The 144,179-nt window shown below is 38.8% G+C and overlaps 1 protein-coding gene across 4 annotated transcripts; it reads right to left on the bottom strand.

The window, feature by feature from the left end:
- Positions 1-83,665: 83,665 nt before the first annotated feature.
- Positions 83,666-143,578, bottom strand: Ptbp2 (polypyrimidine tract binding protein 2). 4 transcript variants are annotated; one of them, XM_045138232.1, is made up of 14 exons: positions 143,456-143,578; positions 141,933-141,963; positions 122,482-122,557; positions 115,520-115,692; positions 114,598-114,741; positions 110,046-110,210; positions 109,855-109,965; positions 100,558-100,753; positions 89,746-89,900; positions 88,275-88,308; positions 87,767-87,859; positions 85,565-85,781; positions 85,382-85,459; positions 83,666-85,211 (listed from the first exon to the last, which is right to left on the bottom strand). In XM_045138232.1, the coding sequence occupies exons 1-14, from the start codon at positions 143,461-143,463 to the stop codon at positions 85,079-85,081; spliced, it is 1,614 nt and encodes a 537-aa protein (XP_044994167.1). In that variant the 5' UTR covers positions 143,464-143,578; the 3' UTR covers positions 83,666-85,078. The 4 variants fall into 4 exon arrangements, with proteins under 4 accessions (XP_044994167.1, XP_044994168.1, XP_004664013.1 ...); XM_045138233.1 differs by having other exon boundaries at positions 83,666-85,208; XM_004663956.3 differs by having other exon boundaries at positions 89,746-89,885.
- Positions 143,579-144,179: the final 601 nt, after the last annotated feature.

Here is a 144,179-nt window from a genome sequence, read left to right as displayed (position 1 = left end):
TTTTTATTTGAGATAGACAGAGATGGAAATAGATGGACAATAAGAGTCTGAGCAAATAGCCCCAAAATTTCAAAAGAAAAGTTGTTTCCAATCTGACTGACCTGCCTCCATATCTGATGACAAATGTGCCTTCTCACCAGGAGGAAGGCAAACATTTCATCCTATCAAAGCACAAAATGGGGAGAACACCACCCCTGGTCAGATACTCTTCACAGTACACACAAGCTTTAATGTATGAGCAGGTGAACTGGTACTCTTGTAGGAGGACAATTGACTTGTCCTGAAAACCTGTTTCACATTCAGAGTCTTTGTAATAGACACTTATGACTACCTACCAATAGCCATCTTCCTAACCTTCATCCATGCGTGTGTTGTCTCTATGGCAACACCAAAGACTTAAAATATCCAGTCTTCCATTTTATTAAAGATTTCCTTGCAAGACAACTCTCTGGCCAGTGATTCATAAACAAAAAATTTATAGGGGATTTCTGAAAATTTTATGTTTTCAATATAAATACTTTCTTTCTCTATGTCACCTCTTTCCAATTTATTTTCTTGCCTGAAATTGAACTGAAATAGGCAGAATGGAAGCATCTCTTTTGTGACTTCAGGAAGAAAAGTCAATGTGAACAAGGGATCTGGTTCCTGGGATATGTGCTCCAGTCTTGAGTTCCACCTTACAGATTTCATCATGAAAATAAGCAAAAAGTTTACTTGGGCAAACAATATATGTATGTTTTCTTGAACACACAGACTAGATATTCTCCTAAAAGCAGACAATATTGCATAACTTTTCCTAGTGTTCTGTGGGGATGGTCACACAGGCACATGGACATGCCTGCAGTGCTGTCTGTAAGAGGGAAGCACTGGAAACAGTCTCACTCTGTTTTCTCATGAGGTGCGTGATAGACGTTAGGGCTCTTATCCTGTGTGAACATCTCAGATGGCCCCAGCCAATTCTCTGTGTCCATGCTCTGCATCTGTGCCTCCATCCAACTGCAATTACAGAAGATTCAGAAAACATGAGCTGGGCATCAAAGATGGAGGGAGGAGTTCAAGATGATATCTGACACACAGCTAGTTAGAAACCACCTGGAATATATGAAACTCATGAAAGAAAATGTGGAGAGAGAGGAGCAAGGGAAAAAGGAGGAAGAGAAGGGATAAGGAGACAGAAGAAAGGAAAGAAAGAAGGGAAGGAAAATGATAAGGGAAAGGAAGAAAGGAAAGTGAAGTAAGGAAGGAGGAGAAAGGGAATCTCTTTTTTATAAAACATAAGAAAAACTATAAATATAAATAATATAATATACACCATGAGAGTTATGCATGGTGGTTTATGCATTTAATCTTAGCACTTGGGAAGCTGAAGCAGGAGAATTGCCATGAGTTTGAGGATAGCTTGAGCTACATAGAATGTTACAGGGCAGTCAATTGTTTAGAGTAGTGCTCATTATCAAAAAGTTGTAACTACACCTCTGTGAAAAGTTCAAAAGCATATAATCCTAAACAAAACCCAATTTACATAAAGCAAATGTGTGTAGCTGTACCTCACCCAGTGATACTTTTATACTTAAGGATTTTTGTCAAAATGTTAATAATACTTCTCTTCAGGTAACTTGATATTCTATTTTTATTTTTGCTTCATTTTATACTGCAAGTTTAATTTTTTTCTAAATTATGTTTTCCATATGTATGTATTACTTCAGTAATGGAAAAACAAAAGAGCTGTTTTCATTTAAAAAATAAATAAGTTGCAGCCATGGGATCAATCCTTATGAAGGGAAGTTTTATGAATGAAACACAGGTCACTCTACATGGCTGCTTTTGCCACAGGCACAGGTCCTGTGAGAGACTTGCAATCCAGAAGATAAAAGGGAAATGAGAAACTATGACTTCCCACTGATTAATAACAAAGTAGAAGAAGCATAGAAAAGGAAGATGGGTGGTAAGGGAGCAGGAGAGAGACTTGCTTCTCTGTGGATTGGCCCTTGTGGAGCAGAGCAAAGGGTACCTGTTCTCCAAGTCTCTGTCCTCTGTGAGCCAAGTGGTTCTATAGACTTAGAAGATTCTGTAAGATTCTATCAGGCTTCTAAGAAGGAGCAACTTTTCTGTGATTGTAATGGTTTTGACTCCACAAGCAAAACTCAAATTGGAGATATTCCTGAGTTCCAGAAGGGTCCATTTAGGGTTTACTGACTACGTAGCAGGTTTACTTTCAAGATGTAAAATTGGTAAACCCAATGGTTACTATACATCTTAAAGTTTGGATCATCATAAAGTTTATCAAAACTTCTATTTCTGGAGCTGGGGAAATAGCCCAATGTGGAAAGTAATTGCCTTGCAAACATAAGGACCCAATTCCCATCCTCAGAACTTACATTTTTCTTTTAAATCCACCAGGCATGGTGGTGCACACTTTTAATCCCAGCACTCAGGAGGCCAAGGTAGGAGGATCACTGTGAGTTCAAGGCCAGTCTGAGACCACATAGTGAATTCCAGGTCAGCTTGAACTAGAGTAAATCCCTCCCTCAAAAAAACCAAAACCAGCCGAGCTTGGTGGCACAAGCCTTTAATCCCAGCACTCAGGAGGCAGAGGTAGGAGGACTGCTGTGAGTTTGAGGCCATCTTGAGACTCCATAGTGAATTCCAGGTCAGCCTAGGCTAGAGTGAGAGCCTACCTCAAAAAACAAAAAGCCCCATATGGTAGCAATCCTTATAATGCCAGCACTGGGGGTATAGAGACTAGAGGATACTTGGACCTCACTGGCCAGGCAGCCTAGCCTATTTGGTGATTTTCAGTCCCTCCAAGCCAATGATAGACACCATCCCCCCAAATTTGTACAGTGTTCCTGAATAACAATAGCTGAGGTTATCCTCTGGCCTCTACCTGTGCGCGTGCGCGCGCGCACACACACACACACACACACACACACATTTAGGAAAACACTTCTGTTTTCTTTCTTTTTTTTTTTTTTTTTTTGGTTTTTCGAGGTAGGGTCTCACTCTGGCCCAGGCTGACCTGGAATTCACTATGTAGTCTCAGGGTGGCCTCGAACTCTCAGCAATCCTCCTACCTCTGCCTCCCGAGTGCTGGGATTAAAGGCATGCGCCACCAGGCCCGGCAACACTTCTGTTTTCTAAGAAGTGTATAGTTCATCCATTTTAGAGACTGCCACAATAAAACAATTTTTGAAAACTCACATTTATAGCCCTTTACAAAAATGTCTTTAAAGGCACCAAACATACTCTCATGTTTCTCAAATTATCTATCAGATCCTTACTCCAGAGATATGGCAGCCACTTGGTCAAAAAGCACTGTAGTTTGACATCTTACATTTCAGGGATACATAACATAATTCTATAAAATGGAGAATCACAAGCATCATTCCTTATGAAACTGGAAAAGAAAATTGTGAACCAGAAGGTGACATGCCATTAGCTCTATTACCTCAGAAATTTCAACTTCTATCACCTAGAGGAAAATGTGGCAGAGAAATGAAACATTCACACAATCAAACACTTTATAATAATTTGGCTGGAGATAAGCTCTGATAGGACACTCCAACTTTGCAGTAACCCAAAGCTAATTCTAAAAAGAAACACACACTAGACATATATAACATGACAAAAGAGAATAACTAGCAAACTTGTTAGCCTGAGGAATTAAGGAGGCACATTCAACCTAGTGTTTTCAATGAATACACTGTACATTTCTTCAACTCGTGATCTGTGTAAAATTAATGAAACCTTTTCTATATGCTGCCTCAGTGTGTATGAGTCATGAGCAGGCAAGAATAGAGCGAATGAATCAGCTCTCTGGTCACTGTAGTCATGAAGTAAATACTGTAAATAAATACTGTAAATAAGTAAATAAATACTGTAGTCATGAAGTAACAAATATCAAACATCCCCATGGGCATGCACAGAAGAAGTCTGGAATCAGATGGACTGAGTAAGAAGGCTATTTCAAAGACTGTCTTTAGTTCCCATCATAATCGCTAAGGTTAATACTTTTCTTTCCAAAATGTAATTCCTGTTGTGGACTTCTTTCCTATCCCCAAGGAGAAAAAAAGGAAATCTATTCATGAGTGTTTTTATTCAGTTCTAATTCTAATTGGAAAGGTACTTGAACTGAGTTGAAATCCCCTATGTCCACATTGTATGCAAAAACATGAATCAGAGAGGATTATTAACATGAGCTCTTCTCTGGTGCTCTTCACTTATGCTTTAACTGCAATTCTCTGCTTTTCAACCAGAATTTCAGTCCTTGTCCTATCTCTTCATACTGTAGATGAGGGAGGATAGTAATTGAAACTTGAAGTTGGTTTTGTGAGATCTATTGAATCTCAGCAAGGCAATATTTTACATCCCAGTGCAATTCAGAACAATCAACTTATTTTTCTAGTATTTACTGTTAAAAATTATGGCTTGTTTGGGGGAAAAAAAAAGAAGAGACTCAATGGGAGGGGATGAGGGAAGAGGGGTAAAATGATTTATGGGAAGGGATTATGACAAAATACATTTTGTATATACAAGTTGTCTATCAAAAAGTTTAAAAATAGAACTATGTGTTAATGTGCAATATCTGAAAGGCACAAAAAGAAGGAAAGAGTTTGAAAAAATCTTTTCTTTTTATCCAGTTGTATCTCAGGAGTACTTCATCATGAAGACTGTAAACAACTGTGAAAGAATTGGGCTTATATATTTAAGCATGCAATGAGATGAGGCATTTCATTGCTGCCCTACTCACTTTACTGGACATAGTTTCTTTCTGCACTTACATGTCTATGACATAGCTTCTCAAACTTCTCTACTCACAGCCTCTTTTTACCCAAATAAATTTTTATCTGAACCTCAGAAATAGGTTTGTAAAATAGCTAAACAAGGGCTGGAGAGATGGCTTAGCGGTTAAGCGCTTGCCTGTGAAGCCTAAGGACCCCGGTTCAGGGCTCGATTCCCCAGGACCCACATTAGCCAGATGCACAAGGGGGAGTTCGTTTGCAGTGGCTAAAAGCCCTGGCGTGTCCATTCTCTCTCTCTTTCTCTGCCTTTCTCTCTCTGTCGTTCTCAAATAAATAAATAAAAATAACCAAAAAAATAGCGAAACATGAAACATAATATTTGCAAATAATAAACCATAAATAAATTTATTCTAAAAAATTATTGGTAAATATAATTTATCATATAGTAAAAACAAAAGCAAAAGTATGTCCTAATGAGTTGGATTTTTTGTATTTGTACATAACGAATTACATATTGACTAAATATTTGATACTACAGGGCACAGAACATATTCAAAATTTGCAGAACTGATAAATATTTTTAATTTATATTGTAAATGCTGAAAATCTTTTGTTTCACATAAAGATGTAGAAGAAGCCAGGCATGGTGGTGCACACCAGCACTGGAAGGCAGAGGTAGGAGGATTGGTGTGAGTTTGATGCTACCCTGAAACTACATAATTAATTCCAGGTCAGTCTGGGCTAGAGTGAGACCCTACTTCAAAAAAAAAAAAAAAAAGAGATGTACAACAAAATCTTAAAGGTATATTTAAAGCCATTTCAGCAATTATTGAAAATTCTGTCCTAATTGCAAGTCAAAATTCAATTAATGATTTTTTTATGAAACCGAAATAAGCAATACAAGCAGTGCCTTTTGAAATCAGACATTCTAACACAACACTGCATAATCCAAAGACATACTAGTTTGATATTTACATGCTGAAGAGTTATCATGGAAAAATATTGCCTTTTGGTTTCTGTGATTAAATCATTATGTTTCTCTAACAGCAGAAAGTGTTGCATCTATAGTAAAAGTCCTGCAGTTCACAGCATACAGTAGTCTCAAATCTGAGCTGAGGGGCTTGAGGCAGTGTTTCTGGGCATTGCATACATGTTGGATATGCAGGGCAATGTGTGTGTCATGTGGAAACAAGGCTTCAGTGAAGTCCTATGATGCAGCCTGGGTGTGTTTTGCCAGAAACATGGGGGTTGACTATGTGTTTGATTTTTCAATTAATTTGTGGACATTGCATGTTTGGAAACCTACCATTGATGCCAAATTTTTCATGACCCCATATGGGGTCTCAGCTTGCAATTTAAGAACAGAGGTGATTGACAGAGCATGACACCCACTAGGAGACGAGAGGCTAAGCGGAATATAAGTAGGATGTCGAAGCAAGGAGGCTTTATTGGCTTCAGTGGGTGTTTGGAAGGACGAGTCATCTCTGAGTGGGAGAATGTCCACCAACTAGTGAGCGCTGAAGGGGAACAAGTTCTTGGGCACTGGGGTGACACCATCTGTGATTGAGTTGAGACAGAAAAACAATTCTTGGGCTGAGGAGAATGCTCAGTGGTTAAACGTCCTTGTTCTGCAAGGCCACCAACCAGGATTTGATCCCCAGCACCCACATAAAACAAAAGTGGCACTTGTATCTGTAATCTCAACATGCCTTCACTTATGCTTTAACTGCAATTCTCTGCTTTTCAACCAGAATTTCAGTCTTTGTCCAAGGGAAAGACCCTCTGCCACCATGATGCTCTGCCTTGCCACAGGCCCAGAAACAGCAGACTCATGTGACCATGGGCTGAAGCCTCAGGAACCACGAGCCAAAATAAATCTACTCCTTTCACTTCTCTCAGGTTGTTTTGGCACAGCAGCAGAAAGCTAACTAACATTATCTTCTTCTTCTGAAAGTAGTCTCTTTGTCCTCTTTCTCTTTTTCTTTCCTTCTCTGCTGAGAACCAACCTTGAGTCCTTGCACATGCTAGACAAGTACTCTTTCACTAGGCAACGTATCTAGCCAAGCCCCTCCTCTCTTAATAAGAATGGTTATTATGATAAATATAAAGATCAAATCCAATATTCTGTGGCATTATAGTATATACAATACAGACTTATTTACTTGCCTGATCTCATCTCACAACATTTTTTTCTCACCATTGGTTTGCCTCTCCTTGAATTTAAGTGCAGTTGGTATTCCTACCATAAGAAGTCATCTCTAGTCCACATCTCCTGACTTTACCTGTTTCAAACCATCTACAAAATACCTCCTCTTAGAAACTAACTCTGAGACTCAAGCGTAAAGCAGCCAAATCAAGCCCTTCTACCCAGTGTATCCTGCAAGTAAGAAAGAGAAAATGGGTGATAGCAATCAGTGTACCCGATTCTGTTACACTTGGAATTCCCAGTGCACTGACTAAGGATATGACAGAGGCAAATTAGGCAAGAAAAGGCTCCATCTGCTTCTTTTTAATCCATTTTTCTTCATCCTGCCCCAAGACAAGGGCCATTAAACACAGAACAACATGCATTGTGGATGAACAGGTCCCAAATAGCAGAAATTAATCCCATGCAAGTGGGGCTTGATCTTCAAAATAAGCAAACAAATTAGCTTGGTAAACAGTTTGGGAAGGATGGCTTGAGAGGCAGAGATCCCTCAAATTAGCTTTTAACAAATTAAATGGAGTTTCTAAAATGAATGGAGAGGTTTCAAGAGGGCTGGAGTGTCAGGAAAAATCCTAAGCTTAGAAAGTAGTGGCTTGTGATTGACTGAAACTGGCTAGGAATGTCACCCAGGCTAAAGCCAGGACAAAATACAGTGACTATCAGCCCACAAAGTGAAATTCTACAAGAATCAGAGGCAGCCATACTCACTTAACAATACTTCTTGTGCACTAGTAAGTAGGGAGTTGTAGAAGAAAGGAAAACCGTCTAGCCAGCCTGGGCAGGAAGTCATATTCCTAGACAATGAATGTACCCAATTGCCAAGGGAGACATCTGACAAATTGTTTCCCATGAATATTTCCTCTCCTCTAATATTTAAGCATATTACTCAGAAGATCAAAGGCTATAGAATGGAATCAACATGATTTAACCTGAAATTTTCTCATCGTTTGACTTTAGCAATCAGGCTTTTTTTTGTTTTAATTGGCCTGTGTTTCTTCTACTGTATTATCTGGGTTATGCTTGTGTATGCTGTGCGGGTCTGTGCCTACTTGTGTATGTGTGCATGCATTTATCGCCAATTTTCCCTATGCATATAATGTTTGTCTTCATTGTATCTTCATATAGTTGCTATGTCCATTTTAATAACACTTTACTACTCTTCCCTTACTTGATAAGTATATTTCTATACATGTGACTATAATTATAATCATTTGTTTGTATGTGCACATTTGCATGGGTGTGTATATGTGCTGGTGAGTATGCATGGTTTTCTTTTCAGTTTTTTGTTGTTGTTATTGTTTATTTTTATTTACTTATTTGAGAGTGACAGACAGAGAGAAAGAGGCAGAGGAGATTGGGCGTGCCAGGGATTCTAGACACTGCAAATGAACTCCAGACGCATGCGCCCCCTAGTGCATCTGGCTAACGTGGGTCCTGGGGAATTGAGCCTCAAATAGGGTGATCCTAAGTCTTCAAAGGCAAGCGCTTAACTGCTAAGCCATCTCTCCAGCCCAAGTATGCATGGTTTTGTATATGCATGTGGAGTCCGAAGTATATTCTCAAAGGTCAACTATTAAGGCACTATCCACCTTTTTTAAAATAGGGTTGCTCACTGTCCATTATCTTCCTTAATTAGGCTACAGTGTCTGACCAGTAGCCTCAGGCCTCCACCTGCCTTCACCTCCACAGAACCTGAATTATAAACACTTATCACCACTCCTAGTTTGTTTGTTTGCTGTTTGTTTTTAACATGGGTTCTAGAGATGGAAATCAAGTCCTCATGTTCGCAGATCAAGCATTTTACTGACTGAACTGTCTGTCCCCTCAACCATATATAACAATATTTTTTCAAGTTGCTAATCCCCCTCAACAGCTCCATGGCTGCAGTCAAGACTTTAAGACTGTGTGCTTTTAAAAGTTTCATTACATAGCAAAGTTGAGAATAAGGCAGAGAGATTCCATACCTATGTCTTGACCCCACATATTCATAGCTATCTCCATAATCAACATCTTTAGGATGGAATATTTGCTTCAGTAGCTGAACCTGTGTTGACACATCAAAAGGGGTCAAAATCTATTTATATGAGCAGTGACACTTGGTGAACATTCTGTAAGTTTGAGTACACATAAGACAAAGTAGTCTCACTGTATTAAAAATCTCTAGGCTCTGTCTGTTCATTGTCCCCTCACACCCCCCCCTCTAGAAGCTATTAATTTTACTCTGTCCACACCTTTGCCTGTTCCTAAATATCTAGTCATTAGGATAACATGGTGTGTAACCTTTCATCTAGAAAGGTAAATTTCCACCATGATTTGTTTACTTTTTAGTGTTAAATAATATTCCATTATCTAAATGTACCACAGTCTATCAGTTCACTTACAGAAGAGCATTAAAATTGTTTTCACTTTCTTTTTTGTTTATTTTTATTTATTTATTAGAGAGTAACAGACAGAGAGAAAAAGAGGCAGAGGGAGAGAGAATAGGTACACCAGGGCTTCCAGCCACTGCAAAAGAACTCCAGATGCATGCACCTCCTTGTGCATCTGGCTAACATGGGTCCTGGGGAATTGAGCCTCAAACCAGGGTCCTTATGCTTCACAGGCAAGCACTTAACCACTAAGCCATCTTTCCAGCTCTGCTTTCGAGTTTCAATAGTTATAAATAAATTTTCTGTAGGCAAGTGTCTTCAGTTTTTTTGTGGATAAATAAAAAGGAGCATTATTGCTGGATATTACCATGGGAATGTACTTACTTTGGTAAATACTATTTCACGTACAAACAACAATGTGTGAAGAGCACTCCTATGACTCTGTAGCCTAGGCAGTATTTGATGTTACCAGTTCTCTGTATTTTTTTCTAATTTTTAATGAAATCTTTATTATTATTATTATAATTAACAATATATTTCATATAGATGCATCATGTTTCTAACCATTATGATTGGTCAACAATTGAGTCCCCTATTGTTTTAATTTTCATTTTCCTAATGGACTGTGTCTAATCTGGGACATTTTTTCATAAACTTATTTTTAATCTGTGAGCAATCTTTGGTGAGGTATCTGTTAATGTTTTGGCCCATCTTCAATTAAATTATTTTCTTTTTTGTTAAATTTTAAGGGTGTGTGTGTGTGTGTGTGTGTGTGTGTGTGTGTGTGTGTGTGTTTATGTGTAATAGCCCTTCACTATTTTTCCCATTTCTCCCAGGCTGTGTCTTGTTCTCCTGGTGGGGATTGAACCCAGACAGTATTGTACGTGGAAAGTATGTTACCACTGTCCCACATCCCCAGACACCTTTGCATTACAGAGAGTGTATGCTTTTAACTTTAATCAAGTTTTATCAAATGGAGTTTTTTAGTCTGTAAATTCTGTACTACAATGAATCTTGGTAAGCTGAGGCATAGATGGAGAAAAAACATGTGTGTTGGGCAGTGAATTGATGAAATAAATGCCTACTATTTTCAGTTATCCCATGCAGTTATGTTGCTTTCTGTTTTCAATTAGATTACAAGGTCTTTGAGAAGAATTGCCACATCATATCCCTTAGAACACAGAGTACTCCTGCACATATGCTTATTGAAAACATAGATGGTGTATTTCTATTCAAGTTTCCTTTAGAAACCCAAAGGGAGATTCTAGTAGAAATCTATGCATATATAGTTATACTTGAACCTCTATGAGTTCTATAATTCCAATATGCACATCTGTAATATAATTAACTTTCACAAAATTAATAGCCAGTATATATATCTGAACAAAGATATGTATGAATACATATACACATATATTTTCTCAGATTAATGAACCACTAGACACTGACCATAGCCCATAAAATCAGAGAAACAAGCTTTAAATCTCATTTTCCTCTTGAATACTTCCTGTAAGTACTACTTGAATTAATCTTTACCCACTGAGAAAAGCAATATATTTTAGCAGACTCTCTTCCATCACTGAAAAGCTATGAAATAGCCTGGTACAGATCTTGTGGGACCTAATAGCTAAAGGCCAGGGGGGCTCTTTCTTGTTTATATCAGCCCCTCAACCACAGCTAGAGCAAAGATAGGATGAAAGGAACAGGGGAGCAGTACTACATCATCTGTTTCCTGATGTTCAGAAGACTGGCTTTTGGAAGGGTCACAATACCTGAATGTCTGAAGAGAAAATAAAGATCTTAAAAGTTACCTTAACCAACTAGTGAATAAGCCAAATTTTCACATCCTTGTAAATTATAGAGATAAGGGAATTGATGCTGAAAGTTACGTAGGATGTCCCAAACATATACAACACTGGAGAGGATTTACTAAAATTGTCAACATAAACAACTAAAATTCTCCCTGATTCACGTTCTACTGCCCTAAAATTTACATCACTGGCAACTTTTTCAAATAAGGAGAAACTTCAGTTGTCAAAGTTTGGCTATTGGCCAGCTCCTGTTCTCATGAAATCTAACCTAAATTGATGGTGATTATGAAAATGAATTGAGTCCTTCATATCTGCAGTATCTACATGTGGGGTGGTGAGTACTTAGAAGGTTTCTTCAGGCTTTTTGTGACTGATTCTTATTTCAGTGAGCATACCAAGTTGTAGGTATCAGTAGGACATTTTCAAGCAATTGGTTTTAGTTGATTCTCCTCCCCTTCATCTCCCCTAGTTCCCTTTCACTTTCTCTTCCTACCTCCTTTCTGATTACAGGTCACGTGTCCTTTTGCCCTTCCCCCGCCCACTTCTTGTCATCTTGTGTAACCCTGGCTTAGAAAAGGAACTAACATAGATATCCATCAACAGACAAATGCGTAATAAAAATGAGGTACATATACACAATTGAATTTTACTCATCAGTAGAAGAAAATGGATGGATCCAGAAAGAATTCTATTAAGTGAGGTGACTCAAATTCAAAAAACCCAAAACTGAATGTTCTTTCTCATAGATAGATAGATAGATATGCAAATAAAGAGGAGCAAACATGATTATAACCTAGAAAGATCTTCAGGCTTTGAAGACACCATCTAATTAGTCTTATAACCCAGAAGAAAAGTACTTATCACCTCTGCTCTCCAGTTGAAGGAGCTCGGGCCCACATACAGTAAGATGGAAATCCTGAATTTCAACCTGCTTTTCTGGTCTCACAAACTGTGTTCTCTGTCCAACCCTACTAGCCAGGATGGGGGCCAAGAGTTGATAGATAAAATTGTATATATTTACATAATTCATGTGTAATTTATCATGTGTTGATTTATATATGCATATATCATGATGTGATTGGTATAAATAAAGTGAATTAACATATCTATCTGCTCTGTCTTGCTCTGTGTGTTAAGAATGTTTAAGACTTATTCAGTATTGTCATCTGCTCTCACCATAATGCATATTAGATCTTCAGAATTTATTTATGTTTCCCCTAAGAAATTTGTGCCCTCTGACCATTTCTTCCCCATTTTTCACAGGGCTAGGGCTAGGGCTTTCTGGCTACTCCATTCCTCTCTCTGACGCTATGCATTCAATATTTTTAGGCTTTAGGTATGTTAGTAATCAGTGTTTGTTTGTTTGTTTGTGCCTCATTTATTTCACTTGTATATGGTCTTCCAGGTACACACATGCCATCATAAATGATAGGGTTATCTTCTACTTGGAGACTGAATAATATTTTATTATATATGTATACATAGGCAAATATATTCCCTACCTATTTTCAGAGATGGGTGCTTAGACTGATTCTATATTTTGGAAATAATGCACCACTGAATATTGCAGTACAGATATCTTTTCATCATACTAACTTAATTTCTTGTGTTACATACTTAGAAGTAGAATTACTGGATCATAATGTCTTTTTGTTGTTGTTTATTTTGGAGGTAGGGTCTCACTCTAGCTCAGGCTGACCTGGAATTCACTATGTAGTCTCAGACTGGCCTTGAACTCACAGTGATCCTTTTACTCTGCCTCCTCTGCTGGGATTAAAGGCATGAGCCACCATGCCTAGCTCTTTCTTATTTTTTTAATATATTTTATTTATTTATTTGATAGAGAGAAAGAGGCAAAGAGAGACAGAGAAAGACTACATGCACCAGGGCCTCCAGCCACTGCAAACAAACTCCAGATGCGTGCACCCCCTTGTGCATGTGGCTGACGTGGGTCCTGGAGAGTCGAGCCAGGATGCTTTGGCTTTGCAGCAACTTAACCACTAAGCAACCTCTCCAGCCAAGAATGTCATATTTTTAATGTTTTTGGCTATCTCCATATGGTCTTCCATAATGGCCACACCAATTTACATTCCCACTGGCAGTGTACAAGTCTTGTTTTTCCTCAACATTCCTTCTAACACTTTCTTTTTAACATCCATCCTCAAAGGTAGGCAGTAATATTTCACCATGATTTTAATTTACATTTATCCAATGATTAGCAATGCTGAGTGAGTTTCATATACCTATTGCCCATTATATGTCTTCTTCAGATAAATGTCTACTATGTTACTTTATCAAATAAATAAATAAAATGTGTAAAAATTAAAAAGAGCCAGGCATGGTGGTGCACGCCTTTAGTTTACCAGGTTTATTTGTCATTATTATTGAATTGCTTGAGGTCCTTGTTTATTTTGAATTATTATCTTCTTCTCACATGTATGGTTTCACAAAACTGTTCATATTCTGGGGGGGTTGTCTTTGCAGATGGTTAATAGCTGCATTTGCTGCATTTTTAACTTTATGCAATGTCAGTTTTGCTTTTGTGCTCTATGCTTTGAAGTTGTATCTAAAATATCATCACAGAGACTGGTATCAAAAAGTGTCTTTAACCTATATTGTCTCCTAGTAGTTTTATCATTTAAGATTATAATTTTATTCTCTTATTCATTTTGTATTGTTTTTGCATATGGTATGACTTGAAAGTCCAGTTTAACTCTTTTGCATGCAGATATACAGCTTTCCAAGCAACATTTATTAAAGGATTTTAGTTTGTGTTCTTGAATTTTATAGATAAATTAACCGTAAACATTTAGATTTAATTCTGCATTCCTTATTTCATTCCAGTTAACAGATTTACACATCTGTTTTTGCATTTCTTTTGTTTATTTTTCTTGTTTGCTTTTTCAAGGTAGAGCATTACTCTAGTCCAGGCTGATCTGGAACTCATTATGTAGTCTCAGGCTGGCCTTGAACTCAAAGCTATCCTCCGACCTGTGCCTCCCTTCCAGGTGCTGGGATTAAAGGCATGCTCCACTACTCCCAGTTTACACAAATTTCTTTAAAAGCAAGTATAAGGCTGGAGGGATGACTTAGAGGTTAAGGCATTTGCCTGCAAAGCCAAAGGACCTAGCTTCGACTCCCCAGGTCCCATGTTAGCCAAATACACACGGGGGTGCACGCATCTGGAATTTGTTTGCAGTGGCTGGAGGCCCTGGTGTGCCCATTCTCTCCCTCTCTCTCTCTCTCTCTTTCTCTGTTAAATACATAAATAAATAAAATATTAAAAGCACCTTTTCTGTTTAAAAAGAAAGTAAGTATAATACTGATTTGCTCACAATATCTTTGTAAGATATTTTGAAATCAGGTAATGTAATGTGTTTAGTCTTATTCTTTTTATTCAAGATTGCTTTGTCTACACTCAATCTTCTGTGGTTGCATATGAATTTTAAGATGATTTTATTCTGTGAAGAATATGATTAAGATTTTGATCATGGTTTCACCGGAGTTGTAAATCAATTTGTATAGGAAAGGTGTGTGTGTGTGTGTGTGTGTGTGTGTGTGTGGTGAATGCAGATTTGTGCATATGCATGCACCTGTACCCATACATGTAGAGGCCAAAGGAAGACATCAGGTGTTCTCGACATCTCCTACTCCTTATTTTCTAAATACAGGGGCCTCAGATTGAACCTGGAGCTCCTTGTGTTTTAGTTAGACTGGATAACCCCGGAGCCCCAGCGATTCTCCTGTCTCCACTCTCCTCCTCACTGGGGTTAGCAGGTTCTCATGCTTCCATAGCAAACACTCTTACCTTTTGAGCCATCTCTGCAGACCTGCCTTTGGGGCTAAAAATGTTTGAAGCTACAGCTAGGTTTTTTTCCACCACATCAGAGATGAAGACAACAGATCACTTTCCCAATTGACACATGGCCATTAAGGAAGGTCTGCAGCCTCAAAGAATCCTCACATTCATTTCAGTATAATTTGCAGTTTGGATTTGACTTCTCCCCACTTTGTGAACTTTTTAAGAGGGTGAGGGAAGAAAACATCCTTAAAGAGAGACAGAAGGGAAAGGAGGTAACATTGCCTCCTGAAAATGCCACCTATCTCATAAAATATTTATGAGGCTCCACACAACATGTACAAAGCCCCAAGTCCACTGCTTCTTGCTTCAAGTCCTCTGGATTGTTCTCTCACTTTGCTTGACTATGTTCTTTTTAAACTTGCTGTGTCTCTGTGCTGAGTTTCATTTTCCTTTAAGAAGACAAGAAAGGAGGAAAACTCTCCAGCCTGATAACAAACATAGGCTGTCTGTCCCTCATATTCTCTTCAGTTTCTTTCATCAATGTTTTATAGTTTTCAGTGTTCAATACTTTAGCCATCTTGGTGAAATGTAGTTGTGGTGCTTTGATTCAGGTGTCCTGCATAAACTTAGATGTTCTGAATGCTAGGTTCCCAGCTGATGGAGATTTGGAAATTAATACTTCCTGGAGGGCATGTATTGTTGTGGGTGTTATAGCCAGTTTCCCTTTGCCAGTGTTTGGCACACTCTCCTTATGGTCCACCTTATGTTGGCCAGGGGGTGATATCCACCCTCTGCACATGCCATCATTTTCCCTGACATCATGGAGCTTCCCCCTTGAGCCTGTAAGCCAAAATAAGCCCCTTTTGCCCACAAGCTGCTCTTGGTTGGGTGATTTCTACCAGCAATGTGAACCTGACTGCAACAGTAGTCCTAAGCATTGTGGATGCTATTATAAATGGGATTTACTTAATTTCTTTTTTGAATAGTTTGTTGCTAATGTGTAGGGAAAAAAAAGGCTTAATTGTGTATATTCCATTGGCATACTGAACCTTTCTTGATTTTATTGGTATTAACAGGTTTTTCTTGTGCAAATTTAGAGTTTTCTATATATGATAATGTCATTTGCAGAGAGAAAAGATTTCTTTCTTTACTATTTGGATTTCTTTCCTTCCTCCTTCTCTCCCTTCCCTTCCCTCTCTCTCTGTCTCTTGTCTCTCACACACACACCTAACAGATTTCAGTGTTATTCTGAGCAGAACTGGCAGGAGTAAGCATCTTTCTTATGCTCTTTATTTTAGAGGGAAGGCATTCAGCTTTGTACTCTGAAATATGATGCAGCTATACCTTGTGTTGGAACATATTTCTTCTATATCTAATTTGCTGAGAAACATTGTCAGAAAAGGATGTTGTTGTTCCTCAAATCTATTAAGGTGATCATATATCTTCATTCTGTCAATGCAGCATGTCACATTTATTGATTTGCATAACTCGAACCATCCATGCATGTCAGGAGTAAATTCCAATTGATCATAGTATGTGAACATTTAATGCTTTATTTAACAAGCAACTGAACTGAGTTTGACAGTATTTGGTTACGGATTTTGTGTTTATGTTCATCATGGATATTTACCTGAAATGTTCTCCACCTCCTCTCACACTCTTCTCTTCCTCATCATCCTCTTTCATAGCAAAGGAAAAAGTCAATGTAAGCTGGGTGTGGTAGCACATACCTTTAGTCCCAGCACTTGGGAGGCAGAGGTAGGAGGATCACCATGAGTTCAAGGCCATCCTGAGTATACATAGTGAATTCCAGGTCAGCCTAGGCTAGAGTGAGACTCTACCTAGAAAAAAAGAAAAAGAAAGAGAGAAGGAAAAAAAAAATCAATGTAGGTTGGCATTGTCAATTTTTGGGAAGAGGTTGAGAAATGTCCATACAATTGGTTATTTCTTAACTTAGGTGTAATTGGATGATGTAATCTATAGGTCCTGATATTTTCTTTATTTAGAGGCTTTTGATTAATTATTTGAGCTCCTTATGTATTATCAGTTTATTCAAATTTCCTACTTCTTTCTGATTCCCATTTGGTAGGATTTTTGTTCCCAGGAATGTTTCCATTTCTTCTAGATGCTCAGTCTATTGACATGAGCTGGCATATGCTCAAAATAGTATCTAGTGATCCTTTGTATTTCAATGGAAACATTTGCATCATTTATATTTTTGATGTTCTACTCTTTTTCCCCTTAATTAGTAGATATAAAAGTTTGTCATATTTGCCTTTCTTTTCCAAAAGTCATTCTTTCTGTAGCCTCTATTTTATTTATTTCTACTCTAAATTTTATTATTTTATCTCCTCCACTGACTTTAGGCAAGCTGTTCTCACTCCTGAGGTATGAACATAGGTTGCGTAGCTGGAGGTCACTCATCGTCCCTTAGATACATGTGTGTCTCTATAAACTTCCCTCCTAGAGCCACCTTGTGCACATGTGCAACCTTGTGCATGCATCACCTTGTGTGTCTGGATTATGTGGGGTCTGACAAGTTGAACATAGATCCTTTAGGCTTTGCAGGCAAGCATGTTAAACACTGACCATATGTCCCTTGAAAGAAAGTATAGACAGCCCCTGTTGGGTGGAAAGTTGTGTATGGTCCCTTTGAACCTATGATACTATTCAAGCTCACTGTTTTCTTAGTGATTTTTTTTTTTCCTATATGATGACTATTGCAGTCAGCCTCATGTTGCTAAATGAACCTTCATACCACAGTTTATGGGAGAAAGGGAATTTATTTGAAGTTTACAGATCCAGGGGAAGTTTCATAATGGTGGAAGAAGCTGCCACTCTTTCACAGATCCACACATAGAGGGAGCAACCACCACCAACACCATAAGCAAACATACTCTAGGAACCCCAGAGTGCTCAAGCATGCTATATATTTTCACCTGGAAATTCCAGATCCACTCTCAAACACACCATAAGGCTGGACCTAGGATCCAGGTCAGCCTGGGCTAGAGCAAGACCCTACCTTGAAAAATAATGGACAAAAGACAGCAATACTACAGGAACAGTGTTTGGGTTAGTCTAAATATAGTCTGTGTCTAGTATTTTGTAATGTAAATGTGATTGAATAAACTTGTTCATCAAATGAAAATGTCTGATTTTCCTGCTGTTCTATTAGTTTGTTTCTGAAATAAATTGCTGGTCATAATTTGCATCCCATAAAAATAACCCAGTTTAACTACACAGTTGGAAGAGTTTTCACAAATGTGTACATGTCAGGTACTATGAGATGGATGTGACATAAAAAATGCAGCTTTTTCAACACCCCTACTCTAGGTGTATGCAACAGTCTTTTCTCCTCTCTTCTTTGTCTCTCACATATGCATGCACTCACACACACACACACAATTTCCTTTCTCTCTCCTCTCTCTCTTTTTTCTTCCCCCTTCTCCCTGTCACCCATTACAATAAAGTCTTGAGTCCAGAAATAAAAGGCTAAGAGTAACTGAAGAAGATACTTCATGTCAACCTTTGGTCTTCACATATGTAGGCATATATATGCACATGCATATGAACACACAAATCATGTGCAGATATACACACAAAAAATACATAATTTATGTAAGTTCCTAAGACTCCTTCCTCTCCAGTATTCTGTCAACCAAATTCTCCCTGCTTCTATCTCTTGGTACTCTGACCTTGAGCTCTTATAACCTAGTGATGCTGCCATAGCTCGTCTATCTTCTTTTTGTCAGTTTGAAAAAAGTATGTCTAGACAAAAATCCAGAGTAACCACAGGGCTCATCTCATTTTGTGTTCTTTTTATTAGGGGTTGTAGTCTTATTCTGCCTATTATCCTTATCAGATCATAGTTATTATATAGATTTATTATTTATTTATTTATTATTTATTATATAGATGTGATCTGGCTTTCTAGCTTTGCACTGTGGTATGTGGAATGTGGCAATTCAAGAACCAGTTATTCTGCTTTTGGTAGTAAGCTTCATTAAATCCAGTTTCAGAACAAAACTCAGTAAGAAATCATATTGAATAATCAACCATAAACACTGTATTATCTAAACTATCAAAGAGGCTACATTAAAAATTTTATAGTTATCATGAAGACTGAGTAAAATTATACTTAAGCATTTTGGTGAAGGCTGAAATAATCACTTTTTGTTATTTCACATATGTAAAATTGTAACAAATTGCATTCCTATGCCCATTTTATTGCCTTGAGTACTTGTAATTATGTGTTTTATTACTTTACCTTTTCCTTTAAAAATAAAGTCTCTTGATGATGCATATTTTACACACTTATGTGCATGCTGTAGTTTCCATTTACTCAGGACCATGTATGAAGGGTCAAATATATTTTCCATGTCTTTGGTAAATTCTGATTTATCTTTCTGTTTCACAGAGCAAGGAGCACCATTAAAACAAGTTTCATTTATTTCCCCAGGTTGATTATTGTCCATGGTGAATTTCTTGAAAAAGAGTTGTACCAGGACAGGAGAAAGAAGAATGCTCAAATCAAGTCAGAATGAAACATTGAATCAGTGCCTGAGTAGACTAAAATGGCCTTTGCAGACCTCAGTGTAACACTTGGCCTACTTTTTCCTTAAGATTTTGTTCCTGGCTCCCAGTTTGTCATTTCTGTAATGGGCTTTTAAATGACATTTTTTTTTTCTTCAGGAAGGCAGCATTTATCATGGTGTGGTGGGAAGAGCCCTGGGACGGGAGTTGGGCAGACTGGGTTATGGCTTTACCTGTTGTATGCTGCTGTGAGCTGTGTGATTTGGGGAAAATTATTTACCTTGTCTCAAGTTAGGAAGACAAAGAAGAGCTTTTCATTCTGTTTTCCTTTTGCCTGTTTCTTTTATTGCTGGCCTTTAAGCTGCATAATATTGTGAATAAAATAACATTCAGTGAAGCTTAGTGTGTAAAAGAAAGGAGAGAGGGTCTTACCTGTGAGCCACAAACACGACAGCTCTGCAACTCATCCTCTTTCTGGACCTAAAGGCAGCTCCAAGGCTCCCACAAAAAGAATATCAAAACCAAGGAATGTCACCAATCACCTTCTAGACATCACTCCCTTTTGACTTCAAGTTTCTTTGGCATTTGCTCCCCTCCACATCTTTCAGCCATGAGAGCCAGAGAACATCGTCCTTTTTGCTGAAGAATGTGCTTGGAGGCTACAGTTAAAGGCATTGTTACACAGCAGAGAAAAAAAGACATGAAGTATATTCTTGTCTCTCCCTTCTTGGAGCAGAAGGGAGTTTCCCGTCACTAGCTATGGTGGTGTGCACCTATTATCCCAGAGCGGGAAAGGCAGGGACAAGTGGATCCCCTGGGCAAACTGGTCAGGTGAGCTAACCAAATAGGTGAGCTCCAGCTTCAGAGAGAGACCCTGTTTATGCAATAAGGAGAACACTGATAGAGGGATACACCTGAAGACACATGCATGCACACACACACACGCATACATGCATGCATGCACACAACAGCTCCTCCCATGAAAATCAGAGCACTGGGAGACGGCTCATGGCTCAGCAATTAAAGGAATTTACTTTCAAAGCCTAACATGGTAAGTTTGAATCCCCAATACCCACAAAAGGCAAGGTACACAAAGTGGCACATGTGTCTGCAGTTTGTTTTCACTGGCAAGGGGCCCTGGCATGTCCATTTCTTTCTATTTCTCCCTTTCTCTCTTTTTTTTCTCTCTCTCTGTCCTTACAAATAATAAATAAATAACAAATAAATGGTTTTTAGTGATGTGCAGGGACATGGAGAACAGGTGAACCTCCAGAGAAGCAATGAGGGCCTATTCAGGAAATTAACTGCTGAGTGGAAAATGTCTTTGGTATACTTTGGAGAAAACATCAGAAGCTGGGAATATTTACCCTATGGTGTATGAGTACAATGTAATGAACCTCACTTTTGAGTTTGGATATTGTTACTAGCAATATGACTTCCCTGGGTCCAAGTCTCCCTGCCTGTAAAGAAACTTAGAGTTAGAATAAGTATTAAATGACTTAGCATATGTGAAGTCATCTAGAGTGCTCAATAAATGCTAGCTACTCTTTGTTTCCTGATAAGTTTCTACATTAGATTCCATAATTCTATTGAATGATTGTTCTCCACTGACTGCTTTGATAATTCAGAAGTGATATCATCCTAAAAGTAACTGCAAATGATGTTTCTTAGAGATATTTTAGGTTTCTTTCAAAATATGTCTGTTTCCACTACCAGTTTTCTATTTTTTAAAGATGTTTTTGTATTTTACTGTAATTAATGGTAAAACACTATAATAGGCATAGTTCACAATTATGATGTGGTCTTTTCTTAGAATTCAGGGATATAAATTTCCTTTTTTTGTTTTTGTTTTTGTTTTCTTCAAGGCAGGGTCTCACTCTAGCTCAGGGTGACCTGAAATTCACTACTATGTAGTCTCAAAGTGGCCTTGAACTCACAGCAATCTGCCTACCTCTTCTTCCCAAGTGCTGGGATTAAAGGTGTGTGCCACCACACCCAGTTTAAATTTCTTATGCTTTTAAATATACAGAACATTACCTACCATAAAACACCATCCCAAAGAAGTACAAGTACTTACCTTTAAAGGTTTTAAAAACCTTGAAACAACAAATGTCCTTACAAGAAAAAAAAAGTCTTTAAAAATTCAAATTATTTTTCTGTTAAGTAACATTAACTTCTACAGAGGCGGTGTGTCTGGCAAGCGCTCCCCGTGAGAACTCCCTTTGGGCTAGGTTGCAAGGCCTTTAAATCCACTATTCCATGTGGCTAAGACCTTCTCTCCTGAGATCGTGTCACAGCGGCAGTCTGCTGGCAGGCCACACACTCGAACACATTCTCCCTCAACGTGGGGCCTGGGACCGTGAGAGAACCACACTGCAGATATGCTACGTTCAAGTGTGCTGAGAAAAGACCAGAGCTGCTGCTAGCTGACCCGAGGAGGGCAGAGGACTGCATGGGGGCCATTCTCTGAGATTCATTTCACGCTTCACAGCTTCTCCACAGAGTAACATCATCAGTTCAGACCAGGGAAGTAACCACGACTCAAGGTCTGGGTTTGTTTGGCTCAAGCTTAATACTACTCCCTTGCCTTGCTTGGGCATGGACATGTGAACTAATAACAACCAATAAGACAAAGGAAAAAGCTTGGTGGGGTCCTCAGATATAGCTCTCTTTCTCAATGAGGAAGAGCCATAGTTCTGCACAATTTGGTCCTGCTGCCAAGGGCAACCATCCAGCTACCTTGCCTGGATAAGACTATATTGGCTGAAGTTCATTATATTTTACTTGATGATGGACATGCACAAAGTATCTTATTCAAAATTGTAGAGGAAAGAACTAAGAAAAAGAAAACTATAGTGTCATGAACATGCTAGACTAGTCAGTCAGGCTGCCTTGGGTGCTAATCTTCATTACTTATAATCTTCATGACTTCAGATAAATTACTAGGCATCTCTATCAGTTTCCTCATCTATAAGATACATATCTTGTCTGTTTCAAATGAAACCAAAGGTGCTTCACTGAAAAGAAGTGATTCTCATTAAAGTACAAAATAATCTAGACAAATTTTACCTTTTGACATTTTTCTAAAAACATTTATCTTTGCCCATATCTTAGAAACTTCTACAACATAAGTGTTGAGAGTTTTTCTGTAAAGTAAAAATTCCATGCACTAGTTTAAATGTATTTCTAGCAGAATAAGTTAGCAGGGTAACTGAATGGAATACTGAAGACATGCCCATCACTATTTATGTGTATTATGTGGAAAAATGAAGGATATACCTCACCTAATAAGGCATGTTGGTACATTAAAATACCTTTCTATAATTAACATCATCAGATGATGATATTGTCCTTGTGACATATTACATGGTTAAAAATATAGCTGAAAGTGTAATCAGAGCCTGAATGCTTTGGAAAGATGTGATTACCTTCCTCAAGGGCCCTGAGATACTTGCAAACCTCTATCTATTTACATTATTTTCTTTCATCATTTCTTTTACTAACTTAAAGCAAAACACAGGGCTTCACACAAGTGAGGCCAGGGCACCCCTACTGTGCCGCACCCCCAGCCCCACATCTAGTCACTTCTGCTTTGTCTCTAAGGCGGACCAAGGTTTGTGTTTCATGAATGAGAAAGATTCATGGACATCCGGGAGACTTTATCCTGAAAGTCCAAAATCCACTTTACTTTCTACATCACAAGGAGTTACACTATACAAAGCTCATCTTCCATTTTGTTTTCAATCACTTCTGTGCTCAATTTGAGCATTCACAAATTAAGCAGATAAAGTGAAATGTCCCTCAAGGGCTCATGCTTTTGAACACTTGACTCCCAGCTAGTGACGTGGTTTTGCAAAGCTGTGAAACCTTTGGAAAGTAGGGCTTACCTGGAGGACATGTATTTCGCCACAGGCCTACTCTAGTCACTGGTTTGTTTCCTAGCCTGAGGAAACCTGAGCAAGTGCTTGTCACATGATCCCACCTCCACAGAACCATGACTTGTATGCCTTCTCCATTATGATGATAGCCCCTCGAACCAGAAACCAAACAAAATTATCCTCCCAAGAGTTGGAGCTTAGCAGGTATCTAGTCACAACAAAAAAAGTAGCTAATACAGTTAATGGGATCCTGTTGTGAACTCAGTCATGCCTTCCTAGAATGGATAAGTCCTTGGGGCTGGGAAGATGGTCCAGTGGTTAAAGGTACTTGCTTGTAAAAACTGGCATCATGGGTTTATTTAATTCCCTAAAAAAGCCGCATGTATAAACACCAGATGTATAAAAGTGGTGCATATGTCTGAAGTTCGTTTGCAGTCTCTCTCTCCTTACAAATAAATACTATTTTTAAAGTTGTGTGTCTTAATCTCTGGTACATCACAATTTAACTATTGGAATGTATGTCCTTTAAAAAAAGCAATTCAGATAAAATGAAGTCACTGCCAGGTACAGAGGTGCACACTTATAATACCATCACTTGAGAGGCTAAGGCAAGAGAATTGCTGTGAGCTGAAGGTCAGCTTGGGCTACAGAGTGAGTGTCTAACTAAAATAAATAAATATACAAACAAATAAATAAATAATATAAAAAGCCAAAATAATTAAGGTGGGCTCTAATCATCTGGTATGTTTCTAAGAAGAAATTAAGAACCCATCACAGTCGTGCAGAGGGGAGACCATCTAGAAATAATGGAAGGAGCCTCTTCACAGCACAGGACAAAGGACCCTGGACAAACATACCCTGAGGACACCTTGATCTTGAACCTCCAGATGCCAGAATTTGGAGAAAATAAATGTCTATAGTTTAAGCCACCCAGCTGATAGTACTTTGTTTTAAGCAGCCTGGAGCACTACCACATCCTGGATGAGTTTGAACTTAGTCCAGAAAGAGTGACATCTTATAAACCCTGCCTTCTCTCCTCTTCAAGAACAAGTGCAGCTCTTCATAATTGCTATGCATCAGGCAGGAGACCAGCAGACTGGGTCTCCTACATAAAGCTCAATAGGACTTCAACGTCGGAGCGCTTCACTCCGAACTCCATCAGCGCCCCGCGAGCCAGTCCCCTGCCGGTGTCACGTCATGCGCCTGTTCTCACACTTGTGGAAAACCCAGAAGCTTCGGTTCTCACAAGGGACCTATCAGTAACAAACTGGAGGTGAGGGCAACTCTGTTGACTGCTGGGCCTCAGTTTCTTTATTCATGCAATGATTCAGATTGTTTCCACAGGAAAGAAAGAGCCCAAGGTCCAGGCTAGCCCATACATTTTGATCATGATCAGCTAGGGGAAGAAGACAATTTTAACAAACTATTCACTGTTCTAGCTGAGATCACTACATGTTTTTGTACCACTATGAGTTTTACATAACTATTAAAAAGAAAAGAAAAACATGATGAATGCTTTGTAATATGTAATGTTCTCTTCTAAATCTTTGTATGTGTGCTCATTTGATGTTTGTAAAAGGCTGCACAATCATGGACTAGGTAGTCATGCCCATGTTGTCAATGAACAAGCTAAAGTTTACACTCAGATCAGATGATCTGAGATTAGATTATTCCTAATACACACCAGGCAGTCTTATCCCAGAGTCTGTGCACTTAACTTACTTCCCCATGTTGCAAAACAGCCAACATAAGTGCCCAAATAGTAAGTGCCAAAATAGGTGGGAAAATATTTCTCTGTTTCAGAGAAGCAAGGAATGGTTCTATTATTAAAGCAAGGCCACTTTCCACTACAATGACAGAAAACATAGTTTACAACCTCAGTTAAACCAAATCATACTTCACCCCAAAACAGCACTTTTTTGTGTCAGGAGAAGATTTCTATTGCAAAAAAAAAAAAATTAAGAGTACGCTGAATTATAATTGTTAGCACTAAAAACTGTAGGCATTTTTCTTTCCCAATCTTGATATAAGTGCCTACTTAATAGCTTTACTTTTACCTGTGGACCACAAGGTGCAAAATACCATTTGTCCCTTTGCAGAAAAGGTTGGCTGACCCCCTGCTCAAGAATATTAAAGTGCAAAAATAAATTTGGATGATTGGAAAGATGATTGTAACCATTAATATTAATCTTTCTCTCCTTTATTAGCAAGTTATCATCAGTAAAATGAGTTACACTTCAGCCATTATGATGCTAATTATATTTTAAATTTTAATATGATTTTATACTTCAAGAAGTAGTTGTTGTTTGAAGGGCAGAAATGAAGATGTCGTTTAAAATATTTTTATTTTCAAGCAGAGCAAGATAGAGTGAAGAGAGACAGACAAAGAGAATGGGTGCACCAGGGCCTCTAGCCACTGCAAATGAATTCCAGAAACATGTGCCACTTTGTGCATCTGGCTTTATGTGGATACTAGGGAATTAAACCTTAGTTAGGCTTTGCAGGTAAATGCCTTAACTGTGGAGCCTTTTCTCCCACCCTTGGAGATGTGTTTTGAATGAAAATAAAGTGAATACATGACTACAAAAAGAAACATCACACAGAGGCTGTCCTGTGGTCATGGTCAAGACAATGACAGTGGTTGTGTTCTGCAGACACAGAAAGTCAAGTCCAGTCTTCGTTCAAGGAGCCCAGTGTTATTGTGTACAGAACCTCTATAGGGTTGTTGTTGATTTATTGTTTTTCCTTCTTTACTAAAATATTTATTTAGAGAGAGAGATAAAGTGGCAAGTACAGAGAAAGAGAGAGAGTGGGTATGCCAGGGCATCCAGCCACTACAAATGAACTCCAGACATGTGGGACACCTTGTGCATCTGGCTTACATGGGTCCTGGGGAACTGAACCTGGGTCCTTTGGCTTTTCAGGTAAGTGCCTTAATCACTCAGCCATTGCTCAGCCCTACTTATTGTTTTTCTTATTCAGCTATCTGGATCTCCACATATGGAAACTCCCTCACCAGATACTCTTGATTTCCATAAGAAAACATTTCATGTTATTTTTGTGAAATTAAATGTAAGGACCTAAGCAGAAACAGTTCTCATAACTTTAGTTACATATTTATGTTTCAGAAAGTCATATATATCTCTTACTGAGCTGAGTGAGAATTCTTAACCCTGGGTTCTTTTTCAATTTAACCTAAGCCCATGGCAATGTCAAAATTGTCATACAGAAATGCAAGCACATTGTTATTTCTCTCAAATTATTGAACATTGGGCTCAGAATTCTGGATGTGGTGGTGCACGCTTGTAGTCCTAGCACTCAGAAAGTGGAGGCAGGAGCATCAGGAGATCAAGGTTATCCTTGGTTACATAATGAGTTTGAGGCAGGCCTATGCTACAAAGCACTGTCTCAAAAAACTATGACAGTGACTCCTTCTTGACAGGCTATTTCAGGTTATGTGAGACACCAGGATGGTTTATCTCCTCCTCAAACTCAGCGGTTCAAATACCTTGCTAGGGTCTGGGAAGATGGCTTAGCAATTAAAGGCACTTGCTTGCAAAGCTTGCTGGCTTAGGTTCAATTCCCAAGCCACCCAAATAACCTGGACTCAAATAGTGGTACAAGTGTCTGGGATTCATAGGCAGTAGTAAGAAGCCTTGGCACTCATGCATGTGCAGACATGTAAATTAAAAAAAAATTAAACACTTTGTAAAACTAATAACTTCTCCTATATCTTTATTTCTAAAGTACTCGCAAGAACTAAACCAGGAATAAATCTTCAGAAATCCTTTTCTTCCCCCCTCCCCCCATGGTGTCCTCAACACTAATCAGTGACTAAGGTTGCACGCATTTGTCATGGAAAGTCCACGGGTTTGAACTTATGAGTGTTTCACACATGTTACTTTTAATTCTCATAGGAATTTTGCAAAGTAGCTCCTGAAATTTAATTGATTAAAAAATTGTAGTTTCAGATATTAAATAAATAATAATCATGTATCCAGGAACTACCAGTGTCCAATTAAAACCTGATGCTTGATTCTAAACCTTTGAGCTTCCCAACTAATGCAGATTTCTCCTTCAATCAGAATCTCCCATCTTTCTGCTTAGTCCCATCACCAATACTTAGCCTGGAAGTCTGGCATCAGTCCTGCTCCCCCAGTCCTTCCCATGTCTTCATCTGCCCACCCTCACCTTGCTGCTCTTAATATGAATGAGAGAATGAGAGACCAAGCTCTTTGTAATCCCCTAAGTAGCTCACAGGACAAAACAATGTCTCCTGTGAAACTTTATAGCCTAGATTCTCCATAAACCAGCATTGTTCGTACTGTGTTTGTCCTTGTATGATAATTTTCTCATCTCTTTTCTTGTTAGAATCAAAGATTTTTAGCAACCGGGGATTTCAACCCAATAAATATTGCTGAACATATGAAATACTCATTTTTCTGCTCCCTGGAAGAATTTATATGGTTGCTTCCCCCTAAGTAATTATTTTCTCCTTCCTGAAAGTCAAAAAGGCATTAAAGGAAATATAATAGCAGGAGAATCTTATCACAAGAAAACTTTTTTATAAATGCGTCTGCCTAGCTTGAGGAGACAATTGTGCCTCTCCTAGGGAGAACTGTGCATCACATTGAATAGCATTCAAATGACTATCTTTCTAAATCTTCCATCTTATTGCATCTTTGTTAAAGTCAAGGCACCAAGGAGTTCAAGGTGAAATATTACTGGCATGGTGTAAAGCAACATTCTGTCCCCTCTGGTATGTTAAAAGACCACTTTATGTTGTCTATACAACTCAGAACAGCACTGCCCTTCTCGCCTGTGGTATGTACTTTGAACTCCTATTCAATTTGTTACCTGCCCCTCCCCCAAATATCACCCAGCGCAGCAGCGTCCTGAGCAATACCCCGTAATTCGAATCAGCACTGAGTTATTTTCTCTCAGGTGCATATATTATCTTGCATGTTTTTATATTAAGCCTCATCTCACTTCTGTTCAACCAGTGCCCTGAATTATCTACATCCTGCTGGGTTTGTAATATGTCATCTTCTTCATCTCCCTTACCTGTGAACTTTGGGCAATTTACAAATTTGGTCAGTCAGTATTGCATTAACCTTCTTCTCAAGGTGAAAAGGCGTGGGTGGCAGTGGTAGATGCAGAACCAGTGTTTATGGAATACACGGGACCCACACCTCAGCCCCGTGCCATGCCTAACAAAGCCACTCTGTATCCTCTTTGTCAGCTATCCTGGCCTATCCATCAACTGCCATTATTCTCAGGACCATATTTCTCTAATCTCCCAGTGAGTTTTGTGTGAGCAGAGGTCAAGTTCCCATGGACAGAATAGAAAGGCATCAGGATTATTTGTAAGCACCATGAAGTAGGATACAGCATCCAAACTTTTCAGCCTCTCAAAGGCAGGTGTTACAAAAGCACTATTATTTAAGAGCCCAAAGCTGCTTTATCCACTATTTGTTGGACATCTTAACTCTGTTCTTCTGCTCTGGTAGTAACCCAGGGTCTTCATCATCTTCCTCTCCAAGCCCATCCTGGAATTTACTCATCACTGCAGTCTTGTGTGTATGAAACTCTCCAGATGTCTTCACCTTGCTGTGCTCTTGATCATAGTAAATATGCTTCCTTTTGTGTGCTTGAACTTCAAGGATGGTGGCAACTAAGGACAAGTCTGAGTTCCTTCTGTGGGAAAGAGAGCTGGGATCTAGAATAAGTGTCTGGATGTGTAATAACCACAGGTGGCAATTGGGTCCTTTTATCATCTGCAAAACTCTCTCCCAGGGTCTCTGCTGTAACATGCCATTCAGGTGGGGTTTATGGAGGTTTTTTTCCCCCAGCCTCTGGGGGTTGAATTAGAATTGTGGACAACAGAAGTGAAAAGGCTGTTTCTAGCTTTGTTCATCATTTCATCTCCACTTCTCTGTCATTTTCACAAACCATCATTTCCTTAGGCTATTAAAAGAATTGTTTTATCCAGAAATGCATCCCCAAGGGAATATTCCCAGCATGCCTGCCACACCCAAAGAAGTCACATAGTTCTTCTTAGTATTATTATTGTTGTTATTTTGGTTTTTCAAGGTAGGGTCTCACTCTAGTCCAGGCTGACCTGGAATTCACTATGGAGTCTCAGGGTGGCCTCGAACTCACAGCAATCCTCCTACCTCTGCCTCCCGAGTGCTGGGATACAAAGTTCTTGATTTCAGTTCACTCTACTCTGGAACTTGGGTCAATCAGAACCATTGTCAATTTACCATCAATGTTTCTGTTCTACTTTAAACTCTCAAACACACAGGGCTATAAACAAAGGAGAGTGTTCACTAGTCTGTCAACCCTCTAATGCACAGCCTTTCAGTCAGAAGCAATTGTGCCCCCAAGAGGACATGTGGGGGTATCTAGAAACTTTTTCTTCACAATGTGGGACTGTGTTCTACCCACCTGTAGTGGGCAGAGGACAGGGACAGGTCTCAGGACAATCCTCCAGCCCCAAATGACACCAACACTGGAGGTGAGAAAGCTTGGTCTAACCCTATGCACACATATATGTGCTCACATACACAACATCCATTCCACCACTTGAATCTGTATATCTGGGATCCCTAGATATGTGTGCCTCTCAATAGATTTGAGGCATTCTCTGCAATGCCCCATCCCTACTTAATTAGTTAACCCCATTCTGACCTCACCAGAAGTAAAACCTATGCTACCCTGTACATACTCTTAACCTACTCTAACATAAAAGCTTCATTAGAGAGTCTGTTTCCATTTCTTAGTATGTAGGACTTCCTACCAAAATTTTAGGGCTGGAGAGATGGTTCAACCGTTAAAAGCACTTTCTTGCAAAGCTTGTAGGCCTGGGTTCAGTTCCCTAGTACCCATGTAAAGCCAGATGCACAAAATGGCACATGGGTCTGGAGTTGGTTTGCAGTAGCAGGAGGTCCTGTTGCTTCCATTCTTTCTATCTCTCTCTCTGTCAAATAAATACAGTATTGCCTAAAAATCTACTCCCTTTCTCTCCTTCTGATTTTCTTTGAAGGTTTGGACTTCTAAAATATTATTTGCAAAAACAAAACAAGTGGCTGCCTCCAAGGCTGTTCTAAATGTCTCCCTAGGGAAGGAGCAGTGTGTATGGAGACAAAGGGGCAATTGGGGGGAGGGGAAGAGGTGGGATGAGGACAAAGGAAGGTAAGGACCACTAGATCTGAGAGAATGTTTCATTTCATTCTTATCTGAAAATTAATTTACAGACTTTCTTTTTAGTAAGTCAAGCACAGCATATATCAAGCCACCCTCCTGGTTGTCTCACACCTTCATGGTAGTTCTGTTCTCCAATTAATTTTCTACCTCATGCAGATAAAGACACTTACCAGGCATCTGATTAGCGATGCTGGTGTCACCTTCCTGAGTGCTGCCTAGCCATGACCAGAGCTCGGCAAGGGGATGAGCAATTGCACTGTGGCTGAGAAGTGGGGGGTCCAAGACCTGGATCCAGGAGGACTGTTTCCTGCTGCCCCCTCTTGTTATTTCCAGTTCACTGGTCCCTTTCTCATGTGGAGAGACAACTTTTGATTCCTATCATCTCGTCACAGCTTCTGTCATGGCCCACTGCAGGGCAGCCCTATGTTGCTATCTTATTGTCCGAAGTATCTCAAAGTTCACCAGTCTGACAATGAAGTGTGTTGGGTGTTTAGGTCCATGTGTGACACTGGGCACCCTCCAAGCCAGAAACAGAGTCAAAATGTGTAGTGGACCAGTAGACTGGAAGATGGTTGATTAAACTATGTCCCAAAGGAAGATGTCTGAATTCTTTGCCAAGCAATTTTCCTGTCACCTGCTGTTCAAATTTTAAGCAGCCTTCTTCCATATTAGTGCTTTGATAGATAGGAATCACAGTACCAATGCAAGATGGTGAGGTACATAAGTTATAACTAGTTGTAGTTATCAATACTCTTATTTTCCCATTAACTAGGTCTTCTCAGGGTTCTATGCAATTTGCATACATGTCACAAGCTAGTCCAAGGAAGAAACACAATTGGAATAAAAGCTATAGATTTTTGAAGACTTTCTACAAGTCAGGCCCTGTACTGAGTCTTTCATGGATATGCTATTATAGATCTGTATATTAAACTTATGACAATTTCCCTACTTTTCAAAAAATATTTTATTTATTTTCCAGCAAACAGAGAGAAAGAGATAGAGAGGGCCTCCATGCACTGCAAATGAACTCCAAATGCTTGCACCACTTTATGCACCTGGCTTTACATGGGTAGTGGGGAATCCAATCCAGGTTGTTAGGCTTTGCAGGCAAGTGCTTTAACCATGGAGATATCTCTCTAGCATCCTTTTCTCTCCTTTTAAAAATAACCCCCCCCAAAGCCGGGCGTGGTGGCGCACGCCTTTAATCCCAGCACTCGGGAGGCAGAGGTAGGAGGATCGCCGTGAGTTCAAGGCCACCCTGAGACTACAGAGTTAATTCCAGGTCAGCCTGGACCAGAGTGAGACCCTACCTCGAAAAACCAAAAAAAAAAAAAAAAAAAAAAAAAAAAAAATAACCCCCCCCACCTTTACTTCTCCAGGAAAGGCTATTGGAATGAAATCAAAGATAGGACAAAATTTTTTGTGGGTTCAAATCTTTGCTTACAAATTATGATATGTGCTATGTTAAATGTAATTTTGAAAAATTAAGTTAGGGCCTGGAAGATGGCTCAGTGAGTAAAGTGCTTACCATGAAAGCATGAGGACCCTAATTCAGACCTCCAGCCCCCAAGTGTAAGCTGGATGTAATGGCGTACATATGTAATCCCAGTTCGGGAGCAGTGCAGACAGGAGGGCATCTGAGGCTTGCTAGCTAACCAGTCTAGCTAAATCGTCAAGCTCCAGTTTCAATATGAGACTCTACATCCAAAAATAAAGAGGAGAGCAATTGAGGCAAATACTCAACACTGACCTCTAGCCTCTACATGTGCGTACACACACACACACACACATACACACACATACAAATGTGACCGTGAACACTCAAACATGCATACATAATAGCTATTAACATAGCCCAACACAAACATACAGTTACTTCAAACATGGTAAGTGTTATAGTCAGGTGTGCATTGCTGGCAGAAATTACCCAACCAAGAGCATCTTGTGGGAAAAATAAAGAGGTTTATTTTGCCTTACAGGCTCGAGAGGAAGCTCCACAATGGCAGGAGAAAACAATGGCATGAGCAGAGGGTGGACATCATCCCCTGGTCCACATAAGGTGGACATCAGGAACAAGAGAGTATGCCAAACACTGGCATGGGGAAACTGGCTATAACACCCATAAGCCCACCCCAAACAATACACCGCCTCCAGAAGGCATTAATTCCCAAGTCTCCATCATCTGGGAACCTAGCATTCAGAACACCTAAGTTTATGGGGGACACCCGAATCAAACCACCACAATGAGATTCTTTTGGCTTTTTTTTTTTTTTTCAACTTGATTGCGTGGTTCTCGAGTGTGAACTTTGTAGAAGGAAATGACCATGCACTGCCATGTCAAAAGTCAGGACACATCTGATAGGTGCTGTGATGCAGTGATGTGGGACACTGCCATCTTCAAACACATCTGTCATCCCATGTGCTCCTCATGGTGTCCCTAAGACTCCCACCCAGGTCTCTCACACATCAGCAGAACACGTTTCCCTTTAGTAGGGTCCTTCTGCTGCTCCCATTGAGAAGGCATAGAGCTGAAGTCCTGAGGTCCTTTTCTCAGATCCGTGAGATCATTCTGAAATGCTGCAGTAATACAAGCCAGCCACTCAGCTTAGATGGGTCGCTTCCAGTCATTTCCTCTCTGCGGCTCTCCCCAGAGGGCGACGCAGTCTCGGTGCTCTGATATCGCGTGTAGCCTCCAGAGACCCACTCTCCCTGCCTGGCTCCCCCACCACCACCTTCCTATTTCTATCTCCTCCTCCAGTGCCTCCTGTCCTAACAAATGGAGTTCATCTCTGCCATTTTCACCTTTGGTAAGGCAAAAACTGCTTTTATGCCTCATTGTTTTCTCAAACCTACAGCATGTCTTTCCCTAAGGGCCTGTGGCTTTCAAAAATCAAAAGTCAGAGATGGACTCCTTTGTCTCTTGCTCTCTGCTCTTACTGAGAAAATCGGCAATAGAACAAAAGCTCTCATTGACTGAATGAAGGGAAGCCATGGGACGGGCAGGAAAGATGGGAGAGACTGCCTTGGCTCTGGTTCATAGAGTACAAATTACTCAGGAAGACAAGTTAAGAAAGGGATTCCAGGCCAATGAGTCACAATGTGTCAGAAGTCCTCAGAAGGGCTGTGGAGATGCCTCAGCAGTTAAAGGAACTTGCTTACAAAGCCTGCTTGCCTCAGGTTGATTGGCCAGTACCCACATAAATCCCCATGCACAACGTGGAGCTTGCATTCTTCTAGAGTTGATCTGCCATGGCTAAAGGCCTTGGGGTACTCTTTGTCTTTCTTTCTCTCTCTGCTCTCAAGTAAAATAAAAATATTTTTTTAGAAAAAGTCATCAGAGGGCTGGAAAGGTGGTTTAGCGTTTAAGGCATTTGCCTGCAAAGCCTAAGGACCCATGTTCAACTCTCCAGGTTCCACATAAGCCAGACACCCAAGGTGACACAAGTGCATAATGTTGCACTTGCACACAAGGTGACATATGCATCTGGCATTCAGTTACAGCACCTGGAGGCCCTGGTATGTCAATTCTCTCTCTCTCTTTCGAATATATATATATATTGTTGTTGTTGTTGTTGTTGTTGTTGTTGTTGAGCTTGCCTGAAAAAAAAAAAAAACACTAAGAAAGTCATTAGAAGCACAGAGCACATGGTTGGAGCAGGTGAGGCTTCCCTGTAAAGTGGAATATCAGAATTAGGAGATGACGTGGGGTAGACAGACAGACAGCAATGGGCCAAAAGGTTTCTAACTCGAGGTGAGAACACTTTCAAGGGCTTGTAAATGATGAGGTTTTTATGGATGGGATGTTTACATGTCACCATATTTGTAAGCTGAAGTCCTCACATAATGGTGTCAAGAGGAGGGCTGTTAGGATGTAATTACGGTCACTGGAGGTCACGAGTGGACATGGTAGGACCTTATAATAAGAGGACACCATAGGAGAGCTCTGTCTCTTTGCCACATGGGAACAATACAAGAAGGTTGCCATCTGCAAACTAAGAGGCCACCCTCACCAGATCCCATTGTGCCACTGGTACCCTATCCCACTTCATCCTCCAGAACAGTGAGAAATAGCAGATCTAGAGTGTAAGGTCTGTTCTGTGGTATTGTTTTGAAGCTCAAGCTGACCAGGATAGAGGCAATGATTTCTGTTTGGGGAGGCCCACACATGCATCATGAGAACAGGTACCACACCTTGACTTCTTTGGGATTCCTCACCACCACAGCTCTGAAGGCCGAAAAAGATGCTCAGTAATAACACTGAAGAGAGGGAGGGTGGATCCCTCAGATCTGAAACTCACCCATGAAGTATCGATTACTTGCTTCTGGGAAGCACCGTGCCTAACACGGTGAAGGCATTCATGGTAAGTGATGCACCCATGTGTGTCTGTCTCCCTCACAAATGTTTGTGGCAGATTTTAGATCCTCTTAGTTTAAATGGTGGTTATTATCCTCAGTTTAACTTTTTAAATTAAAGAAATGGAAACGTAGCATATACCTAATCAGGGATATGGTTTGTTTTAAACTGAATTTAAATGTCTAAGCACTTAGATTAGTCAATGGGATATTCCTTCTCAGTATTAAGCTCTAATTTTTAATTAAAAAACTAAACCCTGATTAGTAACTTACCATATGTACTTAACTAAACTGGAAAGAATGTAGACAGAATTATAAAGGAATTTCTGAGGAAGGATCCTTTAAGTATGTACAGGTTATGGCAGATATAAAGCCTTAATTTTTCCCCCTTTCTTTTTGATGCTTGGTTTCATTATCTGAGTTACAAAACTATTATCAAAAATATAGAGTCCTTCACTTAGTTATCCACCTGAGGCAAAAGTTGAGACCCTATTGCTGAAGGCACCATATGCTACTGACACAGAGCACAGAGAGTCCTGGCTAGAGTACAGAAGAAAGCCAGTCCCCAGGCATTTAGCATATCTAGTGCTGGAAAGTGCAACATGAGCTACTGAGGGGAAAAGGCCAACAATGGTCTAAGCAACCAGAGGTCTAAGTTACTCAGAAGCAAACATCCTGACACAATGTACATGCTAGTGCAATAATGGAACACAGCCTCAGTAAGTAAGCAATAGCTTTCTGATTGGCTAAGAGATCAGCTCAATGTACAGGAACCTATATCTGGAATTAGGAACAAGATCAGAATCCCATGGAGACAAAGATTAAGTTCTCCAGTGTCAAGCTCTCAGTGGTCTTTGGCTCAAAGAGGGGTTACATACTTCAGATTTCACTAAATTAATAATGCTTATGCCATTTAAACTATGCTGACTTCATTCTCCACTGGAGAATCTGTTCTTTTTCAGAAGGCAGTGAGACCTGAGGAGCACTTCAGCCAAGCCACAGCTGAATCCACAGAGGGAGTTGGGGAGAGGAGCAAGAGTGCTGCTTCCATGTTGTTCCTGATCATCAGCGCCAGGGTGAAGGAGACAGACCCTGAGGACATTGAACACCTACCAGAACAGAGATCCAGAGGCTCCTAAAGCTCACCACTGAATTAGACTTAAAACATATGCACCATGGCTCAGGGAATTTTTCGGAAGAGGGAGCGGAAAGATTGTAAGAGCCACAGGTTGAGACATCATGCCCAGAGGCATTCCCCCCCCCAAAAAAATAATTGCTGCTCCCACAATGCATAAACTACAACCCCATGGGGAACACCTGCAACCCCACTTAGGAGCACTCCAAAGGAATGGGGGCAGGGACGAGGGGAAAATGGGCACCCACACATGATGCATCCATATGAAATGTCTTAATAATAATAAACATCAAAAAAAGAAATATAGAGCTCTTATAGGAAGCAGCCTGTGAAAACTAACTGAATCACTGTTTTTCCTATAAAGATTGCAGGGCAAGTTTTAAGTTTGGGGAAACTGAATTGAAGGGAGTGCCGCCCTGGCAGGAAGGTGCGCCTGACCTGGCCTGAGAACACATCAGCCCTCAGGAGAAGACATGGGGCCCCAGCACTGTTTCCTTTCACCAGCCGTTTTCCCTGATCTCAGGAAAAGGACCTCATCTTACCACTAGGTTCCAGTGTAGAGCTGTCCGGTTTAGAGCTCTTGAAAGTACATCTATGAATAGAAATGCTGTTAACACCCCAGTTGAAATAAACTCCCAAAATGTGACAATGTGAATGTATCTTCCATGGAAATACAAAATGTGTGTGTGTGTGTGTGTCTGCTCGCACTTGCACATGCACTCATTTAATTGTTTTAAATTTATTTGCAAGCAGAGAGGACAGAGAAGAGAGACAGAGAGGATGGGCATCCCACTGCTATAAACGAACTCCACATACATGTGCCACTTTGAACCTTAGGATCTATGTGGGTTCTGGGGAACTGAACCAAGGTCATTAGGCTTTGCAGGTGAGCACTTTAGCCACTGAGCCATCTTTCCAGCCCACATGGATTCATTTAAAACTGGAAAATAACTAGCTGCAACACAGAAAATTATGACTGACCTTCCTGGAATATTCTCAGTTATTAGAAGCACAAAATTCCTTATAAACTATGCTTTTTTCTTAATAAAATAATTTGTATGAAAGTGCCAAACCATTGACTGCATCTGTATTATCCAGTTCTGGAATGTTATCATGACATTGGTGCTGTCCCAACAGGTAGGAGATGCTTAACTTGTCACCTGTACTAAATACCAACATATGGGACACACGCATACCTCACTAGACAGCACTGACATTTGCTTACTGTAATAACATGAATTTCACGCATAGGGCAGTATGTACTCTTTAGTGAGAAAATAAAAAAGAAGGCTTGTTGTAGCAAAGCCACTAAGAATTGTTGGGGACAATCATCTGGGTGAAACTGTGAGAGGGTGGTTCTCACATAAAGGCCAGCCATATGAGTCATAACAACAACCACAACAAAAGTGGAAAGCCAATGATTTGGTTCCAATCTCTACCCTGGGTCCATGTTGTTTCCTCAGGGCAGCCTGGTCAAATTCAAGCCCAGAGGCCCTGGGGGACCATGTGCATTACTTAACCTAGTTAATAAATATGGGGGAAATGAGAAAGGTTACACCATACTTGAAACTTGAAAGACTGCTTGAGTTTTCCTGTGGCTTTGATGAATTGCCTAGATATTTTCCTTAATCAAGTCCCAGGGCCCAAGAAAAGCAACCTAAAGCAAACAGAGTGGAAAGGCAAGCTAACAGATTAATGGAAAGGTTGAAGAGTTGAGAGAGAGAGGATAGCATGAGATAAAGTGAATAATTAACTAAAATGTAAGAGCTAAGTTCTCTCTAAGAGCCTCCTGGGCGGGGAGATGGCTTTCAGCTGACTGGACATGGCAAATACGGGGGATTGAATCACACCACAGCATGGGCTAAAAGGCTCTGTTCTGCAAATGTTTAATGTCCATGTGTTCACTTTGGAATTGCAGCCTGAAAATCACTTGTGGTATCCACAAATAAATTAGATACATAATGTCAATTGCATTTCCACTATCCATCAGCCTTGTGGCCTTGCAGAAAGGGAGGTGACTTTGGCATGAATTACTCATTGTAATATTGATAAATGTTAACTGCGTTAACTTTAGTAAGTACTGCTAAGTGTTTTTTCCTTTGAAAGCAAATCTACTTTTGAACATCTGTCAGCAATTTTATTTAGCTCATCTTGTATTTTGAACATAGGCTTCTCTTTCTGAGAAAAAGAAAAAAAATAATGGCAGCAACAACCAAATTAGTGTCTCCATTTTGTGGATACCAGCTTAGAACTTATTTCATCAAAGCCCACCAGATAATATTTGAGAACAACTAGAAGGTCTGTGTTATCTGAAGTGAGGTTCACCTCACATCAGAACTGGAAGAGCTCAGTTATCTGCATGGGTTCACCTCACATCAGAACTGGAAGATCTGAGTTATCTACAAGGGGTTCACCTCACATCAGAACTGGAAGATCTCAGTTATCTGCATGGGTTCACCTCACATCAGAACTGGAAGATCTGAGTTATCTACAAGGGGTTCACCTCACATCAGAACTGGAAGATCTCAGTTATCTGCATGGGTTCACCTCACATCAGAACTGGAAGATCTGAGTTATCTACAAGGGGTTCACCTCACATCAGAACTGGAAGATCTCAGTTATCTGCATGGGTTCACCTCACATCAGAACTGGAAGATCTGAGTTATCTACAAGGGGTTCACCTCACATCAGAACAGGAAGATCTGAGTTATCTGCATGGGTTCAATTCACATTGGAACTGGAAGATCTGAGTTATCTGCAAGAGGTTCGCCTCACGTCAGAACTGGAAGATCTGAGTTATTTGCATGGGTTCAACTCACATCAGAACTGGAAGATCTGAGTTATCTGCATGAGGTTCACCTCACATCAGGACTGGAAGGTCTGAGTTATCTGCAAGAGGTTCACCTCACATCAGAACTGGAAGATCTGAGTTATCTGCAAGAGGTTCACCTCACATCAGAACTGGAAGATCTGAGTTATCTGCAAGAGGTTCACCTCACATCAGAACTGGAAGATCTGAGTTATCTGCAAGAGGTTCACCTCACATCAGGACTGGAAGGTCTGAGTTATCTGCAAGAGGTTCACCTCACATCAGAACTGGAAGATCTGAGTTATCTGCAAGAGGTTCACCTCACATCAGAACTGGAAGGTCTGAGCTATCTGCAAGAGGTTCACCTCACATCAAAACTGTAAGAGCTGAGTTATCTGCATTGGTTCACCTCACCTCAGAACTGGAAGATCTGAGTTATCTGCATGAGGTTCACCTCACATCAGGACTGGAAGGTCTGAGCTATCTGCATGAAGTTCACCTCACATCAGAACTCTTACACTTTCTCCTCCAGAGTCTTAATGCATTTCCTTTCAACTAATGTCCTATATAGATTTTCTACTAATGATAATTTTCTTTGAGAGGAAAAGAAGTTTACTGATTTTTCTCTGTTGATCTCCACAGATAAATCTTGCTTTGGTTTTCCTGTTGCTTTGACCAAATACATGACAAGAAAAAGTTTAAGGTAGGAAGGGTTTGTTTTGGCTCACAGTTTGTGGCCACAGTCTGTCATGGAGTGGACGGCATGGCTGCAAGAGAAGGAGGCTCTTGTTCATATCTGGGAAGTGGAAAAGAAACAAGAAATGGAGCTAGGCTAGGAAATCTTAAGACTAACACTCAGTGACCCATTTTCTACAGTCAACAGCCACATTGTAAGGGTTCCATAACCTTCTGAAATAACAAGAGTTCAAACACGGACTGGAGAGATGGATTGTCTCTCAATGCCTTCAATGACCAACAACAGTTAAGGCACTTACTTGCAAAGCCTAAGGGCCCAGGTTCAAATCCCCAGTACCTACATAAAGCCAGATGCACAAAGTGGTGCCATGTATCAGAAGTTCATTTGCAGTGGCAAGAGACCCTGATGTGCCCATTCTTTCTATCTATCTCATTATCTCTCTTCTTACAAATAAATAAGAGTTCAAATACATGACTCTGTGGGAGACATTTCACAGTCAAACCACAGAAACCCTAAGCACTGGCTCATTTTGCTGGAACTTTGAAATAACTGTCAATAGAACAAGTCAAGAATTGTAGTCAGCCAATAAATAATATGTGGCTCTCAGCCTTCAAGCTTGAGCTCAAGGAGAAGACAAGGCTCATAAGCACTGCACATGGTGCAGCCAGAGGGCAAACCTGGGAAACCTGTCTTGTTCATTCTTGAGAACATCTTGTCGGAACTGAGGTCACGCTGAGTAAATCATTCTGTTAGTGTTGTGTAGAGTGTTTTCTGTTTACACAAGCTAACTAATCAAAGGCACATTGTTTTGCAATTGTACTCGTGACACACTATGATTGTTCTATGAAGTGAATTGCAGCAGACTCTGGGAAGATGAGAGCATATGACTGCTCTTGGCAGTCAGATCCTCTGCACAAACTCGTCCACATCGGCGGCTTCCTCTGCAGCTCTGTACCTGAACACCTTCAAAAAATTTATGTTGTAATGTTGTTTGTACATGTATTTTTGATGTGTGGTGTGTAGATATGCATGTGCCATGTGCCATGGCACACATGTGGAGATCAAAGGACTACTTCCTGTGTCAGACACATTGTTAGACCTAGTGTTCACTGCGTTCACCAGCCTCACTGACCCTCAGGCGTCCAGGAAATTCTCTCTCTTTCACTTTTTATCTCACCATCTGTCTACTGGGATTACAGATGCCTACCATAGCATTCAGCTTTTACATGGGTCCTAGGACTCCAAAATCAGGTTCACACTTGTGCAGCAAGCACTTTATCCATTAAGCCATCTCCTCAGCCATTATACATGTCCTTCTTTTGCTAGGCCATAAGCAGTCTGAAGGTTGAGTCCCTGTCTTAACATTTCATTTTCTGTCTCATGGTTCTTAACAATGCTTGGTACATCAAACTCAATACATGTTTAATTTTTCTATTTTAAAATATTTTATTTGTATTTTTTATTTATTTAACAGAGAGAGAAAGAGAATGGGTATGCCAGGGCTCCAGCCACTGCAAATGAACTCCAGACGCATGCACCCCTTGTGCATCTGTCTTACGTGGGTCCTGGGGAATTGAACCTGGGTCCTTTGGCTTTGCAGACAAACACCTTAACTGCTAAGCTATCCTTCCAGCTCAATTTTTTTCTATTTTATAGAATTCAGTGAAAGGGAGATTGGACTTGTCACTCAGATTCTCTATGTCCCAGACCTTGTCCCAGAGTATTTAAAGAAACAGAGATGTCCTAAGCTGCTAAGGACTTCTGACTCAGAGCTCTGAGGGAGAGAAGGGTCTCTTTTTCTCAGATAAAGTTGTCTTCTTGTAACATAGCTCAATAGGTATGTTTTTCTGGATTATCACTCACATACAAGTAAAAGAGGTTTAGTGACTGGTGCTCTGTGCTGGGAGCAGAAGACATCCTTCTTGGGCTGGAGAGATGGCTTAATGTTTAAGGCACTTGCTTGCAAAGCCTAAGGACCCAGGTTCAATTCCCTAGTACCCATGTAAGTCATATGCACAAGGAGGTGCATGTGTCTGGAGTTCCTTTGCAATGGCTGGAGGCCCTGGTATACCCATCATATCTATCTTCCTCTCTCTCTCTCTCTCTCGCTCATAAATAAATAAATTAATTGAATTAAAGACATCCTTATTTAGTTATTTTCATGCTTCCTGGAGCATCCCACCACAGCCTGTTTCATCTCGCAATGTCTGCACCTAAAGCTAGGGGTGGGGGTTGGTTACTGCTTCAATGTAGGGGAGGCTGGTTACTGCTCTCCCTGGCTGAATCCAGTTGTAAAAATCTATGCATCCATGAGGAGCTTGAAAAATGTTTTCTGCTGCTTAGAAAGTCTTGACACTCCTTAGTAGCTGGAAGTTGCTCTGCTGGAGACTGGAGCATACCCATGGCTTTGAGTCTACAGATGAGTCAATGAAACACACAGCAAGTAGCAAGGTTTGGAGGGCCTGCAAGCACATGCTCATCCTCCTCTTCACTGCCACCTCTGTGACTGGCATTCCATCCAGTAAGGCACTCAGAAAAGCGTTCTGTATTCTGTGCTGAAAGTATAGCTCAGTGGTAGGGTACAAGGCCCTGAGGTCATCGTCTTACTTCTACCCCCACTTCTTTAAGCCAGTGACCCACTAGGTTCCATATGTTTGTTCTGTTTAATTGCTCAAGTATTGTACCAATTCCTCAGGAGTCTCAGCCTTCAAAACTGAACATCACTTGCTGCACTCAAGCTTCTTAATCTAACAGTATAATTTTGGAACCTGTGTGTAAGCTGTATATGCATACCCCTTCAGGATATTTATCTCTGTGCATTGACCACTGATGCCTTTACATCTCCTCTGTTATCTCGTGAGTTCCTCTAGGGAAGGAATCATGGATTTGCAATCCTAACACTCATGAGTATCTTTTCTTTGTGCATACGTGTATGCATTTGTGGGGATTGCACAAGCGTGTATCAGTCTGCGGAGTCTCGAGGACAACCTCAGTAGTGTCATCTGTCCTTTTTTTTTTTTTTTAAATATGGTCTTTAATAGTTTATCCTTCCTCATCTTGAATTCTTTTTTTTTTTTTTAATTTATTTGAGAGCAATAGACACAGAGAGAAAGACGGATAGAGGGAGAGAGAGAGAATGGGCGCGCCAGGGCTTCCAGCCTCTGCAAACGAACTCCAGACGCGTGCACCCCCTTGTGCATCTGGCTAACGTGGGACCTGGGGAACTGAGCCTCGAACCGGGGTCCTTAGGCTTCACAGGCAAGCGCTTAACTGCTAAGCCATCTCTCCAGCCCCAGTCCTTTTTTTTATAAAACACACACACAAAAAGAAAAAAACTTTTTGTGGTAATCTCCTTTCATAAATACGTATCTGCCTTTTAGGAAGACAGGGTCTCTCACTGGTTTGGAGCTTCTCAGTCAGACTAGACAGGCTGGATAATAAGTCACAGGGCTCCGTCTGTCTCTGCGTCCCTTGCCCTGGGACTACAGTATGCATCACCACTGCAGGCATGATTTTATGGATACTGAAGATTGAACTGGGATCTCCATGCTTACAAGGCAAGCACTTTGCCAATGGAATTATTTCCCCAATACAAGTCTTTTCTCACTTATTGAAGTGTTTCTTATTTTGAGATGCTTCTTACTATAAACTCTTATTTGTAACTGAAATCTTTTCTGGTGGAAAAGCCCCCTTTCTTTTAGTGACACAATTTTGTGGGCTGTGGAGATACTAGAAAAACCAACTGTTAAGTCAGCTCCTGGCACACAAACTAACTAGGTTTGTTTATATCCCAAATACAGACCAAAATTCTTTTATTCATTTATTTATTTATTCACACACACACACATACACAATACACACACACACACACACATGCACACAAATGAATGTGTTACTCCAGGGCCTCTTGCTTCTACAAATGAACTCCAGATGCATGCACTGTCTTGTATATCTGGTTTATGTGGGTCCTGAGGAATTGAACCCAAGAAGGAAGGCTTTGCAAGCAAGCACCTTTAATCACTGAGCCATCTCCCCAGCCCAGCCCTTTCAAGTCCTAAGGTGCTTCCCATCAGGCACCTGGTCACAGAAATAAGTAGAGTAACAAATACAGGGCCTTAGCAAACGAAGGAAATTAAAAGTATGAAAGACACTCTTGGTTGGAGAATCTGCTTTATTTTACAGGTGTCAGAGAAAACAGAACCAAAATCCATGAATATCACAAGAAGGTATCTGACTGTCCACCATGAGATGTGCCACCTCTACTACATCTGCCACGCCCCAGGAGACACTGCAGAGAAAGCAGCTACACGAACACTGCTCTTACTGCTAGCCTGACAACCAGCTCCAGAGTTATGGTGACAGACCAGACCAATCAAAACCTATGAAAGCAGATATCCAGATGCTACAGAGAACTCAACACTAAATCAGACTGCCAACAAGCCTTCCATGGCTCAGAGAACATTGTGGAAGAGAGGGTGGAAAGATTGTAAGAGCCACAGAGTGGGTGGGAATAACATGAGACATGTCTGCCTATGTTACCCAACAGGAACTGACTGTGGCCCTTATGACCACACTGTGAATACCATAACACCACTGAGGTGGGTCCCCAGGGGCTACCTGTTATATATAAGATAAAATAAAATTTAAAAATATAATTTATTTGTTTATTCATTTGAGAGAGAGAGAAAGAAAGAAAGAGAGAAAGAGAGAGAGAAAGGGAGGGAGGGAGGGAAGGAGGGAAGAAGGAAGGAAGGAAGGAAGGAAGGAAGGAAGGAAGGAAGGAAGGAAGGAAGGGAGAAAGAAAGGAAGGAAGAAAGAAAAAAGAAAGAAGAAAAGGGACAGATAGACAGAATGGGCACGTCAGGGCCTCTAGCCACTGTGAAAGAACTCCAGATGCTTGAGCCACCTTATGCATCTAGCTTTACATGGGTTCTGGGGAAACTGAACCTGGGTCCTTTTGCTTTGTAGGAAAGCACCTTAACCACTAAGCCACCTCTCCAGCCCCATTTTTTGTTTGTTTGTTTGTTTGTGTTTGTTTTTGTTTTTGTTTTTTTTAATGGTGTGAAAAAAATTCAGGGTAAGTAAAGCCTAACCAACAAAGTGACTTCATTCAGCCATGCTCATAAGAAAGGGAAGTAGAAGTGTTCCCATGGATTCTTTGATGGAGAGCAGAAGAGCGCAAGACAGCAAAGAAGGCAGTATTGGTCAGATGGATTGGAAAGAAAATGGCTAGGGAAATGATTAATTGACAGGAAACAGCACACTCAGCTTGCCCCTGTGCCCAGCTTGGAAATGGGTAGAAACACTCACCAAGACATAAACTCACCAGGCATCCATAACTGTAAACTCCACAGCTAGGTGAAGAGCACAACTGTGCTTATGACTATGGGAACCTTGTCTGCCGAAGCTAGGAGCAGACATGATCTTTGCTCAGTAACAGTAAAGTCAAGTAATGGCGGGAGCTGCCCAGACCTACCTCACATCTGTTCCCCATCCCCCAACCAGAGTCACTGTTTTTGATAACAAACTCTTTGTAAAAGGCAGGCTACCCTCAGATAAGCATTGACTGCTCCCTACTAGCCGTGTTGAGTTTGTCTTGGAAAAGTTGGTGTCCCCCTGAGATAAATTTCTTCGAGTAAAAAACTGGTTTTGCTTCAGCTCAAGGAGACAGATCACACTGAGACATCTGAGAGTCAACAGGAAATGTTAATAGATTTACTCTTGCCGGGGAGGAAGTGCCAGTGTGTGCCTCTTCTAGTGGCTGCTTAATTAACATTCGTTGGCATTATTTCTGCTTCTGTTAGCAAAATGTAAATATTTAAATGACATATATTTTTCAGGGAGCAGGAAAACAGCACAAAACCTGAGGCTTTGTCTTAATCTTAGATAGCGAGTCTCTTAATTTACAAACTTTCCAATATAAGATTCTTTTGTATTTCAAGGTAGGGTGTTACTATAGTACAGGCCAACCTGGAATTCACTATTCAGTCTCAGGGTGGCCTTGAACTCACGGTGATCCTCCTACTTCTCTAACTGGGTGCTGGAATCAAAGGCTATATCTAAGATTCTTTACCTATACAAATATAATACATTTCCATCACCAACTTCCATTGTTTGAAAGTTTACCACAAAGGATGCATGTCAGAGAGGTTGTGACGAGCCAGCATGTGATGTTATTGGGAAGTGGGACCCTTAAGATGTAGGGCAGGCCTCCAACAACATTTTGAGCAAGCAGGGGACACTGCTACATGAAAGTTACCGGCTTGACAAGATGTACACTCCTATGCAATGGTGGCACCCAGCCTGAGTGGATAATCAATGGCTTTCTGATTGGCAAAGAGATCTGCTCAGAGGAAAGGAACTGATAGTTGGAGCTGGGAACTGAGCCAGAATCCTGTCACACCAAGGTTATAGACTCCAGTGAGAAGCTCCCACTAGTCTGGCCAAAAGAGAGGCTGTACCCATCAAAATCTCTCTCAATTAGCAATGTTTATCCCCTTTAACCTATGCTGATCTCACTCTCCATTGGAGAATTTGTTCTTTTTCAGAAGGAGGTGACAACTGAGGACAACCTGAGTCTATTAACAAGACAAAAAAAGAGAGCTGGCCCCTGTCAGAAGATGATCCACCCCTTGCACATCCGCTAGGGCCCAGGTGAACCTCAGGGGAACCGGTGGGATGAGCTTCCACAGCAATCCTGACAGCCTGTGCCAGGGTGATGGAGACAGGCACTGAGTATACTCAGAACATCACAAAGCAAAAATCTAGAAGCTTCTGAGAGCTCAAAACTAAATTAAACTTAAAGCACACCCACAAAGGCACAAGGAAGTTTGTGATTTTGAGGATTGTAAAGGATACAGGTGAGAGGGAACAGCCAGAGGCAGTGCCCCACCCACAGATTCTGACTGCTGCTCTCAGTGAAGTGGGGGCAGGACAGAGAAGAATGATGGCATGAGCATATGAGGTATCCATACAAAGTGTCTACTTAAAAAAATAAAGCGGTGGGCCTTCAGAGGGAGCTTAGGTTATTAAGGGTATGACCTTGAAAAAGATATTGAAATCCAGAACCCTCTAGTCTCTGTTCTTCTCTCCCTCCTTCCCCTGCCCTGCCCGCCTCTCTCCAACCTGGACATCACTGGGCAAGCAGCTGCATCACATGCTCTTCTCCATGGTGGGTACCACAAGCTCAAAAGCAACGGTGACAGCTACTTTTCGACAGAAGTCATGAGCCAAGTAAACTTGCCATCCTTAAAATTATATCATATAATTTTTCATATAGAAAACTTACTCCTAGTTCAACTGCACAAAAAAAAAAAAAAAAAAAAAAAAAGGCTTTGAAAATGAGAATGGTCAGGCCCAGTGCTTTGTGAGCCATACAATGCTCGAAAGGGAAGCAGAAGAGATCTGGGATTGTGAATGCAATGCTTCTCCCTTCTTTCCATTATGTTTGAGCTGCCTGGGTGTGACACTCGTAGATGCCTCTGTGAGCAACAGAATGTTCAAGAAAACAAACAAATATTCTAGAAGGGAAGTTCTTCACTGAGCAACTGTTTGTCTTAAGCTAATGCTCAGATGAAGCGCTTACACATATTTACCCTAGTTTTGTTTTGCTTTAAGTTGTAGCTGCAACTGTCTATGAGTCATAAAAAAAAAAAGAGAAGCTATAGAAAAATATTCGAGTGTCACACAGCAAGCCGTGCCCAAGGGGAAACAAGAGTATTCATGTTTGGTGTATAAGAGTGGCTTATTTTTATGAGATGAGAGAGAAAGAGAGAGAATTGATGCACCAGGGTCTCCAGCCACTCCAATTGAACTCCAGATGTGTGTGCCACCTTGTGCACATGCACCAACTTGTGCATACGTCAACTTGTGCATCTGGCGTAGGTGGGATCTGGGGAATCAAGCATTGGTGCTCGGCTACATAGGAAAACATCTTCACTTCTAAGCCATCTCTCCAGCTCGAGAATGGAGTTTTTTGACATGCTTTTTCATGTGTGTGTACATGTGAAGTACATTGATGTGTGTTGTGTATGTGGTATATGCTCATGTGTTCATTATGGTTTACCATAAGTGGCTAAGGTTCCATTCTTAACTGGTTTCATAATAGCTACTGTGAGTCATGGTGGAGAAGGGTTTTCTCTCACCAACACAATGAAGTTCAGACAGTTACAAAGGGAAGAAAGGAGCCAGATAGGAACTTCAAACAAGAGCAACACTAACTCGCTCAATGGGAGGTGCTGAGACAAAGGCAAGTTTAAGTGCTCCAAGAGGTAAAGGATCCCAGATGCTCTGCTCATTTGATTTAGAAAACTGCACAGTAACAGTAGTACATAAATTCAGCACAGTGGCATTAGGCCTGGAAAAAATTATCAGATTCTCAAACATAACTGATGAAAAACATGTTAGGCATGTAGCTAGCACTATCATGTGATTTAATGTTATAGATCGTAGCAAGCATGTCTATATGGGAATGGTCCCAGTACAGCAGTACCTCCTCAATATGCAATTGAAGTAAAAACAAACCTTGCATTTACAGGGTATTTTATATTTATGCCCCTTCTTATCCATGCCCACTGCACACAAATATCTCAAAACACAAGAGGTAGGGGAGAAAGAAAGGGAGAAGAAGAGGGGGAGGGAGATAGGCAAATAAATGACAGGTCTAAGATAACAAAAGGAAAAATATACATACATAGCTAATATATTCTGAAATGAATGCTACCAAAGCTACTAGGAAAGTGTGGGGAGTGACTACATGGACAGAAAACTGAGGAAGGAAAACTTAGAGACAATAAAGAGATTGATTTCAGTAGGATGACAGGAGCAAAAACTGAGAAAAAAAAAAAAACTAATTTGAAGCCATCAGTGAGACAGAGAATAAAAGTGACATAATTTGAGATCAGGAAATAACTAAATCCCAGAGGAGTTAGAACTAAAAGCATGCAATGGGTAGATAGCCTTTAATCCACCTCCTCATCTTCAGTTTTATTTTTCTCACTTTGACTTACATTATTTTTTATTTCATATGTCTTTCTACACTAACTGTAGGCCTTTTAGGAGTCAGATACAGTATAATTGCTAACCATAGGCTGCACCTGCATTTTTCTGATAATAACCCTAGTTGCCTCAAACCCTTGTGGAAGAGTATAACAGCCAATGGGAAATGGGAAATCAGTGGCCCCTCCCATGCATCCTACCTCTGCAGTGCTGATGGCTGCTATTGGAGGCCTGCAAGCAATGACAGTACACAACAGCAGCTGAGAGCACCGTGAATTTTTATTATGTGTGTATTGTATGTATTGATGGACGTCTATATGTGTGCATGTGTGTATGGATGCGTGCTCATGGGCCATCGTGCACATGCGGTGGTCTGAGGACAACCTCAGGGTGCCTGACCTCTTCCTCCACTCTGAGACAGGGCACCTCTTGTTATTTAATTTTTGCTGCTTCACTGCATGTACATCCATCTGGCTGGCCCACAAGCTTCAGATTCTCCCAGCTCTGCCTCCCATTGCTGTAAGTGCTTTGGGATCACAGACACATGCACCACTCCATGGGTGGATTTACATAGGTGCTGGGGAGCTGAACTAGGCCAGTAGGTTTGCAAGCAAGCTTCTTTAACTGCTAGGCCATGTCCCCAGGCCTGAAATGTTTTTAACTGTGCTTGATTCATAAAGTAAAAGATCTATCTGAATTCATAGTTCACAACTAGTATGTGCTCTCTCAGGCAAAATACTAAGTTGTGGCTAGGGAGATGGCCCAGAGGTTAAAGGTTCTTGCTTACAACGCCTGTTAGCCTGGATTCAATTCTCTATACTCACATAAATCCAGATGCATAAAGTGGCACATGCATCTGGTGGAGTTCATTTGCAGTGGCAAGAGGCCCTGGTATGCCCATCTTTCCCCCCTTTCTCTCAAGTAAATGAAATGAAATATTTTTCTAAAAAAGTATTTGTAAGAGTTTTCAGGAAATTATTGTTTTCTTAATATAATGAAAAGTTCAGTTCCCAACTACCCACATAAAGCCATATGCACAAGGTGGCACATGCATCTGGAGTTCTTTTGCAATGGATGGAGGTCTTGATATGCCTGTTATCTCTGTTTCTCTTTTCTCTCTGCTTGTGAATAAATAACTAACTAAATAAAAAAATGGGTCATTCTAATTAATTATAAGATGTCATTTAAGTTAAAATGTTATGTCACTACACCTCAAAAAAAGTCCAGGTTAAATCTTTAACTCACCGATGCTTCATTCATGTTAACAGTTATAAAACTCCCTCTATGGCTGGAGGGATGGCTTAGCAGATAAGGTGCTTACCTGCAAAGCCAAAGGACCCAGGTTCAACTACCCAGGACCCATGTAAGCCAGATGCACAAGTGGTGCATGCTTCCCTGGAGTTTGCTAGCAGTGGCTGAATGCCCTAGCATGCCCATTCTCTCTCTCTCTCAAATAAATAAAATAAAGATTTAAAAAAACAAATTAAAAAAAAACTATCCCTAAAGTGTTCAACAATATATTCTATCTGTCTAATTACTGTGGAAACTGAGTGTCAAACTTTACTCATTAGCACTTTTTAGCTATTATTAATGCTTAATAATGTTATCACTTCTAGGAGTATTATAACTTTAAAGATAGTTCTTGTCTTATTCATTTTAGTCCTATCAAATGGTCATCACCAGATTTAAATCTAATTTCAGTTATTATAGCTTTTGTCCTCCTGTTACGTGCAGACCTCAAGCTCTGCTGCTTCCAGCCATCTCTGCTAACTGAAAATAAGATTGATTGATTAACTCATCAACAGTGTCATTTCTGGTGGTCCTTCCTTTCCTTTTAAGTATGGGCAAAAAAGCATCCACCACATGCATGTTTCCCAAAAAACCTCTGATTCCTTCAGCCCATGGAGCCTAAGGAAAAAAATGACTGAAACTCCTCTGCCGGACTGTCTGGCCCACTTACAATCTAGAAAAGGGGGGAAAATAGCCTTCTGAGAGACACATGAATTTTCTTTGTATTAGGAGAAAATTCAAAACATGGTCAGACCTGCAGAGTGGACCTTGCCCTGTTTATAGCTATGAGTGGAAAAGGGCTACACAACCCCCACTCTAAGCCCCTTGAATATTTCAAATCATCATTAGTCATACAGGAGCCAAACGAGTCTCCCACAAAATTTGTTACATGGTTACAAGGTGCTCTAATGAAACATACTAACCATTCTCCTGATTCTTCAACTCAAGAACTAGTAACTAAAAGCCAATTTTTAACTCAGTCTGCTCCAGATATTAAAAAACAAAACAACAACAACAACAAAAAAAACAAAAACCTGCAATCAGTGGTGGTAAAGCTTGAAAGTACTGTAGATAGTCTAATTGAGACAGCAACCAGTCTTTCGTGATAGGGATCTTGAGGCTGATAGACACCGAGAAGACTTGGGCTCTAATAACTTACAAGAAATCTAACCCAAAGGGAGAGTTCCTGGGGCCTGCTACCAGTGTGTGCAGCCAGGACACTTTAAGAGAAGCTGTCCGGGCTGGAGAGATGGCTTAGCGGTTAAGTGCTTGCCTGTGAAGCCTAAGGGCCCCGGTTTGAGGCTCGATTCCCCAGGACCCAAGCTAGCCAGAGGGGGCTCATGTGTCTGGAGTTCGTTTGCAGTGGCTGGAAGCCCTGGCGCGCCCATTCTCTCTCTATCTGTCTCTCTCCCTCTCTCTCTCTCTGTCACTCTCAAATAAATAAATAAAAATGAACAAAAAATATTTAAAAAAAAAAAGAGAAGCTGTCCCTGGAAGAGACTTCCAACTGGTCCCTGATCTTTATGCAAAGGAAACTATTGGAGGGCCAACTGTCCTAAAGACATAGACCTCCAAGGCCAGAACCCACCCCACAAGTGGTCTAAATGGACTGAAGTGGTCCAAGGCTTTCCCTGCAGCTCTCATAACTCAAGCCCCCATCACCTCCAAGGAGCCCCGGTAATTCCAGTGATGGAGGGGGGTCCCAATATATTCCTGACACTACATCCTCAATGTCAGTCTTAATCTCTAATGCTGGCCAGCTCTCTTCCCAGTGACTATGACAGGCTTTGCTGGCAAGCCCATGACCAGACACTTCTTCATGCCTCTCAGTGGTTACTAAGAAAAATTAATATCCTCCCATGCCTTTTTAATTATGCCAAAATCTTCCCACTCTTAAGGTGAGACCTGCTAGTTAAATCACAGACTTCCATTCTCCTGTACCCACTCCCCCGCCCAGGGCCAATGTTATGCTTACTTCTAATGGAAGTAAATAACCCTAAAGTCTGGGTCACAGAGAGAAAAATCAAGCTAAGCCAGACCCCCAAACCTGCACAGTTTTATTATAAAGACCCAGGCTCCTATCAAAAGGCTTCTTATGTGACAGAACCCATAGAAACCTTAAAATTCTGTTCAAGCAAATAAATAAGTCTCCCAATAGACATTAATCCTGACTTTCTTTGTCTCACTTCAACTTAAACTTCTGCCTGGTTCCAATGGGACAAAACCATTTCCTACTGCCTTAAACCATTAAAAGTTTTTGTTGTACCTAAATGATTTTTCAGACAAAGAAAAAAGACCTACATCCAGATGGTGATAAAACGTCAGACTAATTCACAGGTTTCTCTCTCTGGCTCCTAGAATAGCATCACCCTCTGAGATAGACCCTAACTGCTGTGTCCTGCAATGCCATTCAGCCAGCAGAAGTTAAAATGGTCTGTGTCCTGTTCTCTCTAAGAGTAGTTAGTTTCATCTCAGGAGGGGCAAATAAAGGAGAAATAGGAGAAAGCTAGCTGCTTTTAGACAGTTTCAGTTAGAAATTGAGGCCCAGAGAGAACCAGGAGATGCCACCCCACATACCAACTCTTCTTGGCAGGATTAGAACTCAGGTCAGATTGAGACCCAGATAACAGCGGCCCCTGCTGTCCACAGTGTAGCACACTATGGCCCTCACTACCCAGGTGGGCTGGCTCTGGAGTCTGCTCCTTCAGTTCTACAGGCCAATGAGACCTTCCCTTTTACTGATTCTGATCAAAGAATGCATTTCAATTAACTATAAAGGCTATTCCAGCTCCTCTTTTTCTATGTCTAGATTCTCTCTCTTTTCTGCTCGGATACATGTGGCAGTTTGAATGGATGGCTCCCAATTGATTCAGGAGTTTATTAAAACTTGTAATTTAGCTCTACAGCCACTGGCTGGGGGAAATGTCACTGTGGGCAGCTCTAAGGTGTGGGGTGGATCTGGAATTCCAGTCTAAAGATACCCAAACTGCTTGAGCTTTACCTGTGGCTCATAAAGTATGCTTGCTTGCTTTTACTGGTGGCCTTTCTTTCAGCTTGGATCTGTAAAAGGGGGACAACTTCTTTTGCCATTATAGAACTTCCCCTGAATCTTTAAGCTTCAAACAAATTCCCTTCCTTCCATAATTGTGCCTCATTTGGAAGTCCATCCCAGAAACTTAAAGCTGTCTACTATAATACATGTGGATGGCTTCTCACCCAGCCTGGGGGTCGGGGGAGAGCATAGTACTCTTTTGGTCTGAATAATTCTCTGCTTGCCTCTGTTTTTTGTTGTTTGTTTGTATGTTTGTTTGTTTTGTTTTGGCTTTTTGGCTTTTTGAGGTAGGGTCTCATGCCAGCCCAGGCTAACCTGAAATTCACTATGTAGTCTCAGGGTCACCTCAAACTCACAACAATCTTCCCACCTTTCCCTCCCAAGTGCTGATATTAAAGGTGTGTACTATCATGCCCTATTTGCCTCTGTTTTATACCATGGGGTAACTTCTCACTTTAATTGTACATATGATCTTCCTCTGGTCTCTGCCACATATATATTTCCTTTATACTCTAGACCTATCATGTGGAAGCCTTCTCTAACTCTAGCCATGTTACCTGTATAACGTCTCTAAGCTCAGGGCAGCCATTAGTCTAACTCTCTTTACTACTCATTTCTCATCTGAGTTTCTTGGTCTCTGCTTTGATATCTTCCCTCTTTTATTCTTCCTTAAGCTCCCACTGTTTGCCTTCACCTTCCTTCCGTGGGGAAACACCAGGCAGATATTGTGTGTGTCTCTTCTCATCTCCCTGTGTATGCACCTAAGCTCTGTCTTGCATGTGTTTGTGGCTCTACTCTAGTCTTTTCTTTTAAGAAACATTCAATTTCTCTTAAACCTTAAACTATGCAGTGTTTCTGGCATAAGCATGTGTTTGAGGCCCAGAGAAAACCAAGCCAGCCCACATGCCAACCCCCCTTGGCAGGGATGGAGGATCGTGTGTTTATGACCCTGCTCGAGCCTTCTTCCTAGATCCTATTTCACCTTAAAATGTGGTTTCTACCTAAATAAACTTAATAGTTCATAAATTTATCCTTCTTGAGTTCATTATTTATTATTTTTTGTTAAAAATAGAACAGGACCCAAAATTGAGGTTTATAAACTTGGGATACCACTCCTGAACTCCAAAATCCTGCATCGAAAATATGAAAACAGACAGGGAACAGGGTGTTAGCAGTTGTACATAAAGAAGAGATGAAAAGCACTTTTTTGTTAGAAAGTATAAAAGCCGCTAAACATAGCCAACTACTAAGACATTAACATGCAATTGTGATGCTACCTTTCCATTCAGACAATATCTGTCTTTCCCTACATTAGTCAGATTCCTTGCCAGAAACTTTTTAAAGATTTTATTTAGTTGCAAGGAGAGGGAGAGAATGGGCATCCCAGGGACTACAACTGCTATAAAACTCCAGATGCTTGGCCAAGAATATTTACCATAGGTGAAGCGATTTCAGGGGAAATCAGCATGATACTTGTTAAGGAAATCACTTTTCTTATATCCTCAATTTACATGGAGTCATTTTTTTTTTTTCTTTCCTTGTTTCTCTCTTTTCCAGAACTAAAGGTTGAACACATGCTTGGAAAGTACTCCACCACTAAGCTATATCCCAAACCCCATGTCAAGTCTTTTAAAAGCTCTTTGGCTTGAGAACTTGCCTGGGGACACATTGGAACACCTCACCCTTATCAATTAAGACATATATTTTCCACAAATACATTCTTAATATCCATTAGAAATCACCAAGGAAACACTGCCACAAAGTATTGGTGAGAAACAGTAAGACATGGCCTCTCTCATGGAGATCCTCTTACCTCATCCTTCTGAGTGCTGAGACCAAAGGTGTGTATCACCATACCTGGCTTGCTTGTGTATTTTACTCATAAAGCCTAAGACACAGTTTAAGTTTATGTAATTAAAGGAATTTATTTTTTTACAGAAAATTTGCTATGATAAAAATGGGAAAATAGCTGCTTGTTAGGGAAAACAAATTCTTACAGATATAAACAAAGGTGATAGAGAGGATTTCCCCTGGAGTAGCATCTTAACCCTATTCATGGGCTCTCAATAACAAGGTAGAAAAAAGAATGCAATCTTGAAACATCATCAAATTCCTCTGGTTATCATGATGGTCTTATTTTAGTCACATGATCAAACTCATGCAAACAGAGAATGAATTTTTTTCCCTGGCCAGTTAATAACTCAAGAATTGCTAAATGGCAGGCTGACCTGATCAGGATAACTTGTGGGCGTTAGGGAGTTATAGGGAATAAAGTCCTTCATCTGCAATGCAATGGAATACTAATAGACAATATAATAGGACATGAGAGTGCTACATGCAGTGATCTGTGCAAATCAGTTGCACAATAAATTTGTGGAATAAAGGGTCATTAGTAATTTGGTGAGAGCAGTTTCAGAAAATTTTGAAGACTGCATTTTACTGGAAATGGAACATGGTTCACACAATTTCAATGACGAGCAAGGAAGAGATGAAATGACATGTAGGAGAGGAAATGAAATTAAAGAAGGGGTGTGTTCATGTGTCCAATTATTTTACGCAATTTAAATGTTTATCAGGCTGACCAGGCAGAATCCAAAGAGAGGAAAGAAGGAAGTAATTCATCCAGGAGTTCGTCACAGGGGAGGTAGAAAGGCAGAGAGGGAAATTATCTTGGAATAGGATGGGCTCATTCTTGAAGCTGCCAGAAAGGGCAGGTGATGGTGGCTGTGCTGGTTTAGGGAAGTTGAGAGTGTTTATATGACAGGTTTCGGGGGTTACAAATGTGAGTATGAAGAGGAAGGGGCATACCAGAGTTGCTTACTGAGTAGGAGGAAATGTGTCCAGATTAGTGTGTTCATGTGTTCTAGAGGAAGTGTGTGTGCTTATTAGGTATGGGCTTTGATAGCATGTTGAAGACAAGGGATATAGGAATTTATTGAGGTCTGGTAAAATGGCTGATAGCATGAAGAAGGAGCAGCAATGAGAGTAGAAAACCCAAATTTACAATGGCCTCAATCTGAGTTGTAAGCTTATTTTCATCGCTGGCTCTGCAGCCCAGATATTTCATAGTGAAAACAAACATGCCACTAAACAATTGATATTTACATTATAATAATTTTTAAAATATTTGTCATACATTTACAAAAACATTTAAAGTGCCAGTTGTATACTACCTGATTCAGTTTTTGAAAGGTCCTATCCATCTAAATTCATTTTAAGATCATTCTGAGGAGCCTCCATCCACATATTTTACATATTCTGATAACCTTAAATCACAGGTGCTAGAGTATTTTTCCCCAACTCTGAGAACTGCTCCCACTCATCTGAGAATATTCATTATTTTCAACTAAACTGTGCAACATGGCACATTCTTTTTGGCTAGTCTATCAAAGGGATGAAAATGTTAGTGAATGCCTTTCCCTGTGTATCATAGCTGTCACATATCACAACATCGCTCTCATGTCTTACTGCATCTAGGACTGCTGGGCTCTCATTACTATATAGACACTGACAATTAGCAATAAACGCTCATTTCTCCCTAAGAGGATGCCAAGGGCAAAACATTACAACCATGAGTCATACAATGTTGGTGAAAAGAAATGTATGATTATATGATAAGGTCCAAAAGATGCTAGATTTTAAGAGTCCTGTAAGCATTTTCAAGGCCAGCAAAGGCTTAATAGCTGCTCTGGTGCTCAGCCCTCGGCCAGTTTAAGGATGAGCTTAGGTTACAAACAAACAGCTCATCTAGTCTCGATCGCAGTTTTCCAAACTATGCTACAGTTGCTCTACCTACTGAATGCTTTTTAGTGCTTTGTTTTCCTCAAGATCAAATCTCCAATTAATTTATAAAGAAAAGCATCATTCACTGCTTGCACTTTTAAAAAAGTGCCATTTCTTATGTAAATGGAAAGACAGATGGAAAGATATTTTTCCTAGATGGAAAGATATTTTAGTTTATCTGAAATTGCTTCCATTAATCAGATTAAATCTATGAGAAAAATGTTATCCACTAAGTGGTCAAATGATTTATTCAGGTCAGACTTAAGTCAGCCAAGACTGGCTCATTGTACCAGACTTTTCAGTGTGCACTCGTAGAGACTGTCTTAATGCTAAAGAATGTTTTTGTGATAGAATGAAATTTATCTGGATGATAAAATAACTGAATTAAATATATGTAATAAATCAGCATAATGTCTTCAGAATCTACAAATTGGCTTCACTATAAACTTTTTTATTTAAGAACTTATTTTGAAAATGAGCCTGCTCTCCATTATCAAGCTCCCACCAATTGTGGGCTACAAGATACCCTATACCTATTACATTATTTCTAAAATAATAATAACAATATATTATTATATATTATATATATGTTCATATTATACATAATAGTATATATAATTATATAATAATAATAATAATAATAATAGCCATTATCTGGTGCTGGCTTTACTCTCCATTTGCTTCTTTTTCAGATGGACGCAGATCCGGAGGAGAGAAAGAGCCCATTGCACCTCACCAAGGGGCTCAGCTGAAACCATAGAATAATTGGCGAAATGAGCAAGAGTGCTGCTTTCTTGGTGAAGCTGGTACCAGCACAAGGGTGAAAGAGATAGACACAGAGAACACTCAACTCCTACCAAACCAGATATCCAGAGACACAGAGGCTCCCAAGACCACCTCACTGAAGCAGACCTAAAATGAACCCAACTTATCTCAGGGAAATTCATGGAAGAGGGGCGGAAAGATTGTTAGAGCCACAAGTTGGGACATTATGCACAGAGATATTGCCTCTTACGCATAACTGATGGCTACTCCACAATGCATGACACACATTCCCCAATGAGGAGGGTACCTTGGGGGTGGGGGAGAGGACAGGCAAGAGGCTAAAGATGGTACCAACATGACTGTATACACACTATGTACATAAATAATAATATTTTTTTAAAAAAAAAAACTTATTTTGAGAGCTAGAGAGATAGGTTAGCAGTTAAGGCACTTGCCTGCAAAGCCAAAGGACTTTGGTTCAATTCCCCAGGACCCACGTAAGCTAAGGTGGCACACGCATCTGTAGTTTGTTTGCAGTGGCTGAAGCCATTCTGTCTCTCTCCTTGTGTCTTTCTCTCTAAAATAAATAAATAAAAATATTTTTTAAAAAAGAACTTATTTTGAACTTCCCACTCAGCATTTCTGATTTAGTCAATTGAAAAAAAAATTCATAAAATTATCTGAGAAATAAATGCTTAAAATCTTTTAGAAATATATTCTTGTATAAAATAATAGGATTCATTTCACATTTTTCAACATAAATATTCCTGCACTTTGATCATTCTCCACTCTCACCATCTTTCCCCCTCTCTTCCTTTCTTCAATTTTATGTCATCTGTCATCTATCTATCTATCTATCTATCTATCTATCTATCTATCTATCTATCTATCCATCCAATATATATATATATATATATATATGAAGTTGAGATTTAAAAGTATATTGTATTTTTATTTATTTATTTGAGATAGATAGGCACAGAGGACAAAGAGAGAGAAAGAGAGAGCGAACGGGCACACCAGGGCATCTAGCTGCTGCAGTGAACTGTAGATGCATGTGCCACCTTGTGCATCTGGCTTATGTGGGTACTGGGGAATCAAACCTGGGTCCTTTGGCAAGTGCCTTAACTACTAAGCCATCTCTCCAGAGCAAGATAATGTATATAAGAGCAAACACACAACATATTTGTCTTTCCAAGTCTGGTTTATTTTGTTTAGCACAATGATTTCCAGTTTCCTCCATTTTCTGGCAAATAAAATAATTTCATTTTTCCTAACGGCCTACTAAGCTTCTGCTGCATTGACATGTGAATGTATAATAGCCCATTTTTTATTCAACCATCTGTTAATAGGTATCAATGCTCAGTCCATAATTTGGTTGTTGTGAATAGTAGCAATTATGAATACTCATGAGTGTGTTATAGATTTGAATCTTTGGGGTATGTTCCCAAAAGGGGTATAGTTGACTCATATGGAAATTCCCAGGAGAGTCTAGCTGGATCACATGGAAGTTACCAGGAGGAGTATAGTTACATAATATGGTAGTTCCCAGGAGTGGTATATATAGTTGGCTCATGTAGATGGTGTACTTTTAGTACTTGAAGACACTGCATACTGATTTCTACAGTGGCCACAGCAGTTCACCTAGACAAGCAGTGCCAGCATGTAGGACTTCCTTTCACCTTTACTTCTTGACAGCATGTGTGCTAATGATAGCCATTCATTCCACACATTCTGACTGAGGTGAGAGATGCTTGATGTAATTTTGACTAGATGTTGAACGTTATTATTATTATTATTAGCCATTACTACTTCTCCCGAGGACTACCTGCTCAGTTCATTTGACCATGTATTGATTGGATTAGTTCTTTACATATCCTGGATATGAATACCATTAGATGAATAGTTAGTAAAGATTTCTTCTCATTCTGTAGCTGTCTCTTCCCTCTAGTTTCCTGTCCTGTATGGAAGCCTTTAAATCTCATGCCAAGTACCATCTCTTACTGCTATCTCTTCTTGGGCTAGTGGCCTCATAGTCAGAAAGTCCTTGCCTATGCCTATTACCAAAGAATTTTACTTACATTTTTCTGTAGCAGTTTATATAATTATGCAGCTTTTATTTTTTTTGAAAACTAGTTATTTTCAACAAATAAAACATATTTCTACTTTTAAGAATTATGCTTTTAAGCCGAGCGTGGTGGTGCATGCCTTTAATCCCAGCACTCGGGAGGCAGAGGTAGGAGGATCACCGTGAGTTCGAGTCCACCCTGAGACTACATAGTGAATTCCAGGTCAGCCTGAGCTAGAGTGAGACCCTACCTCGGAAAACCAAAAAAAGAAAAAAAAAAGAATTATGTTTTTTATTTATGTGTTTATTTAAATTTTTTAAATTTATTTATTAATGAGAGAGAGAGAGAAAGAGGCAGATAGAAAATGGGCATGCCAGGGCCTTCAGCCACTGGAAACAAACTCTAGATGCATGCACAACCTTGTGCATCTGGCTTATGTGGGTCTTGGGGAATCGAACCTGTGACGTTTGGCTTTGTAGGCAAGCACCTTAACCACTAAGCAATCTCTCCAGACCTGAATTATACTTTTTAAACAAAAGTATTGGCATGCAAGATTGTGAACTACTATTAAACACTTAAAAGTTTAAAAGAGGACTATAGAGAAGTCTTAGCAGCTAAGGTACTTGCCTGTGAAGCCTAAGAACTCATGTTTGAATCTCCAGGTCCCATATAAACCAGACACACAGTGACTCAAGCATTCAATGCACACATATGCACAAGGTGGTGTATACATCTGGAGTTCATTTGCAGTGGCTGAAGGTCCTGGTGTACCCATTCTCTCCTTCTTTCTTCCTCTCTTTCTCTCTCTCTCTCAAATAAATTTTAAAAAGTTTAAAAGAGTTGTATTCATTTGTCCATGTCAAATGATATTTTCTCATGTTTTCTGGGACATAACCAATTTATTGGCCTGCTATTAGCTAATTCAGGTTATTAAGATAATCATAGTGGCAAAATAACTTCATAATAGTCTTAATTTGAAACTATAAAATATTCTTATAGTCTATTCTCTCAATTTATATAGATAATACAGATACATAAAATACATACATATATATATGTATATACATGTACATACTAATGGATATTTTTCTACCTTTTTCTTTAAAGATATGATCCCTGCATGTATTTTAAGCTGGCCTCAAACTCATTCTCCAGGTTTAGACTCCCAAGTCCTGGGATTACAGGGTGTACAGCACCAACTCCAACCTTATTTTGCACCTTTCCCTATTCTTAAAATCAGCCTAAATCACAGATTTTAGAATTACTACATATTATCTTACAATCACAAAACCAAAATCAATAAGAGTCAGGCACACTTGCTGATATATGTGCAGGTAAACAAATGAAGATACACCCGCCATAAAAGTAGTAACACACAGAGTATGTACCCCTGGAGAATGCTAAATTGAAACTTATATTAAAAAATAAATATGATAGGCAATAAAATTTCTGTGATTGACTGATAGGCATTTCTCAGGAGTTACATGAATAAATTTCAACTCTAGAGTCAAAGCAGTATTTTAGCTGTGACTGATTTCCTATGATAAAATAGGTTTCTTGAGATTTAACTTGAGCATAAATGAAATTTCTAGCAGCTTCATTACAGCAATAAGACAACTTTAAGACAGTGCTTCCTGAAATTATAATCATGTTTGTAAATTTCAAGCAAAGCTCAAATTCAAAATGCCTCAAAAGGTCATCATGATAGCTTTTCTTTTAATGTAATTTTTAAGGAATAGATGAAAATGGGAAAGTTCATGACCTGCATGCTTTTTTGTTGCTGTAGTATATTTACAAATAGAACACTCTAAGAAAAACACAGGGCTGAGCATGATGAGTGTGATGCTTTCACATATTCATAAACCAGATCATTCATACAGACAGAGCTGCACTAAGTGTAAGCAGTTAATAGCTGTAAGAAATGTACACTGACTGACCTCTAACTCTGGCTAGAAAAGTACAGGGTAAGAACATAAAATTCTCATTACAGACTTGAGAGCTACATAGCTATACATTAAGTGTTGGCACTAAAATGATAAACTGAATCACAGAAAAGAAATTTTGGAGCAATTACTAATCAGGAAAAGATACTAATAAATCAATCAGCATTAAAGTTGCTTTTCATCAGCTAGATTCATGGTATTGCAAATTATTTACATTTTTAAATGGCTCACCTGGCTCAGCAATGATATTCAAATAATTTCCATAATGTCACTTGACAAGGACATCTTAGAAAATTGCTTATTTAACTCTGAGATTTTAATGGAACAAGGAAAGTCAGAGAGAGAGAGATACAGAGACAGAGGGGGAGAGGGCAGAATGGAAGCAGAAAGAGAGAGAAGAGGAAGAGAAAGATCAATAAGGCAAATGAAAATATAAAAATGTTAATCATAGAAAATTGCAACATGTCTACAAATACAGATTCAGCATACCTAGAGTGTGTATGCTCATGTCAAATTGTCTAATTTCTCTCATAGCATGTATGTAATTTTTATTACAGAACAGGTGGTGATATTCTATATGCTCTTTTACACATATGGTGAATAAAACATAGTACTCAGGCCTAATTTTATGTTGTAACCTTTCTGATTTATACACACACACACACACACACACACACACACACACACACACATATATATATTTAACCTTCAAACCAGAACAATACATGACATAAATCATCAACATCACTTTGTAGAAAATAGAAATCTAGCAATGACAAAAACTTTTCTATGTTTTTGCAAAGTCTCTAAGGTTTAAAAAAAACCTTGTTTGGAGTTAGTATGTTCCTCAGAGCATTCAAATACTTCCCTATGGTGGAATTTCATTATACCATGCACCTTGCCAGAAATTACTTTCTAAATTACCCTGTGCTGAATTGAACCAAGTGCATAAGCAAAGAAAGAAAAGTGCTTTAAACATTAAAAAGCTAGGGGAAAAAAGGAATGAGCTGCTTAAGCAAATACTCCTTCATGGTGAAATCCTTATTTCCTGCTGTGGGGCTTTTAGAAGCACATAAATACTATGTGGGTCCAGCCCTCAGTGAGCATATAGCTTACCTAGCAGAGAAGACAGAATATGAAACAGACAAGACACCACTATGTACCCACTCTCTGTAGGTAACTCTATCCATTCTGCTTCAACTACTGCCTATATGGTAGGGCCTGAAGACTCCCAGGTATTAATTCTACTTTCATTTCTTTCCTGTAATTCATATATGAGTAATAGAAGTTGATGGTCCAAAACTTTTTTTAACATGTACTTTTCACTCTTTTAAACTATATAGTAAGGATGACTCTTGCTAATTATGAAGTCTTCCTTTCCATCATGAGATGGCTCAGTCAGTTCCCTAGCCCATCTGTGATATTTTTTTCAAACTCTCCAGATTGCTTAGACCTTCAGCATGATCTTTCTCCTTAAATATTACATTTTTTCAAATGACCTTGATTAACTTAGGTTCTCTTCATTGCAATCCATCCACATTCTCATATTCTTTTTTTCTTTTTGTATGTAGGATATGTGGGCATAGACCACAGCAGACATGGGGAGGTCAGAGGACAGCTTTCAGGTGTTGGCACTTACCTCTTTCTCATTGTTCACTGCTGCAATCACCAGGCTAGCTGGCAGGCAAGTGTCCAGATGATTCTACCATTTTGAGTTCCCTATCCTAAGAGTGCTGGGATTACATATTATTTTAATACTGACCCCATCTTTATGTAGGCTCTGGGGATTCAAATAGAGGACCTTGGGAGGCAAACACTCTGCCCACTGTACCCTTTCCCCCACCCCTACCAGTTTATATTTCTAGTAACTTTTAGAAATCTCATTACACAAAGCCCTTATTTAAATATTTCATATATATATATATATATATATATATATGACTAACATCCTCAGACTGCGTTAGCCTTACATCTTGCAACTCCTGCCATGTTGAGCTCTTCACATGAACTGAACATACCTTGCCATTATTTTCCACATATCTGACACTGTACCTAAAATGCTTCCCTCACCTACTTCTCCTGGCCAGTGCCAACCATCCCCTCAGGACCCTATGAATACCACTTTCTCTTACAGCTTAGATTACTTTGTCATGGATTTTTTTTTTTTTTTCTAAACTGTGCCATGGAACATTTTACAGCTTTGGCTTAAACCAGTTGGTTGAGAGCAGTGACACAAGGTCCAATTCACAGGATCCGAGCCACCCAAGTCAGAGCTAGGGAAAAGGACTATCCACATGCTAGGAACCAGGGGACATTCCAGGCAGAAGGACAGAAATATGTAAAAGTTAGGTTCAGTGATCTATGAATATTTGCTAATGGTCAAATTGGAATGTTATAGAAGGAAAGGGAAATTAAGTTGTTTTATTTTAATTATTTATTTGCAAGCAGAGAGGGAAAGAGACAGAGAGAATGGGCATAACAGAACCACCAGCCACAGCAAATGAAGCACAGATGCATGCACCACTTTGTGCATTTGGCTTTAACGTGGGTACTGGGGAATTGAACCTGTATCATTAGACTTTGTAGGCAAATGTCTTAACCACTGAGCAATTTCTCCAGCCCAGAAATACAGGTTTTGAGGAGTGTAGTTTACACAACCAGTTCTTACTTACAAACTATGTAGAATTAGGATTCAAGGAATGCATTCTGGTTTTGAAAATCAGGTAATCTGGAAATGAGAAATTCAAAGTTTTAATTCACAGATACAATAGGTGGACAAACATTTACTATGGATCAAATGTTCAGAGAGGTGGGTGTGGTAGAAGTAGGGGGAAGTAAAAAAAATGCCAAGATGTTTGCTAAAGTTCATGTTTTCAAGGTAAAGCAGATCTAGAAAATATAAGGCCACACATTGCTGTAAGAGATGACAAGCTATGGCTCCTCTGCAACCCTTGAGTATAGAACAAGAAACTGGCAGGTGGGTCCAATCTGGGGCCCAGGATAGCTATGAATGTAGACCAAAACAATATCATAAGCTGACTAAAAACATGTTTGTTTCTTCCCAAACCCCCATCTGACAGTTTTTGTAACTCTACTTCATGGTTTGCTATCATGTAGTTTGTAGATGACAAGGTCATGTCACATTTTAAAAGGCTGGACACCTACAAAGAGAATATAGACTATTAGCAAACCAAATACAGAGACATTAATTAAGATGTCAAGCAGTGGATAAAAGCAAACAAGCCACATGCAAAAGTGTTTGATGAGGAAGTGAACAGGAGGGTCCTAGGCTGATAGGATTAAAACAGGTAGAAAGGGAGGCATGGTCAGATGTAAATACTTCTCCAAAGGAGTGATTTTCAGGAGGTGATGTCCACCTTCTGCTCATGAATATTGTTTTCCCTGCTGTCATGGAACTTAAGCTCAAGTCTGTAAGCCAAAATAAACCCATTGCTTCCACAAGCTGCTCTTGGGTGAGCATTTTCGGCCAGCAATGAGAAGCTGACTACAACAGAAAATTGGTACCAAGAAGTGGGATCATCATTGCTAGAAATCTGACTATGGCTTTTGGTGTTTTGGGATTGATTTGGGAAAGAAATACAGAAGGATTTTAAATCTTAGCTTTAAGAGACAGCTTGCAGTGCTGTAAGTATTGGTTGATAGACTATTTTGGTCAGAGTTGAAAGACCTGAATGCAGTAAGAACTATGGACTGTGAGGTTTGGCTTATGAAGGTGAGAAAGAGCTTTGCCTGGACTGGGCTAGAAGCAGTTTGTGTAAAAGCCTTGATGTTATGGTCTTGTCCTGAGAAGTTGTGCAGGGTTACATTCTATAGAAATGGACTGGTGTGAGTAGATGAATATGGCACAGAAAGAAATGAAATCTTTGGACCCAAAATTCTTCTAGTTCTGTTAGTTAAAGTGATTATAACCATTGACATGTGTTGGGCTCTGAAAGGCCCAGGCGTAAGGCCTAGTGGAACTTCCTGAGCCTAGCTAAAGTTTAGCGACCTGTCTCTGGCCAGCTAGGACTCAGCAAGACATCTAATGGCTTCTGGCCTGCCACCTCCATGTAGCAATTGTAATTACCATTTCAATAGTTAAAGTTTACTATTGGCCCTTACCTCTTCCCCCATCCTAAAATCCCTGCCTTCATCCCCAACATGATATAGGCAACTGCTCAGAGTAATAAAGTGAGTTGTTTCTGTGAGTTCCTGCTTTGAAAAGACTCCCGACTCAGTGTGGTTTTTCTCCGGTGGACAGGAGAGGTCTGGGTCGTCCTTCTCTCATCACCCTCCTCAACCCCTAGGGAGGAACCAGCAGGCCTGGTCCTTCCCTCAGCACTACCTACGGAGCCCCACAACTGGCGCCTAACGTGCGGCTCTGGGACACCGGCAGACAAGTGCCCCCTGTGAGAGGCAGTTATTGAGGAGGTAATCGGTGTACATGCGTGGGTGAGTGTACCCTCATGAGTTATGAGGCAGTCTTCATATTTAGTGCACTAAACTTTGTTTCTATAACCTGTACTTACTTGTCGACATCTCTTCATTCCCTTTCTCTTTCCCTTCACCTTTAGTTCGTCATCAGCTTTTATATTTCTAAAGGCTTATGCTTCTCTCTCTTTCTCTGCTTGGGCCTGTGAAGGCAGGCCAGAATTTTCTGCCATTATGGAACTTCCCCTGGATCTGTAAGCTTCAATAAATATTCCTTCCTCCATAACTGTACCTGGTCTGGAAGTTTATTTATCTCAGCAAACCTAAAACTGTCTGATGAGCTGAGATAAACCTGACCATGTGGAAGTTAATCTTTTGGAACCTTTGTTTTAAAGAAATAGGCATAAACTTGATGCTTACAACTAAAGGTGTCTTCTGGAGTGGTAAGCCAAATTTTATGGACTATTCAGATGAAAGTTTAAAAATTCTAAGTACAGATAGCATTAAACTTCAAGGCTTAGTTTATAAGCTTTCTAAGAGGAAAGAAAGACTATGGGGGACTTCGTTAAAACTGGGCTACTGGCGAAAAGGCTGGCTGCGTCCTACTGCCCAAGCCCAGAGAGTTTAATCAAGGTTAAATTTGTAATAGACTGATATGCTTAGCTAGAGATATTAAACTAAAAGACTTAAGATTTGGTTTTGTTTGTTTGTTTGTTTGTTTTGGTTTCTCAAGGTAGGATTTCACTCTAGCCCAGGCTGACCTAAAATTCACTCTGGAGCCTCAGGGTGGCCTAAAACTCATGGTAATCCTCCTACCTCCGCCTCCGAGTGCTGGGATTAAAGGTGTGCACCAACACGCCCAGCTGAGACTTAAGAATTTAAGCTAAAAATAAACCTCAAACAAGTTAAAATTACAGACACTTAGACTAATTTTAGGTTATGATGGTTCAATTTACATTGCTTTAGTCTCTTCTTGCTATGCCTTATACCAGTTAAAAATGTTTACTCTGTGTTTTATATGTTAGAAGTGTTTAACTTGTTTAATTTTACAGATCTTAATATCTTAAATTGGTCAAGAATGTGGGGCCTTTAAAATTAATCTAAGTACAATTTATAATATATGATAGTTATAAATCTATTGGGAGCCAGGGGTGAAATTTGGTAATTTAAATGGATGGTCCCCCTCTTGGCAGCTTGTGCCCAATCCTCCCCTACTGGAAAATGGTAGGCAATCCAACTCCTGGGAAACTGCTATGTGGCCCCCTAAGACTGACCCAGGTGAGGACAGGGGAGAAGTCCACCATCTCATGGTGAGTGGGCTCACTAACCTTTTCCCATGCCTACTGAGCATTGATACATGCCAGAAAAAAAATCTAAACATGCCATTAGTCATATGCTTCAATGTGTTGCCACTCTTGGGCTGCCTGATCAAATTAAAACAGATAATGGCCTGTACTTCGTAAGCTAGGACTTTATAGATTTTCTCCAAACCTGGAAAATCTCACATTCCACAGGCATTCCATACAACTCCCGGGGCCAGTCTATCATTAAAAGGTATCATCAAATTCTCAAGTCTCAATTACAAAAACCAAAGGAGAAATCCTTACCCCCACACAACCAACTAAAAAAGGCCTTATTTATCCTAAATATTTTAATTTTTTCTAACAATTTATAATGTGTGATGGTTATAAATCTATTGGGCTCCAGGGGCAGAATGTGATAATTTAAATAAATGGCCCCCAATATATTCAATTGTTTATCTTAAGGTGTGATGGTGGGTTTCAGATTTCAATTTAAAGATATACAAAGTGTGCCTAGCAGGAGTTCCTAATGTGTGCTGTGACATTTGGTTTTAGGCTTATACTTTTAATGTCTAACTATCCTTCATACTCACAGCTTTCAAACTACCTCCCTTTAAGATCTTGGGCTTGATCCTTACCATAGATACAGTTTCACCTGTTAGATGCTTTTTATACTAGGGTTAAAAGTTAGAACTTGTTTGGAGTGTCATGTAGATTTTCAATAGATTTGTGTTACTTCTAAAAAAATATATTAACAGTCAACAGTGTTGGGGAAATACATTTAAGAGATATTTGGCACAACGATAAGATTTCCTTAGATCTAATTCAGTTACATTCAGAGATTTTGTCTTTATAAAATAATCAACTTATTTTTGATACAGGTAAACCTGCTGATGACTTAACATCTACTTTTAAGTCTGCCTTGCCTGGATGGAATTCTCTCACTTCTTGGATAGAAAGCTTTACTGCTACAGGTGTTTGTCTTTTGCTCATTCTGTGTCTGCTGCCCATACTTGTTAAATGCTTTTTAAGATCCTTTATGGATAACCATACAAAAATACATGGGATATAGCTATGGACCAGACCCCAGCTTCCTGAGACCTTATCTTACAGCTCCTGCAGAGGCTGGTAGTCAAAGACTGGTAAGATTCTCTCGAGTTAGGTCAACCTAAGACAGGGCATGAATGATGGAATTCATGTCCCGATGATGGGTAAGGCCTAAATATTGTAGAGGACAACCTAAGACAGGCATAGTCTTTCTGCACCAAGGCCCAGAGGGGCCCGGTTCATAAAAAAAATAATAGAAAACGGGAAATTTTCGGGAGCCATTTGGTTGGAATTGTATCCATAGCTCTGGCCATTTGACAGCAAGACTTTATTTAGCAGCTACATGTAAACAAGATTATACACATTCAGTGTTACTGATAAGAGCTAGCCATTCCTTAATATTTATGTTAATATTACTGAGATCAAAGGGTTTGTTTGTTTCCCAACCTTTGTACTAAGAAGTAATTAAAGTGCAAAAACTCTGTAACAAAAAGGTGTTCTTTGATAAAATCTTGTATAAAACTCATAGAATTTTTGTCCATGGGAAAACTTTATAAAAAAAAACAAAAAACATTTGGGTACCAAATGAGACCTAAAATATTTGTCCCAACAAGGGGACACTGACAATCACTTCTCTAGGGTGTGTCCCACCCCTGAGGACTGTTCCTAAAATGGTCCTTCACCCTGCTAAACTAAATAACTCCCTCCCTTGAAGACGATTGCTGGCTTTGCCTCCAATCTGGGCCTCTCTGGCTAATTACAGTATAGTTGTCCATACGACCTTAAAAAACTGCTCAGCCACCTTCCCCATTCCTGTCCAGCTTTTTCCAATGTTTCCTCTGGGCATTTGGGCCCTGCCTTCCCCTAATAATTCCAGTATAGATTTGGGATACATTCATCCTTCCTTCTGTACTTTTAACACAACTGAGCCCAATGCTCAACGCTGCCCGCCTTCTGGAATGGATTGTTTGTGGATGTGGGATGGCCTATAACTTTCTGCCCACCAATTGGACGGGCCTTTGTGCCCCAGCCACCTTAATCCCAGATGTAGATATCATTCCTGGAAGTAAGATTCCCTAGCTGAGGTAGTCCTACAAAACAGGAGAGGACTAGACCTACTAATGGCCAAAAAGGGAGGCATATGTTTGTTTTTACAGGAAAAATGCCACTTTTATGCCAATAAATCGGGAATCATCCAGGACAAGATTAAGAGGCTCCAGGAAGACTTGGAGAGGAGGCGACAGGACCCCCAGGACGACCTGCTGCAGACGGGCTTATGTGACTTCTTACCCTACCTTCTTCCTCTACCTAGACCCCTCCCCCTCCTTCTCCTTCCCCTCTTCCTTATCCTGTCGGGTCTTGTGTAATTAACAAAATTACACAATTTATTCACCAGTGGCTAGAGGCAATAAAACTTCATCAGGTCGAAATACATTACCACAGGCTGGCAACTCAGGAATTAAGTTCCTCAGATGACCCACTGCCACCTCCCCTGCCCTCCATGTGACCAATGATGGGGTAAGATCCCCAGAGGGGGACAACCTAAGACAGGCCATGGAGTGGCTTCTCAGCAAGCTAAACATCTGGTACCCAATGACAGGTAAGATCCCCAGAGGGGGACAACCTAAGATAGGGGCCACAATAACTAATGCTCTTACAAAAACAAAAGGGGAAGATGTTGGGCTCTGAAAGGCCCAGGTGTGAGGCCTAGTGGAACTTCTTGAGCCTAGCTAAAGTTTAGCGACCTGTCTCTGGCCAGCTAGGACTCAGCAAGGTGCCTAATGGCTTCTGGCCTGCCACCTCCGCATGACAATTGTAATTACCATTTCAATAGTTAAAGTTTACTATTGGCCCTTACCTTTTCCCCCATCCTAAAATCCCCATCTTCGTCCCCAACATGATATAGGCAACTGCTCAGAGTAATAAAGCGAGTTGTTTCTGTGAGTTCCTGCTTCGAAAAGACTCCTGACTCAGTGTGGTTTTTCTCCGGTGGCCAGCAGAGGTCTGGGTGACGCTCATCATCCCCTCAACCCCTAGGGAGGAACCAGCAGGCCTGGTTCTTCCTCAGCACTACCTACCTGACCGGGAAGGAGCCCAACAGACATGGGCTAGCTGATCTGCACTGGGACAACAGGACGAATGCAGACTCTTTTAAGGGGGTCTGAATGCTGAAGAAGTATCCTGTTCTTCAAAGTGTGCTTTATTCCCCCCTGGATTAACAAGTTGGTAGCCCAACTTGTACTATGGAGTGTAACAAATGCAGGAAAAAAAAGGGCCATTGAATTTACAATATGGTCTTGTATATTGAAAATTGCAAGTGCAAAGCAAGCTTGATAGATTACCTGTACGGAGACCTCACTGAGCCATATGGATGGCCTATGGATTGCAGGAGAGACTCAATGAAGATGTCAGTAGTATGGGATGACCAGCACCAGATAAAATTTTCTATGAGTAGCCTAGCTAGAAGGTGGAACTGAAGCTCCAGAGACTCATCACTGGAGTTGTTGGACTTGGAGCTACAGAATTTGATGTTTGCCCTGTTTGTTTAAAATCTTCTATTGGCTTAATATTTCTTTGCTATGCCCAATGCATTTACAGGGTGAATGTTTATTCGATGCTTTTTTGGGGGGTAGTTATAGCTCAGTTAGAAAGGCCTTGGACCATGGAGATGTTTAACAGTATTGAGATTAAAAACAAACAAAACCAACTATGAACTATGGGGACTCCTAAAGTTGGACTGAATGCATTATTTTATACCATAGATGGTTAACAATTCATAGGGGCCAGAGGCAGAATGTGATGGTTTGATTCAAGTGTCTCCCATAAAGTTATGTGTTCTGAATGCTAGGTGCCCAGGCTGGTAGCAATTTGAGAATTGGAGCCTCCTGCAGGTACTGTATTAATGAGGGTGGTCTTATGGGTGTTATAACCAGCTTCCCCTTATAGTGTTTGGCACACTATATTGCTGCTGTTGTCCACCTGATATTGACCAGGAGGTGATGTGGCCTTGTTTTTAGGCCAACAGGTATTGAATTTCAGGGTCTATCAGACATCTGGAGAACTTGCTAAAAACTGTGCCCCACTCCTTTTACTTTCTAATTCTGTAGACATAGGGTACATATTGATGGTATGAATCTATGTTCAGTTATCAAGGAAAGCTTTGCTAGTCCAGGGCTACAAGGAAAGAATTGTATTACTACCCTGTTATAACTATTAAACATACCACAGACACATCTGGAAATTGAGATCTACTTAACATCAATTCCCACCCCCACCCCGTGTTATTGGTCCAATAATGAAGATGTTCTTTCTTAAAGCTACTAACTCCCATTTCTGAAAAGGAGAAAGTGATGTTTTTCATGTTTAAAGACCAATCTAGGAGATAGTGGAAAGGAAATCCTGGCTCTTTTATGCAAAAATACATTTAAACATTGGATGCACAATTTACATGTAAATTATTATGCAGCATGTTTAAAATGCTTAAAAATTACATCCAGGGCTAGAGAGATGTGTTGCAGTCTGGGTCGCATTGCTGGTAGAAATCACCCAACCAAGAGTAGCTTCTGGGAAAAAGAGGTTTATTTTGGCTTACAGGCTCGAGGGGAAGCTCCACGATGGCAGGGGAAAACGATGGCATGAGCAGAGGGTGGACATCACCCCCTGGCCAACAGAAGATGGACCACAGCAACAGGAGGGTGTGCCAAACACTGGCAAGGGGAAACTGGCTATAAAGCCCATAAGCCCGCCCCCAACAATACACTCCCTCCAGGAGGCATTAATTCCCAAATATCCATCAGCTGGGGAGCTAGCATTCAGAACACCTAAGTTTATGGGGGACACCTGATTCAAACCACCACATTCCGCCCCTGGCCCCCATAAACTGATATCCATACATGATGTAAAATACAATGCTTTCAGTCTTACTTTAAAAGTCCCCATAGTTTTTATCAATCTCAATGATGTTCATATATCCCCATCATTCAAGATCTTTTAACTGAACCACAATACCAAAATATAACCTCAAAAAACCCATAATGGCACAGAATATTCACACTGCAAAAGATGGCATTGGGCATAGCAAAGAAACATTCAACCAATACAAGATTTAAACTACCAGGGCAAACATCAAACTCTGTAGCTTCAAGTCCAGCAACTCTAGCCAGTGACAAATCTTCAAGTCCGATAATTCTAATCAGCAACAAGTCTCTGGCATTCCAATTCCACCCCTCCAGCTAGGCTACTCACAGTCCTGGGAAACTTCATCAGGGCCGGCAGCTCCTTGGCAGCCATCTCATGGTCCCGGCATCTCCACTGGGTCGCCACTGCAAGCCACGGTTCATCTTCATGGCCCCATGGGGTCTCTATGCAGGCAACCAGCAAACCCGCTTCACACTGCCCATGGCCATTTCCAAAACACAAGACCGTGTTGCAAACTCAATGACCCTCTTTCCAGCATTTCTTATACTCCACAATACCAGGTAGGGTGCCAATTTGTTAATCCAGGGGGGAATAAAGCAGACTTTGAAGAACAGGACTCCTTGAGCACTCAGGCCCCTTCAAAAGAGTCTACATTCTTCTTCTTGCCCTAGCGCAGGTCAGCTAGCCCAGTCTCAAAGGTTGCAATCTCTCAGTTGCAGCTGAATGGGCAACAGTTCACCCAAAGATTTTTCTTTCTGTGCCATATCCCTCTGCTCACACCAGTTCATTTCTACGCAAAGCAACCCTGCACAACTTCTCAGGACACGGGCACAAGAGCAAGCTTCTCACACAAACTGCTAGCCCAGTCCAGGCACAGCTCTTTCTCACCCTCATAAGCCAAACCTCACAGTCCATAGTTCTTACTGCCTTCAGGTCTTTCAGCTCTGACCAGATTAGTCCATCAGGGTGTACTTACAGTACTGCAAGGCATCACTTAGGCCAAGATTTCAACTCCTTCCACATTCCTCTTGAAAATCAGCTACAAAAGGCCAAAGCCACAGTCAGGGGTCTAGCAGCAACCCCACTCCTGGTACCACTTTACTGTTGAAGTCTGGGTCGCATTGCTGGTAGAAATCACCCAACCAAGAGTAGCTTCTGGGAAAAAGAGGTTTATTTTGGCTTACAGGCTCGATGGGAAGCTCCACGATGGCAGGGGAAAACGATGGCATGAGCAGAGGGTGGACATCACCCCCTGGCCAACAGAAGATGGACCACAGCAACAGGAGGGTGTGCCAAACACTGGCAAGGGGAAACTGGCTATAAAGCCCATAAGCCCACCCCCAACAATACACTCCCTCCAGGAGGCATTAATTCCCAAATATCCATCAGCTGGGGAGCTAGCATTCAGAACACCTAAGTTTATGGGGAACACCTTATTCAAACCACCACAGATGGCTTAGCAGTTAAGCGCTTGCCTGTGAAGCCTAAGGACCCCGGTTCGAGGCTCGGTTCCCCAGGTCCCACGTTAGCCAGATGCACAAGGGGGCGCACGCATCTGGAGTTCGTTTGCAGAGGCTGGAAGCCCTGGCACGCCCATTCTCTCTCTCCCTCTATCTGTCTTTCTCTCTGTGTCTGACGCTCTCAAATAAATAAATAAATAAATAAATAAATAAATAAATAAATAAATAAAAATTACATCCAATGGCCAGAAGAAATGCTAATATAAAAGTATATGTGATAAGTGATATAAAATACCATGACCAATGACAAGATTCACAAAAGCTTTTTGTTGTCCTGTTACTGAAGGGCTACCACATGGTGTTGGGTTGTATACAAATTTAAAAGTTTTTTTTTGTTGTTGTTGTTTTTTTTCAAGATTGGGTCTCACTCTAGCTCAGGCTGACCTGGAATTCACTATGCAGTGTCAGGGTGGCCTCGAATTCATGGCCATCTTCGAACTCATGGCCATCTTCCTACCTCTGCCTACGAGTGCTGGGATTAAAGGCGTGCACCACCACACCTGGCTTTGGGTACGTTCTTTTTTTTACTGCCAATCTAACAAGACTCTATTAGGTCCACGGGTAGACACAATTGATTTTGGTTATGTCTTCATTACAGCAAATGAAGTTTAGCTTCTGATGTATACATTTAAATTTCAAGAAATGGTCAAACAACTCCTTATAAAATGTTGTTTTGGGAAGATAGGGAAGGAAAAGGGACCAATATGATTCTAGACTCCAATATACTATCTCATTGCAGGGGTACACACTAGACATCCTTTCAGAAATCTTCAATGCATGATTTTGATACTTTCACATATTACTATATCAATTGTTTTGATCTTTTTTTTTTTTGGCAGGAAGAGGTAGAAATAGAAAGGGAACAGGCATGCCAGGACCTTCATCATGCTATGAAGGAACTCCAGCCAGGTGCACCTCCTTGTGGCACAAGTGACATTGTGTGCCTGTGTCATTGTGTCTGACTACATGGAATCTGGAGATTTGAACATGAGTTCTTAGGCTTTGCAGACAAGTGCCTTAGCTGCTAAGCATCTCCTGAACCCTCGATTGTTGCAATCTACAAATAACTGTATCATCTATGTCTCCAACTCCAAAAGAAGTAACCCAGTTTGTTTGTTTTTCCCCCAGGAAGGAGATTGCTCTACCACAGCATGACCTGGAACTCACTCTGTAGTGCCAGGCTGGCCTCAAACTCATGGCAATTCTCTTACCTGTGCCTATGCAGGGCTGACAACATTCTTTATATTTGAAAATAATAATAATAAAACAAAATCCCTCAGGAGGCAAGCAGAGAGCAGAGGATCACTATAGACCACAGATAAACACTACAGAGTGTGTCTTATATTGAATGGTAAAGATTTTCTGGGGTTCTAGGTTAAAAATAGGGATTCTGTGATCAGAAATAAGTCAAATGCTAACATAAATATTTTTTGGTACTTCTACTAATAAACTCCACAATCGATTTGATTTTTATTACACTCATTTATGACTGTTATACTGAGGCAGACAGCAAAATGAGGTGAAAAAGTAACTGCTAAGTGATTGTGAACTTAAAAGTACACTGTACATGTAATTCTACTTGTATAATCTGACATGTTATGGCCACCAGACACTTCACGTGTGCTATTTAATATTAGGCCTTCAAAAAACACTTTATAACAGATTTCACTCTACACTATGGCTATTTCAGACCTAGAATTTCTCTACTTTTCTCAGAAATGTCAAGCTGAAACTGTAGCCTACAAACTCAGGGGATGAATATTTCTGGTAGGGAGGCCTCAACACATATCCTAAAATCACCCTAAGAAATAGTGGCTGAAGTGACTCAGAAACTTCATCTCAAATCTTGTTATAATCTTCTTTTGCCATCCTTTGGTTTAAAGGGAAACCATTCTAAACCAGCATTCAAAATCAATTGAAAAACATGCATGTTTTTTTGCTTCATGGACCTGGGGTTTCAGCTGCTAAAAAAAAAAAAAAAATGGTTTTCTACAAGATTCTTTTAGAATCCTATGTTTTGCATGCTTTAAAATAGGAAGAGCTGGGCGTGGTGGCGCACGCCTTTAATCCCAGCACTTGGGAGGCAGAGATAGGTGGATTGCTCTAAGTTCAAGGACACTCTGAGACTCCATAGTAAGTTCCAGGTCAGACTGGACTACAGTGAGACCCTACCTCAAAAAAAAAAAAAAAAAAAAAAAAAAAGAAGTTAAGGAAGCTGGCCATGCTGGCGCACGCCTTTAATCCCAGCACTTGGGAGGCAGAGGTAGGAGGACCACTGAGAGTTCGAGGCCACCCTGAGACTACCTAGTTAATTCCGGGTCAGAATGGATCAGAGTGAGACCCTACCTTGAGAAACAAAAAACAACAAAAAGTTAAGGAAAACTGTAATGAGCTACATCGCACTGCTTACTCTTTTTATAAAAAAAAAATACTTATTTATTGAAGCATGAGAGAGAGGGGAGGGAGGGAGGGAGAGAGAGAATGGGTGTGCCTGGGCCTCCAGCCATTGCAAACCAACTTCAGACACATGCACCACTCTGTGCATCCGGCACATGGGTCCTGAGGAATTGAACCAAGGTCTTTTGGCTTTGCGGGCAAATGCCTTAACTACTAAGCCATCTCTCCAGCCCAGTGCTCTTTCTTCAAGCTGTTCACTTTAACACTGTCCATTCTCCAAAACCTGTATTACCAATAATTATATTGTATAAGGCCTTGGTATATACTCACTGGTTTTTGTGTAATCCCATTACAGTCCTATTGTGTCATTTTCCTATTTCTATATTCATTTTCTCATTTAAACACAAAACAAAACAAAAACCTATGCCTTAGCCATGCTAAACTTTCAGTTTCTCTCCAGGATGCCATAATCTTTATAATGGTTTTTATTTGGAGGGAAGAAGGCATATACATTTGTGCCTTCTCACCCAATCCCAGACCTATTCCTAACTGCTAAAGGCTGAGCATATGCTGGCAGCATCTAGTAGTTTGTTCATAAATATACCATACTATACTTACCTTCTCATGGACTGCTAAGGCAGATTTGTTTGTGTCTGTTTCAACCCAGTGTTTCAGCTGCTAGTGGTAATATCTGTTGAAGGAGGCTAGATAAAGTATATGCTAACAAACGGAACTGAGAATCTATTAGACGTCTCTAGTGACAGAAAAGTTATTTTCAGGGGCTGTTTTATTTGAAAGCATAATACTGGGTGTTTGACAATGACACACAGTCCTTAAGGCTAAAATCTGACTCCTTGGGTACTATCTTGCAGTTAATATTCACTATGGTATGGTTTTGAGGTTGAAAAATCTTTTCACCCAGAAAAGCATTCTCATGTTACCTGAAAATTGGCTCAAAAGGTAGTTTTTGTACCACTAAAGGCATTACCAAACTTTTCTAAATATTTTGCAAAGTGGCTGAATTAACTACCATTTCCAACTAAAAGTAATGCTGTGAGGGACTGTTATATGTGAGCAAATGGGTGCAGCCATTGAAGTGCCTCCTTGCTCAGGCTACCGGACTAGTAAAGGGCAGCACGCCAACTCCAGATCTTACGTTCCATATCCAGCAACATTGCACTGTGCTGTCCCGACTCATTAGACGCCCCTTCAACATAGAAAGACAATTTTTTTTAAAAAAAATATTTTGTTTATTTGAGAACGACAGAGAGGAGGCAGAGAGATAGAGGGTGCGCCAGAGCTTCCAGCCAGTGCAAATGAACTCCAGACATGTGCGCCCCCTTGTGCATCTGGCTAAGGTGGGTCCTGGGGAATCAAGCCTCGAACTGCGGTCCTTAGGCTTCACAGGCAAGTGCTTAACCGCTAAGCCATCTCTCCAGCCCAGAAAGACAATTTTTATCAGCACACAATCCTCACGTCTCCTCTAACTTGTCCATTATGAAGACTTATAGGGAAAATGGCAAGGTTGGGACATAACGCTCAAAATGCTCATCAGCACATGTACAAGAACTGAAGTCAGCAGGATCGTTTTATATGCTAAAGAGTTTGAGAAATATGTGATTCTGAAAGTATGACACTTTATTTTGAAACAGGCTGGTAGTGTGCTTGAGGAAGAGGGTATCAGAAGGACTGCAGCTGGAGGCATTGAAAGAAGTGAGCTGCAGTACAGCTGTGTGTGGCTAGCACAGAGAACTCACAGGCTGCCAGGTGTATGAGGTGCACACATGTGCATTTTGTATGTCTATACAGCTCAGTTCTGTGAGGGGAAGTTTTCTTCTTTCACCTATAGCTTTAGTAAAGAAAGTACATATAAGTAAATATGAAATTTATATCATACTCAGTTATTTCCTAATACAGCAACAAAGTTACACTTGCAAAATGTTACAGAAAACTGTTCTTTGTAGTCCCTGCTATGTGTGCATATAGCAAATCTCTTCTGAGTAAGCCAAAAATAAACTATGAGGGGGGAAAAAAAGGAAACCAACCACGGCATGAAGCTGTAGTTCACATAATCTTCATAAGTAAACATTTGCAGTAGTGGTCTCCATTTTATAGATGAGAAAATTAAGGCATGTAAGGATCACAAAGCTGCTGAGTGGATAAGGCTTGAAAACACATATTGGGTCTCATGTCAATGCTTATGCTTTCTTAGAAAATCCACTTATAACAAAGGCCATTTTGAGGTTACAGTATAAATGACAGTATTGCTACTACAACTGCTCTCACAGCTTACAGGGATGACAAAGTGAACTAACATCAGTTTTTGAATCATAATTCTTCTTAAAACGAGTTCTTCATCATGTTCGTTGACCAGTTCCCTCCACTGACACTAAATGCGTTATGGACAAAACATATGAAAGCTTCCTTTCAGGGTACTCTTAAACTATTACAATCCCACAAATTAATAAAAACTAAAACTAAACAACAGACATTAAGCTGAACAAGACAAAAATATAGCAAAACCCATTACTAGATACACACAATTTGTGATCTGTGAGGCTACTAACCAGAAATAACAAAAAATAATCTAACTGGGTGGATACACACACACAGGAACAAAACCATTAATTTTAAAGAATGGAAACTAGAGAAAATGTCATGAGGGACAGTGAAGGCAGCAACAAGGTTAAACAGAAATGAGTGTGGAAAGCAGGAAGCACAAAGGACAACTGCTTGCCACGCCCTGTTAAAGGTAAGAAAGTAACACCTGAAGCATATCACTGCTTAGCTAATCTACAGCTCAGATCATCAGTCATCACTCAACTCAGTAAGGTGAAGAACAGGCGCTGAAGTTCTAAAGGAAAAGAAAACTGTATATGCTAAAATGACCGAAGAATAATGAGTCAAGGCCTAGAAATGTTAATTTGCAGTTATTTTAAAAAGTCAATTGACATGGGAATTCCCTTTCCTGTTTCATTATGTTTAATATTTAGTACTAGTCATTCTGAGTCTAATTATTACCTATCTACCCATCAACTTGTTCATTATAATAGTATGTTTGATACAAAAAGTAGGCCTCTATGAAGGAAGCTCAGTGAGGGACCTGTACCTTGGTCACAAATCAGTCACTATTAACATGCTCATTTGGGCTCACTATAGTTTATTTGAACTTAAATTACTAATGAAATGCAACCAGTTTTCTTCAGAGGAGAAAAAAAGTAAAATGAACAAAAATAGTTTCATTATAGTGCTCCTAAAATTTTAATGCCCAAAGAATTCTGGCAATCTTGTCCAAATGCAGTCTAAGCAGTCAGAGATAGGGATGGATTCTCTGGGTGTTATTGAGCACCCAAGTGAGGCTATGGAGAAGGCCAAAGTAGGCTAATAACTTTATCCAGATATTGGAGTTTCTAACTATGAGTAGTAATGACTACAGGGAAAGCATGACACAAGTATGTTTGGGACACAGTTAGTATGCAGTAAAATCTGGGCAGAGGAAACAGGTGCTAAATTGATAACAAACTGAGCATATATTCTATTTTAGGTATGTTTGAAAGCTTTCATAGTAAAATGTGAAAATGTCTTGGCTTAAAATCCCATCACAATAGTAATAGCAGGTTAAAGGAAATGAGCCAAACGTTCTTTTGTCCACTGAAGCAGGAGTGGGAGAGAGGGGAGAAAGCAAAGGACTAAAGGTAAGGGGTTCAAATAAATGTGGCTACTCGAGGCTATTAAGGACATCACACAGAAGCCTAGCTTTTAAAATACCAGCAATAGCTAATTATTTTCCTTGAGATTCAAACTAATATTTACTGAAAAGGGTTTCAAAACCTCCTTAGAAAAGTTAGTAACAAAACTAGTAAAAATAATTAAACGTCATGGAATTATAAGCCATTGTATAACAAAACAAAGCACGTAGCATCAATACTAGTGTGCTTGTAGTTCTTTTGCTAACTAGTTAGAGAATCACCCTGCAAAGTACAGAACAATTTTCTTTGATAAAAGTTATCAGTCACTTTAGTACTATATTTAAGGCAGCGTTAATCTCCAGGGAAGGAATGAGGTAGAGGGTAAGACTGCAGAGGTACATGAGACTTCAGTTCAATTTGGAATGTCTTTCTTTACCTAAGTCACACATTAGAAAGTTCTATTTGCAACATGGCAAATGGTGATTCTCATTACAATTTTTGTTATTTTCCTAAGTTTTGGATGACTTCATTTTTATATTTGGACTTGATAATCTTAATTATAAAATTTATAATTTTTCAAAATTCAAAATTAGGTAAATGGGAATAAAATCAAAATAAATATGTAATAAAGATTATTGTTAACATTTTAACAACAGAAGTTTAAAAATTTCTGATTCTTGTCAGTTTTTTTCTTGTGTTTTTTAATGAAAGAGAGATTGCCATGTCATGGCCTCCAGCCACTGCAAATGAACTCCAGACGCATGTGCAATCGTGCATGCTTGAATTACTTTGTGCATTTGGCTTACATAGAATCTGGAGACTGGAACATGGGTCCTTTGGCTTCACAGGCAACTGCCTTAACTGCTAAGGCCTTGTTAGGTTTTTAGAAACCAATGCTCAGTTTAAATAAAAGCCTCTGCATATTGAATTTCATGAACTAATTCTATACTCCTATTGGGAGATTTATGTTCCCTTTTAATATAATAAAGTGGCCACAAAACACTGAAGCTTTGAGTTACTCATGAAGGTGTCTTCTTCATCTAAGACTGGAAATACTAAGTGTTAGAATTACCTTCAAGTTTCACAGTTACTATTAAAAGCATAATACATATAAAATTCTATTTTTATGTTATCTATACCCTGTACTTAATTACAGAGCTATCAAGTGGTTCAAATAGTAATACACTGCCAATGGAGACTCCTCCTTGTGGGTTGTTTTACATGAACACTTCTACATAGTTCTCTTAAGCAGGCTAACATTTGAATAATTTTATATGTGGGAATTTTTTTTTTTTTTTTTTTTTTGGTTTTTCAAAGTAGGGTCTCACTCTGGTCCAGACTGACCTGGAATTAACTCTGTAGTCTCAGGGTGGCCTTGAACTCATGGCGATCCTCCTACCTCTGCCTCCCGAGTGCTGGGATTAAAGGCGTGCACCACCACGCCCGGCTTGAATAATTTTAAAATGAGTATTTCTTTGTAATACATCTTTAGGATAGTCCTGAACTAAGTTTACTTTAGGTGAACCTGGCAGGATGGGAACTCAAGCATTGTAATATGTTTTTAGACAGGGTCCCATACTTAGTCCATGAACTAACACCGGTGCTCCAGTATGAGATTTCTGAATGCTGAGATGTGATTAAAAAAAAACACCAACTGAATAGCATTCCTAAAATTTACCTATCTGGGCCTCATGATAACCCAGCAAAGAGAGCAGAATTTATGTCCTCCATTTTACATATAAAAACCAAGGTACTTTGTCCTTTCCCTGGACACTATGTAAGGATATGGTGATTCAAATAGAACATGAATAAATTAAGCTAATTACTGCAACCTTCCTATTTTGACTTTACATTTTGAAACTAAAATACTTAATACTATTCCTCTAATTTCTAGTTTTTCTGAATGGTTTATTACTTTGAGGGTAAGGTAAACAAGGTTTTTTTAAGTTGCTTTCAAATGCAAAAACAGCTTTCAACCTTAAAAATAAGCTGTATGAATCCACTTAAGTAGGTGCTTTGAAACATTTCTGAAATAAGTTTTTGCTGTTACAGAAAAAAAAAATCAAATTGTTTTTAATTATTCAAGGCTAAGCTTCTATTAACAAAGTAGTTGACTCCTAAGACAATTCCAGTGTTAGCTAGTTCACTGAGTCATAATAAAAAGTTTATTGTGTTTTTGCCTAACATTTTCTATGCAACCAAGCCTGGGGTAATTTAATCTGTTAAATATTTCAAAATTTCCCTACACAGGCTTAGTACTTTAAAAGCGAAGCAAACTGTAACTGGTCTAAACTGCAAGAATAAAAGCTGCCACAGCCTGAGGCGGGAGAACTTTGGTTATCCACATTACAGAGACACTGGGAACTCTTTCTGGGTCAGTAAACAGAACAACCCAAGTATCACACTGCAGTTTAGAACCTTTCTTCTTCTCAACAAATCCCACCCACCTGCAAAGGAGATAAAATCTACTGTGAAGTACTGCACCCCTCAAGCAATACTGTAAAATAGTGTTGTTCAATTACTATTAACTATACACATTTTTAGTGTGCAAATGTGTACACGTGTGTGGAGGATAGAGGCCAACATTGGGTATCTTCCTGATTCACTCTCTACCTTTTTTTTTTTTTTTGAGGTAGGGTCTCACTCTAACCCAGGCTGATCTGAATTCAATGTATAGTCTCAGGGTGGCCTCAAACTCACAAGGATCCTCCTCTCTCTGCCTCCCAAGTGCTGGGATTAAAGACATGAGCCACCACACCCAGCTTCTACTTAACTAGGCAGGATCTCACCTAGCTGACTATACTAGCCAGTAGGTAGCAAGAATTTGTGTCCTCAGCCCTGGAATATCAGGCATATGCCATCCCTCCTGGTATTTAACATGTGCACTGGGAATCCAACCAACACTGTGTAGCAGGAACCTTACCCTCTGAAGGCACTTCCCCAGCCCCATGACAATGGCTTTAAACAGACTTAAGACATATCTGAGGCTCCTAGCTAGTGTCTCTACACTACAATGCTGTTTTAAGAAGGGGAAAAAGAGGATGGTCACCTAGCTTCCTAGTACCAAACTGCTGACACTAAACATTATTTTTTCATCTTTTATTATTATTCGTTAAGGTGAATGAACTATTGTATTAAGTTATTCTTACTTATTCTTTCTTAAGGAAAATGAGCTATTGTACTAAATGCACTACTTTTAAACGTATGTACTTCATTTTATCATCCTAATGTATGTTTTGTATTAGTTTGAGGTGTTTTATAAATATCCTAACATGTATTAACTCCAGGTATGATGCTAATGTATTTAGGTAACCAAAAAATATTTAAAGAGTACGAATAGCACACACCTCAACCACAACTGCATTAAAAGTCAAGCAGTAACACCTGCAGTTGTTAAATATAAATGAGTATCTGTTTAAATACCCAATTCTGCCACTCAAGGAAAAGCAGATGATATGGTACTTTCCTTCCAATACCAAGTACCCTTTGTTAAAACTCAGAAGGTAATCTAGAATTAGTAGATCTAGCAGACACAAGAGATGAAAGATGAACTGCAGCAAGAACATGGCAAGTTCAAAAGATCTATTAGTGCGTAACTCCACTGGAGAAAACAAGGACAACAAAAGAGAAAGAAAGAGCTAACAAGCTACAGTAAAAGTCATGTCTTTAAGCAGTAGATCATAAACAGGGTGGGAAATGTTTAATTATGTGTCCTCCTGAAAAAGCACATCTTTTACATTAAAAAAAAGAACAGCTGGTGTATTTTCACAGCATCTAGATTTATTTATGGTATAAAGCCATAGGATTGTAGAATTATTACTCCTTTCCCACCCTGGCAGAGAATAAACATGAATTCAGAAGCACAGTGGAGTGAAAACAAAGAGAGAGAAAGGCAGCAGAGAGAGACAGAAAAGGTGGGTACAGAGCTACAGAAGTGTTTATTGAGCATGCTACAGAGGTAAGCAGAGTACACACAGAATGAAATTAAACAACCATCAAACCTCCCACTTTGTTAGAAAATTAATTTTTAATTGTGCCGCTTTCAAACTATACTGAATTTTACATTCTAAAGATGTAAAAACTCAACTAATAGAAAATATACATGACCATTCTGTCTACATAGATAACAGAATCTATGATCTTGAAACTAAGTACATCAATTTCAAAAAGCATTGGTCATTTAACAGAATCAACAATTCAGATTGACAAGAACTGTTCAAATAAATTTGACCTGTAGATTCTGAGCCATGTTTTTATTAAAGTCAGATCTATTCCTAAATACAAAATATTTTGAAGATTTATTAAAACTGAATATTACAATGCAAGGTAAATTAAGACTAAAGGCACATAAACTTTGGTCCCACCTGGTTGTCAGTTTTAGAAAACTGCCACAAAATTAATCTTCCTGCAAATTTTCGCAGTACACTTTCTTTGTTTGAAAAATACATGCACCAGTTCCTGAACTAGCTAGACCAGTCTGCACATGCTCAGAAATCCACAACCATTTCCAAATCTTAATTACAAACTAAGGATGGCAATATATATTTAAATGCACGTAAGTCATGTCAACTTCAAAAACATCTACGAAAAATATTCAGCCACAAACAAGACATTACTTAGTGCTGACATTTATATGATACGTCCCACAAGAGTGTGTACAAAAAAAGGTTAAGATTCCACAATGCTTTCCACATAGGGCTCAAACTTACAGAAGTCACTTGTTGTCTTAAGAAATTAATACTCTGCATCGTGTTAATTTTAACTAATGCCTACATTCATAACAGAATCTAGACCAGAATTGTGAAATACAAAAGGCCAATGTTTGTTCAAAAGCAAGAAAGCCTAAGGTAGTAAAAACTAAAAATGTTGCTTTATTCTTTCAATTATCAAGTATCTTAATTGAAAGAAATGTGATAAGCCAATAATTCAAAATAAGTTCCAAGCAGGAGAAACAAAAACTTAACCTTTTTACACACCCCTGCCTAAACAAATTTTAACTCCCATTTAACGATGTGCCCTAGACAACCAATTCCTTCTTCTAGTAAATGCACAACAGCAACACTAGTTTTCCTTTGTAAGGCACGTATGTCAACTAAGTTGAAAAAAGAAAGCAAAATTAAACTCAAAATTTAAACAGACAATAAAAATGGCTTCCCTATAAAACAGATGAAATATAGCAGTTAATAACTCCGTCTTTACATATGCCATTTCATTTAAACCAAGGAATGATAACAGCATGAAAAAATCAAACTCTGGTCCCCACTTTTCTGAACAGTCAATAGGTGATGACACCAAACAAATGTGATTCACCCAAATCTTCAGCTCCCCCCTCTTAAATTGTTGACTTGGAGAATGACACTCTGAGATGATGGTTTTCACCAAGGTTGTAGTTATGAAGATCAATCAAGGCCTGGATAGCTTCTTCCACTGTGGCCATCTGAAGAAGAGCCATCTTGTGATCTCTTCTGAAACAAAATTAGGAAATTAGGTACTTTATAAAAACAGTATAAATACTTGAATATTTTTCTCCATTCTAGATCAAAAAATTTCTCACAACAAAAAGACAAAAAAACCACTTGGAGAACATTTTAAATTCTATCAAGTCACTAATTTCAAGACAAAGAAGCTTGCTTACTGAAAAAACTTAAATGCTTTCACAGTGCCCCCAGTGTTAGCAAACAGTGTTCGGAGGTCCTCTTCTGCTACTGAAGGACTAGGAAAATTGGATGGAAAAAGAATAGAGATTAATAAAAATTGTTATGTATTTTTCCAAACAAAAAAATATATATCTTTAATAAACTCCAGCTTAAACACTTACGGGATATTAGATAAGTGAAGGGTTGCAGAAGGAGGAAAAATGTTTTGAAAATTTTTGGATCCAGGTTTCTTAAAACGATGCAGTGGGGAATTACCAAAATCTTTTGTCAGCCCCTGATCATCAAGCCCTTCTCGAGGTAGCTGCACAGTCTGATGTTTAGACAGAGTAACACGAATAATTTTTCCATACATTTTCTGTCCATTCAGATGATTCATGGCTATAAAAAGAATGCCTGTTAGAAAATACTGAAGTTCAAAATGAAGATATTCCTAATTTTAAATTAAAAATTTTTACTTTCTTTACAATTTAAAAATAATTCATGGGGCTGGAGGGATGGCTTAGCGGCTAAGGCATTTGCCTGCAAAGCCAAATGACCCTGGTTCGATTCCCCAGGACCCATATAAGCCAGATGCACAAAGTGGTGTATGCATCTGGAATTTGTTTGCAATGGCTGGAGGTCCTTGCATGCCCATTCTCTCTTTCTCTTTCTTTCTCTCTCTCTCAAATAAATGAAACTTAAAAAAAAATCTTTAAAATTAATTCATGAATTTACCACAGCCATTGGTAATTAAGACTTAAGTTCCATTTTCATTTCTACCAGATAAAGCAAGTCAGATTCTTTCTTAGACGCAAAATCCACAATCTATTTTAGCAACCATGTTAAGTCATATTTTTAACCATTCCTCTAGTTTTCACTGTTTACTGTCATTTTTTAAGAGATATGGATAACTCAATTTTTTCATTTACTTTCCTATTTATATATATTTATTTCTATTTTATATACATAACAACTATATACTTTTATGAATTATGAAGCCCATCATGTTATTACCTACTAAAACTCCTCAGGAACAAAAATCTAAATCCACTCAATAATATAGTTCTACCTCCAGCCTCTTTACAACAGTATTTAGTGAAAGCCTTTACACAGTGTTCATATGTAATATAATTACTTTCTAGAACCTAAGTATTCTAAAGAATTTTACCTTATAATAGTATGGTATCACTTATATGAAAGCAATGCTATGCACATCTCAGATGGTAATGAGGAAAAGTGAAGTATCTGAGAAGACTTTTGTTACTTTGTAGGAATATACACATACACACTGAATATAAAGCAGATATAAAAACTATAGAAAAGAGGAGTAGAGCTGTAACTCAGGGGTAAAATGTATGCCCAGGACACCTAAAACCCTTGGGTTTGGTACCAAGTAATGAAAACAATACCAAAATTTAAAGCAGAACCCAAAAATTAAACAAGGCAATGACTCACCTCAAAGACACATACACTGAAGAAAAGACAATATACTAAACCATTATGAATAGCACTTTTATGTAGGTATTGCCAATTTAAAATTAGAGCCAGAGATCAGATTTGTACTTTGAGCTATCAACTTCTTTGTTAAGAGACACTGAAGTTCTAACCTACTATGTTTGTCTTTTCTATTTGGCCAGTATATCTTGCTTATCTGTAAATTTCAGATGGATATAATATAAAAACATATTGGCCCTCACATCAATTTGAAAGCTAAAAACATGAATAAAATCAGAATATAGCAACAATATTCCTGAATCTCAATAAGTATAAGAATTAGCTAAGAACTTGGTGATATTTATATATATGCAATCACATTGTGAGTTTGCAGTTATATTTCAGATTTAAGTGATTTTCCTGTATATAAGATGAAGACAAAAATCATTTTAAACAAAATTATCAATTAGGTAAGTAGTTAGTTGTACATGTAACTTAACTACAGTACATTTAAGATTCTCAAATAAAAATTAACCATTGGTTCAGAGTTTTCATTTTGTAAGAACTTGGGATCTCTAAGAGACTTTCCCATGACTCTGTAACAAAATTTAGCCAATAAATAACCTAAGAAGAATTAAAATACCATCAAGAATAAGAAATCTACAAACTACAAGTAGGCAGGAATAAAAATCTCATCTGAAAGTTGCTTCTATTTTGGAGCTAACATCTTTTTTCTCATTAGACTGTGTTTAAGAAATAGTATAAAGAAAACAGTAAGTATAAATATATTCTTCAAGTACATGTCCATTAAACATGAACACGTAAAAAGTGGTCATAAAAAACAAATGACTTCTTACTGATATAAAGCGGTTTACTTTCACTCACAAGCATATACTATTTATTTGATTTCAGAATTGGAAATGTATAGATGACATGCAGTTTAATCTTACCCAGCTGTGACTGGTTTCCATCAGCCATCTGTATTAGAGCACTGTCTTTCTTATTGTACAAAATCTTCACGCGTTGCACATCTCCATAAACACCTTTTTTGGAGTCACAGAGAGGTAATCCAAAAATGGGATTAATTGTATGTACGAACCAACTCAAGATTATCTTTCTGACATATCAATGAAACACCCAGACACCAACATGACCACTCACTCAATCAAATCATTCTCACAAATGAATAAAGAAGATCAAGATTTGAACAGTGAATTTTGAAAAGAATAATTTTTGATAAACCCTCAAAGCTATGTGAATGATATTAAATTAAAATCATGCAAAATAAATAAGCATGCATTAAAACAAACTTGTGTCTATGGAGAGTTTTAAATAGCAAAGAAAAATAGCAAAAGATTTACTATTCAACTTTAAGCCAAAAGTGCTAGCTACAAATAAGAATTAAGGTGAAACAAAAATCAAATCAATAATAAAAGTATAGTGCTAACAATAACATACCGAAGAGGGTAAACAGACTTTGGGGCGTAACCATCTTTAGAAGGAGAGAAGAGCAAGCAGCGTAAGACAAGAAGAGAGAAGAGTCGAGGAAGAGCGGAGATGAACAGATCATCCATAACGAAGGGTGGTTCCCGCAGAATGGTGAGGTGGTCATGGATCATGGTTCAAGGCGGTTAATTGGGGCAAGTTGGTCCGAGGAACATTGTTCAAGCACAGAAGCATGAACATAGGGATGGAGACAGGGATGAAGACAAGGACAAGGAAGATAAAGGATAAGACAGGGAGGGGACGGGCATGGGGGAAAGACAAGGAACGGGGAGGTGAACACACAAGGAAAAGGATGAAATGGGGAAGGGAAACAGCAATGCAGAAGAAAAAAATAAGGAATTGGGGAACAAAAAAAAAATAAAATATAGGTCAGTACATAGGAAATGCAGGAATTTGGTCAGAAAATGGTTGGTTTATGTACTGTACAAGAAAAACTGAGTAAAATGTAGTCATCCAAGACAAATATGGGTAAAGTACATCTATATCAAAGAGTAAATTACAGCATTTCATCTCAACATAGGGAAGGAAAGCATGCATAGGAATTTTAAACTTTGAATTTTAACTGCATAAGCATGGCTGGTTATGAAATGCAGGCAAAGTCTTAAAATAAAAACGAAGGCACTCTAATTCAAACATTTTAGCATGCAGAACTGTGAATGATAATAGTATTAAATGATAAGCTTAATATTTATTATTAACAGAGGCCAATTAAAAATGAAACAAGTATTCAAATTAGACAACATAATACATTGGGCTTCCCACATTTCATACCAGCTTTCATAGCAATCAAAATAAAATATATCAGACATAAAATGTACAACTGAAGAAAATAACAGCAATTTTAATAAGAAAAGGGAAGGGGGAGGGGAATAAAGTTTAAAATATTTTCAGAAGACAATGACTAATAACTGCAAAGAAAAAATTACTAAGAAAGACTGGAAGAGTGCCTCGTCAAGGTCTTTGGAAGAACCTTCAAAGAAAAATGTATTAGAGTAGTTCACATAAAATAAGATTTAAAAAATGCAATGACAAATAAGCATGAAATGAACAAGCAAATCATTAGAAAAGGCAAAGGGCAAAATTGTTTTACAATTATATCAGCAAACTTAGACCACATTTGCTTTTATGAACAACAAAAAGATCTTTTAAAAAGCCAAACTACAGTACTTCACCATATTTTTCTTAGGAAAAATAGGTAGTTAGGTTAAAATATATATATAATAATACATATATAAAGAGAGACTGTCTAGGGAAATAAAGTATTATTTCAACAAGTACATGGATTTTATTCAGAAAGAAACACAGAAAATACCTTGGCTAATGAATGTACATAAAAAGAAAGGCAAGTGCAAAATGAAACAAATATGAAAAACTTCCACAAATGAAATGGAGTTGAATATACATTAGAAACGATTTTACTAACCTCTTCATTTAAATTGCTAACCAACAGGACTGTGTTGCCACCAGCTGAGACTCCCGGCATACCCACACGGCCAGCAGCAGCCGCAGCAGCTGCTGCAGCGGCATTGGGAATGGCCAAAGGACTGAGAGCTCCTGGAACAGCTGCAACAGGAAGCCCTAATTTTAAAATAAAGCATATTTTACGAAACACACACAAGTCGTTTAAAAAAACCAATTTAAGCATGATGGCAGCATGGCTTGCAGTTGACCATTCCAAATGGTTCCTGAAAATTAATTTTTATGGTGTTAAGAAAACTGGATTGTTGATATGTGTTGAAGTTTGCAGATAACTGATCACAATATTCATGTTATTTGAATTAAGGTACATACCTGTAGAATGTTAAAAAATACATACACACTACTCCACACCTTTCCTATGGAAAAGCAAACAAAGTGTGAAGAATGTAGTTCTAAGTCAGAGACTTGAAAGAATTCACTCCCATGGTTTATACTGAGAAGGAAAATACTTTAAAAAAATCATCTTCAACATCATGGTAACTCACCCCATTTCTACAAGAACTGTTCTCCTCATAATCTCACTTTTGAAATCACTTACCACTTTTAAACAAATACTACTTCCTTCAATCCACCCTGACCTTTCTGCAAAAATTTCTTTGCCTTATCAACTCTATATTCATGTGGCAACAAGTTTATCAAACAACACTCACACAGAACAAGTGGAACTGTCATTTTCTAACAGACTTTGTTTCAAATTTGTTACCCACCTACCTTTTATTTTCTTCTTCCTTGTACTGTTCCCATTTCTTCAGAAATTTTAGAGGGGATTTCCTTGTCATTACCAACAAATCATGAATACTTCCAACTCTTAAATTCTTATACATAATTTGTTAGTACACACTACTTCACTAAAGAATTTGTGGTTTTGGCTGGAGAGAGATGGCTTAGTGGTTAAGGCATTTGCCTGCAAAGTCTGAGGACCTACATTCAACTCTCCAGGTCCCACAAAAGCCAGATGCACAGTGATGCAAGCAGGCACCCAAGGTGGCACACACATCTGGAATTCCACTGCAGTGGGGGGAGGCTGTGGTGCACCAATTCTCTCATAAAACAAACAAACACCAAAAAGAATTTGTGTTTTTTTGATTTCCCATGAAAAAGACACCAGCTCCCAATTTAAAAGAATGTTGACCTCATGATACCTGCCTAGAAAAGTCCCTTAGGACTGTGGTTCCGTAAGTTCACACTTTATTCCTGTTTCTTCCTTTTTAGCTTTTGTGTGCATTTCTTTAAGAACTGCTGTTACCTTTAGTCTCAGATCTTATTCTTCATTCAAGCTTCAGATTGCTTTATAGAAACAAGTATGACCTTTCACTGGAAGTCTGAACAGTTCTTTAAAAGTCAATTGCTAACCTAAGTTTCTGACATAAATGTTTTCACTCCAATCTCTTAATATAGACTTTCCCATTCTCTCTAAGCATGGTCCCTGGAATGTTGTTCCTATTTATACACATACTCAAGGTTAGTGTTATTAGACAACTTTTTGCCTACTGTCCCTTCAACATTATTTTTCATTTTAGAGATAGTCTAACTTACACAAAAGCAAGCAGACTAGAATAATGAACCACAATGTACTATTACCCAGTTTTAGAAATCACCACATGGACAATCTTGTGTTCACTGACCCATTTTATTTTTAAAGTAAATCCCATAAATAAAGATCTTACTTTGAAAATAGACTAGACATTAGGAAATACAATTACCATTTACTAACATAGTGTCTTTTGTAATCCCACAGCAGACTTTTGCAAGTAAGTATTCTTTGCATTACCAGTTTCTTTACGTTAAATACTATAGGCCTCAACACATAAAAAACTTTTTTTTGCCAACACCAGTAAAAAAGATGTTTATAATTTTCTGGGCAAGAAATCAACTCACATTCAGTATTTTTTTCTTGTACTCTTTGAAAGTGACCTCACCATAGTTAAAAACTAAAACCCACATGTACATACTTGAGCGTTTTCTGGCAGTCTGGTTAAATGCACAGAGCACCCAACTTCAGCTGACTATAGAATGATATTAGCAGTGAAGCTCCAGATGTATCAATGAACTTCAAAATTATTCCTTTGTTTTGTTGCATTTAATTGCCTACCTCATTGCAGACAAAAGTTATTTAAAATGCTGTTAAATTCCATGGTCTTTATGAGATCCAGAATTAATAAACAGAACCAACTAACCAAATAGAACCAACCAAACAGAACCAGCAACTGCAGGCAAAGCTGCTCAGTGAGAGAGCCTCAGGTTCCTGGTACCGTCAGACTTAAAGTGAAGTCATGTGACCAGCCCTTTCCCACAGTAAGAAATAATCTATTGAAAATAATCAAGAAGTTCAAAAGTAGTAAAAATTTTAATCAAAAGCACTGTAAGTATAGCATAACTTTAATAAAAATGTAAGTTGGTGGTGGTGGGGGGGAGCTAAGGAGATGGCTTAGTGGTTAAAAGTACTTCCTTTCAAAAGCCTACTACTGGCTGGAGTTCACATTCGCCTGCCTTCCACATCAAGCCTTTTGTTAATAGCAGCAAGAGATCTTCCTCACTACATGAAGAATAAAAAAGTCAGTGGTGGTGGCGGCACACACCTTTAATTCCAGCATGGGGTGGGGGGGAAAGGGGTGGGGGGGGCACAGAGGTAGGAGGATCACTGTGAGTTGGAATCCACCCCGAGATTACATAGTGAATTCCAGGTCAGCCTGGACTACAGTGAGACCCTACCTAAAAAAAACAAAAACAAACAAAACAAAACAAAAAGACCTTTTTAGGGCTAGAGCAACAAACAGCTCAGTAGTTAAGGCACTTGCCTGAAGAGCCTAATGACCCAAGTTCAATTTCTCAGGCCCCATACAACCCAGCTGCACAAAGTGACACACGTATCTGCAGTATGTTTACAGTGGCTGGAGGTTCTAGGGCACCCATTCTGTTTCTTCTCTCTCTCTGCTTGCAAATAAAAAATTAACATCAAATTCTCAACAATCTCCTTCTAAAGGTCTCACCACTTAATTATCACCACACAGGAAAAAGTTCTAAAACATGAACCCTTGTGGGCAAACTACATACAAACCATCACTCAGGCAGCAATCTGATGGAAAAAGAAAAACCCCAATATTTATGTGTATTGATGAGAGATGAAACTATTCATTCTGTTAGCATCAGTACATGGATAAAGACTGAGTAAGCCTTGACATACATTATCTGTGCACTTGCACATACACACGAACATGCATATATGCACGCACAGGCCCAAACACACACTATCAAAAGGTGTATTTTCTAAACCTCATCATTTCCTCCCTACATTTTCATCTTGATCAGAACTGCATTCAATTCTGAAATTTTTGCCTTAAAACAAATATTTGTCAATATGTTTGTAGCAAGCTTTCATCATTTCATTTCCAAGCACTGTGTAAAATCCTTAGTATATATTTAATTCTCACATAGCCTTAGATGACACAGATTATTATTACTTTGTCTATTAAAAATGTTGTGAACAGAGGATGGGCTGGACTTGTTAACACGCATGCAGTTCTCTTGGGGTAATGCTTTATTCATAAACCATCAGGCCATGTCTCTTTTATCTTCAGAGTAGATATTTTTAATCATATTTATATACTTACACTCCTTCTAATATGCTTTATATTTTCATGAAAAAGCAACTTTATGGCAACTACTGAATTAAAGAGCTTATAATTTTAATCCTGTTTGTTTGATCCATCAATCTTTGTCTTCCTTTTAATCTTTCTATTTTCCGGGGTCCAAAACAAACACTGGTGATTGAACCTGGGGCTTTACTCTTGCTAGATGAGCACTCTAACACTCAGCACAATCAAAAGCCCAATCTTTTTTTAAAAAATAAACAGTATGTGTATTTCCAAAAATTTAATCCTCTTATTCTCAGGAAATTATAAAATAAAGCTTTAAATATCATACCTAGCAGGGCATGGTGGTATCCTCCTTTAATCCCAGTACTTGGAAGGCCACTCTGAGACTCCATAGTGAATCTGGGCTACAGGAAGACCCTACCTTGAAAAACCAACCATACCTTTTGCTTATATAACTCCAACAGAATTCGTAATTCCACAGAGCTTTTGCCAAAATTCAGACTAAAACTCTTGTCTAAAAGACATCAATGAATCTTGTTATCTTACATACCCACATACACATAGGCATCAGCTGATATATTTTAAGAAAAAACAAAACAGTTTTGCTATTATATCACTGCTATAACACTTAATTTTCTATTTATCTAGATTTATACTTTTCCCTCACTTCATTGCAGTAAACTATCAAAACATATACTAACACTTTTCACAAAAGGTGATTGTTTACTACACATCTCATAACCATATTAAAAATATACGAACAGTGTGACAAATGAAATTTTAGGGATATTAAATAAAGGAAAAGATAGTAAAACACACAAAGTAATTCAAAAAGATAATAACCATTTTCTTGATATTAATACTGCTGTGTACACTAGGCTAGCTGGGGTAATGTTTCCATCTCCACCTTATTGTATGTATGAGGGTTGGGATTAAGGCTACCACGTCCAGCTTTTCATATGTTCTGGGCATCTGAACTCAGGACACAAGACTTGTATACAATGAGCACTTTTACATACCGGGTCATCTCTCCAGCCTCTAATTAAAAAAAAAAAAAATTGCACCAGGTGTGGTAACACACGCCTTTAATCCCAGCACTTGGGAGGCAGAGGTAGATGGATCGCTGTGAGTTCGAGGCCACCATGAGATTACATAATGAATTCCAGGTCAGCGTGGGCTAGAGTGAGACCTTATCTTGAAAAACCAAACCAAAACAAACAAACAAAGAAATTTGCTATGGTAAACTACTTTATGAATTGGTGTGAAAATGAAATTATTTGAAAGGTACTGCGGTAATATTCAAATACACAGATATCAAGGGATTGCCTGAAAATAGAAAAGGAGATCAGAGTAAGCAATGCCAACAAAAGTTTAGGGGTGTCTAAGTTGAACTGAAATGTTTAATAATAAAACTTAAAAGAATTACATGATGGACCAACTCAAAAGTAACAAAGAAAGAAAAAGCTTTCAAAAATATTTTAAAATACATTTATTTATTAATCTTAGGAGAAGAAAAGTAAACCCAACTTCACAATGCAATAGTGTCAGCAGACACATTGCACCAGTAGATCCACAATGAAACAAATTAAGGGCTAAAATATTGCCCAATGGTTACAAAAAATCTTTTTATAAAGATAGCACAAATACTTTACTGAAATACTAAACATGGGCATATAAAAAACTTACAACTTGGTTCTAGAGCAGTTGTTTTCAACTCTTATTTCAATAAAACCAAGTTGTGATCTTAAAAAATATGGAAGCCTTGGACCCACTCCCTATGATTCTCAGTTTGTGGCCAGACCTGGTTATGATTTCAATGTTCTACAACTTTGAAACATTACTTTCTAAGGGTAAAAATTTATCTTCATTTGAACAAAAACATTTTTTCATAACTACCAATATTTATGTTAGCAAATGGCTCATCAAAAACTTGCTTTTGCCTTTGTAAATTATAAGAATTGCTGTGTCATTCAACTTAAACCATAAAGAAAGCTCTATTCTAGTCTCTCAATGCTTCAAGTATAGACAACATGATCACAAAAATTACTTTTAAAAATTTTCAATATGAACCATCTTTTAATCATTTGACAATTTTTTTTTTTTTTGGTAGTAGTTGTTTGTTTGTTTTGTTTCAGGTAGGGTCTCTTAGCCCAGGCTGACCTGGAATTCACTCTAGCCCCAGGCTGGCCTGGAACTCACAGCAATCCTCCTACCTCTATCAGATTTATAAATAATTAAAAGGACTCTGTTCTTAGAACAAGCTATATTTTCTGCAAACCAATTTCTACCATTAAAAATACATAAATGGTAAGTTTTGAATAGTTTAAAATAAAATTTGTTAAGTACCTAAGTAGCCCATATAAATTTATCAAAATAAAGGGGTTCCATATTAATTATTTTATAAGTTCTAAGGAAAACAGAACAAGAAACAAATCTCACCACATCAAAATGGTTTTAATTTGAAGTCACCTGATTAAATAAGGGGCAAAGTAACAGAAAAGACTTAGCTACCATCCTAAAAAGCATGTCTTCGTTAATGCAGTATCAGACACTCTTGTACAGAATGTTGGGAGACAACCTTAAAAAAAACCCAGCATGGGCTGAGAGATGGCTCAGCAGTTAAAAGTAATTGCTTGCAAAGCCTGAAGGCCTGAGTTTGATTCCCCAGTACCCACATAAAACCAGATGCACAAAGGGGGTATATGCATTTGGAATTCGTTTGGACTGGAATGACATACCCATTCTCTCATATTCTCTCTTTCTAATAAATACAAATACTTTAAAACAAAGCACTAAGCTGGGCATACAAACACACACTATATAAACATGGCACCAGCTTCAGCTACAGAGCAAAACTATAAAGAAAAAAAAAAGCAGAAAATAATTTTGTGGCTTCTAAATGGGTATTTTAGAATTGAGGTGATTATATAAATCTACTTTTTCTATAAGTTAACTATTTTAAATTATACAAAGTTGAATGCTCAGCTCATACTGAATATTAACCTTTAACAAGTACTGTATAAAAATGAACTGCATATCCTAATTTAAAGAATCCAGACAATCTAAATTAAAAGAAATTATAAATATCAAATAATTTTAAATTACAAACTAGTTTACAAAAACAACAGACATTTTCTTCAAATTAACTTCCTATGAGATTAAGAAACAAAGCCAGGTGTAGCAGACAGCTTCAGGTTCACTGAGATGAACTTTCAGACCAAGCACAGTTATGGAAGAAGGGATTTATTGAAGCTTACAGATCCAGGGGAAGTTCCATAATGGCAGAAGAAGCTGGCCTGCCTTCACAGGTCCAAGCAGAGAGAGGGAAGTACAAGCCTAAAGGTCAAAAGCCACAGCACACTTCAGGAACTCCAGCCAAGCACACTTTGCATATCTTTACATTGAAATCTGAAACCCATCATCACACCTTAAGATCACCCAGTGACATTGCCTCCAGCAGGTGGCTACAGATGCAAACTACAAACAACTGAATATATTGGGGCCACCTATTCTATTCAAACCACCACATCAGGGATGAAGAGATGGCTCAGCAGTTAAGGCATTTGCCTGCAAAGCCAAGGGACCTCTGTTCAATTCCCCAGGACCCATGTAAGCCAGATGCACAAGGGGGTACATGTGTCTGGAGTTCATCTGCAGTGGCTGGAGGCCCTGGTGTGCCCATTCTCTCTCTCCCTCTCACTCTCTCTCTCAAATAAATAAATAAAAATAAAGTAAAAGAAGGAAGGAAGGAAGGAAGGAAAGAAAGGTGGGAGGGAGGGAGGGAAGCAAGCAAGACAGCCAGCCATTTGCAATTACAATCTCAGCACTAGACAGGTGAAACAAGGTAGGTGACCAAGAGAACAAGGCCAGTCTAGGACACACAGCAAGTTCCAAGCAAGTCTACACTACATAGTGACACTGTCTTTAAAAAAAAAAAAAAAATTCAAGGATAACAAAGGGAAAATTAGATCAACCAGCCCTACACACAGTTCATGTTAGCTTAACTTAAATCCATCGTTGTTTGGAAACAAACTGCAAAAGTATCACTAACTTTTTAACATTTTGATTCAATAATTCTAGAAATACAGTCTAAAAAATAAGGCAAAAAATTTAAAGCATGAAAATAGAATGTCCACTTTTAAAGATATGTCAATTTGCATATTTAGTCATTAAAATTGTTTATTAAAGTATTTTAAATGGCAGCTATAATCATATATAAAACAAATACTGTATGATTTTAATTTTGTATAGAAGAGCTTCTAGGAGGAAGAGATACATGAAAATATATGACATATGAGTACTCTCTCTCTCTTACAGTTTAGGGCTGGAGAGATAGCTTAGCGGTTAAGGTGCTTGCCTACAAAACCCTAGGGACATCAGTTTGAGCCCCAGTACCCACATAAGCCAGATATACAAGGTGGCACAAGCATCTGGAGTTAGTTTGAAGTGGTTAGAGGTCCTGGCACATGCACACTTTTTCTCTAATAAATACTAAAAAAAATAAAAATTAAAAAACTCAGTTTATTTCTGGATTGTTTAAAGTTAAAATTCACCTACTTTTAATACTATTTGAAGGTAGTTATAAGAAGATACAAAACCGGGCTGGAGAGATGGCTTAGCGGTTAAGTGCTTGCCTGTGAAGCCTACGGACCCCGGTTCGAGGCTCGGTTCCCCAGGTCCCACGTTAGCCAGATGCACAAGGGGGCGCACGCGTCTGGAGTTCGTTTGCAGAGGCTGGAAGCCCTGGCGCGCCCATTCTCTATCTCTCCCTCTATCTGTCTTTCTCTCTGTGTCTGTCTCTCTCAAATAAATAAATAAATACTAAAAAAAAAAAAAAGAAGATACAAAACCATTAGAACAGAAAAAAAGATGGAGTAATTTAGGAAGAAGAAATAAATTCATCACATTTACATCAGAAAACACTCTTCCTTTCTATGAGAAAGAAATGCAGAAACAAAATATATCCTCCTAAAAAGGTCAACTCAGAACTGCACGGTGACTCTAAACTGATTAAGAACCAGGCAAGAGTTGGAGGCTCAATTCAATGACAGTCATTATCTAGCATGCAAGATGGGGCTCTGTGTTCAATCCACAGCACTCCTGGTAAAAATGAAAAGCAACAAAAAGAGCCATTCACATGCTTTTGCTTAAGAAATGTAGCACACTGAACAGAAGAGTGAATTGCAAGAGCCTCATAATTTTTATGCAGAAGGTTTAACTTCTTCCTCTTTTCACTGGCTAAAATATTTTCACTAATTATAAGGAAAAGTGTGATGATATCCCTTGAAAAATCCAGGATTCCAAACATTTAATTATATCCAAGTGGACAAACAGGTTCTAGTAGAGGATTATTATGCACCAAGCTTAATGCTTCCTTCTTAGTATTTTACCTTAAAATTGTTTCTTATCTAAGTTGTATATGAACTTACAACCTCAGAAACTATAAAACCTTTTTAAAAAAGTATTTGTTTTTTATTTATTTTATTTATTTATTTGAGAGAGAGAGAGAATGGGTGCAACAGTGCCTCCAGCCACTCAAACAAACTCCAAATGCATGTGCCACCTTGTGCATCTGGCTTATATGGGTCCTGGGGAACTGAACTGAAGTCCTTTGGTTTTGCAAGCAAACACCTTACTCGGTGAGCCATCTCTCCGGCCCAGAAACTATAAAATCTTAACGCTAAGTATTTAGCTATTTTAAGGATTTAATAATATACCTGTCAAGTGTTTAGAATAATTAATACCTAATTGCTACTCAGAAATGTTGAATCTTTTTATTAAACTTTTTATTTATTTGCAAAGAGGAAGGAAGGGCAAGGAGGGAGGGGAGAGACAGAATGAGAATAAATGAATATGAATATGGGTGCACTCGAACTCCAGATGCACGCACCACTTAGTGTACCTGGCTTCACATAGGTACTGGGGAGTTGGACCCAAGCTGTCAGGTTTTGCAAACAAGTGCATTTAACTGCTGGGCCATCTCTCTCGTCCAAGAAATGTTGATTCTTTTTTCTTCTCTAATAAAAGCTCAGCTAGTAAAGAGTTTAGTAATCCATTTTAAGAGTTAAAAGCAAATGCTGTAAATTATATATTGCTGTCTCAATTTGGAGTTTGCCTTTTAAAAGCTGTATACTATCAAAGATATTAACCTGTAAGCCTAATCAATGGAATAAAGGAAGGCTTCAACCAGGCCCACATGGCAGCAAAGACTTTGTCAGTAAATTGTTAGCAACCTAAAGTACTTCCTCTTTGAGTTGCTGTGAATAGCAATGTCTTTGCCAAGAATCAGAAAGTTAGAATAAAGGTCAGCTTTGAGATCACAAAACTCACCGCTGTAACAGTTTATTTTTTAATGATGTACATAAACTAAACTGAAAGAGCTAATTTCACAACCATCCATCTTGGATTCCTTATGAATAGAAATCTTGGTTTAACGGCAATCTTAAAAACATCAGAAAACAAATACTTTTCAAACATTTTAAATCCAAGCAAACCATAAAATTCCACCTGAAGTGAATCAATTGTTAAATTCTACTCCTAAAGCAAATATCTTTAATTCTATCAACTATTGATAACTTTTACACTGTAATTTTAGTAGATGGCTCAAACACATTGTAAGACATGGAAAAGCATAAAGAAGGCAAAATGCAGTAGAAGGGCAAAGCAAAAATGTTCAAATGTATATGTATTTTTAAGACATGTTGTAATATGCTTTGAAATCCGAAACTCCTATTCTTATCTTTGTCTGCAAACATGTCACTGTTACAACACTCTACTTAGCTTTGTGGAATAGGCATAGCAGAAACCTTGGGCTTACATTTAACCATAGACAGTATGGTATCAAATCTAAAACATAAATATTTCAATACAGTCAAGTATTTTTTTCAAGTTTTTCTTTTAAGAGAGTGTTATGAGAGAGAAAGTAAGGTGGTGAGAGGACAGAAGTAGTATAATTTTAATTATGCTTAATAGGAATACCTTTTGCCTTTCTTCTAATAGCATTTGTATACCTTCTTACCTGATAAAACTAAATCTCTTGAAATATAAATGTAATTGGTTAGGGTTTGCAAGAAATAAATCGTTATACTTACTGGAATTTAACACTCATGTTCCCAATTACTGGCATGGGAGAAAAGTGGGATAGACATGAAAAATCATACCTAAAAGGGATGTCTCCTTGGCAAATGCTGCAGCAATAGCTGGGTCCAATGCAGGCTGGCCATCTCCAGATGGAAGATCAGGTCGAGTATAATCCCTACTTTTATCATTGTTGTATTTTACATTCAAATTCACAAGTTTGGAAAAATCAATCCTTAGGGTACAGCAAGCATTATAAATATTTTGACCATCTAGGGCCTGTGAAAGTGAATAAAGTATATCAGCCATCTTAAACTAGGAAGGAAAATGAGCAAAAACAGGGAAAGAATTCAAATTTCAATACACCATGCCTTACTGCTTCTGCTGTAAACCTTTTCGTTTCACCTTCTAATCAATAATCATCAATGTTAAGATTTTTATTTAAAAAAAATATAAGTAGCTTTATTTTAAAAAAAAACCTTGTAATACACATACAGTCAATCCTACCAAAGCTAGTAGTATTTACTAGCTTATACAATGACACTACTTATATGAAATGATAAGAGTTTTTAAAGGTAGCTGCTGCTGGATATCACACAGAATGAGTTTTCTCAAATCCAATAAATGCACCATTAAGGATGTAGATGCTAATTCCTATGAAATGAGGTAAAAACTAGCATTTACTGAAGATAGGTTTAACTTCTCCAAGAAACTACTAAGATACAGCGTCAAGCCTAGAATTAAAAGCCTAGACTTTATTAAGTCATCTTAAATTATTTAACTTTTTCAATCTCACTTCTTAATCTAGAAAGCAGAAATGACCATGGCTTCCCAGCTTCTTCAAGGTTCCTAGGAGGATTAAAATCAAGAATCACATGTTTCAAAGTCCATTGTGAATGAATGACTATGCTGCTGTGAGGATTTTTCAGGTTTTGTTCTGCTGCTAGATCATTGCCATGTCTAGTCCAGAATATAGACACCAACTATAAAATGAGAATATAATGTTAATTATTAGAAAAGTGACAGTGTCTAACTGAAAGACAAACAAGTAACAATAAAAGCAGCAGCAGCAACTCCCATGTTACAATACAGGATTGGTGAAAACTCAGAGGATTTCATAGATATCAGGACTTGAATTATATTTGAGTCAAGCCACACATCACATAAAAGTACCCATCACTATGTAACAGTAGAAGCCAAGTTATCAACTTTTATCAGCCAGTGCAAAATACAAGACCCAGTACCGTGGTGGAAAGACAAGCAATGCACTAAGGGAGCACTCCTACAGGAAAAGCAAAATAATAGAATGGTTGATTCTACACAGTAATCAATGGCAGCCATGTACTATCAAAAGACACATTGCAAAAACTTACTTTAGGTATTTATTTCAATATTATCTAACAGAAAATATGACCTTGTAAGCTCAAAGCGCCTCTAGTGAATATTAAAGCATTGATGAGAAAACACTGAGTGGCAATAAAACAAATATAAGCAAGTTTATGAGAGCTCAGTTATTGCCTAGCAATGAGTGCCAAATGTCCAAAGAATTGACCAACAGTTAAAAGCCCTCCAAAAACCTTTCGGCATGTTCATTTTTAACTTTTAGAAAAGTATCTTTATGTAGATGGAAAATACACAATTACAGCTGGAAAACGCCCAAGCAAGAAGAGGAAAAGCAGGAGGTGAAAATACATGGAAACAGGAATCCAGGCATTTTCAACAACTGCCTGAATAATAGTAACCACAAATAAGGTAGACAGAAAAACCATACTAAGTGTATGCAAGCTCACTTCAAGCTGTGCTGTATTCATAAAATCCAGGAAATAATACTGGCACACAAACCAGTCCTGTGGTGTAGCAATCAGGAATGGAGTGATCTGGTTGAAGCAGAAGCTTCTGACAGTTAAGGCTCAAAATAATCTGTAGTTAATACCACTGGAATGTTCCTACTCACCATCAAAGTTTAGACAGTAAGCACACACAATCAGATAACAGTTTTCATAGTCAATTTAAAATTTATGGCTAAAACCTAAGCATCAAAATGTAGGGAAAATGTTAAAATACACAGTTAAAACAGCACAATGAAACATTGCACATACATTAAAACGTTGAAAAGCAAAATTATATCTATTTTACTTCAATATGTAGTATTTATGTAACTTGCTTTTGTGAAGAGACTCTAGCCATAAGAGTAAACAGACGTTCATTCAGGGGGATCTTACACTCCTAATTTTTTGAGTATCTAACTTTTGGATCCTCCTACCTTAGCCTCCCAAGTGCTGGGATTAAAGGCCTGCACTACCATAACCGGCTATTACTGTCTAACTTTTAAGCAAGTAATGAAACTAATATCAAAGAAAAAACATAATCCCTCATTCATATAAATATGGATGCATAAACTTTAAATGCTAAAAATTAAGTAGAGGATCTGGGGAAACGTCTCTGGGCAAAGTGCTCCCTGCTCAAGCCTGAATACCAGAGGTCAACCTTCAGAACCCACATAACAGCCAAAAGCAGTGGTGGGCTACTATAACCCCAACACTTTTGGCAAGCAAGCTAGGAGGCTGGAGAATTTCCAAGGTTCTCGACAAGGGCACTGAAAGAACAGTAGCAAAGAAAGACTCAGAGAATCTCTGCCTCAGAGGAGATAGACTGGCAAGGACAGTCTTTAAAACTGTCCTAACTTCTACATGTGCATCGTGCCACGTGTGCACCTGCACTTACACATGTGTGTACACACACAGAAATAAAATAAACACATACATATGAATATAAATAGGTGAATAAATATTTACAAAGGTTATGTAAAACTAAGCAGGTGTCAAGGAAACTGTTTGCCCAAGGAAGTAGGAAAAGATAATTTCATTAGGTCTCTCAAAACACTTGCATAAAACAGTGAGTACACACTTCATAACAAAGAATGAATGACATCACCTTTTTGGTGCAGATTTTTCTTGCACACGCATGTGTGCATGTATGCATGTTTGCAGAAGCTAGGGATTGATATTAATTAGGAATCTTCTTTGGTTGCTCTCCACCTTACTTATTAAAAGAGTCTCTCTAACCCAAAACAAATCAATTCAGCTAACCAATTTAGTCAGCTTGCCCCAGAGGATTCCTTGTCTGTACTTCCCAAGCACCTGCCCAGCATTTACATGGGTACTAGGGATCTGAAGTCAGGTTGCCACACTTCCACAGCCAGATTGTTACGATCTGAGCCATTGTCAGCCAGCCCTGCTGCTGCACATATTTTACCTTGTTATTTTCTGGGGGGTGCGGGGAGGGACTGAATCAATAACAAGTGACCCATTAGTATGCAAAAATAAAATGATAATATGCACACTTCTAGAAGACAACAATATCATTATATAGTGTCTGTTGCATTCAGCTTGGTGTTGCTGGCAGAAAACACCAAACCAAGAGCAGCTTGTGGAAGGAAAGGGTTTATTTTGGCTTACAGACTTGAGCGTAAGTTCCATGACAGCAGGAAAAACAATAGCATGAGCAGAAGGTGGACATCACCTCCTAGCCAACATCAGGTGGTTGACAGTACCAGGAGAATGTTTCAAAACACTGTCTAGGGGAAGCTGGCTATAACAACCATAAGCCTGCCCCCAACAATACACTGCCTCCAGGAGGCCGCAATTCCCAAATTGTCACCAGCCAGGGACCTAGCATTCAGAACACATAAATTTATGGTAGATAACTGATTCAAACCACCACAGTGTCTACAATACTACTCATGAAAAGCTGTTTATAGTAACAAAAACAAGAAACTAAGATTTTTACATTGATAACTTGAAAGAATAGCTGAAGAAAATGGCAAAAAAAAACATTAAACAAATGAAATGGCAAATCCTAAGTCTCAGAGATAAAACACAGTTTTGCAAATCATTTTAAAAAAAAGATTTTAAAGGAAAGTTAAGCAGTTATGTAATCTCACAAAGCCTATTAATGACTATAAACTTTTCCCAAAGACCAAAAGCAGTCTTGAGGACATCAGGAAGTGAGATCAGGGCTGGAGAAATGACTTAGTTGTGAAGAGACCTGCCTGAGCAGCCTGAGGACTTAGGTTTGAATCCCTAGTAACCATGTAAGCCAGATGCACAAGGTGATACGATACATGTGTATGGAGTTCGTTTGCAGTGGCTAGAGACTTTGGCATGCCCATTCTCTTTCCTAAATAAATAACAAAACATGGGGGTTAAAAAAAAAAAAAAAAAACAGGTGAGATCCATCATTCTTAGCAGTCAGAGGGGAAAAAATGGGAGTGGTGTAACATGCTGAAGAGATGACCAATGGAGCAGAGATTTACAAGAGGATGGCGCCTTGAGGGTTACTAGACCAGAGCTAATCCTAGACCAGCTGCTCAAGCCACTCTTCCAAAGACAAGGAGTATCCATCAACTTTGTTATCAGCATCTAAGCTTACAGGAGTCACACATCTGCTAATCTGTATTTTGGCACAAGTCAAAAGCCTTAGAGCCACACATTTTGAATAATAACTTCTAAGGCAAGGGTGGTAGCAGAAGAAATGAAGACAAAAGAAGAGATTCCATAGAAATTTAGGGGTTAGAATTGGTGTTTGTTGACAGACTGGGAGAGAAGTAATTCTGTTTCCTGGCTTGTTAATGAGAATGAGGCTGGTAATTCCTGCTACGGCACAAGGAGCAGTGGAAACAAGCTTCACTGAGCATATATATTAAGCTTTAGGGTGTCAGATGGTTGAATGGACTCCAACCTGAGACTTTTAGAAAAAGTCTGAGGAGCAAGCAGGAGAAAATGTGAGCAATTATGTATGGCTAAGGTAAAGAGCAGCTGAAGTCTTGGAGGTAGTAGGGGAGTGATGTGACAAGGGGAAGTTACCAGAAGGTACAAATCAAGAAAAAATAAAAAAAGGAAGCAAGGTCTATGTGGTGGTTTGATTCAGGTGTCCCCCATAAACTTATGTGTTGTGAATGCTAGCTCCCCAGCTGATGGATATTTGGGAATTAATGCCTCCTGGAGGGAGTGTATTGTTGGGGGCGGGCTTATGGGCCTTACAGCCAGTTTCCCCATGCCAGTGTTTGGCACACCCTCCTTGCTGTGGTCCACCTTATGTTGGCCAGGGGGTGATGTCCACCCTCTGCTCATGCCATCCTTTTGCCCTGCCATCGTGGAGCTTCCCCTTGAGCCTGTGAGCCAAAATAAATGTTTTTTTCCCAGAAGCTGCTCTTTGTTGGGTGATTTCTACCAGCAATGTGAACCGGACTGCAAGAGTAAAGTGGTACCGAGGTGTGGGGTTGCTGCTAGACACCTGACTATGTGGTTTCAGCCTTTTGGAGTTGATTTTCAAGAGGAAAGTGGAAGGAGTTGAAACCTTGGCCTAAGATATGCCTTGCAGTTCTGTAAGTACAGCTTGATGGGCTATTCTGGTCAGAGCTGAAAGACCTAAATGCAGTAAAAACTATGGACTGTGAGGTTTGACTTATGAGGGTGAGAAAGAGCTTTGCTTAAACTGGGCTAGCAGTTTGTGTGAGAAGCTTGTTCTTATGCCCATGTCCTGAGAAGTTGTGCAGGGTTGCTTTGCGTAGAAATGAACTGGTGTGTGCAGAGGGATATGGCACAGAAAGAAAAATCTTTGGGTGAACTGTTGCCCGTTCAGCTGCAACTGGGAGATTACAACCTTTGAGACTGGGCTAGCTGACCTGCGCTGGGGCAACAAGAAGAATGTAGACTCTTTTGAAGGGGCCTGAGTGCTCAAGGGGTGTCCTGTTCTTCAAAGTCTGCTTTATTCCCCCTGGATTAACAAATTGACACCCTACCTGGTATCATGGAGTATAAGAAATGCTGGAAAGAGGGTCTTTGAGTTTGCAACATGGTCTTGTGTTTTGGAAATGGCCATGGGCTGTGTGAAGCAGGTTTGCTGGTTGCCTGCATGGAGACCCCACGGGGTCATGAGGATGAACCGTGGATTGCAGTGGAGACCCAGTGGAGATGCCGGGACCATGAGATGGCTGCCAAGGAGCTGCCGGCCCCGATGAAGTTTCCCAGGACTGTGAGTAGCCTAGATGGAGGGGCGGAATTGGAATGCCAGAGACTTGTTGCTGGTTAGAATTATCGGCCTTGAGGATTTGTCACTGGCTAGAGTTGCTGGACTTGAAGCTACAGAGTTTGATATTTGCCCTGGTTGTTTTAAATCTTGTATTGGTTGAATGTTTCTTTGCTATGCCCAATGCCATCTTTTGCAGTGTGAATATTTATTCTGTGCCATTATGGATTTTTTGAGGTTATTTTTTGGTATTATGGCTCAGTTTTAAGATCTTAGACTGTGGGGATGTATGAACATCACTGGGATTGATAAAAACTATGGGGACTTTTAAATGAGATGAATGCATTGCATTTTACATCATGTATGATTATCAGTTTATGGGGGCCAGGGGCGGAATGTGGTGGTTTGATTCAGGTGTCCCCCATAAACTTACGTGTTGTGAATGCTAGCTCCCCAGCTGATGGATGTTTGGGAATTAATGCCTCCTGGAGGGAGTGTATTGTTGGGGGTGGGCTTATGGGCCTTACAGCCAGTTTCCCCATGCCAGTGTTTGGCACACCCTCCTTGCTGTGGTCCACCTTATGTTGGCCAGGGGGTGATGTCCACCCTCTGCTCATGCCATCCTTTCCCCCTGCCATCGTGGAGCTTCCCCTCGAGCCTGTGAGCCAAAATAAATCTTTTACCCAGAAGCTGCTCTTTGTTGGGTGATTTCTACCAGCAATGCGAACTGGACTGCAACAGTATACAATATCAAATGTTACCTACAGGTGAAATAAGATCAAGATGGGATATGACTAGGACTTACTTCAATAACTCCTGTTCATGCAGAAAGTAAATTTGGAGGCAGAGGCAGAAGGATCACCATGAGTTCAAAGCCACCCTGAGGCAAAATAGTGAATTCCAGGTCAGCCTGAGCTCGAGCAAGACCTTGGAAAACCAAAGCAAAAAAAGGAAGGAGGGGGGAGAAAATCATACTATGTGGTATTTTCCAGGTATACCCCAGACAGAGGTATGAGAATGGACTACTGGGGTCACTAAAAGCTTTTCCAAGTGGTCTAGATTATAATAGAGCAAGGAATGCTGAAAAAATAAGTACCTTTTCTGTCTCTAATACATAAAATGAAGTTGAGTTCAGGTAGCAGAATATGGACTTAATTTTAAAAAATGACTTAAAATTCCTAAGCTTAGATCTTTGTTCTGAAGACATCAGTGACCACAGAGAAACACACACTAATAACTATAGTTTGTTTATCTGCATGTAACTAGTTAAATGAAAATCTAAACCATATAATTAAGGAATTATATCTTGTATTATAATATTAACTATAGATTAATAAATAAGATACACACATTAACTTTGTTCCCTGTAGATTATAGCTCAAATGTAGTATACCTTTCAATCCAATTCTACTTCATTCATACTATACCAAGTAACTTTTCTCTGGGTCAGGAAAAACAAAAAATTTACACATCAAGAAAATGTATACAGTTCAGGACATGGTGATGCACTCCTTTAATCCCAACACTCAGGAGGCAGAGGTAGGAGGATCACAGTGAGTTCGAGGCTGCCCTGAGGCTACATAGTTAATTCCAGACTACCTTGAAAAACCAGAATGAATGAATGAATGAATGCATAATATTGGCTACTGGGGCTGGAGAGATGGCTTAGCAATTAAGGCACCTAACCTATAAAGCCAAAAGACCCACATAAGCCAGAGGCACAAGGTAGCCCATGCATCTGGAGTTCATGCCCTGGGATGCCCATTCTCTCTTTTTCTCTGTACTTGCCTCTTTCCCTCCCTCTCTCTCTCTCTCTCTCTCTCTCTCTCTCTCTCTCTCTCTAATAAATAAATAAATAAAGTATTAAAAAAAGAAAATGTGTACTATTTTGAAATTATGTTTGATGTTGTGAAAAATTCCATCCAAACCATGGAATTATGAGTTCCAAATCATCTCCAATAACAAAACTTCATATTACATTTAGTCTGATGATTCAGTAAGTATATAGTATTTCCAATGTTGGGAGACCAAGAAATGTGAAGAACAATAACTTTTGGAAAAAAGAGAATGCCAACACTTAAATAATTTCCATAAAGTACAATATTATACAGGCCATGAATTACTGAGTAGTAGTATACTGAGTAAAGACTCTGAAAAGTAGGCTAATAAACAATCCACCTCTTTAAATCAGCACTATTTTCTAACAAAGGGAAAAATATTCTTTTCACAACATAAAGGTCAGGTCAGGAAAAATGAGATAATAATACCTAGTAAATATACTAGAATTATTCTATTATTACTTATGAAGTATTTGTACAATCTACAGCTAGTTTTACTATCTCAATGAGATATGAAAGATGGAGATGAAACAATAGAAAATGGTCTAAGTTTTGCATAGGAAACCTTGACCTGGAAAAACCAATGAAGTACTAGGGACCACAATTATTAGGAAAGTAAATAAATGAATAAAAAGGAAGAAATGAGACAAAACAAACGTAAATAAAGACAGCTGGTTTAATGGTTTCACAATAATGGTCAATATAAATTTTTAATAGTTGAAGAATGGAACAAGATGAAATAACACAGGATAAGTTAAAGGATAAAACCAGAACCAAGTTATGCAAAAAAGGTGATTTATGCATTCAGAAGACAAGAAGTATGTAGTTTTCACTGGCATTCAATAAAGGGGGGACATTTACTTTTCAGTCTTGTCATTCAGAAGAGTGAACAAAAACATTGATGAGAATTCAAAAAGACCAAGAAACTACTCAAAAAGCTCACCTTAAAAAAATCTTTAAAAATAGCCGAGCGTGGTGGTGCACGCCTTTAATCCCAGCACTCGGGAGGCAGAGATAGGAGGATCACCGTGAGTTCGAGGCCACCCTGAGACTACATAGTGAATTTCAGGTCAGCCTGGGCTAGAGTGAGACCCTACCTCGAAAAACAAACAAACAAAAAAAAATCTTTAAAAACAATGTGAAATATAGTCAGACTAGAGCCTGTGAGAGCATATGAACTTCATCTACATTGATTCATACAACTATCTTGAAAATAATGACTCAGAAGCTCCCATAGGCAGCTATCTAAATTCATGTGCACATATAATAAATACCATTTTCTTCTCAAGGTCAAAGAACTTGACACCAAACTGAACAAAAACGTAAATTATAGTGATGTTATATACCACTAGAGCTATGGTTATTCTTAAAAATAAGCATTTCTTTTTCAAGATAATTATCAAATTATCAAGAGACAAATTTCTGCCATGTTAGTGCCACTGATAGTTATGACAGGATTAGTACCATCTATCAATGAAAAGTAACACTATATCAAAACAAGCACAGACTTACTAGTTTTGCTTGTTGAGCATTTACTGGATCACCATATTGGAGCAAAGCTTGAAACTGGTTATTTTTTGTGAATGTGATTATCTTCAATACAGCACCAAACTTGGAAAATATCTGTTAAAACATTTAAGTCAGACATTATCTACCGTACTACTTCTTCAGCATATGGATGAGTATGATTATATAAAACTTACTTGGTGAAGAACATCAAGTGTGACAGGGTAGTACATGTTGTCAATAATAATTCTAAGGACAGGACTCTGGGCTGGAGTCACTGCACTCTCACTGACTGTGGTACCACTAAGAGGTGTATTTGCTGTCTGGACAGCTGTCACAGCTTGAAGAACTGCTTGAGCACGCTGAAAATCAAAGGTAAAAAAGATAAGTAGTTTAAAACACATCCATTACTTTGTTACAAAGGACACTATTTATTGGCTCTATAATTGAAGTATCCTACTCGCATTTGATTCAAAAGATATTCAAGTTTTGGCACCAATGTTGAATAAACAAAAATGGACAATATAATTCATTCATTTTTTAAAGAGTACGATAGTTTGGTAGCTCCTTATAACCAGAAAATATCTCAAATGCAAACTTAAGATAATAACAAAACAACAGGGATAAATTAACTGTAAAGGAGATTATTTGTGATTATTCACAAGAATTACCATTAAGCACATCTGTGTATGTGGGTATCCATGTGCCATGGCATGCATGTGGAAGTCAGAGGACAACTTCTGAGTCAGTTCTCTCCTGTCCCACATCTGACACAAGGTTTCTGGCTCTGGATTGTTGCTCTGCTATTCCTTACTATACTCACCAGGAGTTTTCAGGAAATTTCTCTCTCTCTCTCTCTCTCTGCCTCCATTCTACCTCTCAGTGAGCTGGGATTACAGAAGCCCAACACAGCCTCCGGCCTTTTATGTCTATCTAGGTATTCAACTTAGGCACTCCCAATTTGAGCAGCAAGCATGTTGTCTATGAAGCCATCTCCCCACCCAAAGCTCATTATTTCTAAGACAAACTTAATAGATGAACAGAAGGAAAAAAAAATACTAGTACAGATATTAATGCTAACTTCAGCACTCAAATTTTAAGAAGAGAAATTAATGTTGTCTACAATAAAACTGCACATTTTCCAGAAAATTTCAAGATGAATATTTTCACATATTTTATGGTATTCAATATACCATGTCATTTGCAAAATGCACTATTTTATGAGTAAGATGCTCTATGACAGATCAACTATAGATCTTGAATTCTAAGATCTTTGCAAGTGAAAAACTAAAATTTAAACAATTTTAAGGGAGCTGTCAATCAAACATTAAATGCTCTAAGAGGGGGCTGGAGAGATGGCTTAGCAGTTAAGGCACTTGCCTGCAAAGCCGAAGGACCTAGGTTCAACTCCCCAAGACCCATGTACACCAGATGCACAAGGGGGCACACACATCTGTAGTTTGTTTGCAGTGGCTGGAGGCCCTTGGTGTGCCCATTCTCTCTCTCTCTACCTGCTTATGTCTGTATCTCTCTCTCAAATACATAAAAATCAAAATAAATAATAAAATAAAGGCTCTTCCAGGTGTGGTGGCACACACCTTTAAACCCAGCACTCAGGAGGCAGAGGTAGGAGGATCGCCATGAGTTCAAGACCACCCTGAGTCTATGTAGTGAATTCCAGGTCAGCCTGGACTAGAGTGAAACTCTACCTCAAAAATAAATAATAAACAAATGCTCTAAGAGACTTCCTCCCTGCTATTATGTCTTCCAACTGTTAGGACAGAGTCATTGATAAGAAATACTTTTTTCTAATATACCTGGGATCAGATAGTATATACACAGGATTGTTAAATGTAACAGTAGCAAATACTTTATATGGTTTGCAAAATTAGCATTTACAAATTAAAAACCAGTAAATACAGCAAAGTGATAAATATATAAGAAGGAAAAAAAAAAACCCTGGGAACTTATGAGACTCAGAAGTCCATATATGCATCTACATCCATCATTTAAATGCCATTTCAACTATAAATTTAAACATACGCTCAAGTAATCCAATTCAAACTATTTTCAGATATTATAACTATTTAACAAACACTTTAATATTACTATGGGAAAAAGTAAATAAAGATTTCAATAGCACCATTTACCTAATTAAATATTTGAATATATTTTAGACATTGTAAATAGGGTATTTTTTCTTGTTATTTTCCTACATGTGTGTGCTGGTTTGATTCAGGTGTCCTCCATAAACTTAGGTGTTCTGAATGCTAGTCTCCCCAGCTGATAGCAATTGGAAATTAAAGCTTCCTGGAGGCAGTGTATTGTTGGGGGCGGGCTTATAGGTGTTATAGCCAGTGCCCCTTGCCACTGTTTACCACACTCTCCTGTTGCTACTGTCTACCTGATGTTGGCCAGGGGGTGATGTCCACCCTCTGTTCATGCCATTGTTTTTCCTGCTGTGAGGGAACTTTCCCTCGAGTCTATAAGCCAAAATAAACCTCCCCCCCCCCAAAAGCTGTTCTTGGTTGGTTGAGTTCTATTTGGGCTATTACAATGTAGTATTCCATCAACTTTCTTATACCAATCTTCAGATATACATATGTATGCATTTTCTCCAATACATAACCAGGAGTGATTTACTACATCACAGGATAAACATATTCTCAATTTTAGTATGTATTTCAGTTTTCAAAATGTTTCTACCAATTTATATTAATGTCACTTACACATGAGTTCATGCTTCTCTACATAGTAATATCAACACTTCATGTTGATGTTTGTGTGGTTGATGTATATGTCGTCAGTTTGTCAGCACATCTGTAGCCCAGACTGGCCTTGGACCAGCAATCCTCTTTTTCACAGTGCTGAGACTACTGTCACCAGACCTAGCTATGTCTGTTTCTTCAATCTGGTGTAAGTGTGGTAGTATCTAACTGTGATGTTACTTGGCATAAACAGCACTCAACCCAAATCTAATCCATTCTCTGTGGATGAGAAAAAGCAATAGCTAAAGGGAGACAGGAAGATATTTACCAACTGACCATGTAAAATACAGTCTAAGAATGGTATCAAGGTAGTGAAGATACCAGTAAGAGCCTTGAGACAGCAGAAAACCTCAGCCAAGAGAAACCACATGCAGTTAGTCTTCTTATTACTTTTCAGATAAAGTGAAGGTAATGAGATGGCCTTAAGAGAGAAAACACAAACAGTAGCCACCTCTGGACCTTTATGCTAAGTATAAAAAGGACCTGCTGAAGGAGAATAACTTTGCTGAACTTAAGACATTTTAGAAAAATATAACGGTGGCTCTAAGTAGAAAAAAAAAATTCAGAGAGAAAAGTAGATTAACAAAAGAGGTGTTGTAGTTAGTTAGTTAAGAGTAGTTGTCATATGAAGAAAACTGAAGTCACAGGAGAAATGGAGAAAACTAAGTTAAAGAGAGTGAATTGAAAGGACTTGGTGATTTAACAAAGGGTCATGGAAGAATTTATGGCTAAAACATATTCACTTGCTTCTCTTCTATTATGAAGTATTACTAACATGACTGTAAGTGAATATTAAAATGGAATAAATGCAAACACTGAAGGGAAGATCATCTTTAATTGGAAATAATTTTAATATATTCCTGCAACAGAAAAAAAATGAACAGAACAGAGCCAAAAGACAGCAAATACAGTAAACACTTCGCAAGCAGAGCTCACACTACCAACAAAACACAGGAATCGGAGTGAAAAGAATAAAAACACAAAGATGAATGGAAAATCTAGACATAAAAAGCTAGTGTATTCTTTCCTTGCCTTCTCTCACTTGTGCTTTCACCAGTAAAAAACCTTCCCTTAATAACATCAAAGTTCTAAAAGGAATTTTTTGACTTGGAAGAAATGTCTCTTTGGCATTTGTAGGAGAAGGCAGAGGGCAGTTTGGCTACCACTTTTTCATTCCTTCCCCCTGTGGGACAGATGTAAGCCCAGCAGCAATCTAACTGTCCTTTGTGAAATATGCACAGAAAGTGAAGGGCAAAGAGGGAGAATGAAAGCCAGATACATACAAGCTAACTCTGAATAACAGTGGTAAGTCAAAGCAGAGTTATTTTAAAAATATTATTAGAATCTTCAAAAGAGACACAAAGTTTTACCATGACCAACTACAATATGAAAAAGAGTAGGATGAAGAGCTTATAAAAATGAGAAACAAAAAATTAAATTAGTACCTCAAAAATGTTTTCTGCCTATACTTTTCCCCTTATTTAAAAAAGACATTACAATTTGTAACAGAATATATTAATATGTCTTAAGTTGTGCTACTTCATGCTTGTCATTGTAAATGAACATATGTAGACCAAAAAATAATGCTATGTACTATGTACAATGTTTAAAAACATATTCACATATTTAATAAATACTATTTGTAGTATCTTTAATTTTCTTTACAATTCCTTTCCACGGTAATATTAAAGTGCTTACTAAATGTTTATGTTGTCTGAAAATATTGTTTGAACTATGTTAAATTTATGTTTAAGTTTATAATTCAAACAATTTGATTAGCATTTAAATGACAAGATTTATCTAGATGAGTATGTGGACTTTTGAATCTCATGATACATAATTAATTTTGTAAATTAAATTAACAATACACAGGGACATATGCATTAAAATAATAATGAAGCATTTTATTTTGTGTTAATATGTATTGTAAGATTCTTAAGATGTTCTATGCTATTTTATTTATGTGCCTACAGATACTCACTTGGTTTAATGTATTATCTGTTTTTAGTTCTTTGTGATTGGAGTATTGGATATAAATTGGTTGGTTACGAAGATGAGGTGTCACAGCAGAATAGTAATTAACCATGGTAATAGCTGCTTCCTCTGTTGCCAGTTCCAAAAATGCCTGAAAATATGAATAGCAGAAATTTTAATACTATGAATTAGTTTGAATAAACAATCATGAATTTTAACTCAAATTTAAATAGCTGTGTAATCTATTCAGCTAATTAAAATCAATTATCTAGAATATAGCCTTCAAGTTACATTCAATGTTCTAGTAAGTAAAATTAGAAATGTCTTATTGAATTTAAGTATTCAACCAAAGGTAACCTCAAAGATACCCTTTGAGTACAAACTATTTCTATGTTCAACCTATGATTTAACACAGCCTAAAAAACTATTTTCTTAACAAAAGTAGACTTTTTCTAGCATCAGAATTTTACCACTACCACACTAGAGGCCTTATCTGAAAACAGTGAAAGAGTCAAAGAACAAAAATTAAAAACTAGGTGTCAGATTAACTAAATGTAGCATTAACTACCATTGAAGGCAATGTTGAATTTCATAAATTCTGCTAAACAGTTATCATTAAAAGTTTTAAAAGAAATTATTCTAATATACTTGGCTTCTAATAGGCTATAGTTATGCTTACTGAATGAACATCCAGAATTAAAGACTAATTTCTGCTGATGCTATCAGGTAAGTATTTTCATTGATAAGCTTAAGCACAAGATACTATTAGTTCCTCTACTGATTTTTGATGTCACAAAAGCCAAAGCTACATACTAAGACTTTTTTGTATTTAGAAAATACAAAAGAAAAACTTTTTATGAGGTGACAGTTAAGTCACATACTATGCAGTTTGAAATTTAATGTGTTAAAAATGTTGAACAGAATCATACCTGATTTTTTCCTTTCAGCATGAGGATGTTTGTCACCTTACCAAAAGGTAAGCCTAAAGCAATAACTTCTGTTTCTGTCACTTCACCAGGTAATTTTCGAATATGAAGCACACGAGAGGGAGCACCATCCATCTTATCATCTCCTTTGAATTTCTTACTATCGTTACCATTAGCTGAAAGACATGCAAAACCTTTATATAAAAAACACATTAACTTTCTGTATTTGTACAACTAAAAAAAATAGTTTAAAACATAACATTAAATTTAATTCTTGAAAATTCAAAATATGGGATTTCAAAAGAATGGACAGCATCATTAAATTAAAAATTAGTTAAAACTGCTGTTAAACAGCCTATTTCCTGAAGAGAGTATGCAAAAATTAGGATGTGATTGGCAAAATATTAAAATTCAATTTCATAAGTAACTTATACAGTGAAAAAATACAATTATATTGCTATTTAATAATTTTTTTTTACAGACTCAAACAGAAATATATCAGGTTCCCCGTCATCCAAAAGCAATATATTCTCTGTTGTTTTCCTGTGTACGCACACCTATGGTAACATTTATTTATAAAACAAGCACAGTGAAAGATTAACAAGAACCAATGAGGGAGCTGAGAAAATGGCTCAAGTAACAGCTCCTGCCTCTTGAGCATGGTGGCCTGAGGCTGCTAAAGTTCAGTTCCCTCTCATAAAAAGCTGGTTGTGGCCATGTTTGTTTATAACCCTAGTTCCTGCAGAGGAGAGAGAGAGATACCAAAGGATGGCTGGGATTAGCTGACAAAATACATAGGCTATGTATTGAGAAAGCAACTTTGACTCAAGGATGCAGATAAGCAACATGGGAAGGCACCGAAAGTTCCCCTCTGGCCTCCATCTGTGTGTGTGTCTGAAACACACACACACACACACACACACACACACACACACACACACAGTGAGAGAGAAAGAGAGAGAGAGAGAGAACGAGAGAACAAACTAGAACAATTTCAACAATATAGTGAAATAGAATTTTGCACTTTTGAGTGCATTAATGTAAAATGGTATATTTCAATGAGCAAACTTACTTGTCTTAAGTACAAAGCTTTACTAAAAACAAGTAGCGTAATGAAACACAATTCCATTACACCCAAATGTTCCATAATTTTACTAAGCAGGCAAGGATATTTCTAATATTCCATTTAAAAATAAAACATTCAAATACATTCATGGATACTCCATCTTTTAAAAAAAAGTTAATTTATGACAATCCCAAAATTTCAAAACTTAACACTTAACAAAAATCTCCTTGCTCTAACAGTTTTCGCAATTGATTCACTTTAAACATTTACGGAGTACCAAGGCTGTGTTTGGCTTGCTGTAGGGTACAGAGATTCAACAGTGCAGAAGATAAAGGTGATTCCTTGTGTCCTGTAGTCTAATGAAAGAGGTGGACTACCTAACATACAAAGCAAACATTTCCTGTATTTAGTGCTATGAAGACAACAGAGGGGTGTGATTTAAAAGTGATTTCACTGAGAACTGGGTTGCTAATGATAATTTTATTAGATGACCAAACAAAATATCTCCAGGAGACAGGTGAAGTCATTAATTACTCACCAGGCAAAAGTCAAGTTATTTTACTCAGAATTTCATGCAGATGCATCTATCTGAATGGAAAACTATATTTTCTTACATTGCCTTGGTAGACAAAGAAAATAGGATCTAGTTTCCAAGTATGCTCTCAAAGTCTTGACTGGCTTGTTCCAATATCCTCCAGAAACATGAAAAACTTGAGGAAGCTATCCATGCCCCCTTTTCATTACAAGGAAATATTTATTTACACAGACTTTCTAATAACATTAACAAAACCATCACTGGGCCTATGTCAGCTCAAATAGCAAGCAGTCAAAAAATTACATACATGCCTTAAAACATGTAACTGGAAGCCAGGCATGGTGGTGCAGGCCTTTAATTCTAGCACTTGGGAGGAAGAGAAAGGAGGTTCGCCATGAGCTTAAGGCCACCCTGGCACTACAAAGTGAATTCCAGGTCAGCCTAGCTAGAGTGAGACTCTACCTCAGGGTAGGGGTGGGGGTGGGGAACAACAACACGTAACTGCCATGCACAGATATTCTTCTGATACAGGACAAGGCCCTTCCTTGACAAAAGCATCTTAAGCACAGTAATTTGACAGCTTGTTCCTACTTAAATAGCAAGGACAAATATTACAGAATCTGAGACCCCTAGGAGATATGGTTTCAGGATACTGAAAACACATTTTATTTTCTCCTACTTTAATCTGGCCTTTCCCTTTCAGCAGAAAGGCAAAGGAGGACAAAAAGCAGTGCATAACAAAGGTATCAGTCAGATCTAGTGGTGCACTTGGAAGTTGAAGAAAGCATGGCTGAGTTTTAGGCTAGCCTGCGCTACATAGGGATTCAAGAGAAGCCCGTATGTCATAGTGAGACCCTGTCTCAAGGCAAAGAGACTATGGTGACACAAGAGAGAGCATTTGCCCAGAATATATAATGCCCTGAATTTGAATCCCCAGTACTGGCAGTACTTCACAAAACCAAAAGCCTGCTATAGTAGACAGTTCCATGTTGTTGGAAAGAACATTCAAACCAGACATAGTTTTATGGGAGGAAAGGATTTCAGGCTTACACATCTAGGGAAATTCCCATCAAATGGAGGTAGAAGCTGGCCCCTATTCATAAATTCAAGCAGCCAGTAAACACCAAAAGCCAGCAAGCACAAAGAAGAGCCAGCAGCAAGCAGGGACCCCCAGAGCTCACATCTCTCTGCATACACCTTTGAGCTGGAATTCAGATCTGCCTTCAAAAACACCTTTGGGTCGGACCCCAACGTCCATCCCCCACCACGTTCTGCATTAACACAACCTCCAGCTAAGTTACAAACTTTAATAAAACACCTGAACCTATGGGGGACATATATTCAAACTACCACACCTGCCTATCCCTATCGTTAAGACAAGGGTTCATTGTTTCCAAATTTTGTTAGTTTCTAGTCATGGATGGTGGAGAGCAGTAAAATAGCTTTATAACAAATGAACTGTGTTTGGCTATCAAGGAATAAGATAAAAATCTTAGTTTCCTGGAGAAATTTAGAAAAAAAGTTACTTCTCCTTGTATCAATACTCAACATTCAATACAAATTATTTACATGACAAAAGCCTTCCAACTTAAAATTTTCATTAACATGACCAATCAATCTCATTTATAGGACAAAGCTAATTTAACTCTCAAGGAATTAAGTGGTGAAGACAGAAAGTAGAAGAAAAAGGACAAAAATTCAGGGACTAGGAACCCATAGCATGCTTCCAACTACCACTAGAGAAGAATGTCAGAAACAAAACTTCACATTACATATGATAATCTAGATCAGGGTGTCTAACTTGCAGTCTAGTGATCCCATGTGTCACAAGTTAGCTAGAAATGTAGCCCACACATTTGTGGTTCACAATGCCATTTTACAATGTAGAGCAATTAGACACCCCAGCCTAGATATTCCTTTTTTTCTTAAAGACTACATGAGCTAACATCAAATTTCTGTCTCTTCATATTCTTGATACACTGGTATTTAATAGCTTCAAGGGGACAGCTAAATTAACATTTCCTATCTAAGAACTATCAGCATCGTAACTGCTACTCTGAGAACTAGGAGATGGGACTCAGTCACACATGAAGCACATTTTCACAAATAAAAATACTCCAATCTTAGAAAAAAAGAAAGGGCAAAAGAAAGTATGTGGCCCTCATGAAATATTTAGGCCATTTATTACTGAGTCTGTCTTCAGTTCCATGTCAGTATGATTCTTAGATGGGAGCTAAGTGGTTTGGACCACTCCCTATCATTTTTTTCCTCATTTCCCTGGGAAGAACAGAACCTTTTGTTTGGGTATATAAACCAGTAATAGTTCAAGTTATTTTAGGACTTTATGGCCAATTAACACAGCATGTCATAATGCTTCTACTTATGCATCCGAAGCTGTATGCACTCAACAAAAAAAATTAAGTTCAGCATTTTCCAAACATTGGTTAATTTTTCTAAAACAAAAGCTTTCCTTATCTAAAAATTCAAAACAAAACTTAAAAACAAATTTTCTACTGAAGCACATCTTTTCCAAAGTGAAAGCCAGTTTCCCATTTCAATTATAACATCAACAGGTCAAAATATAACGGCAGTGATCTCTTATGCAGGACCCAGTGAAATAATCATGAGGCTTTAAATTGGTGTTTCTTCAAAATCATTCCTAATTTCTCCCTTAACTTACTAAAATTTTCCTCACATTAAGATAGAGAACTTTGGTTAAAAAAAAAAACAGTAAAATAATGAACATGTTCACTCACCTTTAATTCCATCACTTTTTTCCTGAAGCACAAAGGGCCCTGCCCATACCATCTGGACTTTGATCATGATATCTATCAATGACTGAGCAAATATTAGCCCTGCTTTTACTGGATCCTTCTGTTCTCTTAGCATCCCTAACAATTTCCACTTCTTTTTTTAGTTTTTCAAGGTACACTCTCCTCTAGTCCAGCCCAGCTGACCTGGATCTCACTCACGATCATCGTGATCCTTCTACATCTGCCACCCAGGTGCTGGGATTAAAGGTGCACACCACTGTAACCACACTTTTTTTTTTCTTTTTACTTCTTTGGCTTAAAATTTGTTTAGAATCTTCTGTTTAGTCATTCCCAAATATTACTAGTTCCTAACCCATTTTGATCTGAAAGTCCTTCCCATCTTTACTTACTCATAGGCACTTCAACAGAGTGCCTACAATCACTTCCTTAATCTGTGACTCTATTACTTTAGTCCCAGTCATTCAACACACTTTGGGCTTCATGGAAACAGCAAGTGAAAAACATTCAAAATTTCTTTTATGATCTCTTGAGTTACACTTAACAAATTTTGATATATTTTCATTCTTATCCCAATCATTATGAATATACTTGTTATGTCTTTAATTTGTGAATGGTTCTGCATTATGTAGTTTACTTTTTAAATATTTGGAACTTTTTTAGAACATTTCTAATTTAATTCCATTATAAGGGACTACAAAGCAATGCTAAAAGGAACACACACACGAAGGATATACCCATCCTATCAATTAGTACAAGAAATATTTTTTTTAATTCAACTATGATTATGGATATTTGACATGATTTTGCTGCACTTTGAAGTTTTTGCTGACATACAAATTAAGGAATACTGTCTCATTTTTAATAAACTGACCCTTTGAACATTATGGAATGTTTTTTTCTTATATCTAGTAACACTGCCTGTGGTGACCTGAATGTGTGGTTCCATAGGCTCAGGTGTTTATGATTAAGAATAAGCTTGCAACTTGTCTCTAGTGAGCAGAGCCCTACTGGGGAAGAGGAAAATCACTGGGTGGCAGATCTTGATGTCCAAGGTCTGTTCACAGCAGTTTGAGCTCTGACTATTTTGTTTGTTGTCTATTGGTGGTGTTTCTTTGCTATACATCTATGAAAGTGAGATAGCTTTCCACCACTGATGGATGGTACTTCCCCCTGGATTCCATGAGCCTGAAGTACACACTTTCTTCCCATTATCTCTTTTTGGTCAGGTTTTTGTTCAGCAATGAGAAAGTAACTATAATTCTAATCCTGAATTTTACTAGTTCAAGTTAACATAATCACAACTTTCTTACGTGGCTTGTATGGAATATAACTTTCCATCCTTTTATTTGTAATCTGTTTTTGTACTTCAGTTTGGCTCTAGTAAATAGTAGTTAGGTCTTATTTTTAAAAGTGCTTGCTTATGCTCAGCATAGTGGCACATGCCTTCTTTTTTAATTTATTTATTTGAGAGCGACAGACACAGAGAGAAAGACAGATAGAGGTAGAGACAGAGAATGGGCGCACCAGGGCTTCCAGCCTCTGCAAACGAACTCCAGACGCATGCGCCCCCTTGTGCATCAGACTAATGTGGGACCTGGGGAACCGAGCCTCAAACCGGGGTCCTTAGGCTTCACAGGCAAGCGCTTAACCACTAAGCCATCTCTCCAGCCCTAGGTCTTATTTTTAATCCACTACAACAATCACTGGCTTTTAGTTAGACTGCATAGTATAGTATTTCCAAAAAAATAAAAACAAAAAGGAAGATTTTTCATATACCTTTTTCTCTCTGTAAATGCATGAACACTCCTCCATTATCCACACTCTCCACCAGAAAGGTTTATTTGTTACATATTTTAAGAGTTCATACCAGGTGCCACACACTTGGGTTTAGGCAAATGCACAATGATGTATTTGCATCATTACAGTATCATACATAGTGCCTTCTTGGCCTTAATATTCCTCTATACAAACCCACCTCCTCCACCTTTTAGCCCCAAGAAACAGCTAATACTTTTTTTTTTTTAATTTTTTATTTATTTATTTGAGAGTGACAGACACAGAGAGAAAGACAGGTAGAGGGAGAGAGAGAGAATGGGCGCGCCAGGGCCTCCAGCCTCTGCAAACGAACTCCAGACGCGTGCGCCCCCTTGTGCATCTGGCTAACGTGGGACCTGGGGAACCGAGCCTCGAACCGGGGTCCTTAGGCTTCACAGGCAAGCGCTTAACCGCTAAGCCATCTCTCCAGCCCAACTTTTTAGTATCTCTATAGTTTTGCCCTCTCCAGAGTATAACCTTGTTTAATGCAAAAATACCTTTGAGAATAGCTTCTTTTACTTAGTACTATGAATTAATGTTCTTCCATGTCTTTTGTTGGCTTGATAGCTCACTTCCTTTTAGCACCAAGTAATATGCCAGTAAATTCATCCATTTACCTACTGAAGGCCATTTAAGTTGCTTCCAACTGAACATTTTATGTAGCTTTTTTTCTGGACATAAGCTTGCAACTCCCCTGAATAAATGAGCTAAATTTTCATTTAAACAATTGGCCCCCCAAAATGTCAAATAAAGGTGTTAAGGCAGTAACACTCACCTGTAACTACCATACCACTCATATTAGAGTTGGGACTATTGAGAACACCGCCTGAGAGTAGTTCGTCAGATCCTCTCTATAAAAACAAAACAGATCAGCATCAGACATTTTAAATTTAAAAATATTAACATAAAAGCTTCTGTCTTCTTACCTGTAACTTTTCAAATATTTGTTAAAAATTGGCAATACTTAAGAACCTGAATCCCTAAGAGGATGAGCTTCATTTCTCTCCTCTCCCATCTGTCCTCCCCACAAAAGCTGAAGTGTTCCCTTTAGTTGTTTTTATCCAAGTCTAAAAGACAATAAAATGAGGACTTTGGGAAGGTGAACATTATCAATATCAATCAAAATCATACAAGTATAAGCATCAGGAACTAGAACACAGAAAGAAAAACCAAAATCTTAGGAACAAGAAATTTCCTAGTATAAAAATTCAAAGAGAATTAAATTAACTGTGACTTAGTATCTTTTAGGGAAAATGTCACTATTATGTTTAGAAAATAAATATTGTTCAAATTAGCCAGTGGTATTTGCACAATTTTGAAAATATCTACATTTATAAAAATATGAATTCATTAATAACTAAACTAAATCAATTGTTGCCCATTTTAAGCATACATGAGACTATTCAATAGTAATTGAAATAACTATAATTGCTGGATGATTTATTAAGGAAATAATCAGTAAAAAGAAGAACACAACCAGAAAAATATTTTTCAAAGTAGTAAATCCAAATTAACCATGAAATTTATAGTAGTTTTCATTTAGACTCAAACTGCATTACAACAAATATAAAACAGTAAACAAAAATTCATATATTTGTAAGTCATCTCCCTTAAATGTTTTTTTGTCTTCTATTCATTAACCTCAAATATTTGTAGGAATAAAAGCAGAAGAAAGACATTCTATTTTTTTTTAAAATATTTTTTGTTTTATTTTTATTCATTTGAAAGTGACAGACAGAGAAAGAGGCAGATAGAGAGAGAGAGAGAGAGAGAATGGGCGCGCCAGGGCTTCCAGCCTCTGCAAACGAACTCCAGACGCGTGCGCCCCCTTGTGCATCTGGCTAACGTGGGACCTGGGGAACCGAGCCTCGAACCGGGGTCCTTAGGCTTCACAGGCAAGCGCTTAACCGCTAAGCCATCTCTCCAGCCCAAGAAAAACATTCTAAAGCCCAGATTTCCCAAGTAAATGACATCTTTTCAAATGTGTGCTATTACTATATTCTTTAGCCATTTGCTTGTGAATGAAAATCTTTCCATCCTAGTAGAACATAATTAATTCTGGAAAATAAAAAGTAAGGAATCTTGGATATACTAAGTAAAAAGAAAATCTCTAATACTGACTTAGACTCTATTTTTTTCCTTCCTGTTTATTTCATGTATGCCAAAATCTAATAATTCACTCACAGTGATCCTTCTAATGAATCTTCATGCATGCCAAGGTCTAATAATTTCTGTATGTGTGGTCATTTTTAATCAAATTAAGTTCATATCTGCTGTTGAGAGATATTTAACAGAAGTCCTAATTCAGCCAGAACACTATCAAATAATCTACACTTTTGTGAATTAGCAAGAATTACTGAAGAATATTTTTATAGATTACATTTTAAAAAACAAAATTTACCACTATTAGGCCAAGAGAAGTTGACTCTATACTTCTGGTAAGTGTTAATATTGCCATGTTGACCGACATAACAACTTTAAACAAAGTATCTGTCTGCTTGTTTAACTTGGGCTACATTTAAAAAAAAATGAACTGAACAATGGTAGTCATTTCACACTAGTGGCTAATTAAACCAAATCAAACTTGAATTCACCTAAGATGTACTATATGAACTTGTCTGACCATCAAACTTCTCTACCTGTATAGAATCTTAACAACCAATTCAAAAAACACGATTGTCCCACTGAAACAATGCTCACAGAGATATATAATTTTTTTTTAAGCAAAGAAGAGCAGAAACCATTTGGCATTAATTTCCCCAGTACCCACATAAAGCCAGATGCACAAAATGACATATGCACTTGAAGTTCATTTGCAATGGCAAGAGGTCCTGGCACACCCATCCACTCCACTCTCTGTCAAATAAATAAATAAAGATTATTTTTTAGAAAAAATTCAGTCCAATGACCATCTATTATTCCCAGACAAAAGAGCTGCTAGGTCTACTAAGAGGGCAAGTAGGAACAGTAGGCTGAGCTAGACAAGAGTCCCAGAGGTCTAAAAGGACTCAAGAATGACATCTGGATAAACACTACTTATTTGGATATGTAGCCTAGGAAAACATGAGAGAAAGACATGGCCAAAGATAAAAAATAGTAAGGTCTCAATGAAAACAGATTCTCACCGGATGTAAATAGTTAGAATGAATGCTACCTACCTATTAGAGGCTAGAAAAGCACAAAGTCATAAAACAATGATGCACTTAAGTGCTACCTTTAAAAATTAATGCTCTTGGACTGGAGGGATGACTTAGCGGTTAAGGTGTTTGCCTGCAAAGCCAAAGGACCCAGGTTCCATTCCCCAGGACCCATGTTAGCCAGATGCACAAGGTGGCGCACGCATCTGGAGTTTGTTTGCAGTGGCTGGATGTGCTGGCGAGCCCATTCTCTCCCTCCCTCCCTCCCTCCCTCCCTCTCTCTCTCTCCCCCTCTTTCTCTGTCAAATAAATAAATAAAAATATTTTTAAAAATTACTGCTCTTTTTCTGTCTCCTTGGAAACAAACAAACTTTTTTTTTAAAAAAATGGGCTTAGCTGGGCGTGATGGCACACATCTTTAATCCCAGCACTTGGGAGACAGAGGCAGGAGGATGGCTGTTAGTCTGAGGACACTCTGACACTACAGAGTGAATTCCAGGTCAGTCTGGGCTAAAAAGTGAGAGCCTACCTCAAAAACCAAAAAATATAAGGGCTGGAGAGATGGCTCAGCAGTTAAGGCCCCAGTAACCATGTAAAAGCCAGACATACAAAATGGCACATGCATTTGGAATTCCCTTGCAGAAGCTGCAAGCTCATGGTATACCCATTCTCTCCCTCTCTCCTTGGACATAAAAAAAATTTCTTCCTATTTATTTATTTGAGAGAGAGAAAGAGGCGGGGGGGGGGGGGGAAGGAGAATGGGCATGCCAGGGCTTCCAGCCACTGCAAAAGAACTCCAGATGCACGCCCCCCCACCCAGTGCATCTGGGTTCTGGAGAGTCAAACCAGGATCTTTGGCATTGCAGGCAAACGCCTTAACTGCTAAGCCATCTCTCCAGCCCAAATAGAATATTTCTTAAAATAAGAAAATATCAACAATGCTCCAAGCAAGAATAACCATGAAGAAGAAAACCAAACATCAAACCAGCACACACACCATCAAACCAGGCAAACAAAAACAAAAGGCTCCAGGATAAGAACAGCTGAACAAAATTTGGCCCAATGAAATCACTTTTTTTCCCCAGGAGCAGATCTTTGGTTTATGAGAAAAGTAAGCTTGTAGTCTATTTATGCCACTACATTTTGCATTATGAAGCTCAGCCTTTAAAACATGGCACTGCAGATTTTAATTTAGATGGCCAATAAAAGCATAAAAGCAAAGAAAAAAAATAGATCATTATTCAAATATAAATGCAATATTTCTGACAAAAAAAAGCAGGACTAGAAAGATGGCTTAGAGGTTAAGACACTTGCCTGTGAAGTAGAAGGAGCCAGGTTTGATTCCCCAGTACCCACGTAAGCCAGATACACAAGTTGGCACATGCATGTGGGGTTCGTTTGCAGTGGCTAGAGATCCTGGTGCACCCTCTCTCTCTTTCTCTCAAATAAATAAACAGAAAAACGAAATGCTGTATACTTAAAAGACTTGTAAAACACAAAGAAACTAAAAGATAAATACTAGAAATATCTACAAATGGCCACACAATCTCTAGGTAAGAAGCTTCTGTAGCAAGAACTGAAAATCTAAACACTGAAGTTTGTAATGTTGTCAAGTATTATTTATGGTCTTCATCTTCATTTTCTGGCATTAAACTGAAAATCCTTGCAGTATCAAAAATGATTCTACTTTTTAGGGTAGCAGTCTCTATATAGGCTCAGGGTAAGGGGTAGGGATAAAGGTTATGTTGATCTCCAGTGGTTTCATCAGTCATGCCTACATAAAGGAGCCAGGCTCAGGCAGCTTCAGAACAAGCAGAGGTTCCAGGGGAAGCACCACTTACAAGTAGAGATTCCTGGGGGGGGGGGGCACAGTTGCAAGTAGAGGTTTACTTCTAAACTACTTACACTATGAAAAGAGGCAGTTTACATAACAGTACAAATCTGGTCTGCATCAAGTAAACTGTTGTTACAAAAATAAACAATAAAATGGCTATTAAAATCATTATTGAATCAAAATACAAGTTGCAGCCATGAGTAGTGGCTCACACAGCTAATCCCAGCACTCAGAATGATGAGGCAGGAGTATCATCATATGCTTGAGGCCTGTCTGTGCTACAGAGTGAGTTTCAGGCCAGCCTAGGCAATCATGAGACCCTGTGTCAAACCCAAAACCAAGACACAAGTAACAGAAATCAAAAGCACACTATTTCCATAAAACTTTGTGTGGGGGGGGGGGGAGGGAGGATATAAACAAATACATACACACATATGCCTTAAAATTGTCCCTCAGTATCTAAGAGGAGATTGGGATCCTACAGAATGTGAAAATCTGTAAATGCTCATGTCCCATGCATAAAATGGCATATTTGTATATAACCTATGCACACCCTCCAACATGTATTCAAATCTCTGTATTATGTATATAACACAATATAAATGAAATGTAAGTAGCTGGCATACTGTATTGTTTAGTAAATAAGAACTCTGTGCATATTCGATGAGGAAGCAATTCTGGGGAGGGGGATGATTTTTCATCCAAGGTTCCTTAGGTTATACAACCTATAGCCAAAGGACATGGAGGGCTGAATGTATGTTTTCATCTACATGACAGAAACAGACTGAAGAGAACAAGAACAAAAATTTCCAGTACACATCTGTAGTAAGGCAAACAGGAAGGGAAAAGACACAGGCAAACACAACTATATTGGTAATATTCAAGTTTTTTTTGTTTGTTTGAGCAGTAAATTGGTGGTGCTAATAGTCTCCCAAATAAATCTTGAAAATCACATAAAATTCTAAAGAGAAAACAATGAATAAAAACAAGGTGATAAGGTATTTCATCATCCCTAATGAACCACTCCTGTGGAAGAAAATATAAACCAAAACAGTTAAGAAACTTAAATAGCAATCACAAAGTTAAGATACTTAAGTTACACCAGACACACTTATCAAAATTAAACAAGGCTCTAGACGTTGGAGAGAGAGCTCAGTCAGTAAAGGGCTGCTTCATAAACATGAGGACCCAAGCTCAATCTCTGGAAGCCACATTAAAATGGTTAATCCTTATAATCTTACTGATGGGGAAGTGGAGGCAGGCAAATTTCTCCCTGCCCAGCCAGTGCAACCTCCTTAGCAAGTTCAGGTTAGTAAGAGACCCTGTCTCAAAAAAAGTAGATGCAGTTATGCAGTTCCTGTGCACTGTAAGTTGTCTTCTGCCTCCACAAGCATATCACGTGTGCACACAGACCCAACACTTCACAAACTGAACAAGGCTCTACTATCAAATAGAAGCAGTAAAGACATATATTCAAACTGTATCAAAACAGTAGATTAAGATGCACAAGAAAGAGTAAAGACAGTAATGATCATAATATACTACATATATGAAAACAGCACTGTAACAAAGCATTGCCCACAAATAAGCTATCTTTAGATGTAGATGCTTTACTTTCTGACTTGAGTGGCCAAGATATGAGCCCCAAAGAGCTGATTTTAAAATATTGTCTAATATCCTGGTCATTTCTCCTACTTACCAAATAAGATTGTTAAAAATATTTTTATTCTAGAAATGTATATACTTAGCAAGTATTTGAATGATATAAGCATTATTTATAATTGAAAAGCATTACACTTACCTTCTTAAGTAAATGCTTAGTAACCTGTATACATTTTTGTAGATACAAACTTAAAAGTATGCAAACATTGTATAAGGTGATAGTTGTATAATTTATGTAACCTGATGCATGAATCAGAATTTTAATGCATGATTACTGACTTGTTATAGTTTATTAAAGTATCTGAACTTAAAAATATTATGGACTGGAGAGATGGCTTAGCAATTAAGGCATGTGCCTGCAAAGCCAAAGAAACCTGGCTCAATTCCCCAGGACCCACGTGGGCCAGGTGCACAAGGTGGCGCATGCATACAGAGTTTGTTTGCAGTGGCAGGAGGCCCTAGTACACCCATTCATTCATTCTCTCTCTCTCTCTCTCTTTCAAATAAATAATAAAATAAAATATTTAATTTTTATTTATTTACAAGCAAGCAGAAATATTTTTTAAAAAGACAGATACACACACAAAGAGATAATGGGCACTCCAGGGCCTCCAGCCTCTACAAAGTCCAGATATATGTGCCACTTTGTGCATCTGGCTTTACATGGGTCCTAGGGAACTGAACCTATGTCATTAGGCTTTGAAGGAAAGCGCTTTACCCACTGAGCAATTTCTCCAAACCCCCTACCAGTAAGATTGTTTAAAAGGGTCTTGGGGGAGTTTAAGGAGGTGGCAGCAAACCTACCAACCTGAGTTCAATCCCCAGCAACCACATAAAGCCAGACACAAAAAGTACCACAAACCATCTGTAATCCCAATTCACCTACAGCAGTGGAAGGTGGACCCAGATGAATCCTGAAACTAGGGGGCCAACTAGACTGGCCTTTCCAGTGGAAAACAAGCAATCCTGTCTCACTGAAGGTAGAATAAAAAAAAAAAACAGTGACTTGAGGTTGGCTTCTGGCGTCCACCATTTGCTATGGCACACGTTATGTACATATGCACACATACATATAAACACAAATAAACTAAAAACCAATAAAAAATTAAGGGTACTGGTATAATTTACCTTTTGGTGCCATTAAAATAATGTCCATTAAAAAAGAATATATACTGCATATTTTAGAAGAATATACACTGGAAAAACATGAACCAGATAGCTTACCAGACAGCCCTGGCTAACACTGAAAAAAATTAAAAAGCAAAGAGTGCAATATGATAGACTGAGACATCACACAAATTAACAATGACATTAACTTAAACTTTAATTCAAAAAGATTATACAAATGGTAAAGTTCTCCGCACTCCAAATTATCCTATTTCATATAATTCTATCCCCCCAAAGAAATTTCTATGGATGTAAATATTCACACACAAATGATCAAAGCAGACAAACCAAATAGGCACTGTTCTCTTCATTTAAAGCAGCTTTCTTTTTAAAAGCAATACAGAAAAATCTGTCCCATTCCTTCAGCAGCAGCATTGCATTCTAATAACATTCATTCTAAATTATTACCATCCATTCTATTTAAATGTCTATGAAATGCACAACAGTCCAACACAATGCTTCTGATGAAATGGGCAGTGAAAAATAACAACAGAATAAAATTCAATTGTCTTACTTTGAAATAATTTTTTTTTGTTCACTTTATTTATTTATTTGAGAGTGACAGGAAAGAAAGAGGCAGAGAGAGAGAGAGAATGGGTATGCCAGGGCCTCCAGCCACTGCAAACGAACTCCAGATGCATGCGCCCCCTTGTGCATCTGGCTAACGCGGGTCCTGGAGAATCGAGCCTCGAACTGGGGTCCTTAGGCTTCACAGGCAAGCGCTTAACCGCTAAGCCATCTCTCCAGCCCTGAAGTAATTTTTAAATAACTGATTTAAAAATGGAATCTAAACTTCAAGTAGACTTAAAAAAAAAAACCTTAAGACCAATTACCCTATACAAGTCAGATAAGTTCTCTGTATAGGAACAGAAAGTATTCTTAAACTGAAAATCTGTTTAAGCTTGCCCACAGTAGGACAACACAAATTATTTCTACATTTTTATATTTTCTATCAGAGTAGCAAACCTGCCAGCTTTTGACAATAAGCTCTTTCAGGACACAGGAAGGCAGTCATTATTTCTGAATAGCAAAATACAATCCCCACGCAAAAATATCCATTAATATCTAGTAAAACTACATCTGTATTTACACATAGACTGGGTCACTTAACATCCAAGAGCTATTCTAAATACCAGCAATGTTTCCATACTGGGAAGACTATAAACATAAAAAGGTATTCAATATAACAATCTGTAACAGGAAAGAAATGAGAATGTTTCCATACACAGCTAGCAGTGATCTCCAGGATGTATTTATAATTAAGTAAAAATGTCAAGATATAAAACATTCTGTGTATCATGTTACCTTCTACCTACTGTGGGAAGAAAATTTTATGTGCATATATAGAATGAAGGAAGCATAAAGCAACAAACTACTGAAAACAGACTCATATAAAGACAGTTCACAGGAGTGGCTTGGCCAAACTCTGAGGGTAGCATGCTTCAGTTTTGACTATGAAAAATTTAGTTAAAACTAGCTAAATAAATAAGCCCTAAAATCAAAACAAAAATAACTACTAACTAGGTACAAAATCAATAGGAAATTAATTTCAGTAACTTAAAATGACCATAAGCAAATCTTAAAGTAGATTGTATATCAATGTTAGTACAATGCTAATGGTGCTTAAAAATAAAAAAAAGACTAGCATTTTAACTTCAACAGTCCAACCCAGCTGTAGACCCTAGATATGCTACAACCAACCTGCCAGGCAAGGAGTATACACACTGATGAAACAGTGGCATGACTATCATGGGAGTAACCACCTACTTTCTGCTTGGATCTGAGGCCAGCCACACAGGTGGAAATTCATACCTGGTACTGAAAACCAGGCAGAGAGTCCATGTCTGGAGAGACTAGAGGTCCTAGGTATGGTGTATCAAACTGTCTTCTACATACTATTTGTTCCCATAGATTAGTATTGCATGAAGACTTGATCACAGAAGTCCCCTACTACAATGGGCAGTGGTTAATACAGAGATATACAGCTACCAAAAGTGCCAGCTTTTAAGTCATTACTGTGTGCTCACCCTTCAACAGGAATAAACAGCCCCTCCAAAGTGTGGGGATGGAAAGATTTTTAAAGCAGAAGGATGGAAAGGGCTGTGAAAGACTGTATTCTGGATATGACATGACAATTACAATCATGAATTCACAGCATTTTCCTGCACACGACTTCACCATCCATGGGGAAAGGGTACATGAGACCCCACATTTCCCAGAGCAAATGGTTGCTGGGAGAGAGGGAGTCAGACTCATCAGTGGTATAGCCACTGGTTAAGTTGCCCTCTGCACAGTAAATAACCTTCTATTCATGATCATTCAAGCAACCTCATTTAAATCAATGGGGTAAAAAAAAAAAAGCATGATAGTAGTATGGAAATTAATGAGGATGAAGAGTGAAAATGTCAGAAATCAAAATCAAAACCTACTAATGATTTTTAAAAATGTTGTGTGAAGTACTAATATCAATGAAACCAAGCAAGATTTTTTAGCATAAAAGATACAAATAAAGAATAAACAAAAACTGTGCCATTAAATATGAACTGGAACAAAAGAGCCATAATATATTTCTATAAAACAAATGATAACTGGCCACTAAAGCGTCTTGAATCACTAACAATTTTAGAAAGCAGTAAGTATCTTGGGCAGCTACATTTTACTGGCTTCTAAGGAGCACGTCCCTATCTATAAAGAATAGATATTTTGAAAGAAAACAGCTAATTCAAAGCTCTGAAAAAAAAATACTTTCAAGCAATTACCAAAGCTACTTGTATTTTAAGCTCTACCTTGCCCAAGATAAAATAATTGAAGGATTTAAAAATGAGTAATCACAGTTAAAAAAAAAAAAAAAAAAAAAACTAAACTAAAATCCTTACTTTCTCCAGGAATGGTGCATACCTGCCTTTAGTTGCAGCACTTAGGAGGCAGAAGTAGGAGAATTGCCGTAAGTTTTAGGTCAGCCTGAAACTACAGATTGAGCGCTAGGAGAGCCTGGACTACTACAGTGAGACCTTACCTCAAAACCAAAACAAAACATCCTTGTTTTCACACTATTAACAATACAAAAACACAGCGGAATTCATTAGCTAACACTTGAGGTTGATCATCAGGAGAAAATGATTTAATAATAAAAAAAATCAAAGTTAAGGGGCAAGCACAATGTCCTCCATTCTGTCCCCAACATTGTTAAAAGTAAAAACAATTCAATGTACCTATCTATCCTACTTTTCTTACTTAAAAAAAAAAAAAAGACTGCCTTTTAAAATGTGACCAAATAGTTCATGAACAAAGTTCTTAATAAAGGAATTTGAATTTTATGGACAGAAAGAAAAATATGTACTTCGCAATAACCAATATTATGTAATCATCTGCTACTAAATACTATTATTTATGTGTGTATGGGGGGGGGGAGAAGGGAGGGAGGAAGGGGCAGGCAGATAGTGAGAGAGAATGGCAGCACTAGGACCTCTAGCCACTGCAAACAAACTCCAAACTCAATGTGCCACTTTGTGTATCTGCCTCTATGTGGGAACTGGGGAATTAAGCCCTGGTCCTTAGGCTTTGTAGGCAAGCACCTTAACTGCTGAGCCATCTCTCCAGCCTCTACTAAACACTTAGAGGAAAGGAGGGAGCATCTTTAATGAGCATGTGAGCTGACAGCACCTCAGGCTACTGATAAACATTAACATTACAGTCAGAAAACAAGACAGTTGGCTCCTCTACAGTGATACAATGACAATTACATGGAGCTCATCTACAAAATATTCCTGTTCAAAATTAAACCAAAGTCTGATCGAGCCTCATCTAACTATAAACTTCTAAGGAAAAACCTTGTATTTCATATGATGGACATATGAAAGGAGGTATAAGCAGCAGTGTAAAGGAAAGTGGAAACTGAACGGATGACCCAGTTTCTCTAACAAAGACAGTATTTAAGAAAGGGGGATGTGGCTTAGCAGTTAAAGCGTTTGGCTACAAATCCAAAGGACCCAGGTTTGATTCCCCAGGACCCACATTAGTCAGATGCACAAGGTGGCACATGTGTCTTGAGTTCCTTTGCAGTGGCTGGAGGCCCTGGCGCTCCCTTTCACTCTCTCTCCCCCTCTTTCCCTCTGTCAAATAAATAACTAAATAAAAATAAAATATTTAAAAGAAAAGGGGCAAGGTAAAGTGATTTATTAATGAGAGATTTAAGAGACATTAACCAATTCAGCAAGTTGGTTTTCCTGGGTTCCTGATATAAGAGGGAAAATAACAGTTTGAATACTATTGGAGATCAGATGATGATAATTTTCAAATTTACTAGGTAAAATCATGGTACCAATGTACCCAACTTTAACTATGAAAGCATTTTTTAAAAAATATGAGATTCAAGATCAATTTAAAGTGAACGAAAATATATTGACCTATTTGTTTGATTACATCTTAATTTAGTTTCAAGCATAGTGCATTAGAGTTATATTTTTACATTAAAGGTTGTCATAGGAGTTCTGGGCAACAATTTTTTTAAAAAAATTTTAGCCATCTATTTGAAAGAGTAAGAAAGAAAGAGAGAAAAAGAGAGGCAGGTAGAGAGAGAATGGGTGTGCCAGGGCCTCTAGCCACTGAAAACAAACTTCAGAAGCAGGCATCTGGCTTATATGGAATGGAACCTGGGTCCTTAGGCTTTGTAGGCAAGCACCTTAACCTCTAAGCCATCTCTCCAGCCCTAAGCAACCATTTTCATTATAGTTATTGTAATGATTTTTTAAATGACTATACTACTAGAACATCAAAAACTTAATAATTAATATTGTCAAACATTCTGTTTGTTTAAAACTTGTAACTTCTCATAAAAGTTAAGACTTCTTTTGACAGGATTATTACTGGGGGAAAGGTTCAGGATCTAATAAAAGAACATACTAGATAGGATATTACCTCCTAAAATACCTTCCGAGAGAGCAGCTCTCCTATCCTCACTCTTTTTATGATACTATTATTACATTTAATGCACAGAGCTGGTTTTCACCGTTAGAAATGTCCACAGTCAACTTGTATTCATTTTGTTCTGGTATAATTCAGTATGTTCTCTGTATTACCAGTACACTGGCAGCTGGATCTAAAAACTTGACAGGTCCTCATTTTGGTCTTCATACTAGTACTTTTGTGGAATAATGGTTTTTCATTAAAAGGCATGACACTAGTGTGTATATGTACTCTTAAGAATATGCTTTTGCCAGGTGTGGTGGCACGACGTCTTTAATCCCAGCACTTGGGAGGCAGAGGTAGGTGATTACCGTGAATTCGAGGCCACCCTGAGATTACACAGCCTGGACTAGAGTGAGATGCTACCTCGAAAAACAAACAAACAAACAAAAAAAGAATATGCTTTACATTTTCTGCTTCACCTTGCTTTGCCAGGTATAGATTTTGAGTAATAAACACTTATTGATGAGTAATGTTACAAGAAAAAGAGCTAAATTACTAAATTCACTACTGAATGAATTTATATCAGCCAATCAACAACTTTTCAATTCCCTCAACATATACACTGTCCCATGCCATTCCCACATTTCTTAACTGGTAAGGGGCAAGACACAGACAACCACTTCAAGGAATCTCACTCTAATCCTATTACCTCTCCTATTTGGCAATTAAAATCATGAGTAGCTCTACAGGTAGATGTGGTCCTCTTAAAAGATCTTCAGCAAAAAAAGAATATAGTGAAATAAAATTGATATTTATCATTATGCTAATAAATGGCTCATAAATTATAAACATGGTGAAGCCTGAGATACCCCTAAAGTCATTAAGTATTGAGTATATACTATTTAATATGCACACCTGAGTAGCAATTAACAAATTATCTATTCTCAATATTATATATTGTTTTTCTGGTGTTTATGAATCACCAGCTAATACAAAGCTGACTCTCAGTATGTGCCTTAAGTGTTTATGAATTGAAATTTTAAAAATACTCAAGTATGAAGTATATAGCATGTAAGAAAAACATTTTAAGAAAAAAATATCTAAAGACCCAAACAACAAAGAATTGAAAACATACCTTATAAAAGTTATAATCAACAATGGTTAGCATTATTTAATTATAATTATATAAGCAAGCCAATAATAGCCACATTACAACTTAAACTGTGATTCAAGAATATACAATGAGTAGTTTGAGAACAATAATGGAACCCACCTGGAAAAAGCAAACTTATACTTCATGAGTTAGAACAATATTGTGATATAACTCATTTACTAAAAGACCTGCTATAAACAGACTATACTTAAGATCTGCATCAAAAATTATTCCATTTATCACTTATAAATCAAAGAGATAAAAATATAACTGTGTGCACTGAATGAGGAGTAACATGTCAAATTCTCAAGGATGCCATATGTATATATGTGTGGATGTGTATACGTATGTGACAGTGTGTGTGTGTGTATGTGTGTATAGATAGCTAGAGAACACTAAATCCCTATCATGCCAATGACTTCAGCTTCAATGTTAACTAGGTACAAAAAAGTATATATGTAAGTAGAACAGATTAATAGGGGTGAAAAGCCCTAAGTGAGGTCAGGGGAAGAGATTGAGTAAAGCAAAGGTGGAGGGCTAATCAAAATCTAAGAGGATATAAATAAGTCATATGGAAACCTACTTTTTTTGGACAATGGAACACTCAGGAGCCATAGATTGTTACTAGAAAATTTTCAGTGCCAGGGATGGGATACCTTCCAGTGAATTGTTGGCCATGGAGGTCACTGTTGCCCGCAAAACATTACAGGCCATTGACAAGACCCTATTGCTGAAGACTCCACATACTTGGCCTGCAAGGTTACTGAGAAATCCTGCTGAAGCTGAGCTGAAATGCTCTTCCAGGTAGACCAGATGACAGAAAGCTGGAAAAAGCCACACTGCATGCAGTTGAATGGGAGAAAGAAAAATCAGCAGTGAAGATACTTAACAGTGGACACTGCAGGCCTTATATTTGGCAAGGACAAATGAGCCTAAGGGTGCAACAGTGGCATGTCTGTTATATGGGAAACCAACCACCCTCTAATTTGACTGGAGGCCCGCTCCATGGGAGGAAATACATCCTTGATGCTGAAAACCTACAACAGGGGTAGTCATGAGCCCTAGGAGTATAATGTCTGCTGGTGTCTGGCTACATATATATACTATGCTCACCAAACTGCATGGTAAGCACCTCTTTTAATGTGAACATATATGGTTACTCTCACTTTTGGTTAGAGTAGCTTTGCTTTTCAGATGGCAATGTCCTTGGGTGACTCAGAAGGCACCATAGTGCTGAGAAGCAGTGACAGAGAAGTGCTCAGCACTGAAATACCACTATCACACCTTCTAAGGCTCAGGGTCCATTGCAGAAGAGGTGGCAGAAAGAATGTAAGAGCCAAAGGAAGGATAGGACTCCTTACAACATGTTCCTCCAGGCACAAAAATGGCCTGGATATCCATGACCTCATAGTGCCTGACAGAAGGCATCGTAATGGTAGGAAAAGATCATGACATCAAAATAAAAGAGACGGGTTGAGGGGGGAGGATATGATAGAGAGTGGAGTTTCAAAGGAGATGTGGAAGGAGGGAGGGGATTTCCATGGGATATTGTTTACAATTATGGAAGTTGTTAATAAAAAAAAAATTGTTAAAAAATAAATAATTTTTTTAAAAGTTCAAACTAAACACAAAGCAGAATAAAATAAAAACAAGAAACCAAAAATAGAAGACAGGGCTAGGGAGATACCTCAGTTTGTAAAGAGACCTGCCTCACAAGCACATGAACCTAAAGTCGATCCTTGAGATCCAAGTAAAAATGTTGAGCATGGCAGCACAAACTTATCATTCCAATACTGCAGAGTAAGATACAGCTGAGGCTTGCTGGCCAGCCAGTCTAGTCTAACTGGTGAGCTCCAGGACACTGAAAGACTCAGTAGCAAATAGGTAGGAGCCAGGGAACAATGTTGCTCCCTGGCTTCCACAGACAAGTGCGCACACATACCATACGTGCACAAAGGAGAAAGACCAAAAATGGTAGAAAACTCAATGAAGCTGATCTTTATGAGAGCATTAACACAATCAACCAACTATCAAGACTGACAAGATTAAAAAGAAGACATGAATAATCAGTATCAGGAGTGAGCATGCTGATGTGACTACAGACTCTAAGATATCAACTGTATAAAAAGGTAACACTGTATCATGAACAACTGCAAATAAGTTTAAGAACTTAGGAGAAACTGCACTAATTCTAGAGAAAATACACACTTCTAAAGGTCACCCAAATAGAGATTATTATCCCAAATAGCCCTCTGTATTAAATAAATTTAGTGTGTAGTTTAAATCATGCCCACAAAGTAAAGAAATACTAGATACACATAGCTTCAATGTCATGTTATTTAAATAATAATATCCCTTCTTTAATCCTTCCTTAACCTTCTTGAAAAATTCAATAATAATATGGTTTAGGGAATGATAACACAAAAGTTTACTATCAGGAACAATACAGAATTCTCATTCCCACTGCTTCTACTAAACATAATACCTACATGCCAGACAAGAAATAAAAGGGCATCCAAACAGAAAGAAAATTGTCTAAATAAAACTAGACATAAATGGTCACTGTGAAGAATCTGGTGGACTCTAAAAGAAATGCCATCAAATTAAGACAAACCTTTTCCAAAGATACAGAGTACAAGAATATGCCAAGATCAGTTATGCCTCTAATAATAGCACCAGTTGAAGTCGAACTGTAATAAAAAAAAATGCCATTTATGTCAGGCGTGGTGGTGCACACCTTTAATCCCAACACTCGGGAGGCAGAGGTAGGAGGATTGCCATGAGTTCGAGGCCACCCTGAGACTCCATAGTGAATTCCAGGTCAGCCTGGGCTACAGGGAGGCCCTGCCTTGAACCCCCCCCCAAAAAAAATACCATTTGCAATAATGTCAAAGAATATGAAGTACTTAAAGACAAATCTAACAACAGATGTAGGAAATCTGACATGAAAATCTTAAAAACAGTGCTAAAAGAAATTAAAGTCCAGCAGGGCATAATGGCACACTCCTTTAATCCCAGTAATAGGGATGCCTAGGCAGGAGGATCACTGTGAGTTTGAGGCAAGCCTGAAACTACATAGTGAATCCCAGGTCAGCCTGAGCTATACAGCAAGACCCTACTGAAAGGAAGGAGGGAGGGAGTGGGGAAGGAGGAGGGGGAAGAGGGATAGAGGGAGGGAAGGAAGGGAAAGGAGGAAGGAGGCAGAGAGAGGGAAGGAAGAGGAGGAAGGAAAGGAAGAGAAAGGAAAGGAGGGAAATTAAAAATATATGTGAATGATGAGATTAAACTTTTTGTCATGAATATGAAAATTCAACTTCAATTTTTTCCACAAATAAAGTCAAATCTAGTAACACTCTATCATGTGACTTGCAAGAGCAAAACAAGTGTAAGAAACAACGTTGAAGAATGAATACCACCTGATGTTAAGACTCAACATGTAACTGCAGTCACTTGAATATGCTGCTTTTAGACAAAATGGGTAAATGAAAAGAAATATAATCATATAAACACAGACAACTGATAGTTGACATAGTACAAGTCTATCTGATAAAGTAAACAGCCTTTTCACCAAATGGTGCTGGAAAAACTGGATATCCACATCTAAAACCCAAAAGCTTTTGACCCCATATTGGGCACCATATCAAAAAAATTAACTTAGAATGAAAAATATACTTAAGTATTAAACTAAAAAAAAAAACTTCTATTAGGAACAAGGATGAAAATCTTTTTATCTTAGGTTAGGCAAAAAAAAGGCTTAGATATGGTAACAAATTGCATCATCCATAAAGAAAACTAAATGGAGTTCACCAGTTAATAATGTTGCTCCCCAAAAGGCGCTGAATAGAAAATGCAAAGTGGCAGAAAATACTTGCAAACCATAAACAATAAAGGACTTATATGCAGAAAGAAGTCTTCCAAAGCTCAACAAAGAAATGCAATTTTAGAAAAAAGATTTCAACAGGTATTGAATATAATCAGCTGGCAAAAGGCACATGGTAACATGCTCATCTTCAAAGATACTACAGAAATGCAAATTAAAAACACAAGTAAGTTATCACTTCATACTACTAGACAGAAGCACTGAAAAGTCTGTGGAGCAAACACAAATTTCACACCCTGCTGATGGTCAGGTAAAATGGTAAAACCACTGTGAAAAATGATTTGCAACTTCTCTTTAAGTGAAGAATGTATCTAACATATGATCCTGTCATTGCTAATAGGTCTCAAGGCAGGCAAGAGTATGATCACACAAAAATGTGCAAGAACATTCACAGAACTTTATAAAAGCCCCAAAATACAACAGCACAAAGTTTAATTAATTACCATATAGTCATAAGGTAATGTTACTTAGCAGCAAAGAGAATTAACTATTCATACACAAAATGTGTAAATCACACAAAAAAATGAATTATGGAATAAGCCAGACTCCCCCCCACATTTAAAATTTCGAAGTTGTAAACTACTATATAGTGACAACAGACCAGTGGCTCCTTGAAAGGCAGGAGTACTACAAAGGGATGAAATAATTCTGGGAGTGAAAGATGCTCATTATGTTAATTGTGCTGAAGTTTTTATAGGTGTACACATAAAACACTGCATATTTTGCATACAGGTAATTTATGTCAACTTACACACTAATTTTTTAAAGGTCAAGATGTGGGCCATTTGAACAAAAAACATATTTAAGTATATGGTAAAAATATCAATAAATTTCGATAAAAAGTTATTTAGTCCTAAGAAACCATGGATTAATGAGAAACATAACTAATTTTGAATTATTTTAAAGATGGTCATGTACTACTTTTTAAAATATTTTTTAAGAAAGTTTAAGTAATTTTACACACATCTTCCACCAAAGCCATTAAACTGACTTTAGTTATTCAAACTTCTATATATTATGTAATGGGTTTTTTTTTTTATGGCTACAAATTACTTTTATGTTATTTCCTCATGTTCTGTCCTTGAACTACAATACAAAAAACTAGTAAAACCACTGGATCACAGCTAAGCATTCTAGTCTAAGTCTGGACTTTTTTCTGCCTACTCATTTTAGGCTGTGTGTAAACTTTCTCATCCACTAATAATGGACAGCTGACTTTATCATATATTTTGTTTATCTTTACAAAGCAATTTATTTATTCTGGTTTTTTTTGGGGGGGGACAGAGAGAATGGGTGTGCCAGGGCCTCCAGCCACTGCAAAGGAACTCCAGATGCACATGCCATCTTGTGCACCTGGCTAACATGGGTCCAGAGGCATTGGAATTGAACCTGGGTCCTTTCGTTTTGCAAACAAATGCCTTAACTGCTAAGCCATCCCTCCAGCCCTATTTATTCTTTTATAAAACTCATAGAACTCTAGTTGGATTGAATTTCATTACCAATACACTGTGCATATGAACTATTCCCAACTTCAAATTCCATTAACTTTCTCAACTTGGAAACTATCACTGTTCAATAAAATTAATAAAATTAATTATGCCCTTCTTCTTAAGAGCTCCTTACTTTTCCCAGTCTATATAAAATGAATTCAAGAGAAAACTGGAAATATTAAGGCATGGACAAGAATCTAGCCCAGTGTTAAATGAAAAACAAACAAACAAACAAAAACTAACATTCCCAAAAGTGTCCCAAAGAATTACTATACCATCATGGCCACATTTTAAAAAATTTCAAAAAATATACTAGATACCAGCCTCCCTCAACTAACTGTATATTTTTGCTTTCCCACATTAGGAAAGGGAGTGCTTGAAAGGACAGAGTAAATCTCTGTGTTCCAGGCTTGGTCATTTAAAAGGCTAAAGTACAAGGACCATTAAAGGAACCAACAGATGGCAAGCATGAGAACCACACTTTAAAATATGAGTAGTTTTCCCAGCCAAAAAGTGAGTCAAGACTTTGTAATACTTCTAACTCAAGTTTAAACTTCCCGAACTCTTCTTTGGAGTCAGTAATCCTAACATAAATATATTTACTTTCATAAGACAGAAGGGTCAAACTGTTTTAGATTAACCTAAATCATTTAAAGTTAAAAAAAAAAAGGAACACCTTATTGTCCATTAGAAAACTATCACTTTCCCTCAGTCAATTGCACTATTTGTAATTTTGTGCTCCCAAGTCATGTAATGTAAAGCATTAGTAATTCCTTGGACATCATTCATACTTAGTTTAAAAAATGTTAACCTTGCAGCATGTCAAATCTAGAAAAGCTTAAGGTCATTTATCTGTCCTGCTTCTGGTTGTTAATCAATCTGACTTTATAAATTAAGTATTTTATGCTTTTTTTTTCAAAGCTAACTCAAATTTTCCATTTATTATGATGACAGCAGATTCAATTTTCATATTATTTTCAAACATTATCTCCTACCTTCACACCAACAGCAACATCAGAGACAATTCTGAAAAGAAAAAAAGATAGTGTCAACTTCTTATTCTAATGATCACTATTGACGTTCAAACTTTTCAATCATCTTATCTTCTCCAAGCATAATATGGATGGATGGAAAGACATTTCTTTGTAGTATTGTCAACTTGGTTTACCAGAAATAACTTTCAAACATCAGGAGAAATCCAGACATGACAATTTCTAATACTTTTAACAGGAAGAAGATAAAAACCCAAAACAATATGCCATTCGTTCCATGCCAAAATAGTTACAACAGTAATTTAACACAAAATGTTAGTAACTAGAGTGTAAGAGTTGGAAAAGCATGAATCCCTGCACAAGTTTGGCCATGAATTTTCCATTATCAGGGAGGAATACAGACAGAACTTCTCTGAACCCACATTCCAGGAGGAACATATCTAATAAGACAACTGCGAGTATGATGTTAACTTTCCTTTAATACCTTAAAACACCAAGCCCCTAGTCCCCCAACATAAAAAGCTCAGATTCTACTTTCGACTTTTCGCTGTCATTGATTTCAGTAAGTGTACTTACTGATATCCCTACACCGGCTGTCTCCTGCTACTAGTTTCAAGCCCCAGAGCCGGCGCCCGTATCCCCCAGTGCGTTCAACGGAGTCATCGCAGCGGTGGAGACGAGGGTCCCGCTCACTTCCCCGAGGTCGGGTCTCCCCTCAGCTCCGCTCGGGGGCTCCCAACGATGCACTCAGTACCAGTGGGTGGTATGCATTTGCTTATGTACTGGATTTGGGGTTGTTTTTTCTAGAAAGTGGCCCAGGTAACTAACAGGAGGGCCCCGAGTGGACTCCGGTTTCGGCCCTGGCTGTTGGCCCCGGCCCGTGTGACTGGCAGCGCCCTCGGAGGAGCGCGGGCGTTCGGGGGCGACTCCAGCTCCGGCCCCGCGGCTCCTAGGCCGCGCCCGCGCCCGCGCGCACAAAGGCATCCGACGCCCGCCCGCGCCGGGACGCGGAGGAAAACAAAGGAGAGTGACACGGCCCGGCCCGGCCGGCCCCGCTCCCGCCGCGCCGCTCTCCCCGCAGGGCCGCCGGGCCTGGGCCGCGACGCCGGCGACGCCGGAGGGCGCCGAGCCCGCTAGGCCCGCCCGCCCGCCCGCCCCGCGGGGCTCGGGTCCCCGCGAACGCGCCGCCGAGGCTCCCGGCGGGGGCAGGGCCGGGCCGGCCGCGCGGCGCTCCCGCATCCGCATCCCGGCCCGGCCCGGCCCGGCCCCGGCCCGCCCCCCGCCCGGCCCGGCCGACGCCCCGCGGCCCCCGAGGCCTCCCCGGGCCGCGCTCGGCCCCGCGCCCCGGCCGCGGCCGCCTCGGGAGCCCCGGGAGGGGTGTGTGCGCCGGGGCGGGGGTTGGGTAACGGTTGCCCGGCCCTGGGAGGAGCCCGCGCCGAGACTCCGTCCGCGACCCCCGGGCCCCCGGCACCACCCGGACCAGCTCCTTCCCCGTTCACATCTCCTCCCCGACCCCGAGAACGTACCCGTCCATTGCCGAACCGGACAAAGCTTCGCTCCCAAGAACCGAGCCACGCAGCCAGCGAGCCTCACAAGCGGCGAGAAAATGGCGGCCAGGGTCCGACGGAAATTGCCGAAGGTGCCGGAGCGCACGGGGCAGCGGCGGCGGCGGAAAGAGCCGAGCGCGCGGGCGCCCGGCGGCGGCGGGAGACGAGCGGCAGGGGCGCGGTGAGCGGAGGAGTGGGCGCCTCCGCCAGGGCCGGGCTGCAGGGCAGGGCAGGGCAGGGCAGGGCAGGGCTGGCAGGGCTGGCAGCTGGCAGGCCCCGGCTCAGTCGTAGCCCCGCACCGCCTCGGCTCGAGGGTCGCCTGGACTGCTTGGTGGCCCCGGGGCAGCCTGCACGTTTCCCTCCAGTCCTGGTGTCAGCTGGGTGACCTCTCCCATTCAGGTCCTGGGGGAAATACTTGCTGGCCACTTTCCTGCAGACCCCGTGCATCCTGCAAACAAACATCTGACCCCCCTCCACCCCCCGCCCCCCGCGCCTAAGCAAGCCCCCTGCTTAGTAAAAACAATACTTCACTGCCAAATAGAGTTCATCACTCAGAAACGTTGACGTTGCCTTCCAAGCCTGAGTCTGTCTGGACATGTGGGAGGAAACATGATTCTCACTTGAGTTAACAAAGTGCTTCTGTAAAAATGTGAAATAAAAATTAAAATCACAGTGCCCTGGGTGGAAATGGCCACAAGTAGAG

The sequence above is a fragment of the Jaculus jaculus genome, chromosome 19 (genome assembly GCF_020740685.1).
Source record: "Jaculus jaculus isolate mJacJac1 chromosome 19, mJacJac1.mat.Y.cur, whole genome shotgun sequence".
NCBI classification, from domain to species: domain Eukaryota; kingdom Metazoa; phylum Chordata; class Mammalia; order Rodentia; family Dipodidae; genus Jaculus; species Jaculus jaculus.
This window is presented reverse-complemented; position numbering and strand designations above follow the sequence as displayed.

What these genes read in the sequence shown, in the direction of transcription:
- Ptbp2 (XM_045138232.1), bottom strand. An exon ending in ATGCTCAACAAGCAAAACTA is followed by an intron (nt 100,754 to 109,854) that starts GTAAGTCTGTGC and finishes TCACTTTCACAG; the next exon opens with GCCCTAGATGGTCAAAATAT. An exon ending in CAAGGAGACATCCCTTTTAG is followed by an intron (nt 89,901 to 100,557) that starts GTATGATTTTTC and finishes TTTTAAAATTAG; the next exon opens with GGCTTCCTGTTGCAGCTGTT.